General features: G+C 45.1%; 1 protein-coding gene across 2 annotated transcripts; it reads right to left on the reverse strand.

Annotated features, from left to right (window-relative positions):
• Positions 1–7,504: 7,504 nt before the first annotated feature.
• Positions 7,505–114,463, reverse strand: Gpr176 (G protein-coupled receptor 176). 2 transcript variants are annotated; one of them, XM_006979231.4, is made up of 3 exons: positions 113,362–114,463; positions 14,275–14,527; positions 7,505–10,666 (listed from the first exon to the last, which is right to left on the reverse strand). In XM_006979231.4, the coding sequence occupies exons 1-3, from the start codon at positions 113,528–113,530 to the stop codon at positions 9,544–9,546; spliced, it is 1,545 nt and encodes a 514-aa protein (XP_006979293.3). In that variant the 5' UTR covers positions 113,531–114,463; the 3' UTR covers positions 7,505–9,543. The 2 variants fall into 2 exon arrangements, with proteins under 2 accessions (XP_006979293.3, XP_076426455.1); XM_076570340.1 differs by having other exon boundaries at positions 7,506–10,666; positions 14,275–14,466; positions 113,362–113,803.
• Positions 114,464–130,594: the final 16,131 nt, after the last annotated feature.

Below are 130,594 nucleotides of genomic sequence, written 5' to 3' on the forward strand. Positions count from 1 at the left end.
AGTTTGGAAAATGGCACGGCGAGAAGCAGCTGCCAAGCATTAAGGGTTTTAATCTAGTCCCCAGTACAGTTTAATAAAATGTGCCAATTGGGTATTCAAAAAATAGTCACGATAAGGATAGATGATAATAATCATCAGCGCTTTGGAGGGTGCGAGCGGAAGAATCGGCTCTAATGCCTGAGTACTGTTTTTAGCTGTCTCGAACTTGCCTCGTCTCTCAGGGCTAATGACGCAGCCATCTGTGCCTCCAGTTTCCATCTGCAAAGCAGAGATCATATTGTTTCCTACAGAAGGTCTGTGGGCCTTCTTTACTGCTCTCCAGTGAAAAATCATATATAAATACAAAGCAGGCAATAATAAGCTGAATACTACTGAGGGAACACACTTCAAGGCAGGGTTCATAAATTAAAATTAATTAAGAACTTCTAAATAAGATTCTGATGGCTTGGAGTGGTTGATGCAAATGCACTTATAGTGCATTCACTTTAGATGGTGTAAGTAAATAACATAAATTACTAATAACATAAAAGACAAATAAATGAGTGCTAGGATGCTTTGACACATCACACAGTATATTTTTTCAGAAGGTTATAAATCATTATGAAATATTATAAACTGATTTCTGAAGCCAACTAGCATTAAGTTAAAATTTTTTTTTTTTTTTTGGTTTTTCGAGACAGGGTTTCTCTGTGTAGCTTTGCGCCGCCTTTCCTGGGACTCACTTGGTAGCCCAGGCTGGCCTCGAACTCACAGAGATCTCCCTGGCTCTGCCTCCCGAGTGCTGGGATTAAAGGCGTGCGCCACCACCGCCCGGCGCATTAAGTTAAACTTATTTCAACAAAATAGCAATGTTCCAAAAGGACGGTAATAAACCCAAGAGAAGAAATTTTTCTTCTTAGTCATCCAGAAGATACAAGGGGGAATAGAGTTCAGACTAGCCCATCACTGCCTTGTTCATATGGTGAAACCAAAGGAACCGTCTGAGTCAACGGACACCTGCAAAAGCCCTTGGTTACTCGGGCCCTGGTGGTCCAAATCTCCTCATTTCTTCAGTTTCCTTTAATGAGACACCAGGGTCGTCCTCAGTTTAGTCGAATGGCGCACTCCAAAATTCAGAAGTTTTTGAACATTATGAACATTAAAAGTTTTTACTTTTATGAAAGCAATGCATGTAGATGAATTTTCGTTGTACCTAAAAAGCTTTAAAACAAATCAAAGAAAGAGTTCCAGAGATGAGGACCTGCTATCACCTGAGCTGTGTCTCCGGCACTTATACATCACCACAGATCTAAGTAATATGCATAGTCTACCTTCTGCATCATCCATTTTAGACAGACGAGTTACACACACACACACACACACACACACACACACACACACACACACACACACACACGCCGGTCAGGGCAGATGTCTTCCACTATCAACTCTCCTGCTTCTCCGTCATCCTCTCCGGCACTCTCTCTTGGGCTAACTCGCTATCTGGTGTTCACACTGATCTGCACACATGAACCCCACTCACCCCTGAGTCCGTCTGTGTTCCCCTCTCCCCTTTCACTCCTCCTGGACTTCAGAACCGCCTTACTGTCTGCTTTGCCTGATTCTCCTCATACCTGCTGCTGCTGAGCCCTCCTGCGCCTCTCAAAAGCCTTCATGTACCGCGTCAGTAGCAAAGGCATCTGTAAGTTGTGTTCTTTTTTAAAAAAATACATTTTTATTAATTCTTTGAGGATTTCTGCGGTGATATTTTGTTTATGATCTAACAAATAAAGCTTGCCTGAAGATCAGGGTGCGGAGCTAATCCACCAGTTAGCCATAGAGGCCAGGCAGTGGTGGCACACATCTTTAATCCCAGCACTCAGGAGGCAGAGGCAGGTGGATCTCTGTGAGTTCAAGGCCACCCTGGGCTATACAAGATTGATCCAGTCTAAAAGAGAAACCGAGTCAGGCAGTGGTGGCACACACCTTTGATCTCAGCTCTTGGGATCTCATGCCTTTAATCCCAGCACTAGGGAGGTGGAGACAGGAAGTGATATGGCTGGGCAGAGAGAGGAATATAAGGCGGGAGGGGACAGGAGCTCAGCCCCTTTCAGGCTGAGGATTCGGTAGAGGTAAGAAATCTCTCTAGTGGCTAGCTGTTCTGTTTCTCTGATCTTTCTCTGATCTGTTTCTCAGATCTTTTTATCTGACTCCAGGTTTTTATTATTAAGACCAATTAGGATTCGTGCTACAGATTTCATTCAATATATTTTGATCATATTCATCCCACATCCACTCCCCGGGCCCCACCCCCCCCCCCCGCCCCCTCCCAACTTCATATCCTCATTTTTTTGTTTGGATGGTTTTGTTTTGTTTTGTTTTGTTTTGTTTTGTTTTAATAACTCACTGAATCCAATTTGTACTGGCCATACACTGTTGGGTGGGAGGTCATCCTTTGGAATGAATTCCACTCTTTGTTTGTGTGTGGGGGTTGTTATGGGTGTATGCTACAGGCACATGAGTGTATGTATAAGTATGCCTGCCCATACACACACACACACACACACACACACACACACACACACACACACACACACGCAGCTAGAGGAGGATGTCAGGGGTCCGATGACTCTCCAACTTAGTCCTTCAAAGCAGGGCCTGTCACTGACCTCGAGCTAGGCCACCAGCACCAGCAGCAATCCTGTCTCGGCACCCCACAGTGCTAGGGTTACAGACACATGTGGCCACCCCTGGCTTTGTACATGGGTGCTGGGATCTACGCTCAGGTCCTCATGATTTATCAGCACATGCTATTCCTACGTTTCCACCCAAGCCATCTTCCAAGCCCAGAGTTGCACTCTTTTTTTAAATTACCCCTCCTGAAAATTCTATTTTCCTTCTCTCTGGGCAGCTTGATCTATGGGTCTAATAGAAATACGCCCTGCCTGATTTCCTTGCCCTCTTTTTGCCTGGGTTGTTTTTCGTGGTTCTGGGCACTAAATGTGGAACCTCACGTATCCTAAGCACATGTTCTACCACTGGGGTAGTCTTCCTATACATCCCCTGGGGTAGTCTTCCTATACATCCCCTGGGGTAGTCTTCCTATGTATCCCCTGGGGTAGTCTTCCTATACATCCCCTGGGGTAGTCTTCCTATACATCCCCTGGGGAAGTCTTCCTATACATCCCCTGGGGAAGTCTTCCTATGTATTCCCTGGGGAAGTCTTCCTATGTATCCCCTGGGGTAGTCTTCCTATGTATTCCCTGGGGCAGTCTTCCTATGTATTCCCTGGGGCAGTCTTCCTATGTATCCCCTGGGGAAGTCTTCCTATACATCCCCTGGGGTAGTCTTCCTATGTATCCCCTGGGGAAGTCTTCCTATGTATTCCCTGGGGTAGTCTTCCTATGTATTCCCTGGGGTAGTCTTCCTACACATTCCCTGGGCTAGTCTTCCTATACATCTCCTGGAGTAGTCTCCCTATACATCCCCAGGGCAGTCTCCCTATATATCCCCCTACTCTTACTCTTAGAGTTTCCTTGACATGCATCTTGGGTCATTTTCTTGTTTCCTGGACTTTACTTCTTCCTCTTTCACGTTTTTCACTCTTGCTTTATTGAAACACAACATCTAGAACTGCCATCAGATTATAATGGCTATGCCATGACAGAAGAAAGGACAACCTCTACCACTGAGTTGGACACCACATTAACATCAGTATGATGTTATTAAGACATTAGGTCAGCCCGGCAGTGGTGGCGCACACCTTTAACCCTAGGACTTGGGAGGTAGAAGCAGGCAGATCTCTCTGAGTCCAGGCCAGCCTGGTCTACAGAGTGAGTTCCAGGATAGCCAGAGCTACACAGAGAAACCTCGTCTTGAAAAATAAAATAAAATAAAAAATAAAGATGTTGGGCCTTCACCAGGTGATGAGGCCATGAGGGCTGTCTCTTCCCTTCTGAATGGAACTATGGCCTATGTAAAAGAGGTTTCGTGGCCCTAATGGGCTTGCTTTTCTGCCTCCCATCATGTGAGCACATTGCCCTCCTGCTCTCCAGGGGATACAGCAACAAGTTGCCTGTCTTGAAGCACAGAGGCGTTCTCTTCAGAGAACGGAACCTACTGGCACCTTGATCTCCCACATTCTAAGGCTGGGAGATTTTGTTCTTCATAAATCATGTAGTCTGTGGCATCCCATCATAGGAGCACACATGCAGTAAGACATGTCTCAGGCCATACTGTTCCAGCATGGACGGGTGACTTCAACACCTCATGCACTGTCATCCCAAAGTCTCCCTCCTCTGTGACACCATGGCTGTCATCAGCATCACAGGCCCTCTGTCTAACCCCTGGTTGTTTCCTCTTCCTCCTCCTCCTCTTGGACAATATCCTCTAGTGGCTTTTAGGAAAAGAGTACATGAGAGGTAAGTTCTCTGAGAATTATTTATAAATATTTTTATTCTACCTTTGCATTTGAAGTGTGGCTGGAGAGAGAGTTCTAGGTTGGAAATTATCATGTTCTTTCTTTTGTGCATGCTATATTATTTATGGACTGCAATGAATAAAAACAAATAAATTTGGGATCACTAAATTCTAATCATTATAGCTGAAAAAGAATTATTGTTCATGCCTGTTATGTAGGTCAGGAACCATGTTTCTCAGTATTGAAGTATTCCCCCCTTCCCCCCCAGCCCCAGCTTGAGAACTTACACGTCTCTACTGAATTAAAATAAGACTGGAGGGCTGAAGACAGAAGGATATAAAACCCTGCCTCTATGATATTAACCCTGGCCAAAATCATTAGAGGAATTAATAAAAAAACAGCAACAACGCTCCTAAACAGCAGATTTTCCACCAGAAAGGTTTCACCACTGCCCCCATGGGCTGTCATTTCTTATTTATTTATTCATTCATCTATCATTAATTCACTTGAATTTGATAGTAAGAGGCTCCTTAGTGCTAAGAACATGAATAGCTATGAGGTTTTCATAAAACCACGTCGGAGATCACAGATTCCTATTTATGAAAGGCCCCAGGACTTTATTCTCCTGATTAACTAACTGATGCCCTTGGCACAAATGAGAACACTGGCTGGAACCTAAAGCAGAGAGAATGTTTTACTCCCAAAGCATCGTACATGGAGACTCGGAGCTCATTTCCATTCACTTTAAAAGCTTCCCACATGAAGGCTTTGGAAGCTGCCCTGGGAGCTAGTACTGTCCTCAATTCCTGATTTATTCACAGACACACACCCTCTCATTTACCATGATGTACTTTTCTCTGGCCCACAGAACTCTAATATAGCACATCAGTTGAGGCATATGCCTGCTAACATTTTGCAACCATTTGAGGGAAGTGAATCACTTTGTCACAGGTGTGAATTACATATACATCGGTATGTTGGCAGACTGCAATCTGAAAGAATTAGTCGTGGATGTCAGGGAGGGAGACGTCCTTTTCTCCTGTGGTGTAACCACTGGTAAGTTGCCTGTGCTCCAGTAAATAAATATCCCACACCCGTGCTCATGCAGACAACCCTAAATGACTCAATGGGTGTCAAAAACAAAAACAAAGACACGAAAGTGGGAGGGGACAAGTGGAGAGGAAAGCGGTTAGCAGGAGGGGGATAAGAGGATGGCTCGGGGTGAGTATGATCACAGTACACTATATATTTGTAAATATTTATATATATACATATATATTTGTAAATATATATACATATATATGAAAATTTCAAAACATTTAAGATGTAGTTAAAAATATGAAAGTATTAATCTCTATCCTTCATGAAAACCCGGCCTAAAATAAACTCTTCCCCACTCAGAACATATCAGATCTGCAATGCATGTCAAACCCTTGAACTCCAGATGCAGGTGTGCCACAAGCTGAGATCACAGGGTAATGAGGGGGCTCTTCTCTCCAGTGCAGCAGGTGACGGACTCGAGTCTCCTTTTCTGTGGCTAGGCCACTCTGGGTCTGTATGTGACTCCTGATGCTCTCTATGTGTTCTGTTATACGTCTGTGTCACCGGCATAACAGGTTATACGCATTTGCTCTCGGATATGGCTTCTGCATTGTCTAAAGAAACACTCTGGCTTATGGTTTCTTTCCCTGGGGATTTAAGCAGTCCTTTGTGTATGAACTGCCCAAAGTATCAGCACTGTGATGATTATTGCTAGAATAACCTGGGAAAGCACCAGTTAGTGTGGTTCTCTAAATAACATTCTAAGTAAATCCCATGATCTCTTTTTAATTGTCTAGGTCCCAACGTTGTCATAGCTCCACTCTGGGCCAGCCTGTGTGGAGTTACACCATTTAACCCTCGTGCACACTGATGAACTTTCTCTTGTATATCTTGAGTCTTCCTGAAAAACAGTTTGAGGCAAGGCTTTGTGCAGATAAAATTTGGGAGTAATCCTTCAAAGTATAAAGAAGGCTGGAAAAATAAAAAGAGCCAGTCTAGGGATGCATTAAATAGGCCCCAGAGTGACAATGGGCATTCAATTCTATTTAGCCTTCTAAGAACTGGGCATCTATTCTCTATAATTATCAAGCAGAAGGGCAGAGAGGAAGGGTATTTTTCACTGGTTTCCATGTGCCTAGGGGAAATATTACTCCCAGAAGGAACAACTGATGGGTTCACAACACGCCCCCACGGTTGGGCGTGTTTACATATGCCCGGCGGACATGGACACTTCCGCCTAGCCAGTTCCAGTTCAAAATAGCCATTTCCGGGTCAAGGCATCTTGCATGACCAGGATCCGTGACTTTGCATGGTTATGTAAGTGAGCAACGTAGCCATGTGATCTACACACATGCGTGGAGTAGTTACGTTGACCTGTGCACGCCCAGCCTTTATAAGCCCGGCACCATATTTCCGGCTCCTTCTTCTTCTCTACACACGTCTCTCCCACAGGCCTGGGCACTCTCTGTCCCTTTCATCTTAATAAAACTCTTATTAGCAGATTCTGTCGTGTTTCGTGACATTTCCTTGCAGGGTAAGAGCGCTGCAAAATAACTAACAATAACTTCTCCCGGGGCAGAAAGCAGAGAAGGTGGGCCTTAGCTGCATGTAGGGAAGAGAGTGGATACAGCTGCCCAGGCTGACTGCAGCCACAGTTAAAATCCGAGCAGAGATGAAGTACCTGAGTCAGAACAACAAGCTTATGTCACAATTACCATCCCACGTTACAGAAAGGAAACTGAGGCACATGGCCATTTCCTCACCTGTCCAAAGACTCCAAAGACTGGAAAGCTGATGAGGCTTCATCCACAGCTACTATGGCACTCTCCTGGGCGATCTGCACAGCCCACTCATCAGCTCAGCTCAGAATCTATCTTCGTGACATTCATTCAAATGTTGTATTTCCTCCTGGAGAGTGAATTTTCATTCCTTCAACAACAACAACATAGAAAAAATGCTCCTACAGTGCTGTGATTGTATTTTTGGGAGACAAACAGGTCCCTTTCATTTGAGGCCATGTTTAAAGAGACATTCAGGGAGGGAAAACCCGCTCAGACAATCACTAGAGCTCAGAAGAGGCTTTTTAATTTTTATTAAAATGTTGTTCTTCACAGAGTCTAGAAACACACTTGGTGACAACCTATTAGACATCAGCCTTCCCTTTTAAACACATGTGAGAAATTGCAAGCCAAACTGTGCGGCTGCGAATGTATTAAGTCGTACATACGTAGTGTCAGGACGACGTCAACATGAGAACATTTGACAGGTTCTTCTCAGGCACACAGAATTTTCTGACAGATTGTTTTTCCCCTCAGTAAAAGCTGAAACAATTAAGAAGGCTTTGAAATACGAGCTTGAAGGACCACAGTATTAACACAGTAACGGGACCAAGAGCTAAAGATGGCATGCACACAGGGCCCAGGGGGCAGCAGAGCCTCAAGAGGGGTGCCAGTCCCCCGTTTCTGCTGTGAGCGAACAACTCTGAGGGGTGACAAACAGAGAGGAAGGCGGTCCCTCTCGGAGGAGAAGGTGTTTGGGGTCACACTCAGGAATCACAGGACATCACACAACAGAAAAGGAGATGCCTTACACGTGGACTGAGCGTCCTCCTAGGGGACAAGGGCCAGCGTGGCTAAAACAGGGGCTGCTAGGAGCACTGCCTTTGAGATGTAGAAGTCTGCCAGTGAGGAACACCCATCCACTCAAGGCACCAGACTGGCTCCACCAAGTATCATCAACAAGAGCAAAATATCCTAAAAAGAAGAGCAGAGCTGCCCACTTGCTGTAAGGGGGAAGGGTTGGGTTTGAACTTGGCCTAGGAGATCAATCCCACCACTGTTGATCACACACAAGAACCAGGTCACTGAGCTGTGGAGAAGAGCGCTCTCTCCCACCCACCATGGTCCACACTGAAACCACTGGGGAATGGGAGTGAAGCGATCAACCAGGGTGTGGAAACCAGAATCATACAGCACACTGAAAATGAGACCGGAGGGTTGGCCTGTTCTCTGCGTCAGACTAACAAGTCTTGGGGCAGCATCACTTGTCCTAATCAAGTATTTTTACCTCAACGGCACCCAAGAACCCGGTACATGTCACCTGCAATTTTTTCAGCACCTTTTAATTCCAAACATCTGCCTATGTTACTTCACTCCTGTAAGTGACTCAATACACGCCACTACAGCGACTCTGGTCTTTTGTTCTAGGTCATGTGGGAGAAAAGAAGACTGTGCCGTGGGCATTTCTCAGACTGTCTTCTCCACTACAAGGCTTTCCTCCCTGCTGTTCATCAAGTACAGGGTAAAGCGGAACCCCCAGCAAAGGGCTGGCAGTGTTTTCTAGGCAGCACTACTGGTAACTGGTGGAAGCGGGTACATTTGCTGGAGGCCTCAGTGATACCAACAGGATGTAAAGGTAAGTAGAGGTGGGACCAGTCATCCCCCATTTATGACCAGAAAACTGGATAAAGGGGTTAGAAAACGGGTCAGATGACTGACTAAGGAACACCACTGGATGCTGTGGCTCCGACTTCTCAGTATAGAAACTTCTCCTATTTGTTACTCCTATTTAGTTACCCAAATAGGCTCTTCACTGGGCATGGTGGCACAGACTTTTAATCTCAGCGCTCAGAAAGCAGAAGCAGGTGGATCTCTGAGTGTGAGGCCAGCTTAGTCTGTATAGTGAGTTCCAGGACAGCCAGGGCTACATAGAGAGACCCAGTCTCAAAAAAATTAAAACAAAATTTAAAAAACCAAACCAACTTCACCGTTGTGGCCATTGCAGCCCATAATTATCTTGGGCCTCCTCTGAGTACCTGCTCCCTTTGGGTTCTTTCCTATGCACAGGGAAAGGAGGAGCCCCCCAGAAAATATGAAGGACCCTCAGACCTGTTCCATACTGTCCAGCTCACAGTGGGTCTGACTAAGGACACAGATCACTAAGATAGATGGATATATACTCCCTCAATAAAGAGGACACGGGATTTTATGTAAACTTCCCTTTTGCCCAGACAGGAGGAGTCACCCCACAGTGGCTTGCAGCCAGAGTGCAGAAGAACAGGAATACATAAGCCCCCTGTTGCTTCCAGGCACTTACAATCCTCGCTAGGAGTCTACCTTTGGGAAAATGCTCACTTTATTGTTTCTGCTCATCTTCCGCTCCACCCTGCCTACTCTGGGCACCTTTGTCTGGATCAGCTCTTCTGGGGTATTGCCCAGTGGGGGAAGCAGCCTCTTCTTGCTATTTCGGGTCTCAGAGAGCCACTGAGGGGGCAACTCGAAAGGCCCAAAGCCAAACTGCAGAGAATATTTATCGGGGAATATCCCATGTTCCACAGGGGCTACCGGGGCCACCTGAGATGGAGAGTCCACTGTGCCTGGAGGTGGTACAGAGGGTACCTGCTGCGGCTCCTGTTCTCCCTCTGGGCAGGAGGTGAGTACCTCCTTGGCCTGGCAATCAGCTGAGCCAAGATACTTGGCCTCACTCTCTTCCTCGTCCTCTGAGGGCTTAAAGATCTGCTGCTGCCCGATGTGGAACATCTCCAGGAGCTGGCTGCCAGAGCGCATGCTGGGCTCCAGGCTGGCCTCAGCCGCCCCACTCCCAGTACTGACCACGTTTCGGCGACTGTACCGGTGGTGCAGCTGCACCAGGGTCCCAACCAAGCACTTGCGGACGGATTTGTTCACAGTGAGGAAGAGCACGGGGTTGGCCAACAGAGAGACTTTGGGCAGCCAAATGGCAGTGAGAAGCAAGAAGATGGAAGTGTTAGGTACATTGAGCACGGTCTGGTAGACGACCAGGGTGGCATAGGGTACGCTGCAGAGGATGAAAACTGTCACCATGGAGAGCAGGGTGGCATGTAGCTCAGCCTCCCGCTGGGAGGCATACGGGATGGAGATGGTGTTCTGTGGGGTCCTCAGCGCAGCAATGATGACTTTCTTCTTCTGGCTGGCACTCAGAGCCCTCCGGATCAGGATTAGGAAGAGGAACACCACAGCCACAGGCACAATGACCGTGGTGACGTTGTAGATCAGAACGTACACCAGGTGGCCCAAGGAGTTGCTCCAGACTTCCGTGCAGGTGGACATGGCATAGATGTCGGCGACGTTGGTCACGGCAAACACAGGGACACTGGCCACCACTGCGTGAGCCCAGATGTACATCACTAGCTCCCGAGACTTGGCGTCAGATATTTTTCTTTCCAGAGGATAGAGGACTGAATAGTACCTGCATGACATAAGATCACAATTCACTTCACAGGGGAAAAAAATACTCTTGAAATTAGGGTAACCTAAGCTACCAAGAGTCGGCAGAATGGGACAGTTACGGAGACAGGTAGAATTATTTGAAGAATCCAGGAAGCCAGACCTTGAGTTTTGGGGGACTCTGCAGTACAGTGGGGGAACCAACAAACCAAAAAAGCAAAACAAAAACTTCCTGAAGACACAGAGAAAAGCCCCGTCTTCATGCGACTCATAAGGCTCTGTCAGGAAAACAAGCAAATACACTCAGCTCATAACTAGCTTTAGAATGGTTGCCAGCAGGACTAAGATCTTGAGTGCCTTCAACAGAAAGGACACAGATCCCTAAAGCCTCCTGTGTGAAGGATAACTGGTTTTCAATGTAATGATAAGGGGTAACTTGTAAATTTTCTATATTGAGAAGCCTCTGAGAAATTTTTTAAAGCCACTGTCTCAACAACTTTGTCTCCATACACGTGGAAAGCAGACTTACACCCCACTCCATACACTGCAGATTATTAGACTCGTGCTCATGGCAGAAGACACCCTAGTGAACGACGGGTCTCCACCAAATCCAGCCAATCGCACTGTGTCTGCCCAGCATCCAGTTACCATAACTCTAAGAGCAACCAGCAGGTCTCAAATGAATATGTTGTTAAAATTCAGATGAGGACTTCCCGCTCCTCCAAGCTATAATTTGATCATTCTGTAAGTACCAAAGAATTCCAAATGTACCTTGTCTTCTTATCATCAGTGATCTGGGAGAACTGGATAGTTTCTCAGACCCCACAACCATACCCATCACCAAGGCGCTGCCATCGGCCATCAGAGGCATGGTGAGATTCTGCTTATTAGCTTGGCCCACCACTCTGCTGTCTGCCAACACTGGAGGTGGTCTCCCTCCCCTGATGGTAGCCCCACACTCCTGGGGACAGGTAAAGAATGAGTGACAACCGATGCTATGAGCACCCCTGTACCCTTGTGCCAGACTGGGTTGCAAACATGAACAGACTCTATGAAAATGTGTGAACAATTACAATCTAGAAGGTGATGGAGCTGCCGGAGGAGGTACTTGGCACAGAGCATCTACGGTTACCTAGGAAACTACCAGAGAAAGTGGCACTGTTGTGGAGTCTGATGGTGGACAGTGAGGGGATGTGCTGAGGCAGAGAGAGACATGATTCAAGTACCACACAGGCCATGGATGATCACAGAAGGGTGGGGCACTGTGAAGATTGTGCACGAACAATGCATGCCCTCAAAATACTTTGGCCCTGAATACAGATAAATTTTTCTAATCACAACTCTATAGACATCTGATGGTACCACTCTCACACATAAAAACATGCCCAAGAGTGCCCTGGCTCTGGCTGCCACTTGCTCACTGCCATGAGACACAATCAGGCAGGCATCTATTTGTTTTCCATCCCATTACACATTGGGAAATAAACTAAGATATGCACACAGCTCGTTATAAATGATGTTCTCAGTGTGGACGTCTCTAAGAAGAGGATGCAGGAAGTGTAGGCGGCCTTGTAATTAACTCGCAGACTTAGTGTCACAGAACAAATAGATGCAAGGAAGCGAAAAGATCCACTTCCCTTCTTCAAATGCACCTCACTGATGCCTGCAAGTCATCTGTAGCTGAATAATAAAACAGGAATTTATCGGCCTGGTTTTTCTACTAAAGCATTTGTTTACTTTTCTCTATGAGTGATGGTTTATCAGCTGGAAGGAAAAACCAGGATTTTTTATTGTTTGCATATTTTCTTGTCTAAGATCAAGGGCCTAGACATAACAAATAGGGATTATTGTGCTGATTCATGGTGTAACAACAAGAAGATGTTCTAAATAATATGTTCCCACTCTCATTGAATCTTATTCTTTAAAAACCTTGGTCTGGGGAAATGGCTCGGTGGTTGGAAGCATTTGCTGCAGTTCCAGAGGACCTGAGTTCAGTTCCCAGCACCCACACAACAGCTCACAGCTGACTCTAACGCCTATTCCAGGGAATCTAGTGCCCTCGCCTGACCTCTGCAGGCACCAGACATACACACACAAACATACACATACATGCAGACAAAACACACATAAAATAAAAATTTTAAATCTTAAAAAAAAAAACCCACAAAACTCTCAGCATTCATAGCAACCAAAAAGTGGAAACAACCCAAATAACTACCAATTGGTAAATGAATAACCATGGGCTTTTCTGTGCTCATAAAACACTAACGGGATGCTGACACACGCTCTGACATGCTAAGTGAAAGAAGCCAAAAACAAAAGAACACATGCCGTGTGATTCCACTTACATGAACTGCCTCACAAAGGCCAACACAGAGCCGGGAAGCAGATGAGGGGCTGCCTGTGGTGTGACAATGAATGGGAACAGAGCGAGTACCCACCAGCATGAGGCTTCTTGGGAGAGTTAAGGAAATCCCGACACTAGACTGTAGCGCAGACACAATCCAAAAAAATATACTAAAACTCATTGACTTGCATCTTTAAAACAGGTGATTTTTTTCTATAACATGTAAACTATATCTCAAAACTATTCAAAAAAAAAAACTTTCAGAAAAAAAGAGTCCATAAGGTAAAAGTGAAGACCTAAGACTTCACTAACTCCGGGTATGGTGACGTGCACCTGTCACCCCAGCTAAGAGAAAAGCTGAAGCAGGAGGATCTCTTGAGCCCAGGAACTTGAAGCTATGCCAGACAACACAGAGAGACGACACCAGAGTATAATGGGATTACAGAAAGACACCTGTGTGACACAAATGACCCAGCAGAAAACCAAAGCATTAGAGCCCCCATCAGAAGGCAAACTGAGGCAAGCGCTCTGCCGTCCAAGTCATCAATGATGGCAGTAACTAAGGCATTTGATTCACTCCCAAACATCCATTAAAGATGATGGAAGAGCAAACAACCAACCGGACAATGAAGCCCCAGAACTAATTCCTCCGGAGGAACTCTGGTGTCATCAGAGCCATCTAATCATTCAGTAAGTAACTCCCTTTTTCTCCCAGAAATGCTTACATCCTCCATCAAAGAGCCCTAATTGCAGAGTTATCAGTCCGATGGGCAAGCTACTTCAGATGGCAGTGCAAATTCCAACCAGGCTAGAACAGCACCATGATCCAGTAGCATCCTAGTGATAAAAATCCGACCCCTGGGTCTTTTCTCAAGAGGGTCCGTGGATGTTCAACTCATCCTTTTTTAAGACTCTGTTTTGGACATGCATTCTCTTTCTTATGGACGTAAGCAAACCAAAGAAGAAACCAGTGTATGAAATATCAACTACTCATCATTCACTCCATGATGCTCATTTTTTAATGCATAAAAACAAACAACAACAACTCAGGGCTGGAGAGATAGCTAACTGTTTAAGAGAACTTGCTGCTCATGTGGGGGACCTAAGTTCGGTTTCCACCACCCACACTGAGCACCTCACAAATGCCTGTAACTCCAGATCCAGGGGATGAAAGTCTAACGCCCTCTTCAGACCTCCACAGCCAACTGCAGACACACACACACACACACACACACACACACACACACACACACACACACGAATAAAAGTTAAAATTAAATTACCTGTCCAGGGCAATGGCAGGGAAACTGAGGATAGTCACAGAGCAGAAGACTTTGTGTAGGAATTTGACAACCTTGCAGAAGAACATGGTGTAGATCCACCAGCAGCAGTGAGGGCTGGTGCTGAGGATGATGTCGAAGGGCACACACACCAGGCTGGCACAAATCCCAGAGCAGGCCAGGTTTTTAATGAACCTGTTGGTGACAGATTTGAACACGGTTGTGCGGCAAGTTGACCATAACACCATGAAGTTTCCTGGCCAGATATGTAAAGAAAAATAAATAAATGGAAGTGAATTAAGGATTTAAATCAAGAGGAAAGACAACAAAAAAGAAGACAGGAAAGAAACACAGGTTAAATATTTTAACATGCTAAGAGTTTGTTTCAAGGATATCATACTGTCATTTTATGTAAAATTGCTGGAGCACATCCATACCAAAAATTGTTCATGAAATTTTAGTACTACTTTGGTTTTTTAATTCCAGGCAAAGGATAATCTATGACAGCTCAGTCTTATTGGCAGTATAAACAATGTTAAATATTCATCCCAGGTAGTCTGCTTTGGTTTCTTTTGAGACACATAGCCCATAGTCCTTGAACTAGCTATGTAGTCAAGGATGACCTTGAACTTCTGATCCTTCTGAGTGTATTCTCCAAGCCCAATCTACAAAGTGCTGGTGATGAAAGCCAGGGCTTTGTGCATCTACCACCTGATGCCCCCTGACCATCAGTCTACTCCTCTTGAGTTTGCCAATAACTTCCATGTTTACAACTCTCTAGCAGTTCATGGAGAAAAAGGAAGCAAGTGGATTTTAATGATATCTTTTATTTAACCAAATTAATCCCAAACATTGTGATTGAAAGATAACATTACTGATTATTTACTGATGAAATATTTTCCTTCCTTGCTTTTGTGCTGTCTTCAAAATCCAGTGTGCATTTTATTTTACATTTCCAGAGCATCTCAGTTTGAAGTGGTCACATTTCAAGTACTGGGAGGCCCCAGGCAGTGAATCAGTTTGCTTTCTATTGCTGTGATAAACACCATGATCAAAAACAACTTGGGAGCTGGGCGATGGTGGCTCATGCCTTTAATCCCAGCACTTGGAAGCAGAGGTAGGTGGATCTCTGTGAGTTCAAGACCAGTCTGGTCTACAAAGCAAGTTCCAAGACAGCTAGAGCTATTATACAGAGAAACCCTATCTTGAACTCCACCCACCCACCCCCAAAAACAAAACAAAACAAAACCAACTCGAGAAGGAAATAGCTTATTTGGCTCACATTTCCATGTCACAGTATATCATTGAGGAAACCAGGGAAGAGAAAAGCAGGAATCTGACTGATGTCACGAACTGAAGCAGAAACCATGGAGGAACACTACTTCCTGGCTTGCTCTCCAGGCTCAAGTTAAGCTGCCTTTCATGTTCCCAGCACCCCAGCCCAGGGGTGGCACCACCCACAGTGAGCTGGGCATTCTCTCAATCATTAATCAAGAAAATGTCCCACGGACTTGCAGCACGCCAATGTGATGGAGGCATTTTCTCAGCTGAGGTTCCCTTTTCCCAGATGACCCTTGTTTGTGTCAAGTTGACAAAAACAACAAAACAAAACAAACAAACAAACAAACTACCCAGCACATGTAACTAGTGACCTACACGCTGAAGAGCGAAATTCTAGATTTTGCAGCAATAACAACCTCATCAACCATTTCTCACAGACAGTTTGCCTCTCTGGCTTCCACAGGCCTACTTTCTCTGTTTTTTCTCCCACCTTCCCTGGAACGAATTTATTTCTGTCCTGCCAGCCAGTTCCCAAATAATGACACAGAGACTTTTAATTTTTTCATTTTACACACGAACCCCAGTTCCCCCTCCCTCCCCTTCTCCCGCCTCCCCACCTCTCCCCATTCCTTAGAGGGGGAAAGGCCCCCCCCTTGGGTAGTCAACAAAGTCTGGCATATCAAATTGAGGCAGGGCCTAGCCTCCCCCCCCCCCTGCCGCATCAAGACTGAGCAAGGTGTCCCACCATAGGGAATGGGCTCCAAAAAGCCAGTTCATATACCTGGGTTAAGTCCTGGTCCCACTGCCAGGGGCCCCACAAACAGATCAAGCCATACAACTGTCACCCACATTCAGAGGGTCAATTATGAAGGATCAGCCTAAAGCTTAGGCTTGTCTCACTGGCTCTTATAACTTAAATCAACCCATTTATATTAATCTATGTTCTATCACGTGGTGTTACCTCTCTCCCATCTTGCACCTCCTGTTTCCTCTCCATGTCTCCTGGCATCTCCTACACACCTAGATTCCTCTTTCTCTTCCTTTCTCTCCCAGGAAGTCCCGCCTATACCTCCTGCCTAGCTATAGGCTATTCAGTTTTTTATTACACCAATCACAGCCATACATCTTCACACAGTTTACAAACATCCCACAACACCTCCCCCTTTCATCAGCCTCTGATTGGTCTTTTTCAGGGACTCTGGTGTCTCTACAACCTCTTCCTGCTTAGACTACTTGTTCCTGTGGCTTTCCATCACAGTGCTGATGACTCCGAGATTCATGTTCCAAAGAAGCCTTTCCCTCTCAACTCCAGACTCCTAACTCCAATTAAGCCTGATAATGTAACCCTTTCTCAATGTGTCAGCCTCTAGGGCCTGTGTCTGTCTATCTAACCTCATACCTTTCCTCCTCTGGTTTGCAGGACACCAGCTCTCTGGTTGCTCTTGAACTACATCAAGGTTAATCCTAACCCTGGGGTATCTTTGCATAGCATTTCTAGATTGCCTGACATGTTCTTCATATATGTTTGGTTCTCTTAAGTCCAGGTTTTAGTTTAAATACTCTCTCCTCCAAAAGGCCTTCTCTTATTATCTCTCTATTTTAAACACTTACGTTCCTCCCTCCATGTGCTTCATTATAATACCCTGCTGTTCCTTGATAGTAGGTCCTTAATTACTAGCCATTTGCCTCTCTCTTTGTCATCAGGTGAAAAAAAAAAAAAAACATGTCACTCTTGTTCAGTTACAAGTCCACACACAGCTCAATATTAGGGAGAGTAAGCATCTTACAAATATTTGTTAAATGAATTTATAAAAATACATGGACAGACAGCAATCAAAAGTCCTTGTAATGAAACCATCCTTTAGGGGTATGGATATTGTCGTCAGAGTTTCCAAACTGAACTCTGAATTAGAAAGACATACTGAATCAAAGCCTGTGTTCGACTGAGGCCCCTCAACTGCACAGTGAGCTCCAAGCTCAGCTCTCAGACTCCTAGACCTGGAACCCACAGCCTGCCAAGCTGCCCAGGGCCCATCTTTAGGGGTACCACACAGCACATTCTTCATTTGTCTGGTGAGAAAGAAGATCCATTCTGTAACTTGGCCATCTCCCTAAGGACACTGCTTCTCGAGCCATTTTGACAGCAGAGCTATGTGCTGTGGAAAGGACATGATGCTAAGCAGGGCACAGCAGATCCAGAGCTCCAGAAAGGGTCACCCCAAGGACCTGCCTTGGTCCCTGAATGTGGACAGAACTTACTGCCAAGTTCTCAAACACAATGTTCTATGATGCCTATTATCTGGTAGACAATGTAGAAAAACCAGTTGATGTATCTAGGTACAAAGGCCAGCTGCTTCCAGGAATTCTCTACAGAATTCTGTATTAGCATGGTGACTCAGTAAGAAAACATCAACAGTGTTTATACACACACACACACACCACACACACACACACACACACACACACACACTCCCATTTATTCAGGATAAGAATTGCTTATACTGATTTCACCTGTCACCAAGGTGATAAGATGAACAATAATGATGTATGGGAAGCCTGCTGATTTGGAAGGTCTTTCTAGGCCTTTCTTCACTGACACACAGATTAGAGCCTGAGCAAAGCATCCTCCTTACATAGTTTTACAGGCAGGACTTAAAAGTCTTGTCATGGTCTATTAATGAAATAGCCCACCAGAAGATGCCATCCATGAAGAGATGTACACATCACAGTCACCTTGATTTTCACCACTGGGTCTCTTTCTTTCACACTAAGATCTCCAAGTGTGGTGGTTTGAATGTAACTGGCCCCCATAATCTCACAGGGAGTGGCACTATTAGGTGGTGTGGCTTTGTTGGAGTGGGTACAGCCTTGTTAGAGGAAGTGTGTCACTGTGGGGGCGGGCTTTGAGATTTCCTATGCTCAGGATACAGCCTAGTGTCTCAGGCGACTTCTTGTGGCCTGCACGATGTAGGACTCTCTCAGCTCCTTCTCCAGCACCACATCTGCCTGCACACCGCCATGCTCCTGCCATGATGATGATGACTGGGCCTCTGAAGCTGTAAGCAAGCCACCACAGTGAAATGCTTTCGTAAGGGTCGCTGTGGTCAGCGCGTCTCTTCACAGAAACAGCAACCATAACTAAGACACCAAGCAGCAAGCACCTATACCAAAAGGGCCATTTTGCACTGGTCCCATAGCCTGTATATTTTCAAAAATGTATTTTGGATTTTCAGCCCATTATTTTAACCCTGTCATATCTGTGTCTAAGTCCCCTTCTGTAGCACCCCAGGGTTGCTGGGCACCTCAGCCCTTGGGGACATTCTAAAGTTGTCTGAGTAAGATCTGTGGTCAAATCCCAAAGGATCACCGGCAACCCGGCTCAGCAGAGCCTTCACCCATGCCCCTGGGCTGGACAGCTCTTTCCAACCTGAGAAACATTTCCACTAAGTCCACAGCGGTGGCTGCTGTGGGACGGTCTGTATGTCAAATTGCTCTGATTGGTCAATAAATAAAACACTGATTGGCCAGTGGCCAGGCAGGAAGTAGGTGGGACAAGGAGAGAGGAGAATTCTGGGAAGCAGAAGGCTGAGGCAGAGAGACACTGCCAGCCGCTGCCATGACAAGCAGCATGTGAAGACTCCGGTAAGCCACAAGCCACGTGGCAAGGTATAGATTTATGGAAATGGATTAATTTAAGATATAAGAACAGTTAGCAAGAAGCCTGCCACAGCCATATAGTTTGTAAGCAATATAAGTCTCTGTGTTTATTTGTTTGGGTCTGAGCGGCTGTGGGACTGGCGGGTGACAGAGATTTGTCCTGACTGTGGGCAAGGCAGGAAAACTCTAGCTACAGGTGGCCATCACATTCCTGCTGTGGTCCCATGGCAGGCTCGGGGAGCCTATGGAGGACTGTGGTTCACTGAGTCCAGTACCAGCTTCCCTGGGTGATGAAGCCCTGACAATGAGCACCCCAGAGGGAAGCAGTCAAGAGCAGAAAGCTCTCTTAACCCCTGAGCCATCTCTCCAGCCCCAAGTCCAGAGTTCTTAAACCTATCTGATCATTGGGATCACCTGGAAACTTTTAAAATGCAGAGTCCCCCACATCAGAACCTCGGAGAGCCTGGGAATCTTTAATTACATGTACCCAGCAGGGAATTCAGAGTGAGTAACCACAACCATTTCCTCCTAGCTTCACCAAGCCCAGCACCGCAGGAGCACTACACTCAGAATTCCTTAAATAGAAAGAGAAACAGTGTCCTGTCCCACAGCATTCAGGGCAAACACAGAAATCTCGGGAAACTCCAAGAACAAGTGTCCACAGATCCTGGAGGGACAGCTTCTCCATCAAGAATCAGGGCGGAGCTTGGCTCCTCTGCTGGGTAGGCTGAGCTCCAGCCACGGAGGAAGCTCTTCCTCTGGGAGCGGCAACATTAGGAGAAACACAACCTTTGACCAAGCTTTAAATTTTTTAACCAACCTTCTGATACTTTGTATCTCTCCCAGATGACCCACTGGCCAAGCAGAAAATACGGAGAGATTTGAATTAGCTTTAATAGAGTTACTTCTATTACCCCCATTCCATGGAGTGCCCTTAAGTATATTGGAACTATCCACTTTGTTTTGGAAAGAAGAGAGGAAGTTGGGGGTGGGGTCAGTTACTCACTAAAAGCTGTACTGTGCAGGAGAATGTACCACAGGGTAAGAGGGAGAGCAATCTAGGCGCTTCATTCCCAGATCGCCTCTGGTTGCTGCAGCCTGGGAGCCAGCAAGCCTGCCTAGTCTAGTTACTTCTAGTCTGGAACTTCAGGGCTGTTTCCCTTGTTTCCCAGGGAAACACCTTTTTAAATGATTACTAAGCTGATCTACAACCAATTTTTAAAATGTAGACAATGTATAAGACATTAGACATTGTCTACAACAGACAAGCACTGAAAAGATGGCTCAGCTGCTAACAATGCTTGCTGCTCCTCCAGAAACGGGTTCCCAGAACCCATGGCAGGGGCTCCCACTGCCTACAACTCCAGCTCTAGGCGACCCAATGCCCTTCCTGGCCTGCTTATATGAGTACCTGCACATAGGTGGAATGTACATACACACACACACACACACATGCTCACACACACACACACACACACACATGCTCACACACACACACACACACATGCTCACACATGCTCACACACACACACACACACACATGCTCACACACACACACACATACACACACACACACTTTAAGCTACAGAGGAAAGAATAAGAATTAACCACCCAGTGAAAACTTTAAAAATGCTTTTCGCAGACACGGACTTTTGTCTATGCCAGTGGGACCAAACTATGCACGCTGTACAAGATCTTGTCATCATATAAACTATGTTTCTGTAACAATAAATAAAGCAGATCTATATCATTGTTTTAACAGCCAGATAAAGCAACAGTGCATTTCTGGTTATATCCCAATTAATTTATCTACTGTATATTAGTGGGTTTGTTTAAGCTGTTTCTAATATTCCAATATTATACAAAGCTGAATTAATAATCAAACTGCATATTTATTGATGAGAAATTCCTATAAGCAAAATTTCTCTCTATAATACTATATATGACCTTCTACAAACACTATAAAAAATGGTTTCTCTGTAGGCTTAAGAAAAGTTTTTAGCATTATTTATTTGTTATTATGGTATTAACTTTTTACAGTACTGAGGGTTGAATTTGGATCAATTTAAATGTCAGGCAAGTACTCTACCAAACTATATCTCCGGTGTTTCTCTCTGTCTCTCTGTCTCTGTCCATCTCTCTCTCTCCCTCTGTGTGTTAATTTGAATAGGTGTTTGAATGCTTGGCCATAGGGAGTGGAACTATTAGGAGGTGTGGCCTTGTTGGAGTAGGTGTGGTCTTGTTGGAGGAAGCTTTGAGGTCTCCTAGGCTCGCCCAGTGTAGCTATGCCCAGTGTGGCTCAGTCTCCTTCTGTTGCCGGCACATCAAAATGGAGAACTCTCAGCTCTCTCCCAGCACCATGTCAGCCTGCATTCCGCCATGTTTCCCACTGTGATAACAATGGACTAATCCTCTGAAACTGTAAGCCAGCCCCAATTACATGTTTTCCTTTATAAGAGTTGCCATGGTCATAGTGTCTCTTCACAGCAACAGAAACCCTAACTAAGGCTGTGTGTCTGTGTCTGTGTGTCTGTGTGTCTGTCTGTTGATGTTAGATGTCTTCCTTGATCACTCACTGATTCACACAGACTGACTGACCATTGAGCTCCAGGAGTCCACCTTCCCCCATCTCTTCCTCCTGAACACTGTGATTGTGGGAGTGCACCGCCACGCCGAGCTTTGTACATGGGTGCTGGGGATCAGAACTCAAGTCAATCATGCTTGTGACTGAGCTGTAGCCACAGCCATTTTTGTTTTGAAACAGAGTCTCACTAAGTTGCCCAGGCTAGCCTTGAACCTGCCTCTGGAGCTCAGCTAGACCTTGAGTTTTTGATTCGCCTGCTCCAGCCTACCAAACCATGGGGATTAAAAGCCTACTTCAGGCCTGGCTTCAACCCTTTTCACTTTTCACTGCTATCCTTTTTATTCTCTTCTTCCGAGCCATGTTAGATGTGCGTTAGCTCTCACCCACTGCTTACCTCATCGATGTTTTCAACAACTACTCTCTTCCACAAACTGGGTGATACTTCTCAGATCCCCTTCTATTTTATTAAACCTCAATTCATCAGAGGCAATCAAACCCAACTTACTAAAGTGTATTTGAGCAATGTCAAGCAGACTATTTTTTTGGTTTTTCAAGGCAGGGTTTCTCTGTGTAGCCCTGGCTGTCCTGGGAGTCACTCTGCAGATCAGGATGGCCTCGACTCCCAGGGATCCTTCTGCCGCTGCCTCCGAGTGCTGGGATTAAAAATGTGTGTCACCACCCCTGAAGCAGCCTATTCCTAATTCCCACAGAGTTAGTTTACTATGGCCTCCTTCCTTCTATAGTTCAATCATCTCTATGTGCTTGTAGTTTCTTTCAGATTATTCCACCGTATCCAGTTCTGGAGGTGCTAACTTTCCCACCTGTTGGGTCTAGTGGTCCTCCCTTATGGTTCCCTCAAACAGTCTTTTTAAAAAAGATTGTATTTATATTTATATTTATTTTATTAATATATTTTATATATTAAAATAGTAAAGTAAAATATAAATCATATAAGTATATAAATAATAATAATAATAATATATAAAATAAATATATAAATAATAAAATATAAGTACTAAAAAATAAGTATATTGTGGTGGTTTGAAAGAAAATAGCCCCCAAAGGGAGTGGCACTACTCGGAGGTGTGGTCTTGTTGGACGAAGTGTGTCATTGTGGGGGTGGGCTTTGAGGTCTCCTATGCTTAAGCTACGCCCTGTGTTACAGTTCACTTCCTGTTGCCTGTGGAGCAAGATGTAGAACTCTGAGCTCTTTTCCAGCACCATGTCTGCCCGAACTCTGCCATGTTTCCCATCATAATGATAATGGGCTAAACCTCTGAAACTGTAATCCAACCTCAATTACATGTTCTCCTTTATAAGAGTTGCTGTGGTCATGGTGTCTCTTCACAGCAATAGAAACTCCAAGACATATATAAATAATAAATATATATTATTTTATTTTATGTTTATGAATGTTTCCCTGCATTTAATTTTTGTCTGCGCACCATATGCATGCCGCATCAATGGAGGCCAGAAGGAGGCACTGGATCCCCTGGATCTGGAGTTCAGACAGTTGTTAAGTCACCTGCTGTGGATGCTGGGAACCAAACTCAGGTCCTCTGGAAAAGTAACAAACACGCTTTTATTTTATTTTTTTATTCATTTATTATGTATGCATTGTTCGGCCTGCACACCAGAAGAGGGCGCCAGATCTCATGACAGATGGTTGTGAGCCACCATGTGGTTGCTGGGAATTGAACTCAGGACCTCTGGAAGAACAGCCAGTGTTCTTAACCTCTGAGCCATCTCTCCAGCCCAACAAACACTCTTAATCACCAAGCCATCTCAGCAGCTCCTGGAGCAGAGGGACTAAAAATGTCATCTGGCCAAAAATATATTACATATAATAAAACAATTATAAGGATATCTAGTTATTTGTTTTAAAAAAAAACATTTAAAACACCTTTATCCATCATCTTCCCACGAGTGGCAGGAAGTCCTCTTGTACATTTCCTCATAAAATAAAGAATCAAGAATTTTAATAAAAATAGAAAAAAAAAACACTATTCATTTTTTTAACCTTATTACTAGGAAGCCAAAGCATCCCTAAGGGCACAGTTCCATTTTCTTTAGTTATGATTCTATGTGCGTTCTTCATAACATGTTTTTTTTCCCCTTCAGGTTGGTTATTTATTTACAAATACATGAATAAATTAGCAAATACATACTGCCAGAGGATAAAAAAAGGATGAGACTGAGTTCAGTCCATTTCAAAGTGTAGAGGTGCAAAGGTAATGACTGATTATACCAAAAACATTCCACCAATCCCTATTGCCACTGATGAAAGAAATAAATAACGCCAAACTTTCCAGTGCTGCATAAGATATGATCCCTGGCTGTCCCCGTGCTTATTACCCAGGTTTGCAGCATCCTAGTGAAATAAAGTCATCCTAAAATCTGTCTTGGTCCTTTCTACTGCTGTAGCAGAACACTGAGGCATGACAGCCAGTTGGGAACGAAAGAGGACACGAGAAAGGAACACCCACTCACACGGCCACCGCCACTCTCCTGGTTCTGATTTCAATCTCCCACTGCCTCATACCCAGGAATGTCAGCGTGACCAACCAGAACACCTACAGATGAACCGTGCTGCCCTTTCTGAGAACCATGGCAAGGGAGATTGTTAAAAAGGCTGATGAACTGGGTCTCAATTCCAACCTCTTCAGGAGGAAGGACCTGGTTGTTCAACGCTTCTGTCTTGAATGGTACTCCTTCTTCCCCTGAAAGCTTGCACAAAGTACCTAAAACGAGGTCTCCATGTCAGGACAGAACTCTGTGGCTGAGTACAACAGCACATCCTCTCTCTAGTATCTCCCAAGGCCATTTGAAAGTCTCCAAACCACACGCGGCTACTTCTGAGCCACTTGAGTGCACTGCTTGTCTAATGCTCACCCTTTGCTCTGTGCACGTGCATCTTGAGCATCTTTCTGTTTAACCAATCGGCTCACTGACTGTGCCTCTCTCTGAGTGGTCCTGAAAGTCTCTCTGCGTGATGAAGGTTAAGTATACCGGTGCACCAAAGGAGAGGTCCCCTAGGCTCTAAGGAGGGCAGTAGCCATTTGACGATGACAATACCACAGACTAATAAGTAACCCAAAAAGCTGAAATGTGGTTGAAATGGAAGTGGGTAAAAGAATTTGCTATTGAAGCCTGATTATCTGAGTTTGACCCAGGGATCCCATGATGGAAGGAGAGAACTGACTTCTCAAAGTTATCCTCCGAGTTCCACATATCCACAATGGCATGTGTACACAAATAATAATAATAATAATAATAATAATAATAATAATAAATAAAGCAAAAATGTGTTTCTTATTTTGGAGTATGGAAATCCAGGATCAAGGCACGAATCAGCTCAATTGTCTAGCCAGGGCTGCTCTCTGTTTCCAGGATGGCTCCCTGTTGCTGTATCCTCTAGAGGAGAAGGGTGTGGTGGGAAGTAGGAGGGCAAGTGAGCCAATCACTGTGTGAGCCTCTTTTATAAGAGCCATGATCCCAGTCAGGGGCAGGGAGAGCAGCCCTCGTGGCCTAATCTTCTTTTAATACCATCCTATCAATTGCTATGCATTAAATGCCAACATTTTAAAGGGGATACATTGAAACCAGAGCGGAATTAAGATTCAAATGTGTATTTTTCTTTGAACCCTTCCATGTAATTCTCAAATGTAATTCCTTTTCATCAGAAAGGGAGACTGAACAAAAAGGGACAGTGATGGAAAGATAAGACTGGAGGAAAGAACTTCCTTGGTGTAGAGAAGTGAATGACCCCTAAAGAAATTTTGGAAGACACTGTTGAGCTGGGTGAACCTTCAGGCAGTGGAGAGGAAATGGCGCAACAGCTGAGCTTTTCAAAGTTCACAAAAGTTCACATCTCCAGAGAAATGTTTAAAGATTCTTTCTTATTCTGGTGTTAAAAAACAAAAAACTTCCCCTCTCTAATCTACTCAGATCATCTCCCAGCTGCTCAGAAGTATAAATGGACGTTTCCTGTCCTGAATGCCTGGTCCCAAATAATCACTTAGAGGCTTAATATTACTTATAAATGCTTAGTCAATAGCTCAGGCTTGTTACTGGCTAACTCTTAACATTTAAATTAACCCATATTTCTCTTTATGCTTTGCCATATGGCTCATGGCTTGTTACCTCATTTTCCACATGTCCTTCTTGGTTGGTGACTGGCTGGCTCTGCCATCCTTCTTCCCATCATTCTCAGCTTGGCTTTTCCACCTAACTTCCTGCCCAGCTACCAGCTTGTCAGCTTTTTACTAACCAATGAGAGTAATACGTATTCATAGTATAGAGAAGGATTGATTGTTCCACAGCACAGAAGGCCAACACTGGTTAGATGAAAAGTGAGTCTTTTGCTGTTGGTATTGACAGAAGTCTGACCACCGACAAGGATGGGAAGGAGAACTAGCTTGGGCAGTTACGCCTGGTGGTTTCCAAGGCAATTCACTCTACTCCCCTCACTTGAAGTTTGGACGCTTTCCTCACTAATGAAGTGTTAATTTCCTATAACTTGTGATTAAACTGTCTAAGATCTGCCCTACACTGCCTAAGCTGATAGCTATTATCATGAGAAAATTATGTTATTTCAGCTACAATTAATTTGATTCAGACACTCTTTCATTTAAGAAAGATTCAGGGAGTTCAAATTAAGTAGGAATTGAATTAGCAGGAGAGAGCTTCACAGTGAGTATATTAAAATTCATGGTGAATTTTAAGCCATCACTTTGAATGAAAAGCATCTTATGAAATATATCTTTCCAATTTAACCTTGGTTAGCTTCTCCTTGGAGTACTCATTCCCAATGAATAATTCAGGTAAAGTATTAACTGGATTCATTATTGTAATTCCTAAGACTATAAAAAGGGACTCCAGTAATAGCCTTGTCTGGTCATCTCCCGTGAGGCCACACAAAGAGCTTTAGGTAAGAGTGCCACAAACCCGGAGGGTCTAGCGGCAATGGTGTGTGCCAACAGGGAGGCAAACTTTATACCATCAAGATGGAAATGGCCACAGTCTCGACTTTCTCAGTCAGAGGCCCTCGAGTGGTCCCTTGGGTCTCTCGATACACAAATGCGCAAGGTAAGAGGAAAGTCAAGAGTCAAAACTAGTCTAAACTATAAAATGTTCATGGTTCACAAATACCTTACTCTCTCTGGTCTCTCATACTGGCAGTGGCCTCCCTGGAAAGCGTGTTATTCCTTGAAACACTATGGCAAGAACCCCAGAATCCCCTGCCTCGTCGGTGACAGCAACAACAATTAATGACTTCGTTCTCCATTTCCCTTTCATTAGTTGCTGTCAATTAAATAAAAACTGTGTTGACGGTTACTTAGCAACATAACAGCCTTGAGAGGAACCAGAGCCTTTAAGAGCTGAGTGTCCCCTTAGGAGGTAGACATGCTTTTCTCCCACTGAGTGGATGCCCGTTCTCGCAGGACTAGATTGGAATGGCAGAGTGTGTTGTCATGAATTGAGCCTGGTGCCTCCTCTATCTCACATACCCTTGCTTCCCTTCCGCTCTTCACCCTGAGCTGAAGCCTCAGCAAACCCTCAGAAGCTCTGAGACTTCCAGCCACTACTACTGTGAACCAAAGCAACCTTCACATAGCAACAGAAAATATATTAAAGCAATGCATCTTGTGAAAAAGAACCGAGTACTCTGGCACTCTCCACCATCAGGCATGCAAAAGAGCCAAGCCGACTGCGGAGAGGTGAGCTACCTCGTCCTAGGTATCTGCTGCACAGGCCTCCTCAGTAAGAGGTCTTTTCAGTGTTCCTTCAGTGAACCAGGCATTGTCACTCACTAATATAAGCCAAGCCTGGAAACCAGAGTTGGGATCCCAGCACCCATATAAGAAGTAAGGGCATGGACCTGCATGTCCTTCAAACCCCAGAACAGAGGGGTGGGGTATGGCACAAGTTTCAGAGAGCCCCTGCCTTAAACAAATACAGCAGAGCATGATAAAAGAAGACACCCAGCAGGTTCTGATGGCCTCCACATGCAAGGTACACACATACATGCATATATACCACATCCACATACATACATGCACTCACTCACACTTACTAGATAAATAAACATCAAGAGCCATAACTTATCATTCTCTTCACCTTCATTAGCACAAGCACTTTTGTTCTTTATGTGTGTGTGTGTGTGTGTGAGAGAGAGGGAGAAAGAGAGAGAGACAGACAGACAGACAGACAGATTCCCAATATAGCCCTGGCTGTCCTGAAACTCACTCTGCAGACCAGGCTGGCCTCGAACTCACAGAGATCCATCTGCATCTACCTACCTCCCTAGTGCTGGGATTAAAGCACCACACCCAGCTTGAACCAAGCACATTTTTACAATGAGGAGTTGCTTCATAAAGATCTGAATAATTAAATGAAAACTCGAAGTTTCCTATGATTTTATCAGACTCACCAGATGCTTTTCTCTGTGCACTTGGTTTCTGTAGGTACATTTACTGATGACAACGGCCTCCAGTCAACAAGCTGAATGTTTACTACCCCCATTGTCAACACGCCGTCCAAGTAGGCTGAAGAGACACATTCAACCATGACACACGGTGCTGTACTGTAATTAGTGTACATGTGAGGCTCACACACTCCACTCTCTACCCCCTCTTTTCCAGTAACTATAATTATGTAGTTGGAAAGGAAAAATCATGTTGGAAATCTTTCCAAGAGCCTCGAGGGTAAGATAATTACAAGACTAAGAAAAGAAAGTGAACACATTCCGCTTCAGTCCACCGGGACCAGCACAGCTGGAGAGTTGGGGAGCAAAGTTTGGAAATAGCTGCTTCCCTCCTTGCGATCTGGGCCTCATCTGACAATGACACAGTTGAAAGTTCAAATTCTGTTACTTTTTCATGGCTGAGTTTGCGAGGGGAGGCGGGGAGAACAGCAGAGATGGAAGGTTGAAGAACTAAGAAATGTGTTGTGATTCTAACAGATTTGAAGCCATTCTTTTTTTTGTTTTTTTTCAAGACAGGGTTTCTCTGTGTAGTTTTGGTGCCTGTCCTGGATCTCACTCTGTAGACCAGGCTGGCCTCGAACTCACAGAGATCCACCTGGCTCTGACTCCCGAGTGCTGGGATTAAAGGTGTGCGCCACCACTGCCCGGCTTTTTAAGCCATTCTTCCACAACTGGAAAGGCTGTTTCCCCCAGCACACCTTCTCCAAGTCCTTCACCACTGTCTCCTGTCCCTGAAGGAAGGAGAAGACCAACAGAGAAGGATGGGCCTGGGACGAGGAGCTGGGAGAACCAGAGCGGCAGATGGGGCGAGAGCCAAGGGGGCCAGATCCAGGACAGGGCCAGATGGTCAAGGCATGGAAGGCTCTGGAAGGAAGTGACCCATCTGAAGTTGAGAGCAAGGTCAGGACTAGAACACAAGGATCACTGAAAGGACGATGTACAGCACACAGCCCCACGAGGATACTCAAAATATGAACACAGAATAAATGCTCAGAATACCAAGAGTCAAAAATGTTCTGGAAGGAGAGAGCGGTATAAAGTAAGCGATGGAGTGGATCAGCACACTGCTAACATATAAACTAACATAGAACTAAGACGCTTGGGAAGCACTTGCCTGTAATGAAGGGCAGTGCGGTGGACAGAAACAACACTATTTAAAACGCGAGCCGCGGCTGTGGAACAACCCAGCAGCGACAGAGCTTGTTGGAAAGTTCAATCCCCAGAACCCACATAAAGGTGGGAGGACAAAACTGATGCCACAAAGTTGTCCTCTGACCTCCAGAGACTCACTGTGGCACCAGGGCCCTCACCCAAGTCATGTGCCCACACACACACACTCACATACACACACTCACTCACAGAGCTACTGGTCATGCATTTCCCTACAGGTTCAAAATAAAGCCAGCATGCATACATACAAGAGTAACAAATTACTTTTTTTTTTTTTTTGGTTTTTTTGAGACAGGGTTTCTCTGTGTAGCTTTGTGCCTTTCCTGGAGCTCACTTTGGAGACCAGGCTGACCTCGAACTCACAGAGATTCACCTGCCTCTGCCTCCCAAGTGCTGGGATTAAAGGCGTGTGCCACCACCGCCTGGCGACAAATTACTTTCTAAAGCAACACCTAACACTTTTCTTTCTCTTTTCCTCTTCTACCCTCCCTTCAGGCCATAACAGCGGATGCTACATGTGGGCTAAGAGACAGGAAGAAAGCATTGAGAACAAACAGCTAGGGAGAGCCGTTTCTGCTCTGCTCATCTCCCCATGCTGAGCACCATTGTGTACGTGCATTTCCCAGGGGCCATTTACGGCAACTCCGGCTTTCTGTGCCGGGATCTTCCTTGCTGAAAACTGAACAAAAGGTTCCCTTTCTCCGTATCATTTTCTAAGACTCCAAGATTCCTAATGACGGTGGCCAGAGAGATGCAGGAGAACTTCCCTACCATTTTAGAATTTCATGAATAAATTGGCTTCCAGCTCCCACATTGCCCTTCTCACACTAGTTGATTGGAATATCATGGTTATTTATTGTGTAATTTTCCTACAAGTTCAAAATAAATCCAGCATGCAACACTATTAGCTGGTTGAAAACATAAATGAGAAAACATGACCTGTTATTTTCCCATTACAAAACAAAAAAAACAGACAGAAATGTTTTCTATCCTGTGAGAGAGTGATTTCCTATCTTAAGGGTTCATGAAAGACTGGCTTTCACAGGACAATCAAGGTCACCAAGTAATATGGATAAAGCAAATAAGATCGACTAAGAGCTATTCACTTTCACCAAGCCACACTTCCCATTAGTCCGCATGGTGCTTATGAAGGTTAAAGTATGCAGAAAAATCAGGGCACTTCCAAGAGTCCACATGACAAAAGCAGGTTTTACTTGTTGGCTTTTTCTTATTGCTTTGGTTTTGGTGGCTTAGATTCTGCTCTGCTCTACACTGTTTTGTTTTCTGAGACAGGCTCTCTCACTATCTAGACCAGGCTGGCCTCTAACTCATACACCTGCCTCTTCCTCTTCTCCTCCTCCTCCCTGTCCCCTTTCTCTCAAAGAAGTCAGATGTGTCCTGATGTTGCAGGGAAAGACTATTCTGAGCTCCCAATGACCAGTCTATGGTTTTTAAAACTTAAGTAGATCAGACATGAATAGCTGCTTGGCAATATTTACTTAGACAGAAAGACCGGCCCTTATCAGGCTGCATCTGACAAGGCCACTTTAATACGGAATGGAAATGATGTCACAGGGCTGAGTGTCCTGGGTTCTTTTGAGATGTTGACTTCTAGTGAGTTCCAGGTCAACATGTTAAATTGCCAACCAGTCCATGGCTAAGCAACCCTCTTATCCATGTCCACAGTTCTCCTTGTACCCAGCGGAACTGTGAGGATTAATGGAAACACTACTTCAACCAGAGCCTTGGCTGCTCCGTCCACTCCTAACACCATCATGTGGAAGACTGTAAATGCCAGCTTCCATTCTTCAGAACTGGGCTAGCAGTAAGAGAGGGAAAGTCCATCCAATCGCCCATTAGTTCCAGCAAAAGACGTTCATGTGATGAGTGCACTTCATTATAAAACCACTAGAAGGCAGTCTGTGCTGAAGCTAAAACAAATTGTTTGTTTTTATTCCTAGAAACACCTTTCCCAAGCTGCTGCCAGTTTGGATTGTTGCCCTTAACAGTGCTAATGCTCACTTTGCATACCTCACGTGGATGCTCCACTAAGGACGTTCTTAGAGCAATATCAAACATGTGCTTCAGAACTAGCAAAGCTCCTCACACACTGGCCTGTTGGTTACTACCTCTGGGATACCTACAACACCGCCCCACGGCAGGATCTGGAGCCGTTGGTTGCTAGGTTAATCTCGTAGTGTTTATTTGCAGCTGATATTAGTAATGTAGTTTTAAATGCTAAGATAGTTTATAAAATGTCTTTAATTTTATGTGTATGGGTGTTTTGCTTGCATGTATGTGCCCACAGAGGCCAAAAGGGGACTTCAGATCCTCTGGAACTGGAGTTACAGACAGATGTGAGCTGCCGTGTGGATGCTGGGAATCAAACCAGGTTATCTCTGGAGGAGCAGCCAGTGCTCTTAATGGAGCCACCTCGACAGCCCCTCAGGATAGCTTTTTAAAATCAGTTCAGTTCAGGTTTAAGTAACTACTCGGACATACGTGAACTGCATACACATTCTGTAGTCCTCTTCCATATTAAGTTTTCTTATATTGATAAATTTCCTTATAGAATGAGTTAACCAACTAGAGAGATGGAAAATGTTCTCAGATTTAGATTTAGTTAATGAGGTAGTAGACATAAAAGGTTTAATGAGAAGTTGGGAATCATAAATGTAGACATCCAGGCCTGCAGAGAAGACCTGGGTTTGGTCCCCAGAATCCCCAAAAGCCAGGCACAGGATACCTGCACTTGTGCACCAGGAAGAGGTGGGGGATCTGTGGGGCTCACTGGCCAGCCAGCCTGGACTACTTGGCAAGGTCCAGGCCAGTGAGAGACCATCTCCAAAGAGGAATGACACCTGAGGTCATCCTCTAACTTCCACATGCACATGTACCACCACCACCACCCACACACACACACAAAAGATGAAAAAACCCAAAGGCAAAGCTCAAACTGAGGCACACGAGCAAATGGGTAAAACTTCTGTCATCTCCTTGTTTCCTGTCTCCCAAAATGGGAGACATTTGAGGACTTGAATCTAAGTCAACAAATATACTTGCCAAGTGGTCATGAGTGTTGTGTGATATTTTGTTTGTGTTCGGACAAGTAAAGCTTGCTTGGAGTCAGAGGGCAGAGCTAGCCACTAGTTAACCATAGAGGTCTGGAGGTCCGTACAGAGAGGAAACAGGAACTGATAATGAGGGATGAAGACAGGATCTCAGCCCCTTTTGGTTGGAGGAACAGAAGAGGTAGGAAGTCACTGGTGGCTGCTCCCCTGCCTCTCTGATCTTTCAGGTTTTTACTCCAATATCTGACTCCTAATTTTTATCGATAATGTTAATTAGGTTTACACATCACATGAGTATCAGCTGTGTTCCAAGAGTGAGAATTCATGGGTCTTTTTATTTCATTCACCCTTTTCCCCATTATAGGTCTCAACTGATTCAAGAACTTATGGAGGTGAAATGTCAGCAATGAGCCTAACCTAGCAACAAGGGCCTCGGAGCAAAGTTGGAAACGAAGTTCCTTGTCTCCTTGTGACAACAGTCTTAACGAAGTCTTCCATATAAACTTTGACCCAAAGCCCCCTGTGTACGACCTGCCCCCACCAAATGAATAAGCAATCTCCTTTCTTGAATTTTGTGCCATCAACTGTATTATCTATTATTTGAAGATAAAACTATTTATGTGGCCTTGGGCAAGTTCTGAAACATGTTTCTGTTACATGGCTCACTCGTTTTAAATAGAAAATAGAGAAAAGATCTTCAAATTAAATTCAAAAGAACAAACTCATTCACTTTATGTCTTCTGAAGAGGAAGCTTTTGGTTAAACTGTAAAATCTTGGCAATTTTAAAACATTTTAAAGCTAACTATACCTCTTTTGTTTCTTTAGTGCATCCAGAATTAATGTTTCATATCACATAATTTTAAAACTAATAATTTATTCTAGACCAAAACTATACACACTATTTCTAATATACTATTAAAATAGAGTGAAACTGACATTTAAGCTGCCTTTATTGATCAAAACTTATAATTTCTAAAGTGAGCTTACTTCTATTTTAAATTTTTTAAATTATAGCTTTTGCAGCAACAATCAAAATGTCTAAACACTGCCCTTCCCCTTATGAGCAACCCCAAAAGTTGCAAATAGCTAACAACACACATTGAACCACTGAGAATAGCTTTCTCCATTCTCTGAATACACTTTGGTTTGGTTTGTTTTTCCAGACAGGGTTTCTCTGTGTAGCCCTAGATGTTCTGGATCTCGTTCTGTAGACAGGCTGGCCTTGAACTCAGAGACCCGCCTGCCTCTGCCTCCCGAGTGCTGGGATTAAAGGCGTGCGCCTCCACCACCTAGCTAACTCTATGTAACTTTTAAATGGTTAGAACCATTCTTACAAAGACTAGGCTGTAATTATGGCATCTATTTTTATAGCCTGAAAAATAAACTAACATTTGCATTGTAAGAAGTAACTAAGTATTAATAAGATTAATTAATAAGTAATTAAAAGATAGTCAATGATCTCCACCCACCCCCCATTCATGGTCTTGTATGGGCCTCTCTCACAATGAATAGGACTAACTAGCCTAAATAGAACATGACAGATTTGATGGAGAGACTTCCAAGGCTGGTCGCAGAAGACACGAGCATGCTCCTTTCCTCTCTCTTGAGTCACTTGCCCTGGGGAAAGCCAACTAGTGGATAAGCTTCACAGAACCCAAGCTGTCCGGTGAAGAGGTCCACACAGTGAGGAAATGCAGCCATGTGAAAGACCCCAAGGGGACCTTCCATCCATGCTTAAGCCTTCCAGTGCCTGCATCTCTGGCCAGCATCTGAACTATAATTTTAGGAGAGAGCAGGAGCCAGGAGCACCTGGCCAAGCTGCAACCACATCCCTGACCTTCAGCAGCTGTGAGAGGTGCTGAGCGCTTGCTGCTCTGAGTGGTGAGGTCCGCCCCTTCAACCAACACTGCACAGAAGGAGCATGCCAGCGCTGGCCCTGAAGGACCATCGTATCCAATGAAACGGTATATACAAAGTGCCAAGCTCGGCCTCACTCACAGGGAGTGTTAAATAACTGTCATGGCAGGCGCCTTTCAGCGATCATGGCCTAACTATGAATCAGTGAGACTGATTACCAGAAGTCATGAAAGACACCACAGCATTCACTGTGCGACCACAAAGTAATTGCTCCTTCAGAGTGTTACAATGAATTACTCTTCCTCTACAAAGAATAGAGACAAGCTCCTTTAAACTTTTCTCCTATACACAGCCCTGATAACTCACGAGAGTGAATGTCCTACTGAGTCTCTTGACTTTCTAAGGGCTGCGCATGAGAACAAAACCCCCAACAACGGTGAGTCCTTAAGACACGTTTACCGGTTTGACCTCTTCTCGTCCAGTAATGAGGGAAGTCAGAAAATGCGGTTACCAGGCTGGCGAAATGTGACTCGCCCTACGGGAAGGTTCCTGGAACAGCACAAAGCCATCATCGAGGTGCACAAATCAGCTGCACGGGAACCCTGGCCTGTGGGGCGGCAGTGATGTCCGAGGGTCACAGTGAGGCATGCCGTGAGGTGGAGGAGCAAGCCTTGAGTCGAAAGTGAGGCATATGAGGTAGCGATCAAGGTCTATATGGTATTAGTGAGGGCCTGTGACGGGACGGTGATGCCTCTGAGGTGGCGCTAATAGCCTGTAAGGTGTCAGTGAAGCCTGTGAGGGAAACTGAATTCTGTGAGATGGTGATGTGCCCTACTGGGTGGCAGTGTGGCCTGTTAAGTAAGGGTCTACGAGATGACCGTGATGCCTGTGAGATAGTATTGTGGGCTATGGGGTGACAGAAAGGGTCTCTGATGTGGCAGTGAGGGCAGGTGAGGTAACAGTGAGACATGTGAAGTGGCCCTGTGGCCATGAGGTGAAAGTGTGCCATTTCGTCTTTAAGATGACAGCAAGGGCCAGTGAGGTGGCAGTGAGGGCCTGTGGGGTGGCAGTGAGGGCCAGTGGGAGGGCAGTGAGGTGGCAGTGAGGGCCAGTGAGGTGGCAGTGAGGGCCTGTGAGGTGGCAGTGAGGGCCTGTGGGGGGCAGTGAGGTGGCAGTGAGGGCCAGTGAGGTGGCAGTGAGGGCCAGTGAGGTGGCAGTGAGGGCCTGTGAGGTGGCAGTGAGGGCCAGTGGGGGGGGCAGTGAGGTGGCAGTGAGGGCCTGTGGGGTGGCAGTGAGGGCCAGTGGGGGGGCAGTGAGGGCCAGTGAGGTGGCAGTGAGGGCCTGTGAGGTGGCAGTGAGGGCCAGTGGGGGGGCAGTGAGGGCCAGTGAGGTGGCAGTGAGGGGGCAGTGAGGTGGCAGTGAGGGCCTGTGAGGTGGCAGTGAGGGCCAGTGAGGTGACAGTGAGGTGGCAGTGAGGTCCAGTGAGGTGGCAGTGAGGGCCAGTGAGGTGGCAGTGAGGGGGCAGTGAGGTGGCAGTGAGGGCCTGTGAGGTGGCAGTGAGGGCCTGTGAGGTGGCAGTGAGGTCCAGTGAGGTGGCAGTGAGGGCCAGTGAGGTGACAGTGAGGTGGCAGTGAGGTCCAGTGAGGTGGCAGTGAGGGCCGGTGAGGGGGCAGTGAGGTTCTGTGAGGGCCAGTGAGGGCCAGTGAGGTGGCAGTGAGGTGGCAGTGAGGTGGCAGTGAGGGCCAGTGAGGTGGCAGTGAGGGCCTGGGATGGAGCACTAGGGCCTGGGATGTGACAGTGATTTCTGTGAGCTGTCAGTGAAAGACTGTGAGGCGGTTGGGAGGGACTGGGGGATAGCATTTGAGTCCTGTGAGGTGGCCCTGAGGCCTACAGGATGGAGGGGATGCTTCAGAGGTGGCGTTGAAGACATGTTGGTGGCAGAAGTCTGTACCCTGCAGTGAGGGCCTGTGAGAGGCAGGTAGGGACTGTGAGGTAACAGTAGTCTACGAGGTGACGATGAGGGCCTGGGAAGTGTCAACGGGTAGAGCCTGCGAGAGGGTAGTAAGGCCTGTGAAGCGAAAGTGAAGTCTGTGAGGTGGCGATGGGTGCCAGTCAGACAGAAGGGAGGGCCTGGTGGGGTGCCAGCGGGGACCGTGGGATGCCAGGGGGACCGTGGGGTGCCAGCGGGGACCGTGGGGTACCAGCGGGGACCGTGGGGTGCCAGCGGGGACCGTGGGGTGCCAGCGGGGACCGCGGGGTGCCAGCGGGGACTGTGGGGTGCCAGCGGGGACCGCGGGGTGCCAGCGGGGACCGTGGGGTGCCAGCAGGGATTCTAAGGTAGCAGTGACATCGGATGGCGGGCACTGAGGCCAGTGGGTGTCAGCGAGGCCACTCGGGTGGCAGGAAGGGTCTCTGAGGTGACAGGAATAGGTGTGTTGGGTAACGGTCAGGGTAAGTTGTGAGACAGTTTGACCACATTGCACTCCCAAGACCACCAATGAAGTTTACTTGGAATCAGAGGGCGGAGCTAGTGACTAGCTGACCAAAACTAGCCATAGAGGTTTTGGAGGACGGAGGACAGATAGAGAGACATAGGAAGTAGGAGGGTGGGGCTTAGAAAGATTCTCAGCCCTTTGGGATCAAGGAAGGAGAGAGGAGGTCACTGGTTGCTTCTCCGCGTCTCTGATCATTCCGCTTCTTACCCCGATACCTGACTCCCGAGTTTTCATGGAAAAGGAATAATTAGATAAATGCCTCAGCATGTAAGGTGACATTGTTACACGTGAGGTGACTGGGAGGGGTAGTGAAAATGGCAGTGACGCCTCCTGTGTACCCAGAATGCCTCTGAGGAGGTTCTGAAAATGTCAGGTGGGACTGAAAGCCTGTGGGGTGACAGTGAGGGGCTGCAGTCAAAGTGATGCTTCTGACATGGCAGTGAAATCTGTGAGGTACAGTGAGTACTCGTAAGGTGGCCTTGTGAGCCTGTGAGATGGCAAATGGCGCCTATGAGGTGATGGCAAGGCCTAGGAGTCGTCATTGTTGTCTTTGAGAGGGCAACGACAGCTTGCATGTTGGCAGTAAGGGCTGTGACGTAGCAACAATGCCTGTGAGGTGACAAGGAGTACCTGAGAGTACATGAGGTGACGGGGAGTACCTGAGTGCATGAGGTGATGGGGAGTACCTGAGAGTACATGAGGTGATGGGGAGTACCTGAGAGTACATGAGGTGACGAGGAGTACCCGAGTGCATGAGGTGACGGGGAGTACCTGAGTGCATGAGGTGATGGGGAGTACCTGAGAGTGCATGAGGTGACGAGGAGTACCCGAGTGCATGAGGTGACGGGGAGTACCCGAGTGCATGATGTGACGGGGAGTACCTGAGTGCATGAGGTGACAGGGAGTACCTGAGAGTACATTAGGTGACGGGGAGTACCTGAGTGCATGAGGTGATGGGGAGTACCTGAGTACATGAGGTGACAGGAGTACCTGAGAGTACATGAGGTGACAGGGAGTACCTGAGAGTATGAGGTGACAGGGAGTACCTGAGAGTACATTAGGTGATGGGGAGTACCTGAGTACTTGAGGTGACGGGGAGTACCTGAGAGTACATGAGGTGACAGGAGTACCTGAGAGTACATTAGGTGACGGGGAGTACCTGAGTGCATGAGGTGACAGGAGTACCTGAGAGTACATTAGGTGACGGGGAGTACCTGAGTGCATGAGGTGACAGGAGTACCTGAGAGTACATGAGGTGACGGAAGTACCCGAGTGCATGAGGTGACAAGGAGTACCTGAGAGTACATGAGGTGACGGGGAGTACCTGAGTACATGAGGTGACAGGGAGTACCTGAGTGCATGAGGTGACAGGAGTACCTGAGAGTACATGAGGTGACGGAAGTACCCGAGTGCATGAGGTGACGAGGAGTACCTGAGAGTACATGAGGTGACGGGGAGTACCTGAGAGTACATGAGGTGACAGGGAGTACCTGAGAGTACATGAGGTGACGGGGAGTACCTGAGAGTACATGAGGTGACAGGAGTACCTGAGAGTACATGAGGTGACGGAAGTACCCGAGTGCATGAGGTGACGAGGAGTACCTGAGTACATGAGGTGACGGGGAGTACCTGAGAGTACATGAGGTGACGGGGAGTACCTGAGAGTACATGAGGTGACAGGAGTACCTGAGAGTACATGAGGTGACAGAAGTACCCGAGTGCATGAGGTGACAGGAGTACCTGAGTACATGAGGTGACGGGGAGTACCTGAGTACATGAGGTGACAGGAGTACCTGAGAGTACATGAGGTGACGGAAGTACCCGAGTGCATGAGGTGATGGGGAGTACCTGAGTGCATGAGGTGACGGGGAGTACCTGAGTGCATGAGGTGACAGGGAGTACCTGAGTGCATGAGGTGACGAGGAGTACCTGAGAGTGCATGAGGTGACAGGGAGTACCTGAGAGTACATGAGGTGACAGGGAGTACCTGAGAGTACATGAGGTGACGGGGAGTACCTGAGTACATGAGGTGACGGGGAGTACCTGAGTGCATGAGGTGATGGGGAGTACCTGAGTGCATGAGGTGACGGGGAGTACCTGAGTGCATGAGGTGACGGGGAGTACCTGAGTGCATGAGGTGGCCACATAGACTGCGAGGTGGCACTGAGATCCTGTGGTGTAAACTCAGTGCTGCAGAGTGGCTGTGATATGATGGTGAGGCCTGTGAGGTCATAGTAAGGCCTGTAGGGAGACACTGAGGTCTTGGATGGCAGTGAGGTCTGTGGGTGCAATGCAGTAAGGCCTGATGAGTGGCAGTGTGGCCTGTGAGGTGGCCGTGTGGCCTGTGAGGTGGCAGTGTGGCCTGTGAGGTGGCACCGTGGCCTGTGAGGTGGCAGTGTGGCCTGAGGTGGCACTGTGGCCTGTGAGGTGGCACTGTGGCCTGTGAGGTGGCAGTGTGGCCTGTGAGGTGGCAGTGTGGTCTGTGAGGTGGCCGTGTGGCCTGAGGTGGCAGTGTGGCCTGTGAGGTGGCAGTGTGACCTGAGGTGGCAGTGTGGCCTGTGAGGTGGCACCGTGGCCTGTGAGGTGGCACTGTGGCCTGTGAGGTGGCAGTGTGGCCTGTGAGGTGGCCGTGTGGCCTGAGGTGGCAGTGTGGCCTGTGAGGTGGCAATGTGGCCTGTGAGGTGGCCGTGTGGCCTGATGAGTGGCAGTGTGGCCTGATGAGTGGCAGTGTGGCCTGTGAGGTGGCAGTGTGGCCTGTGAGGTGGCACCGTGGCCTGTGAGGTGGCACCGTGGCCTGTGAGGTGGCAGTGTGGCCTGTGAGGTGGCAGTGTGGCCTGTGAGGTGGCAGTGTGGCCTGTGAGGTGGCAATGTGGCCTGTGAGGTGGCAGTGTGGCCTGTGAGGTGGCAATGTGGCCTGTGAGGTGGCAGTGCGGCCTGAGGTGGCAGTGTGGCCTGTGAGGTGGCCGTGTGGCCTGTGAGGTGGCCGTGTGGCCTGTGAGGTGGCACTGTGGCCTGTGAGGTGGCACTGTGGCCTGTGAGGTGGCAGTGCGGCCTGTGAGGTGGCAGTGTGGCCTGTGAGGTGGCAGTGTGGCCTGTGAGGTGGCAGTGTGGCCTGTGAGGTGGCAGTGCGGCCTGTGAGGTGGCAGTGAGGTGGCACTGTGGCCTGTGAGGTGGCAGTGCGGCCTGTGAGGTGGCCGTGCGGCCTGTGAGGTGGCAGTGTGGCCTGTGAGGTGCATGGGGCCCTGGACTAGGGGCTGTGACCGGCCCTCTGAGGCCTTCCTGTGAGTCCCCAAAACTTCAGAGCTCTGCTCTGTATTTCTCCCTCTGGCCTCTGCTCTTTCACCATGACCACAGTCTCAGTTTCTGGATTGTTTGTTTATTTTTTAACTAACCCATGTTGTTCAAATGGTTCAGAAAAGCAGCATCGAGTTTTACACTAGAAAAAAAAATCCTCAGAAAAAGAGGCACACCTGCTGATGTTCTTCTTGTGTTAGCAGGGGACAGGAGAAGGTCACCGTGTGCTGGATGCTGCAAAGTCCTATCTCCGTGTGAGCCTCTCTAACGCACATGCCACCCGACTTCCTCCCGTGAGCCTCTCTCTAACACACATGCCACCCAGTTCCTCCCGTGAGCCTCTCTAAAGCACATGCCACCCGACTTCCTCCCATGAGCCTCTCTAACACACATGCCACCCAGTTCCTCCCGTGAGCCTCTCTAACACACATGCCACCCAACTTCCTCCCATGAGCCTCTCTCTAACACACATGCCACCCAACTTCTTCCCATGAGCCTCTCTAACACACATGCCACCCGACTTCCTCCCATGAGCCTCTCTAACACACATGCCACCCAAGTTCCTCCCATGAGCCTCTCTAACACACATGCCACCCGTCTTCCTCCCATGAGCCTCTCTCTAACACACATGCCACCCGACTTCCTCCCATGAGCCTCTCTCCAATGCACATGCCACCCAAGTTCCTCCCATGAGCCTCTCTAACACACATGCCACCCGACTTCCTCCCATGAGCCTCTCTAACACACATGCCACCCGTCTTCCTCCCATGAGCCTCTCTAACGCACATGCCACCCGTCTTCCTCCCATGAGCCTCTCTCTAATGCACATGCCACCCGTGTTCCTCCCGCGAGCCTCCCCTGAGTCCCTAACATACCATGCTACACAATTCCTCCCTACACACGCCTCTTCCTAATAAGACACTATCTGAGTTCCTCCTCACTGCATGCAGCTATCACAGGCTCTACATGCTCTGCAGAGCACAGGACACAGAAAGGTCATGAACCCACAGGGCGACCACTGCCAAGAGCTGGGTAAATCAGACACCCCTGGCAACCCTGTATACGCATCAGCCGTTCTTTCCTTCTCGTTCGTAACCTTTTCAAATGGCATCGGCTTGGAGTCCATCTTTTTGATGGGTTTGAATCAACACAGCACCCAACAGCCATTAGAACTAAAATCCATCACGCCCACTGAAGCTGCTGCTACAGTTCCTGTCTGGATGGACAGAAGTCAGCAGAGGCTTGGCAGGAAAGCCATGCCAACGTTTACCAACAAGATGCAAAAGGAATCTGATTCCTCATGGAATGGGAAAATGAACACTAAAATCAAAAAGAGAAACCAAAATAAAATTGACAACAGCTAGTACTAGAGACTAGGAGATAGAATTACATGTTTTGGTTTGACAAGCGAATTGTTATACACAACAGGAAAGAAAGCTGGCAGCATCTGAGATGCATGTACCTTAACTGTGTCTGTGCATGTGTGCAGTGTGAGTGTGCATGTGTTTACATGGGTGTGGATGCATGTGTATGGGCATAGGTGTACCTGCACATGTGTGCACGTGCATATGGAGACTTGAAATTCACACTGGTGTCTTTCTTGACTTCTTTCCACTGTTTATTATTGAGCCAGGGTCCCCTACAGAACCCACAGTTCATCAATTCTAGCTACTCTAACTAGCCAGCTTGCCCTGGGAATCCTCTATCTCTGCTTCCTGAGTATTGGAATTAAAAACAAGCCAGGCGGGCAGTGGTGGTGCACGCCTTTAATCCCAGCACTTGGGAGGCAGAGCCAGGCAGATCTCTGTGAGTTCGAGGCCAGTCTGGTCTACACTGTGAGATCCAGGACGGGCACCAAAACTACACAGAGAAACCCTGTCTTGAAAAACCAAAAGAAAAAAAAAAAAAAGCAAGCCAACCGCACCTGTCCAGCCTTTACATGGATTCTAGGATTCAAACACTGGTCCCCACACTTGCACAGTAAACACTTTTCCAAATAAGCCATCTCCTCAGCCCTAGACAGTTTTACTTTTTAAAGATTGCCCTATAAATAAACAGAATTAATGCATAGGTTTCATGTTTGAATATAATAAAGGCTCAACAGTGGCATGTCCCTATGAGAAAACAGTCATGTGAAAGACCACATACCAGGCTGTCGACACTGATTATCCCAAACCAAGTGCAACTAGAGATGGCCTAGTGAAGTTGCGATATAATTTATTTTTTCACTAAATATGAGAAAGGAAATATGTTTGTATACACACACTCATACAGACAGACAGAGACAGAGAGGGAGCCTTCTTTGGGAGTTGATGTTCTTTCTTTCTGAGTCTGGATCTTGTAACATTGTTCATGCTGGCCTGGAATCACTATAAAGAGAGGCTATCCCCAAATGTGTATGACATCATGCCCAACAGGAGCTAATACATGCAGATCTGTTGTTAAAATACACAAATCCTTGGAGTTTCTGGTGGCCCTCAACATCGAGAGCCAATGTTTTTATTGCTTTCTGGCTATGACAGAGGTTGACAGAAACAGCCTTAGGGCTCAGTGTGGGAAGGTAAGAGGACAGACCACGGTCATGTCCCCATATTGCATACTGCCCTGGGGTGCACAGCCTGCACCCAGCTGCTCTGTTGTTCCGCATGCCACTCCTCACACCACGCTGACTCTTAACATCTCATCTGGACAGGAAACCCAAGACAGAGAAAGTGACACCAAGTGCCGAGGCTGCAGGGGCACCCACATTTCCTGCTGCCTATTTTGTCTAGTGCTCCTAAGGACGTGCAGGGGGTCCTTTCTGGTCCTTGGGGGTTTGCACAAGCATTGAGTTAGCAATGTCCCAACAGGAAGTGCAGTCAACAGTGACCATTAAAGGGTGGAGAATTTAGTCTCAGCTGAGAGAGTAGCCAGCCCAGCTAGACAGTTTCCTGTGATTCACCTGGAAAGCCGGATAACTAATCAGGAAAGTGGCCCTTGGGCACATACCCAGAGAATGCTTCATCCTACCACAGAGACACTTGCTCAACCATGTCCATTGCTGCTCTATTCATAATATCCAGAAACTGCAAACAACCTCATGTCCCTCAACAGAAGAATGGATAAAGAAAATGTGGTAGATTTACACAATGGGGTATTACTAAACCATTAAACAAAAATCATGAAATTCAAAGGTAAGTGGATAGGATTAGGAAAAAAAAAATCATCCTGAATAAGATATCTCAGACCTAGAAAGAAAAACATATGGTATGTATTCATTTATATGTGGATATTAGCTGTTAAGTCAATGATATCCAAGCTACAATCCATAGAACCACAGAAATTTAGTAAAAAAGGACACATGGGGACAGATAGATCTCACTAGGAAATAGATCGTTATGGATGGATGGGGACCTGGAACAGGACGATCAAGTAGGGAGGGAGGAGAGAGGACAACAAGGGAGGGAATAGGGGGACAGGCAGTTAAATTAGGGGCCATTTGAGGGCCAGTATGAAAATCTAATGTAGTAGATGCTTCTTAAAATATATACATATATGAAGGTGATCTAAATGAAATTGCCAAACAGTGGAAAAAACAAAGCCCCTATTAGCCATCTCTTGTCACCAAATGAAACTTCCAGTACCAAGCTTGGGTTCCATCTAATTGAATTGTTGGCCAAAGAGTCCCATGAGAACTCCCAAACAACCTAGGCTTGCCCCCCACAAACCGACAACAAGGTTCCACTGCTGAAGACAACATCTGCACAACCCATTGAACACGGAGAAGTCGAGCTGGTGCCTCCATAGAGCCTTCCCCGCTCTCTGCTGGCATCTGTGGTACAGAAGGTCCTCTGCATGCTACCAAAAGAAGAACACAAACACCAACCAGCCACAAACCCTTTGATCTACCATGCTGTCCTGCCTTCAAGATATGCTAGGGCAATGGTGGCACAAAGCTTATGGGAGTAACCAACCAATGTCTGATTTGACTTAGGGTTCATTCCATGAGATAGAAGCTGTGTCCAACACTGCTAGATGATCAAGAACCTGAGGTTAGATACTCCAGGGACATAGGGTAAAACTAAACACTGCTGTTCTAAAAAAAAAAAAAAAAAAAAGGAGCAATACAATGGCTCCCAGTGACATTCTGCTACACTCATGGATCAGTGCCTTGCTCAGTCAGCCATCATCAGAGAAGCTTCCTCCCACAGCAGATGGGAGCAAACAGATCCACAGCAGAGAGTGAGAGACCTTAGAACACCCAGCCCTAAACTGATGCCTCTACCAAATCCCTCCCATCAGAGCTCAGGGGACCCCATGGAAGAGGAGACAGAAAGAGTGTAAGAGCCAGAGGGGATGGGGACACCAGGAAAACAAAGTCCTCTACATCAACTGAGCAAGGCTTGTATGAACCCACAGAGACTGAGGCAGCATGCACAGGGCCCGCATGGATCTGCAGCAGGTTCTCTGCATATGTAGTATGGCTTCCAGTTTAGTGTTTTTATGGGATCCCTGAGTGTGTGAATAAGTGGGTTATTTTCCTTATTTGTTTGTTTTGCCCAATTCTGATGTGTTAGCTTTTGTTTTATCTTATTATATCTTATTTTATATTATCATATTTTATTATTATCCCTTACAAGCCTGTCTGTTCTCTAATGAGAGATGGAAAGGGAGTGAGTCTGGAGAGGAGAGGAAGTAGAAGGAACTGGGAGGAGTACAGGGAGGGGAACCATAATCGGGATATATTATGTGAGAAAAAAATCTATTTTCAATAAAAGGTAAAAATAATCAGGAAAGTGTGACTTTCTTCTGCTCCAATAAAAATGAAAAAGAAAAGGCCTGCTCTTGTAACATGCCAGGAGAATCAAGAAAGAGTTTAAGGAGAAGCTGGGGAGATGGGCTCAGTCAGTAGTGTCTGCCACACACGCACGATGACCTGTGTTAAATCCCTGCACACATCAAAAACCAGATATGGCAATATGCACAGGTAATCCCAGGTCTGGGAGGGAGAGATGAGAGGATCCTTGGGGCTTGTGGACCAGCTAGTCTATAGACACATCAGCCAACTTCAAGATCAATGAAAGACCCTGTGTCAAAAAATAAGGGGGGGGTGTGATTGAGGAATACACATAGCATCAACCTCTGGCCTCCACAGGTGCACACATATGTCCACGGGTATGTTCATGTATGTGCATGCATGTGCACGCACATACATACACACACAGCATTTCAGAAGACAGTGTGGCATGCTCCAAGGATAAGCAATGAAAATGAACAATTATTGCTTCCACTAGGATTTTAACCTGAGGGTACAGGTTCTTCAGGATGGAACAGCACACAGCAAGATTCTCCTCCCCCAACCTTGCAAGCTGTCCTGTCTGGCCAGGTTGGGGTAACATGGCAGAAAAAGAGGTAGCATACAGGTGTCAGAAGGACTCAGACCAACAGCCAGCATCTAGAAAGCATCTGCCAACTAGATCTTACTTACAACTTGATTTTATCATATGGTCCTTGCTAAAAGCCATGTCAGAGGTATGGTTCAAATCCAGGTGCTGAGACATTAAAGGTTTCCCCACAGTCAGAAATAAGAAACTGGGGTACTAGAATTCAGAGCCAGGCCATAGAACTCTACAGCCTAGGATGTAACTACGGCACCACACTGCCTCTTTTAAAGAGACCCCCTGACAATGTCACCACTGACGTTGAGAACAAGGGCCAAGATGTGTGTGTCCCTGGGAACCACCTGGACTTGAGCAGGATGAATCTGTACCTAACTGGATGTAAGGAAGCCATGAGAGCAGGATCTCCCTCGAAGGAGAGGATGCAAGGGGCTTCTGCAGTCTGTAGAATCCAGGACAGCCCTGGACAGTGACTGCCGCAGCCTGCTGGGACCACGGAGCCTGCTGGGAGCAGAGGGCAGGCCTGAAATGCTCACAAAGAACCTGCAGCCATAGTGGCTTTGCTGACTGGCTGAAAGCCAAATGGGAAGGGCTTCTTGAGAGAGATCTGTAGGTGGCTGTCTGGTTTTCACTACCTCCTCTGTTGTAAAACATTCACCCTTATTGCTCTGTGGCTATCAGCACGGTCCCCACACCACCGGAAACTGTCTATACAACTGCAGTGTGAAAACTCTGAGTGGCTCCATCCAGGCCATCCTGAGCAGCAAAGACATGGACGTCTGGCCCCAACAGGACAGCCTAGCTCCTGATTTGGTAGCATGTGAGCTTCTTGACTAGTGTGTCCTAAGCTGTTACACCACAGAGCTGCAGTGAATTGACAAGAATTACATGGGCAGTAGATTTTCTCTTCTCAGTCTAAACAAGTCAGCGTGTCTCTCTCTCTCTCTCTCTCTCTCTCTCTCTCTCTCTCTCTCTCTCTCTCTCTCTCTCTCTCTCTCTCTCACACACACACACACACACACACACACACACACACACACACACACTTTTTTTGAACAATGGCATCACTACCTATAAGTGCATCCCATCTGGCTTCAACTTTGTGTTTTGGTTTTGGTTTGGGAGACAGGCTTTCACTGTGTATCCCTGCCTGCCCTGGAACTTCCCACCACGTAGACCAGGCTGGCCTTGAACTCAGATCTGCCTGCCTCTGCCTCCCAAGTGCTGGGATTAAAGGTGTGCACCACCACCACTGGCAACGGTGTATGGTCTAATGGTCTTACTAGATGCCTGTAATTATGATTACACACAGTCAGATCTGACCAGCTGGTCAAATAAAACCTTGCTATTGCTGCTAGAGTCAGCAGCCACAAGAATTCCAGTCACGGTGTATTAGGCATCACATGGCAACTGCCATAAAGGGATGGCCAAGTCCTGCTGAGGGGATGCGATCATTATTAGATCACTTCTCTGACTCGTAAGATAGTTTTGATGGGTTGAGTGGTACACACCTGTGTAGATGTAGTTTTCCTGCCTTGTCCACAGTCAGGACAAATCTTTGTCACCCGCCAGTCCCACAGCCGCTCAGACCCAACCAAGTAAACACAGAGACTTATATTGCTTACAAACTGTATGGCCGTGGCAGGCTTCTTGCTAACTGTTCTTATAGCTTAAATTAATCCATTTCCATAAATCTATACCTTGCCACGTGGCTGGTGGCTTACCGGTGTCTTCACAGGCTGCTGGTCATGGCGGCAGCTGGCAGTGTCTCCCTGCCTCAGTTTTCCGCTTCCCAGAATTCTCCTCTCTCCTTGTCCCACCTACTTCCTGCCTGGCCACTGGCCAATCAGTGTTTTATTTATTGACCAATCAGAGCAATTTGACATACAGACCATCCCACAGTACACCTGTATTCCCAGTGCTCAGCAGGCTGAGGCAGGAGGCTCGATTAAGCCTGCAAGTTTGAATGAAACTAGCCTGGGCAACATAGAAAGACTCTATGGAGTGAGAGGGATATTTGATTTACACATTTGATATTAAACAACCAATGAACTGTGTGTTAGATAATAGCAAAGAAAAATTTAAATAACTCAACAAGCTTTCACTGAATGATTAGACCAAAAGGCTCTGAGCTAAAATATCAGGTTTTTCAAAATGAATAAGAAAAACGGCTGGAACACAATAGTAGACAAGCAGTAACTAAACATCTGGTGGGGGTAGCCTGTCACTGGGATACAGAGTGCTGGGGTTAAGAGCATGTGCCATCTTGCCTGGCAACATTTCTAACCCTAACTCTCTTTCTCATCCACAGCTTCAGCTAAATCTACCTACAGTGGCTTCCATGTTCTTCTGTCCACCCCAGACCCCTCTCCTTAATGCTCACATGCCCATCTCCCTCAGGATTTTTCCACTTGATATCTCACAAGCATCTTTAAAAAAAACAAACAAAAAACAGGGTTTAAAACAATTTTGGGTGGGAATGGGGGAGAGATACTCCTAGCTAAGTGGTACAGGGTTTGCCATGGAGGCTTGAATTTGATTCTCAGAACTGCCAAAAACACGAAACACTATGAATTCACTGCATGCTCCTAATAATCTCGCTTTAGAGGTTCTCGTGGTCATAAAAGGCCCATCTTCCTACTCAATGGCCCAAACCAGATATCCGGCATTTTCTCAGCTGGTCTTATCCCCATATCCAAGCCCTATGGGTTTTTTCTCCCCTTTAACTCCTTCTCTGCTTTGGTTTCTGATCCTCATCATTTCTTGACTGTTTGACCACAGGTGTCCCCTGGCCTCTCCCTCTGCCTCCATGTTTCCTGTACTGGCTACTCCAAATTCTTCCTATACTGCCTATTTGATCACCAGGCTCCGCATCCTTCAACACCGTCCCTCTCCCTCAGTGTTTTACAAATTGCTACACGGGGCATGCAAGGCCTTGAGTGCACTGCTCCATATTGATCCTGAGCCTCTAAAATCAATCCCAACCCCTCTCCCCATGTTCCAGCACACCTTACTCTTGTACCTCTTCTTTGGCCTCTCCAGGATGCACCCTACTTCCACTAATCACTTGACCTGTTGAATGCCTCCTCATCCTTTAGGATTCTAGACCCACCCTTTCTGTGAAACAGGCCTTCCTGTCTCTCCAAGGCAGATCAAAAGTCTCTGCCTCCAAGCCACAGCAGGCTTGCTGTCAGGCACACTGTAGTCCATTCTAAGCTCTCTCATTGTCACACCACTAGCCTGGAATGTTCTTAGGTAGGAACTGAGCCATCCCCTCCACACCCTGCCTCTTTCACAGCACCTACAGCAGCAGTTCTCAATCTGTGGGTCACAACCCCTTCGACAAACCTCTATCTCCAAATATTATTTACATTGCAACTCATAACAGTAACAAAACTACAGCTATGAAGTAGCATTGAAAATAATTTGATGGTTGGAGGTCACCACAACACGAGGAACTGTATTAAAGGATGGAAGCATTAGGAAGGCTGAGAACCAATAAAACATCCTCTAAACCTCAGTCAGTGTATTGTATGCACTTATCCACCACCAAAACCAAAAAATCTGCAAGTGCATAAAGGATATTTGATACTGAAAGTGCAAGGTTTACGTTCTGAAAGCCAGTTCTAATTGTATATAAGCTCATTAAGTTGTACGGACCTTGTGGGTCAGATTAATTTGGGTGCTGACATTTTTATTTGCTAGCAAGGTCTTTTATAGTAAAGCTGATAATGTACTAAACAGTGGTTTATTAGGTAGGACATCAAGAGCACAATAACCAAAGTCCTTGAGCATTTTCTGTACTAGTGTAGCCACTGGCAGGTTGCCTGTGCTCATTACTCACCCCTTCCCCACGCTCACACAGGCCACCCTTACTCACCCCTTCCTCACGCTCGCACAGGCCACCCTAACTATGCCCACTGTGTTACACGAAGTAAACATGAGAAGGCGGGGCTGGCTGGGAGGAGAAGGGGATTGGCAGGAAGGAGAAGGAGACAAGAGAGGACAATGGAGGTGAATATGATCAAAATATATAATACATATATGTGGGAATGCCATAAGAAAATCCATTATTAGCTGGGCAGTGGTGGCTCATGCCTTTAATCCCAGCACTCAGGAGGCAGAGACAGGTGGATCTCTGTGAGTTCAAGGCCAACCTGGCCTACAGAGTGAGTTCCAGGGCAGGCTCCAAAGCTACAGAGAAACCCTGCCTCGAAAAACAAAAAACAAAAAAGAAAGAAAATCTATTATTGCATATAATATGTGCTAATAAAACTTTTAATGGCCGGGCGGTGGTGGCGCATGCCTTTAATCCCAGCACTCGGGAGGCAGAGCCAGGCGGATCTCTGTGAGTTTGAGGCCAGCCTGGTCTCCAGAGCGAGATCCAGGAAAGGCGCAAAGCTACACAGAGAAACCCTGTCTCGAAAAACAAAACAAAACAAACAAAAAAAAAACTTTTAATGGAAGAAAAATAGATAAATTGAATTTCACCAAAATCAAAATCTAAAGAACATCATGAAGAAAGTAGAAGGATAAAATAGGCTATTTTCTGCATATTTGATGAAGCATTTGCATCTAGAATATAAAGAATTCTTACAACATAAGAACCAAGAGACCATCTGACTTGTAATGGGCTAAGGAACAGATTGACATTTCTCCAAAGAAGGCACACAGATAGCCAACAAACAAAGGAAAAGCTGGCCAATGTCATCAGCCAGGAAATGCAAATCAAAGCCCCCAGGAAAGGGACATCACTTCACACCCCTTAGACAGGCTGCTCAGAAAGACGGACAGACACTAAGGAGTGTGCTGGGCCACAGGTGCTGAGCCTTCCAGCCCTCCTGTGGGCGTGGGAGACTGTAACGGAGACATTCTGGCAGTCCCTGGAAGACCGCGCGACCCATTCATGTCTCTACTGTCATGATAACGATGGCCTAAAACAACACAAAGTCATCACCTCACTGTTCTCTGGGTCAAAAGTCCAAAAGGAATCAGCATGGCTGGAACGAAGCTCTGCTTTTGGAGCTTTGGGAGAAGACGTCTTCCTTGCTTCTTCCAGCTTCCGGAAGCTCCCTGTTCTTGTGGCTGGTGACCCTCCATCTTCAAACAGCAGCCGAGTATTTGCCATAGCGAGTCACTGTGACTCACGTTCTGCTCTCCTCTTCCATCCTCAGGACCCTACGGCTGCACTGGGTAACCCACCCAGATGGTACAGAATAATCTGTTTGAAAGTGATCTGATTAGCAAACGTCAGTCCATCCGCCATCTTAATTCTATGTCCCATCACCTCGTGACATAACATAGTCACAAGCTCAAAGGATTAGGACACTGACATCTTTGGTACAGTATGACGTGGGAGCCCATGTCTGTCAGATCCAGCAGTTTCTTGGTATATGCTCACAACAAATGAAAAGATATGCCAATATGAAACTTGTACACAAATGTGCATAGCAGCATTGTTCACAATAGCCAAAAGAGGAAATTAGCCAAACATTCATCTACTGATTAATAAAGAAAATGTAGTATATACACAGTTGGTGGAATATTATACAGCTATAAAAAGAGATGATGTATGGATGCGTTCCACAACATGGATGAATCACAACAACATTAGGCTACGTAAAGAAGCCAATAACAAAAAAGCATATATTGTTCGGTCCATTTCCATATGTCCAGAATCAGCAATTCCTTAAAGATACAAAGGAGATTTGTAGTTACCTAGGGCTGGGAAGAAAGGAAATGGGAGAAAATGGAGATATTAATGAGCAGGGCATTTTTCTGGAGTAATAACTGCATTCAAGAATGGATTGTGGTAGTGAATTTTTCTGGAACATGACTGTTCAAGCACTGAATTATACACTCTACAGGGGTGAATCATCCTGCAAGTGAATATCTCAATAAGGTTTTTTTTTAATGAGTCCATCAGTATATTTCACATACTGATGTGTGAGACACAAAAACGAGAGAATCTCGATGCTGATTCAATTGTGTCTCTCCTAAAGGTTGTTTTTAAGTGACTAGCAAGGACTGAAATGTCCTAAGTAAGCCAGAATACGAAGACAGCTGGCACAGCCATGTGTCCGGCCTCTCAGACACCAGTCAATTTCATGCTCCAGAGGAAGCGACACTGTCCCTCCTGGGATGCGCCTGTTGCTTCCCAGGAAGCCAGGAACTCAGCATCAATTAAACCCGCCAAGAGCTTTGATTCGAAGACATATGCTTGCTATCTCTCTCTCAGAATCACTTCCCCCCGCCCCACAAAGGGCCTTTCTCCTCCCTCCCTCCCCCTTCCTTCTCTGTGTGTGAGTGAAGAAGCCCTAGACATTCTCCCCAGACAGAGGACCAGGGTATTCTCACCACGTCTTTCACGGTTCTGCAAACCCTGTATTTATTTTGCTAAAAGCAAGCTTGCCGTAAGCCACCAATAACCAATGCTAAGCACAAATAGAGCCTCGAGCCTAACACATCCAATTCTCTTATTTAAAAAGTATTACTAAAAACAGTTTTCATAAAATAAAATAACTTTTAAAATTCTAAATCCACTGATCTACATAAAATTGAAATAAAATATAAAATTAAAGCAAGAGACTAGCATGTGGCTCAGTGGCAGGGCCTTTGCCCAGCATGGATAAGAGCTGGGCCTTGATCTCCAGCACCATACACACACACACACACACACACACACACACACACACACACACACATACACAGAGACACATACATACAAACACACACATACACACACATATATATATACATACACACATACACATACATATACACACACATACACATACACAGAGACACATACATACAAACACACACATATATATACATACACACATAAACATACATAGACACACATAGACACATACACATATATATACACACACATATACATACACATACATATACACACACATATACACATACACACACGTACAAACACACATATATACACACAAGAAAGAGTGGGAGGGAGGGAAGGAAGGAGGGGAAGAAAATAAAAACAAACCAATAATCTTATATTCCACAAGGAACAAGGATTTATCATGAAGAAGATTCTAACCAATTGTTTTCCACTTTCAAATATTCAGACAAGGGAAAATAGAAACAGACTCCATCAAAGATGTATTTGCATATTCATTTATTTATTTGTGTGTGTGTGTGTGTGTGTGTGTGTGTGTGTGTGTGTGTGTGTGGTGCACACACATGAGTGTGCAGGTGGCACACCCACTGGTACCCCTGAAGAGGCCAGAACAGGACACAAGGTGTCTTCCTGTATCCCTCCACCCGAACTGTCTTGAGCAGGATCACTCACAGAAGCCGAAGTTCACCACATCTGGCTAACCAGAGTGCTCTTGGGCTCCGTCTGCCCCAGGGCTCCCAATCCCAGGACTGCAGGCACACCCACAGCCATGCCCGGGTTTCTACATGGGTGCTGGGGATTCAAACTCAGGTCCTCATGCTTGCAATGCCAGCATTCTTACCTACTGAGCATCTCCCCAGCCCTAAAGATACTTTTTTCATAATAGTTTTTCATAATAGTTTTTAAAATTATATCATTTCCCCTTCCCTTCCCTCCCTTGAATCCCTTCCCATGCACCCCACTTTCTCTCTCTCAAATTCATGGCCTCTTTTTCTTTAAAAAGAATTGTTGATTCACACACACACACACATATCCTGCTCAGTTTATATAATGCCCTAAAGATACTTTTTTAAAAATTAAAAATGAGCATTTTGTTCTTAAGGATTAATAAGCCCTGTAATAATCTTCTAGGACAAGTTACAAATCCTCCTTCCTGGGAGCTGGAGAGAAGGCTCAGTGGTTAAGAGCACTTACTGCTCTTCCGAAAGACCTGGATTCTGTACCCAGAACCCACATGGCAGCTCATAACACCTGTAACTTCAGTTCCGGGGGACCCAACACCCTCTTCTGACTTCTGTGGACATACATATACGTAGGCATGCACAGATGCACATAAAATAAAAATTTCAATTTCACTTCCTAAATGACAGTATCACTGACTCACCACAATTGGCTAATACAAAATACCATCTTATGGAAAACAAATACGTGCTTTTTATCTTATATCAAAATGTAGGACACAGACAAACCAGAGCCGGCAACCACAGGGTGTCTTGCCTACTTTTCTATTGCCATAAAGAAACACTGTAAGCAAGGCAACTTATAGAAGCAAGTTACAGTTTCGGAGCATGCGCCCATGACCGTCACAGCAGGGCGCAGGGTAGCAGACAGGCAGGCATGGCATTGGAGCGGTAGCTGAGAGCTCACATCTGATCCACAAGCAGGAGGCAGAGAGAGAGAACCGGGGCTAGCAGGAGCTTTTGAACCTCACAACCCACCCCCAGTGACACACCTCCTCCAAGGCCACGCCCGCTAATCCTTTCCAAACAGTCCACCGGCTGGGCACCAAGCATTCAAATACATGAGCCTATGGGGGCCACTGTCACTCAAACCACTACAAAAGGGGCTTTGCTCCTAAGAGAATATTTAGCCCCTTTCTAGATCACTGTTATCCTCAGTCACCTGACCTACCCTGTAAGTCCACAGCTGTCATCCATGTCCATATGACTACCCTGTAAGTCCACAGCTGTCATCCATGTACATATGACTACCCTGTAAGTCCACAGCTGTCATCCATGTACATATGACTACCCTGTAAGCCCACAGCTCATTGTTATCTGTGTCCATATGACTACCCTGTAAGTCCACAGCTGTCATCCTTGTACATATGACTACCCTGTAAGTCCACAGCTGTCATCCATGTACATATGACTACCCTGTAAGTCCACAGCTGTCATCCATGTACATATGACTACCCTGTAAGCCCAAGGCAGAAACTGAGCTCCTGTAAACACATCCATAGGACAGGTACAGGAGGAGGAAAGGCTGGGGAAGCTGGAAAGGGGGCAGCCTGTGTTAACTGCCCTTAAAGCAAAGTCCAGGAAGCTACCATGTAATAGTCACATGCATTAGTCACATGACCACATTAGTTGACACAGGACCTGTCTTTATTCTGGGTAGTAAGGTGCCCCTCTAAAACTCAGGGTTTGCATTGTTCTGTAAAGAGGTGGAAAGAGGAGCATCCCATAATTTCTGCTGCTGTCATCCACTCAGAACAGACTCTTTGGGAACACACTTCTTTTTACAATATCTTTAAAGATTTGGAGGAAAATAGCTTTTTCAAACTTTATGTACCCAGAAACATTTAAGCACCTCTCCAGTCTCTGCACTTCCAGGTAAGTTTCAGGGTTCATTCATTCTTGTACCCCAGATTATTCAGAGTCACTACACATATGTGCAGGACCAGTGGCTCGCAAATAAAACTACGGAAATAAGCAAACAAGCAAATTAATAAAAATTAAAAATCCCTGCCTTCTCACAAATGCCTCAACTTACTACACACCTGAGACTGTCGGAATGTGACTGTGGGTCCCACCAGTGAGCGCCTACTGCCCCACCTGGTATGGAGGACCAGCTATCTTAGGGGCCAAGGCTATCAAGCAATCTTCAAAGACAGAAGAGGAACTTATTCTTTCTGAATACTTCATGCATAATTGGTGGGTTTTTCAACAGACCAAACTTTTAAGTTTAGATATACTTAAATACTACAAAGAATTCAATCCACACAGGAAAAAAAAAAGTCTGTAAAGAAATCTACCCTTTTCAACTTTAGCTTTTCATGCTTCCTCAAAACAAAACCCCATGGGCAATATGCTCACTACACATGCATGACTCTCAGCTCCAGTGCCACATCTGCCTGCATGCCACCATGTTCCCCATCCTGATGATAATGGCCTGAACCTCTGAACTGTAAGCCACCTCAATTAAATGTTTTTATTTGTAAGAGTTGCCATGGTCATGGTGTCTCTTCACAGCAATACAAAACCCTAACCAAAACACATACAATCAGGTGTCCTACAAGTACTTCACAAAAGCCAACATAAGCCAACATTTAAAAAAGAAAAAGAAAAACGGGCTCAATGAGATGTATTTCAAAAAATAATTGATAAAGAAGAAGTGGATTCTAAGCTTTGTCTTCCCTGTGCTGTGGACTGATCTCAGAGCCTTATACATTCTAGACAACAGTTCCACCACTAAGTTATAGCCCAATCCTAGACATTTTTATTACCCACAGTTTAGGCTCTTGTTAGACTAGCCTAAGGATATAATCTAATATCAACCATCCCTAAACAAACCTACCTTCAAGCCTGTTCATACTCCACCTGGGAAAGTCCCTGCCAAATGAAACAGGATCTTCAAAGGAGCCCAGATCAGCCCGATACAGCTTAGACCTTCAGTGTTCTCCAAAGGATGGCGCACTAAAGGCTTGTCCCCAGGGTGGCAGTCAGGTGTAATGGAACCTTTGCAGAGCACCGCTGCATGAGAGGGTCCTGGGACACTGGAGGGCATGTCATCAGAGGAGACTGGGCTCTTGTCCCTTTCTTCTTCTTTCACCCACTGGCTCATGCTAAGGGGAGGAGTTTTGCTTTTCCACACACTCCTAGCAATATCCGCTGTCTGGTCACAGGCCCAAAGCAACAGGGCCTGCCAGCATGAACTGGAGCCCTCAAAACTGTGAGCCAGAATAACCCTTCCCGTTTATAAACAGACCGTTTCTCAGGTCATTTGTTACAGTGACTCGGTGAGCCACTCCCAGAATCACATTGTACAAGTTATCTCACACCTGGAGTTTGAACACACCAGTTGACTGACAGATATCAATAACAGTGTCTGCTAAAGTAAAAGATTATTACGTAAGCACAGTTCCTAAAGAGGGAAGCCAGACTCCCAGCTAAAGTGTCATCTGGATTTATGGAGCAGAAATATCACTGAAGAATACATATTCCGTTTGAACTGCTGGGCTGATTGCAGCGGGCACAGCTCATGTGGAGTAGAAGCTGATCTCAATCAACAATGTCTTTAAGATCTCCTGGGAATGCAGCTTCAGAACACAGGGCACCAAGGGCAGCCTCTGTCTGTGTGACTTTGGCTCACTTTCTTCACTAAAGTTTTCCTTCTTTCACAGTGGAGGCTTCGAAGCCAGGGTGTTAAACTCCTATGAAGCCACTAGTCTGTCACTTATCACTGAAGTCTGTGGTATTGTGTTCCCCGAAATATTGTGCATGCTAATAAGCTTATCTGGGGTCAGAGACAGAACAGCCACAATATTAAACATAGAGGATAGGCAGTGGTAGCACACGCCTTTAATCCTAGCATTCCAGAGGTAGAAAACCATGTGTTCAAGGATACAGCCAAGCATGGTGACTCACGCCTTTAATCCCAGAAAGCTGAGCCTTTAATCCCAGAGCGTGATGGTAGAAAGCAGAAAGATACATAAGGCATGGAGACCAGAAACTAGAAGCATTTGGCTGGTTAAGCTTTCAGGCTTCTAGCAGCAGTTCAACTGAGAGCCATTGAGATGAGGACACAGAAGCATCCAGTCTGAGGAAACAAGACCAGCTGAGAAGTTGGCCAGGTGAGGTTAGCTGTGGCTTGTTCTGGTTCTCTGATCTTCCAGTTCACCCCAATACCTGGCTCAGGTTTCCTGCTAAAGAAGTCCACTCTCTGATTATCTGCAGAAAGAAGTGTCAGAAGAAAGCATTGGGAGGATTGTTAACTGCTATTCTAAATTTCACCAAATCTGTTTCCCTGAAGAACCCACTAATACAACCATCATCACCACTCCCTTTCAAATTAGTGCTAGAATCCTAGACAGCCGTGTGGCATGATGCCATCCATACAACACCCTGCCAAAGAGTCTCAGCACTGGAGAACAGATGAGCAGCGCAGCTGGCAGAGACTCGCATGGGAGGGGAGATGGAATGGGAGGGTAACCGAGGGATCCGTGAGGCTATGAACACACTCCACATCTGGATGGATCCGGGTTCATCTCCTGTCTGTAGTGCTATGCTACAGTCATGCAAGAACTTGCCATCTGAGAAAACAGAGTTAGAAGTACATGGGATGTATTCTCACAAACTATATTTCAGTATACACTTACCTCAACATAAAATGTTTCATTGAAGAAAAAAAGATAATCCATCAGTGGTGTAGGGAAATGAATGGAAAAAAACCAGTGATGATAATAAAAAAAAAAAAAGCAGGCAGAACATGAAATCATTCAGGTAAGAGGAGACTGTGTTTGAACTAACATGGTGGAAAGAGAATCAGAGAGAAGTGAGTAGACTTAGTGTACACAGCTGAGGCAGAATCAAGCGTGTCTACAGGTGTCTGTGGCTTGGGGGCTCTCATTTAAACAACTAGACAAACAATGGAGTCACTCAACTACAATTCTGTTCTGGAGACACTTGTGACGTGAGACCATTGTCGATTAATTTATCCTCTTCTGGAGTATCTGAAACCATCCCTGCACATGAAGAGCTCCCAAGGCTCAACCCAGGCCATGGAGTTTTGAGTCAAAACAGTCAAGAAAATACGTTTTAAAAGACCCACACTGCTGACTCAGTACCCTTTATCCCATCTTTTTCTTCATGTACAAGAACAAGATTGCTACTCTGAGTTTGTAAAGAAATTCTCCATTTAAAATGTATTTCCACTCAACCTGTCATTCTTGTTTATGTGTTTTCTCCTGGGTAACAAAAAGGATGCCTCAGCCAGTTAACAATAACTGAACGCTATCCACCAAAAGGCAGATGAAGTGGGGGCAATAGAGAATTATCTCCTCTGAGACACGGCCTGGAGCTCAGATGAACACATCCCAGGCACCAGGCTCATTCTTAAGCCAACGGTTGCTTTTCACCCATTAACATCAATTCTTGTTTCCCTTGTGAATGTCGAGTCAGTGGGCTGCAGCTTCTGGTTGTCATAGTAACTGCGACTTCACACACCAACATGCTTTTCCTCAGAACACAGACGTGGAGTGGCCCTTTTTCAAAGTGTGTATCTTAGCACACAATGGATCTGGTGACATTTCTAGTCACCTCCTTTGTGTCAGATCTGTTCTGTTTCAGGTAACTGAAGGCTGGGACAAAAAGAGGCTCCCAGCTTTGTCCTTTAATTAACCTTTTGATTGTAATTGCTCCCTTGGCTGCTCTCTGCCCCTGAAGACTTTCTTTTTGGTACTGGGGTCCGGGCAGCATCAGGCCGTGTCATCAGACCCAGGCCATCAGACAGATCAGAAAAGGAAGGACGGGCATCTCTTCTTGTTATTCTATTGTTACTCTTCTGACATAGTGTTTCCTAATGGCAAAGAGGAGAGGGAGGGAGGGAGGGAGGGAGGGAGGGAGGGAGGGAGGGAGGGAGGGAGGGGAGGAATATGGAAGATGAATTGCTCATATGAATTAAAGTTACCTGAGGAATCTACCCATAAGGCTGACTGACTGACTAGAATGTTAGTGGTAACAGAAAGGCTGGAATGTGGCAGGTTCAGAGTCTAATTACACATTATCCTGGGCTACCTTGACCCTCTTTGAATAGCTGCGTATTGCCCATCTCTGTGTATGGCCCAACATTCTTATGACTATTAGATGAGCCTTTGTGAAATGTATGAACTTAACTCTAGCTCCTCCCATCAACCCAGAAGCTAAGAATGTTGTGGTATCACTCTGCTTTAAGCCACCAGATACACCCATCAATGTATCTGAAACATATCTTGATTTAAGGCTTTCTCTGTCCTGTTACCACAAAAAATGTCCATGAAACTGTTACCACATTGGAACATTGAATCTGAAGTAACCTAAGCCACGGTCACTCATATTTGACTGCTGAATAAATTCTTTCTCATCCCATTAAGGTGAAAGTTGTATTGTTAACGTGGTCACTCAGCTACTGCAGTATAAGAAGTCAGAATTGTTTCCTATTTAAAAATTTCCAAATGAGCCAGGCGGTGGTGGCGCACACCTTTAGTCCCAGCACTCGGGAGGCAGAGCCAGGTGGATCTCTGTGAGTTCAAGGTTAGCCTGGTCTACAGAGCGAGATCCAGGACAGGCTCCAAAACTACACAGAGAAACCCTGTCTTGAAAAAAAAAAAATTCCAAATGGCCTGAGAGTGCACATAAAACACATCCATTGTCACCCCTTGTACTACTTTTCTATCATTGTGATAAAATACCGTGATCAGAAGTAACTTGTAGAAACTAGAACTTATTTGGACTTACGGTCCTAGGGATGCGAGTCCACTGTGGCAGAAGGCAGGGCAGCGGAGCGGGTAGCTGAGAGCTCCTATCTTCCAACAGCAGAGGGCAGAGGAAGCAAACTCAGGGCAGGGAAAGGCTACGAAACCTCCAAGCCACTCTTCCCACTCCCCAAACCACTCTTCCTCCAGCCAGACGGCGCCTCCCAACCCTCCCAAACAGCAGCGCCAACCGGGGACCAAGTGCTCCAACAGCCCGAACCCATGGAGGTATTTCCCACTCAAACCACTACACCTCCCTCTCCCCTGCAGCAACCCTACCAGCAGACCTCCTGCCCTGAGCCCCTGAGTCGGTCAACAGCACACTCCTCGGGGACCTACTCTCTGTCTGCGACTTCCTGTTAGCCAGGACTACAAACAGTCGAAAGAGTTCCGAAGACATCACAGTGCAGGAGCTAAGACTTCGCAAAACTAGTCAGAATTTCCCTTTGCAGAGTGAACCGGTCCACACCAATCAACTCAGGCGGTTAAAACACGATGCTTACCCAAAGTCACGGGGGCGTCAGATGGTCCTGCTAGCTTCTTCCCTGCTACCCACTCCAACAGCCACAGCGCAGTACTGCTGGGGTAGGCAAGGAGGCAGGGAATCAGGAGAGGAGGCGGATTTCCAACTGAGAAACTTGAAACTTCAAATGCTGACCCTTTAGCAAGCAATCCTCAAACTGTCTGCCACTGTCCCCACTGGCCATCGCCGCCTGTCTACCACTGCCTACGACAGTCTGTCTCCCACTGTCTGCCACTGCCCCCACTGCCTGCCACTGCCTGCCACTGCCTATCACTGCCTGCCACTGCCTGCCACTGCCTGTCACTGCCCCCACTGTCTGCCACTGCCCCCACTGCCCCTACTACCCTCACTGCCTACCACTGTCTGCCACTGCCCCCACTGCCTGCCACTGCCTGCCACTGCCCCTCACTGCCCCCACTGCCTGACAACCACTGCCTGCCACTGCCCCCACTGCCCCCACTGCCTGACAACCACTGCCTGCCTCTGCCACTGCCCCCACTGCCCTCACTGCCCCCACTGCCCCCCACTGCCCCCACTGCCTCCCACTGCCCCCACTGCCTCCCACTGCCCCCACTACCCCTACTGCCCTCACTGCCCCTACTGCCCTCACTGCCTACCACTGTCTGACACTGCCCCCATTGCCTGCCACTGACCCACTACCTATCACTGCCTGTCACTGCCTGCCACTGCCCACCACTGCCCACCACTGCCCACCACCTCCCACTGCTGACTGACTTAAAGCAAAGCAGCTTGGGGATTGATGACTCTTTGTTAAGTAACAGCCAATCCCCAGACAGCTTCACCACAAAACTAAAAGATGAAACCAACAGCAATAAAATGTGGTCAAATGGCTTCTTCATGGCCCCAAATGGCAGGGCCGGCAAACCCACAACAGTAAAATCAGATCAGCCATTATCTGTGTCTGCAAGACACAGCCTGACTTGGGCCACACGTGGGCTCTAAGACCCCATGGGCTGACAGGACTGAAGAGATGGCCAAGTTTCCACAGCTGGTGGTGCACATGGACCCTGCTTCAAAGACCACACAGCTCTGGCACGCAACTTCCTTTCTTGTAGCACTTCCCACCAGTACGCCTGTGCGTGAGCAGGTGGCCCCAAACAAAGGCAAGCATTGTTTGTACCTGAGGCTCAGTTCACCCTGGGCAGAATACGGCTTTCACACCTCAGCAGAAGATGCCAGGACACAAAGACTCAGCCGCTCTCTCATCTGCACGCCCAGCTGCTCCTCAAGCTGTACTCTCCTTCATCCCACTGAAAGCTCCCTTAACCTCTCCATCAGTCTGGACTGCTTCCAGGTCTGGGGAGATCTTCTAGGGGAGGCATCCCTAATCCTGGGATCAAGCTATCTCTCCAGTTTTAGGATAAGCTCGTTATACTGTGTTAGGGTTCTTTAGTGATCAATTTTTTAAAATGAATATAGGTGTCAACTCAAAACCATCATGAGCCATTGAAAGGCACCAGGTGACATATTGAAATAAGTGCCTTCCTTTACCATTCTATCTACAGTATTTCTAACAATACCCCGTAGATCACAGGCATCAAAAAGCACCTGTTCTTCTGAATCCATTAACATAGCATGCCTTTTTAAAAAGCAGAACATGTGTTCTCAAAACACAGAAATGGCAGATTTTTGAGAAAACAAAATGCTAATCGCCCTGCTTAATTACCACATATTATACAGTATCAAGCTATATAGTATGCCCCATACACAAACATGCGTACTATATGCCAATTAAAAACTGAAAAAAAAAATATGTTTTTCGCCGGGCGGTGGTGGCGCACGCCTTTAATCCCAGCACTCGGGAGGCAGAGGCAGGCGGATCTCTGTGAGTTCGAGGCCAGCCTGGTCTACCAAGTGAGTTCCAGGAGAGGCGCAAAGCTACACAAGAGAAACCCTGTCTCGAAAAACCAAAAAAAAAAAAAAAAAAAAAAAAAATATGTTTTCAAGAAGACATGGAGAAGTTGGGCGTCTTGTTCAGTATGGATAAGAATGTAAGATGAAACAGGCTGCTATAGAAGACAGTGTGGATGTTTCTAGAACAACTAAAAATGGAGTTCCCATGCGATATAGCAGTCCCACTTCTGAGGACGTATCCAAAAGAACCGAGAAAGTCACCACGCCTGTGTTTACTGCAGTGTTGCTCACATCTGCCAGTGTAAGACATCAGCCATCAGGGTCCAGGGTGGAACGTGCTTAGAGCTCATCCGTGAACGGCAGGTAAGCAGGAGGCACAAAGTCCCCGCCATCCCTAACCAGCAGCTGGTGCCTGCTTGCTGGGAGCCTTCTAGTTTATCTTATGAAAGTTCCAATCTGCTACTTGAAGAGCCTTTTCCTCTATGCACTCTCCATAAAGGAGAAAAAGGAGGCAGAAACAAGAGTAGCTGATTCCAGGTCCTGGGGAGGGAATGAAGACCCCAGGAGTTAAACCTCCTGCTGATTCAAATGCCAGGTGAAGAAAAAATGTTGCCAATTTTATACTCTGTCTTCCAGATCCTACACCCTCTGTCAGCCTTTATTTTGGAGTCCATGTTGAGAAAATGCCCTGGTTCACCGTCATTTTCAGACGTAGACTATAGTTAGCTACAGGTTTAGAGATTAGCTCGGTGGCAGAGTAGCTCAGTGGTAGAGTCTTTGTCTGCTACCATGATCAGGACCCTGGGTTGGATCCCCACCACGGCACAAAAAGAGACCCGAGAGTTCACGACACAGGCTCCAGCTCCAGGTGAGAGAAGCTGGCTTGGACTAGCTTCCTCGTGAGGAAAGAGTCATGAGGCCTTTGGATGACTGCATTTTGCTGCACTCTACTGTTTTACAACTTTCCCAGTGCTGATGCCAGGCCCGGGAAACAAAACACAAGTTCCAGATAACTGTGCCAGGGCTGGGCCACCTTGGAGTACCCAGCATCAGGCACCATTTGGAAAATAATTATGGGGTAAAAGAATGACTAAAGGAATTCACTCCCACGACCCGGATGAGGAGAGACTCTATGCGGGTGCTGAGGCAGGTTTGGCTGTGCCCAGCCTCTTCACCACAGCCCCAATAACTGAAATGTCCTAAGAAGCCCAACGTCCCCGTGAACACTTTGTCAACCGTGAAGTAACGCAGGCTGCACTATCAGGAGCGGCACATGGAGAGTGGCTGGAATCATTTCGTTTGAAACTATGTTCTAGTATTAACATGGCCAAAAAGCAAAGCTTTGCAAAGACATTCTTATTTAATATTCTGCCCCTTTATGAGTGAGATAGAAGGGAATCCAGCACCAGCGACTACCAGTGCCCTGGGCCAGCCCTGCCAGTATTTCCATTCAGAAATCCCTCACTTAAAACATGCTGAGGGTCCGTTTTACAAACGAAGGCACATTTGCACACTGGGCCTTAACAAGGCAACACTGGGGTGTGAGAACTAGGGCTGAGCCTTTAACAGACATACTCAAATGTCACACTTCCCGCCTCTATTCTACAATACTGTTCATAAAACGTTGTCTGAACTGGAGTGGGAATTTATTCTCTGGTTCTGTTCATGGCGTTGGATTGTCCTTGTCTTTTTTGTGAGACCCATACTGCTCCCAGCTCATTGGGGAACCCCACCTGGACCTCAGGAACAGAGCATCTGGCCTCCCATCTAAACACAAGAAAGGGGATACGAGAGGAGAGGTGGAGGGCAGAGATGGGCAAGAGCGGCGATACCTTAAACTAAACTTACCTCTTTACTGGCGCCATCTAAAACCAAAGCTCAAAATGACAGAAATCGGCCAAAATGTCATGTTTTACCAGCCATTTTGTAAAAAAATAATATGAAAAGCTTTTCCTGTGTGCGCACAAGGTAAGGACTCTGAAACACAACACTCTTACTAGAAAAGTAAGCAGCGAATTCTCCGGGTAAGGAAAAGCACGCTCCCTGGTGATGACCGGACCTGCATGTGAGCTGTGAGGGATAAACAAAATCCAGAAGTGGAAATCAAATGGGTCCTAAGACTCCTTTCCAGCAGCCGGTGGGCCACTGCAGTAACATGAAGTCACAATTCAAAGTTCCAGAAATTCCCCAGCTGCTCCTACAGTACAGGTAGACACTGTTGAGTAAAAAGAATGCCTGGTCATATTTATTCAGTACAAATTGAGGCACTGGCATCATTTTATACTCATAAACCAAAGAAATGACCTTTTTCCATATTTTTGTAAGATTTATGGTATTTATTTTTTAAGATTTATCTTTTTAACTTGTGGGGGGGTCAGAGTGTGTGTCTATGTATAGATATGTACATGTGACTGCAGAAGCCCCTGAGGCTGGAATTACAAATGGTTGTGAGTGGCCTCATGTGGGCACTGGGAATCAAATCCTGATCCTCTACATGAGCAACAGTGCTCTTATCTGATGAGCATCTTTCCAGCCCAGACCTCTGACATTTATATCTGCTCTTCAACGGCTACACACACACACACATCAACAATCTTGACTGCCCAAATTTATTTTTAAACATGCCATAGTTATTTCTTTACATTTTCAAAGATCTTTAAAATTTTGAGGGGGAAGAAAAACTCGAGCATGGAAAGGGCCACTGATGACTCTTAACAAAGACTATCAACTTCATAAAGACAGCAGCACATCTCCCCAATTAACACAAGATTTCAGCCACCGGGACTATAGTTCAGAGGCAGAGTGCTCACCTAGAACTCATGAGGCCCTGAGGTCAACAGAGAAAACTAGAAATAGGAAGGCATTCCCTAGCGTGGCCTAGTTATAAGTCAGCTGTTGTGGGGCATGTCTACAGTCCCAGCACTCAGGAGACAGAGGCAGAGGCATCACTGCAAACTGGAGTGGTAAACATGGTGAGCTTTAGGTTACACAGTGAAACACCATACATTATATATACTATACATTTACATATACATATACATATACCTATAACTATACATAACAAAGCCAACAAGTTATTTTACTCTCCAATTTTAAATTTCCTATGAAAAGATGAACCATGGAGGATAATTTGGAAAATCTTGAAAAAGGAGAGCATCATGGGAGATGGGGCTAAGGGGGCGACTCAACGCCCCATACATCTTGACTGAAGCCGTGGCTCTGAACTTAACATATGAACAAAGCAATGAAGCAGGACAGAGAGCCAAACAAGCAGGCCAAGAACCGCCGAGTAGTGAGGACAGAATGGAAACACCACCTCAACTAACGGACGCAGAGAAACGAGGCTCCGAAAGCTCATTTTGAAATTCAGCACACAAAGTAATGGGTTTCGTCGTCGTGGCATTGGCATCCATGTGCGTCAGGATACTTTGTGCTAACTCGCTCCCCTCCCCCACTGCCCTGGCCCTGCTTGCTGCTCCCTTCCCCTCCCAAACAGCGGCCACCGTCTTCCTCTGTTTTCAGGTGACCTGTATCCCATCACGGTCTCCTCCCGGCTCTGACCTCGGCTCCCTCCTCTGTGGTGGCATGCACCTTTAGTCCCAGTACCTGGGAGGCAGAGGCAGGTAGATCTCTGTGAGTTCAAGGCCAGCCTGGGTTACACAGTGAAACCCCGCCTCAACAAACAAACCCCTTCCCCCTCTCCGGTGGCCCCTCAGAAAAGGGATTTTGTTGTTGTTGAAATTCTTTCATGTATGTTACTGTGGGGGAGCAGAGAATGTGGGCCTGCACATGTCACAACAAGCATGTGGAGGTCATGGGATCTAAGCTATCAGATTGGTGCAGCAAGCATTTATATTCACTGAGCCATCCAGCCTAGTCCAGAAGTTCTTAATAACAGAACCAGGGAATTAAATAACATCCAGAAAAGATTATCCTTTTTTTTTTTTTTTTTTTTTGATCTGGGTGTGATTCATTTATTTCGCTTCATACTTTATATTGAATCTATTTTTTTAATTTATTTTACAATACTATTCAGTTCTACATAATAGCCACAGATTCTCTTGTTCTCTCCCTTCTTGCCCCCCTCCCCTTCCCCCCAGCCCACCCCCCATTCACACTACTTCCAGATCAAGGCCACCCCCGAGGACTGAGATCGACCTGATAGACTCAGTCCAGGCAGGTCCAGTCCCCTCCTCCCAGATTGAGCCAAGCGTCCCTGCATAAGTCCCAGGTTTCAAACAGCCAACTCATGCAACGAGCCCAGGACCCAGTACCACTGCCTAAATGCCTCCCAAACTGATCAAGCCAATCGACTGTCTCACCTATTCAGAGGGCCTTAGTTCCATGGTTCACACATAGTTCTGAGACAGGAGGTAGCTCTCCATAGGCGGTAAGGACAAGCCCTACTCCCCACCCCCATGTACCCCACTCCAACAGATTGTGAACTAGTCACACAGCCAGCCTGAGACCAAGAAAGTGGAGTAACTGGAAGAGCAGCCTGCAGGACAGGTGGAGAGAGAGTGGACAAAGAGGACCACAATGTGCAGCCACCTCCCTTTTCAGAGGAGTGACACATGATCACCTCTGCAGCTGTGCAGGGAAAGAGAGCATGCAAAGGCTTAAGTGACCACTGAGTGTCGGGCACTCCAGTGCCCCGAGTGAACTCACCAGAGGCTGAGAAAGCCTCCAGAGCACACAAAGAAACCACTTCAGTTCTAAACAGACCAACGATTTAAGAGTTAAAGGAGAGAGACAGACAGAGAGACAGAGAATGAACAGGTATTAAAAAACAGGTGGCTTCTTTATAATCAGGAGAAATACTTTTCTAATTATAACTAAATATCTAGAAGGAATTAAAGTTAAATATTGAACAGCCTTGGTGCAGGGAGGAGGGGCTTGGACCTGCCTCAACTGAATGTGACAGGCTCTGCTGACTCCCCATGGGAGACCTTGCCTTGGAAGAGGTGGGAATGGGGAGTGGGTTGGGGGGGAAGGCTGGTGAGTGGGAGGAGGGAGGACAGGGGAATCTGAGGTTGATATGTAAAATGAATAGTAAATCTCTTAATAAAAAAAAAAAGAAAGGAAAAATCTGGGGCTGGGTGTGATTCAGAAGTAGAATCAAGCTTAGAATTCATGAGAACCTGGGTTCCCTCAGGAATGGAAGAGAAAGAGGTGGGGGTTGGGGGATGGGAAGGGAAGAGGGGAAAGCATTAAATACCTTTAAGGGAAAAAGAAAACTATCAGTAAAGTCAAAACACGAATCACACATCGAGAGGCAAATACCTGTAATTTATTCATAGATGACTAATCTTCCTAATATATAAAAAGCTCTTTAAAACTGGGAAAGAAAAAGCCACTCAATAACAAAAATGCATCCAAAAATAGCAGAGAGGTAGTTCAAAGCAAAAGAAAGATAAACGACCTTTAGAAAGATGAGAGGAAATGTCAGATTTCAGAGTAAGAAATTCAAACTGCAATCAGATGTCGTTTTTCATCTATTGTATTGACAACGTGTCATATTGGCAAGGCTATGAAGCAGTAGCAACTTTGTGCATTGCTGCTGAGAATCAACATGCTTTCTTTACACCCCATGGAAGGAATGTCTAAGGCAGTGCTTCTCAACCTATGGGTCACCACCCCTTTTGGGGAGAGGGTCGAACGACCCTTTCACCGCAGGCGCCTATCAGATATTTGCATTACGACTCATAACAGTAGCAAAATTACAGGTATGAAGCAGCAATGAAACAATTTTATGGTTGGGGGTCACCACAACATGAGGAACTGTGTTAAAGGGTCACAGCATCAGGATGATTGAGAACCACTGATCTAAGGGATTCACAAATGTACTGGGCAGCCCTGACCAAAGCTGCAAATCTACTGATCCTCTGACCTGCGAAGCCTACTTCTATGAGTCCATCCAGAAAGTAACCTTTCACCCCTTCCACAAATAGGAAACCGTGTACGGAAGTTTCCCGTGGCAGCGCAATGTATACAAGATTTCAAACAAAGTGAATGCACACCAACAGCGGACCCCATGAGCAGACTGTCCAACAATAGAGAAGCATAAACCGTGAAAGCAGATGAGAGACGGTTCACTGAGGTGAGGATACAGAGTCCAGAGCTGATCTGCATGTGTTAATGCCAGATGACCCCACTCCCTCCCATAACACACGTTAGACATCTAGTGGGGGCCAAAGCCAAGTGTGCCCACCACCACCACATGCTGTGTATGGTTTAGAGGATCTGCTAAAGTCGGGCACATTGGGGCCACAGCAAAGGGCTATTGGACTCCCTGGGTTCAGGTTCCAAATTTCAAGGTCGAGGGTGAATTATAGAGAGAAAGGTCAAATTGCAAGCTGCCATAGCACATGCAGAGACATCAAGGTCTGGACATGCATGGCTGCTCAGAAAACTGGCCAGAGTTGCGGCTGGTCAGAGGGGAGGTGAACGCAGGACCAGCTATGAGAAGCCTCACAGGCCATGGGTCTGAACTTTGCCATGGAGGCTACTCAAGGCCACTGGAGACTTTTTTGTGTCCCACTTCTCCAGCCCCACTGGGGGATTTTAAGCAACTATATGAAATTGTCAGATCCGGATTTTTCACATGACTGCAGGGGAAAGAAACTAGAGAGACAGAGACCTCATTAGCATCACTCTATGAGGCATGAATAAGCAGTGGAGAGAGAAAAGAACCTGGCAGTGGATTATTAGTTTGAACTGGCAGCAGGGAAGAGTCCTGTGAGGAGTGAAAGCCGGTCCAGAGCAGAGGGGGAGCCTGGAGTGCCTCCACCACCATCTAGGCCTCAGACCATCTGCCCTGAGTGATGAGAACGTGGGTGTCTTTGCTCAAGTATCTCTGGAATAGGAGGCAGCCTGGGTTTCTGGGGGTGGGGAAAGATGGTGTGGAACTTTGCAATTTTCTCCAACTTCACTATTAACTGTACTCTATTACTCAACCAAAAAGTAGGTTGTGAGGCCACCCTCTCAGTTGATAAAGGACACCTCACTAGAGAAATGAGTTGGGGTGTGAGAACCTCCTTTGATGTAACAGCACGTGAGAGGAGGACACTGGAAAGTAACACACTGAGCCTTAACACAGGCTCAAGGAGAAGGTAGGATAAGAAGATATCAGAAGAGCTTAAAGTCTTGACTCGTGAACAGCCACCCACGAACTGGTCTTTCCCATTCTCCAAGTCTCTGTCACTGTGTGTGTGTGTGTGTGTGTATGTGTGTGTGTGTGTGAGAGAGAGAGAGAGAGAGAGAGAGAGAGAGAGAGAGAGAGAGAGAGAGAGAGAGAGATTGATTTGGCCGCTGGTTAACAGTGCAGCTGATTAGTGAGGCAATTAGAAGACAGTCTACAGAAGGCTTTGTTCCTTACACAAAGACCCTAACCCAGCTCAGGAGGCTCCTGAGACCGACTGTGGGCACGGGGCGCTTCCAGATGAAAGCAGTGTGGACAGGATGCTCGGGAGATTTCAATAAGACACACAAGAGATACAAAGCAGGAAAGGCAACCTGGGCATGGCTTCACCAGAACTGGCACACTGCTGAGCATCCTATCTAGGGCAGTCAAGGAGGCCACTCAAAGACAGCTGATTCTTTGCGTATAGGCATTTTAAATAAACACACTCCTCCAAAAGGCCTGCTCTAATTGTTTTAATTAGACTTTTATGAAAAATGGCTTTAAGACATTTTTAATTAGTGTTAACATTAGCCTATTAACCTAGTAGTTATAATTAAATATGGAGATAAACCAACATTTCGGTGACCTGCGAGCTGGCTGGTCCTCGAGCTGCCCGGATCCTGTTTGTAACCACAGAAAAGAACAGGAGAACAAGGACAGGTTCTCTCCCTGAATGTCCTGTCACTGGCAAAGTAACAGTTTCAGCCTCACAAAAGGATCTGGGGTCACCAAAAATGGGGGCTGACTTCACTTCTGAAGTATCCCCAAAAGAAACAAGTTAGCCCTACAGACCGCTCCTGACAGCCAAGCTCCCATGAACCATGTGCACACTCTGCTCTGGTTCAAGCGGTAATCCTGCCCTTTGTTCTGCAATAGTTTGGGTTTGGTTGTTTTAAAAGAGCATCTTGGCAAGCTTACCATTTTTCAGATTGAAGGTCTATTGTTTTATGTTAGAAAGGATTGTACCCCAAGTAATTTGGACAGTACTTAAGACTGAGAAAATACAAGTATATTCTTTCTTTCTCCAATGAAAGAAATGGTTTTAAAGAAAAAGTGGAGATTCTTGGATCTGGAGCCCCAGACAAAGACGGCAAAGCTCAGAGACGCCATGTCAAGCTGCTCACGTGACATCCCTTCAGGGCTGTGGGGAGCCGAGGTTCTGTCACGATGCTGACCTCTAGCAGGATTCTAGGCTCCCAGAGGTCCAGCCATGAGCCACTGATCCTCCCAAACAGAAGCCACTTGTCACATGCTGTCTACAGAGCAAGTTTGCACAGCCAAATCATACTTCTCAGGTCCATCGTCTTCCCTCTCTTTCGCGCCCGCACCTAGAATTCCTCTATCTTTTTCACCCTCCCTTGTGATCCCTGTCTTGATATCTGTGGTTTTTTTCCTGCTGTTCAAGGCCTCACTGTGAGTGCTTTACTCCAATCTATTTCTATGTCTTCTTGTTTTAACCCCAAATCATTTGAGAATATTGTTAAAAACAAAAAAAGTGGACATAGGTATGGGAATGATTAACCCTGGTTGACCTCAGTGCTATATGTATATTCTGCACATAGTTATTTCTACAAGTCCATTTCCCTTTGGGGGCTTCTATAACATACCAGTGCTTTGACATGCCCCAAATTTGCTCTCTTACAGTTCTTGGGGCCAGAAGCCATTGGGCCATCAGAGATGGATCCTGCAGAAGCTCCAGAGGAAACCCCACTTCCCTGTCTTCCCAGCTTCTGGAGGGTCCTGAATTCTTTGGCTCATATCTTTTTCCACGGTCACATCTCCCCCTTCTGCAGAGTTCTCTCTCGCTCTTACATTTGTTATCATATTTAGAGTCAGCCCAGCGAGCCCAGGAAAAGTCTCTGCATCTCAAGAACCTTAAGTGAATCTCATCCACAAAGTTCTTTTCGCCATGTAAGGTCCTATGTAAGAATTAGGACCAGGATATCTCCGGAACCACTATTCAGCCATGTCACAATGACCCCTGAGTGGATAGCAATACCTAGGCAACACTGAGTGAGAAAATGAGACCCTCTTTTCTAGATCTGCAAGGAAGCTGACTCCACTCACAACCTCACTGAGCAGAGAAGAAGACTCCAGATGAAATCACAGCTCAAACTTATACCCTGACTCATGATAAGACCCTGAGCTAGCCCATGTTCCCAGAAACTGAGATTACACACTTGTGTTATACCATTATGTTTCCAGTAATCTGTTAAAACAATTGAGGAAACTATTGTAGTTGACAAGCATAGAACATGAGCAAAGAGCTGAATGAATAATCTTTGAAAAGTCAGTGACTGACATGAAATTACATGAAAATTTTAGCATTCCCATAAACATATACATTTAGTTAAGGAATGAGCTCACAATTTGCATCAATTTACTCAACAGGCTAAAAACCTATACCAAGATGAGGGACGTTAAATTAGAATTCTAATGAAGCTGTTAAAAATTAACCTCTTGAGGAGATTCTTTTGGGGTCCCCATCTGGCATGATACGAAAGGGTACGGAAATTCTATAAACATACAGTGGGACTCAGAAGCTATGTGTTGTGGGTACCTTCCCATGTCGCATAGAGCAAGTGAGACAGGGGAGTCTTGGAGCAGATCTCACTGCAAAGCAGTTCTGAGAGAGAAACAGAGTAGGGCAGGTCCTACTGATAGACTGCTTGTATACACTGGGCGGTGGTGGCGCACACCTCTAATCCCAGCGCTCGGGAGGCAGAGCCAGGTGGATCTCTGTGAGTTCGAGGCCAGCCTGGTCTACAGAGCAAGATCCAGGAAAGGCGCAAAGCTACACAGAGAAAAACAAAACAAAAAAAAAAAAAACAAAAAAAAAGAAAGAAAGAAAAAATGCTTGTATACAACTGGCAGTGCCTGCCTTCCTCAACTGCCGCCTTGACCTCATGCTCCTTCCCCAACACTCTACAGTGGCTCACCATTCAGTATAAAAACACATTAGAACACTTTTTAAGGAGGCTCTGAATGGAAGCTCCAAGTTGTCTTCCCTCATCTCAGGAGCGACTACACAGACTCTTTTCCACCCACTCAGATGACCAGTGCCTGATCTTTTTGACATGATCTCCTAGCAACCAGAAAAACCCACCTATCTAAGGATCTAACCAATCAGACACTGAATTCAGAACACTTGACTTCATCTAATACCAACACCTGCTCTGTGCTGATCCCTGCTGAGTGACCCAAAAGCTAAAATGGAAAGACATTTAGAAACAAGCCCCGAATTAGCAAATGAGACCGCTGTTACATGGCAAAGGCTAATGAAGCTATAATTATTTCATCCAGTTCAGCATTTATTTCCCAAGCGCTTGCAAATCTGCAACCCACTGAGTTGGCCACTATGGAAAAGAAAGATTCCTAAATCAAGTTCCTGACATTCCCAAGGTTAGCACGTGATGGTAGCAGAAACATGAAAACAACCCATAAATGCTCCAGGCAGGGAAAAAGAAGGTGCATCAGAGACAAAAGCATTATGGGAAAAATGAGAAGACATGATCTGGTGGGCCTTGAAGAGTGAGGAGCTGAGGGGAGATGGGACATTCCTTCCAAATTTAAGGAGAAGGAAGGTCAAAGGCAGACTGGTCCATGTTCCCGATGTGTGCAGGAAGATGAGAAGCAGGGACAGGAAAGGAGGAGGCTGACAGTCGGGCTCCTCATGAGTAGAAATCTCATGGGACCCAACTGGAACAGTTCATAATGGACCAATGCCATCCACAGGAACTGAGGTGCCAAGGAAGAGCAGCGGTGGCAGCGGCGGCTGCTCCTGTGCTCCATCATGAAACTAACAGAATTCAAACAGTGCTTTTGGACAGCACTACTGACAGCAGTAGGGAATTGTCTGTGGGAGCAAAAGCCTGGAGAAATGAGAAGCAGGTAGGATCCCATTATAATAATGCAGGCGCTGACTCTGCAGGTTATCGGACACTAGGCAATAACCCTGCATTATCTCATTTCATATTCAAGACTACACAAAGAGGGGCTAGGACTAACCTCATTCTCTGCCTGAGAAAAGCCGGGCTTAGAGGGAGCATCTAGCTCAAGGTGATAAGGTGGGTCAGTAGCAGCTTCAGAAATCAGCTGCTGCTCCTGAGCCCAAGGCTGGGGGTACCAGGTATGGACCACGGCAGTGGTGGGAGGGTTGGAAAGCCAATTCATGGATAGAATTGTTAACAACTGACTTTTGTAAAGATTGTGCTGGTGACAGATTTGATTTGGAGATGCAGAAGAGAAAAGTATCAAAGATGTCTGGAGGATTTCCAAGCCGGCTATCTATAAGTGAGGATGTCCACAATCCGAGAAGACGGGTGACTGAGAATACCCACACTGGGTACCGAAAATGCAAAGCTACTCACTGAGTGTGTGACTCTTGCGGTTGTCAGCCCTTCATTCCTGCAAATGCTAACCAGCCAGGGACTAAAGTTCTCCTAGTGGACCTTAGTCACCCAGGAGGCCAACTGTGGCATACTGACACTTTGCTCCGCCACCGCCACCACCACCAGCCATCCTGGATGCCACTTGCATCCTTTACTTCTCATCTTATTCTCTTCTGGGTCCCCATTTTGAGCAATCCAATCATCAACCACACTTTTATCAACAAGAAGAAAAACCCAAAGCTAGACGATTTTGATTAAAGTTTTCCCAGGGCAGATGGTCAAATTACTGAGTAAAATAAAATCTGTGAAATCAGCAAGCCATGCATTTCCTAAAATCCACAGCATGCAGAACTCAGACTTTACTATATAAAGATACAGCCTCAAGGGGCTGCTTCTAAGTCCCAAATGGCATCACAACGTCTATCTAGGATTCCACTAAACAGGAGACACTTAAAAACGTCAATGCTGATCATCTTCCTCTTCTTTCCACTTGTCTTACTTAAAACTGTGCATCCTTTTCTAGAACTTGTATTGGTAAGTAACCACACCTGTCCTTAATGAAGCCCCAACAGTTGCCCAGCCCTCGAAAGTCACATAAGGCTACCTACACAGCCTTGGCTACTTGGTGAGATCTTGTCTCAAGAATATTTAAGTGAAATTAACAGAGAGAGAGAGAGAGAGAGAGAGAGAGAGAGAGAGAGAGAGAGAGAGAGAGAGACAGACAGACAGACAGACAGACAGACAGACAGACAGACTGACTGACTGACTACTGATTTTAAGACCAAGCCCAACAAAGAAGTCTGCCATAGAGTAACAGAAAATAGAAGCTCGTATGTAACCAATACCGCCATCTGTTGGTAGCAAGCAGAATTGGCTTACTTCTGCTTGATAACATGGCTTCATCCTCCATTCCAACCTTTTAAGGTTAGTAGCTGTTAAGTTCCTGAATACAGAAGCCACTATCCAACTTTTGAGCCTGATTAAAGTAAAAGCAATCACTTCTGAAGACCTCTGAGATTGTCAAGATAACGCAACCAACATCAGTGCCATGGTATAATTACAAAGGTAGCTAACACTGCTTTGCAAGATTTGTTCTCAAAGAAATATTTATCTTTGCAGTATCCATGCTATGACTCTTAGAGGTGACATGAAGCACTCTTGGGAAATGTGCAGGTTCTTACACACAAGCCAAGTTGGCTGATTCATAAACACAGCATCTTTAAGCTGTACATACATAGATGGTGGAGAGTAATGAAAAGATCACTAGCTAAAGAATCAGCAAGATTCTCATCCAGTCTGCCACTCATTATGCTTGGTTAAAACCTGACTCATTTTATTCATATATAAAATGGAATTATAATGTAATACTCTGTATCTTATGGTTCTTTGAAAAAATCAAGATAACATGGAAATGTTTAGAAATTATGAAGTATGAGAGCAATTAAAAGGTCCTATTATTTTGATTAACTCAAAGAAGTTTCTTACATATTTACCGTCAACCATCATTAATTAATTGATTTTCAGTTATTTGAGTCTATTCTAAACTTTCAGTTTAACACTTCTTTTTCCCTTTTTCTTGAAACAGGGAACAAGGGTATAGCATGAATCTTAAAAGTTCTTATTAATAAAATCAAACCTGAGCCAGGTATTGGGGTGAACACTGGAAGATCAGAGAAGAAGAACAAGCCACAGCCACCTCACCTTGACAGTTCCTCAGCTGATCCTGTTTCCTCAGACTGGAAGCTTCTCAGTCCTCATCCAGAATGAATCTCAGCTGAACTGTGCTGCTCAAAGCCTAAAAGCTTAACCAGGCAAATGTTTCTAGTTTCTTGTCCTCATGCCTTATATACCTTTCTGCTTTCTGCCATTACTCCCTGGGATTAAAGACTCACTTTCTGGGATTAAAGGCATGGGTCACCATGCTTGGATGTTTCCTTGAAACATGGATTTCTGCCTCTGGAATGCTAGGATTAAAGGCGTGTGCTACCACTGCCTATCCTCTATGTTTAATATTGTGGCTGTTTTGTCTCTGACCCCAGATAAGTTTATTAGGGTGCACAATATTTTGGGGAACACTATACCACCACACAAGGGTTGCAGTGTTCCTCAAGTTGGGCTCCAACTCATGGGCTCAAGGGTCCTCCTGCCTCAGCCTGTTGAGTATCAGGGGCCACAAGTGTAAACCACCACGCCATTTGACATCTTAAAAAGAGAGGAGGTTTTTTGTTTTGTTTTGTTTTGATTTTAATACAGAAGACAATTAGACGGTGAAAAAAAAAATAGCTTCCTTTGCCTTCATAGCAACGACCCTCTTCATGATCCTTCTGACACTCTTAAAATTAACATCAAATATGTAAAAGAAAAATGGCCAAACACCATTAAACAAGAACTTCATAAATTCCTTTCTCTCAGTCCTAAAGAAGGAAGTGGGGGAGAGAAAGAGGGAGGGAGGGAGGGAGGGAGGGAGGGAGGGAGGGAGGGAGGGAGGAGAGGAGGAGGGAACCGGGGAGGGAGGGAGGGAAGCTAGTCAGGGGAGGGGGTTGGGAAGGATGAATCCCACTGGTGTTCCCTTCTTGCACACAAAGAATTCAGGCCCAATAGAAGCGTATTTACACACACCTCTTCCATCTTGAACACTGGGTCGGTCATCACAGTTGCTAAGTGAAATAGGCAAAGTGCTCGTTGCATGGTTCATCTTCCTTGTCAACTTGACAAGATTTAGAACACACCTGTTCTGTGGGGACGTTTCCAGAAGGGTTTAACTGAGAAAGAACAACCCATTCTGAAAGGGAGCAGCACCACCCCATAACTAAATGAGAAAGGGATCTAAGCACCAGCATGTATTCCTCTCTGCCTCCTGACTGCAGATATCCTTCAAAAATGAAACAAAATAGCCTTTCTGAAGTTGCTTTTCTCGGGTATTTGTCACAGGAACAAGGAAAGCAACTAATACCCTAAGTGATGTTTCCATTCATGCTAACGAGTTCACTGCTGCTGTTACTACAGAATCGCCTATGAAGTTACCTCCTGAGAACCAGCCTTCTTGGCTCACATTCTGGTGGGAAATTTTAGCAGTGGCTAGGTGAACACTCTAGGATCAGAGCTCAACAGTCTCTTCTGTCCCTTCGAGGTAACCATAGAAATCAGTAGGTAGGGGAGGTTACTTCTTCCACTTACAGAGACATCTTTTTCTCGGCTGCCCAGCTAGGCTGCCTTATCTGTTTAACATTATCCCATCCTAGTTTTTGTTAATGACACAATTAGAAGTCTCATAGCAAAGCCTAATTATGGAGTCTAGCCACCCTGAGAACATCTAGTGGAAACCCATGTTGGTCCTGACTGCCATTTATTTTCTCCCTTCTGTCATTCTTCAGTTTGATGTCCCATTCTGCTTAGAAAGATCTCTTTTAGTGCAATTGCTGTTGCCAGAAAACATAAAAACAAGATGGAGAACAGCAGCTAAGAGCATATAGATTTATTCCCTCACCCCACCCCACCCCCAACACACACACAGTAACGTACAAGTGAACATCCCTTGATGAGCGCACCCAGTCCTGCCTACCCAAATTCAAACGTAAGCAAACAACAGACGCCTCGCCGAATGCAATCAGGAACTCCTCTAAATACTGGATCACCCTTTATCATACATGTTGCTGGGTGCAGCAAAGCCTGGGCCTCCTGGCTCCCAACCCCAGGCTCTCACTGTCATGGACGCAGTGTGCCCTGACAGGAATGACGAGAACACGGAGCAGCTAGCCTCACCACCACTGACGTTCATTCTCCCTGCTGTCCTGGATCTTCCGACTGTGTGTGCCTAAAGACTACAAGGTGATGTTTTCACGTGAGCTGTGCTGAAGCTTGTTCTGAGGAGTTTCAGATTTATACCAAGTTTCAGATTATTGGGTCAAACTGGGCATTCCAAAAGTACCCCAAACTCAATAATCTATCTCCTTATACCCTGGTTTATCCCACCTGCCTCTCTCAGACACCATCTCTCTCCATATTGATGGTACCACCCCCAAGAACTCAATCCTAGAGAACCTGGCTTTCACCTCCATATCGGCTTACCCCCCAAGTCCTCACAATTTTATCTTCTATACTTCTTGAATTTGTCGCCTACTCTTCGTTCCCATGGCTGGGTCTCTGTTTGTCTTCACTACATCTAGCTTGGAATTTTGATAGTGGTCTCCTAGATGGTCTACCTGTGCTAAGCTTTACTTCATCCAATCAACTCTTCACGCGGCCCCAAAGAGAACGATCTTACAGTAACATAAAGCTATCCTGCCCCTGCCCTGGTTAAACCACCCCATGTCTCTCTGTCTCTACTTCCTAAGCAGCCATGCGGAGCCCTGAGGATGCTGGCTTCTGCCCACCACTCCAGCCTCACCCTCTGTTGCTCTCAACCTTGGAGTGTATGCCCCACCCTCTCTGAATGGCTTATGATTTTCATGTGCCCCGCTGTGTTCTCATGAGTGTGTCTCCAGTGTTGACTTAGCACAGTGAAGTCCAGCAATTGATTTGTATTTCCGTCTTCTCCAGTAAAACATGAGCTAAGATACCTAATGGTATCTTATTCGTATAGCATATGCCTAACACTCAATTAATGTTAATTAACAAACTCAGAAATTGCCTTCTAAAAAGCATGGCTTTACAGCCTACTATGCCACCTTTGGGGGGTTTTCTTGTTTGTTTGTTTGTTGTTTGTTTGGTTTTTTTTGTTTTTTTTTTAAAGATTTATTTATTTATTATGCATACACTGTTCTGTCTGCATGTATGACTGCAGGCCAGAAGAGGGCACCAGATCTCATTATAGATGGTTGTGAGCCACCATGTGGTTGCTGGGAATTGAACTCAGGACCTTTGGAAGAACAAGCTGTGCTCTTAACCTCTGAGCCATCTCTCCAGCCTTGTTTGTTTGTTTTACGTGTTTTTATTTTGTGGGTCTGGGTGTTTTACCTGAATGAATGTCTGTGCACCACATGTGCGCAGTGTCCAAAGAGGGTATCAAATCCTCTGGAAGTGGAATAACAGTTGCGAGCCACCAAGATGGAGAACCCCAGATGCTGAGGATTAGACCCAGGTCCCCTGGAAGAGCAGCCAGTGCTCTTAACCACTGAACTATCTCTCCAACCCTACTATGGCATTTTTAAAGGATCTAAGAGTGTAAAGTTCTCAGGCAATCACTCCATCAAATGACCCATAGGTGACTGGGTAAATGGTACAAGTACATTTATCCCATACATGTTACTTTTGAAAGACAAAGTCGATTAGGATTTTTATAGCAATCCTGCTCTGTTCTTAGCAATCTCCATATTGACCATTCTCTTAAAGGCACACTTGGGGCAGCTAGTCTCTGTTAATGCATTTTAGCATCTTTATGTGTTACCGTTTGTTAATAAACTTGTGCATTTCTTACTGCTGCTCGTGTGTCTTACCTCTAGTTCACACAAGTGAACAGACAGTTTGAAAGTCCTCATTTTGATGCAAGAATGCTGATAAAAAAACAGTAATAAAGATATTAGGCCTCACAGAACTATATTAAGTGGTGAATCTCAGCCTAGCACAGGAAGAGAATGAGAATAAGATGACTTCACATCAGTGGCTTCAAAGTCCAATCAGCAGCCAAGGAACACATTGGACAAGATTATACTAGACAATGATTACATGTGGCAGTGCTTGCGTTATAAGCTCTTATCAAAAAACAGCTTGAAGCAGTCAAAGGCTTCACATCAGTTTAAACTGTATTTCAGAGATGGTACAAGACAAAAATCTTCCTATTAACTTTCTGAATTTTTCAGAAACAAGTATAACACCTTTTAGGATGGAGTTGACTCATCTAAAGGCTAAAAAAAAAAAAAAAAAAAAAGACCAAAGCTATTCAAGCCTTACTCAAGGCCACATTTTCCTCAGACAAGGCAGACAAAAATTACTCCCAGGAAATGAATGGGGCTAGCAATGTAGTTAAGGATGACACCCTCAGAGGAAGATCTGACTGTGGGCGTACACTGGCAAACTGGCAACATAATTGATGGTCCTGTGGGATGACACATGTAAATGGCAGGTGGCATGGGAAATCACGTACTTACAGGCACATATATTCTGCTTTTCACGAGGGGCAGTGTGTGTGTGTGTGTGTGTGTGTGTGTGTGTGTGTGTGTGAAATCAAAGGAGTCAGCATTAGAGTGGAAGATGTTTGAGAGAGAAGTACTTGACGACTCTTGGTTCTATCACCAACAAATCACGTTCAAAAAGAAAACTTCCATTTAGCTAGCATTCTTTTGCAAACAACAAGAACTGGAAATGGAATATTTTATCAGTGCTGACAGAATAACCAATTATGTTGGCAGTCAACCATGAGGACACGTGTGGATAAACAGAAGAAGTTTTACTTTGGTCCTGAAACATACAATTCTTTATTCACCCAAACTGCCGGTGGGCCATGCCAGAGGAGCAGCAGGTGGCAACTGAATCCAAGGTGTCAGCCCAGCAGGAGGAAACTCTCTTGGTTAGGCAAGGCCCCAAGACCACAGACCCCGGAATGTCTTTTGCTTCTGCTGGCCCTTTACATGTTTGCCTCTGCCATCCTCCTCTAGTATCTGGCATGGTGTGAATGGGCGTGGGGAGATCCCCACTGCCTGTAATGTAGTGTGTTTATCTCATGGAAACGTCCTGTTCTGTTGGGCATTTTTACCTGTGGATTATTTTTTTCTTTTTTTTCTCTTTTTTCTTAAGAATTTTTTTATTCATTTTATATACCAACCACAGATCTCACTCTCTTCCCTCCTCCCACTCTCCCCACCCCATCCCCTTGCCTATTCCCCCAACCTGTTGGTTATTATGAAGATGATTTCTTCCTAAGCTGTACTATATCAATGATAATAATAATGTTAGTTTTAATAGAGTTCTGATGATTAAAAATATAAACAAGGAAGGGTCACACTGCTATAGCACATGAGTTTCTATTGAGGAGCTGTACAGACTGTGGCTTAGGTTAATGATTAAGAAAAACAATTGAGTTCTATTTAGCCCAGCTAGCTGAAATTCTTTTAACCTTAATGTTGGGAGATGAGTTCACAGGTTTCGGAGTGCATCCTTAGCTGAAAGAAAGCCTCAAAATAACTTCAGGTTAGATCTGATGTTTTGATAATAGCTTTAAGACGAAAACCCCTAGAAAACAATTTAAAGTTCACAAGAACAAACAGCTGAGGCCAAAAATACAAAGCAGCACAATTATTACTAGCTGACATACTTTCCTTGCTAGGGTTGGTTGATGATCAAAGGTGATGATTAATTCCTTATACCCATTTCTGTCCTCAGTCTCCTGATATTAAAAAAAAAAAATTAATGAGTGGGTGTGTACCCTAGAGATTTAAAGCAGAGCTGACTTATTCTTTTTCATAGACGAAAGCTTAGGTTTGTGATTCTTTATAAGATTATCTTTCAAGGTAAGTAATAAAGTAATTGATTCCTTCTTTGCAACTGCAAAACGCAGCCTGCTGGTTAAAGACCTGACGGAGAAGAATGCCTTGCTTGCCCACACTGTTAATCTACAACAAGTTTCTTGGGTGTGAATTTATATGGGTTCTTGGGATAATTTGTTTTTCACCTGTAATGCGTAAAATGTTTAATCACCTAAGGGATCTGGAAAACATGCAGGTTTTTTTTTCTGTTTGTTTTGTATACATTGTAATCATTCACTTGAAAAACAAAATGTAACCACATTGTAATTTTTATATTGCCTGAACAATTTTGCTGGGGTATATAAGCTGCAAGGGAAAGAATAAAGAAGGAGAAAAAAAGAGAGTTAAAATGGGCTAGAAGGAGAACATCAAGAATGAGAGAGTTAAAATGAGTTAGAGGTAAAACATCAAGAATGAGAGAGTTAGAAGGAACTAGAAAGAAAACATCAAGAATAAAAATAGAGTTATAAGGAAATCATCCAGAATCAAAGAAGGGAATCACCAGGAAAATAAAGAGTAGAGAATGTAAAAGAAGAAGAATAAAGAAAAAGTTCTGAAGGAAGCCATCAAGACAGTGTGTGAGTGTTTCCTTCCTTTAACCCCTCAGATAGAAAAGTCTAGTAAACACCACCAACGCTGTGGATTCCTTTCAAGCCCTGTGATGCCTGGAGGCTGGTCCCCCAGGCAGTGATATCAAATATACAAAACACTATAATACAGCTCCTAATTTTTTAGTGCAAAGTTATAGAAAAGAGTTTTAAGGGTAAACATGAGAAAACCACAGCCACTGAGTGTCTTCTCTACATGCTCTACTAAGAGGCAGAGGACGTTCGAGTGCCTGTGTTCCCAGACTGACTATCAAGGAGTTGACTACCAAGCTTCCAGGCTCAGTGGCCCTGCTAATTTGATTTTCTTGTTCCTCCTGCTCCCCAGGCCTGGCCAGGGATCAGAACACGGCATGACCTAGCAACTGCTACATCAACTATTTCCCCTTCACCATGCGCCCCACAGTCACAAAAATTTCTAAATGAAGAGTGAGACCAAGGAGTTGCTGGTCCCTTTGGATCTTGTCAGAAAGGGGCAGAGCCAGGGTTTCTAGGAGAAAATGGTAGAGTATAGTCGGCATTTTGGTATCCCTAAACCTCTCTCTCCTCCAGGACTAAGACATGCTCATGTTGAAGATTAAGAATAGGCACAGAAACCTTTGAGAAGCCTGATTGGCAAGCTTAGGGAGATAGGCTGTGGAGGCACAGGCTCCATACAGGTGGAACTCTTGCCAGATTCCTAACACAAGTTCAATATGAATTATCCAGACTTCTCACACATTTATCACTAGCCCTAAGATGCTCCAATTAGAAAGAGGTATTTCCTATTTGGTAAAAATAAGAAAGAAGCCAGGCAATGGTGGCGCATGCCTTTAATCCCAGCACTCAGAAGGCATAGGCAGGCGGATCTCAGTGAGTTTGAGGCCAGCCTGGTCTACAGAGTGAGTTCCAGGACAGCCAGGACTGTCACAGAAAAACCCTGTCTCGAAAAAGAAAGAAAGAAAGAAAGAAAGAAAGAAAGAAAGAAAGAAAGAAAGAAAGAAAGAAAGAAAGAAAGAAAGAAAGAAAGAAAGAAAGAAAGAAAAGAAAAAAAGAAAGAAAAAAGAAACTCGGTGGATATGGAATTTATAATTTAATGAAAATTAGACGTTTCATTTAGAATTTAGAATTAATAGTTCTCAGTTATTTACCATTGGTATTTCAAACATACTTCGTTTTTAAAAGAAAAAGACCATTTTATTGAGGTATGACTGACACATAAAAAGCCATACATACTTAATATACACAAGTCAATGAACTTGGGATTTAAAACTATTCCCAACATAAAGTATACAAACATTCTCATAACCTCTCAGCTTCCTCCCATCTCTTACCATCCACGCTTCTCTGAGGTTTTGTGGGGGTCGTGAGAGATGTGTATGTGTGTGTGTGTGTGTGTGTGTGTGTGTGTGTGTGTGTGTGTGTGTGTTACTAGAGATGGAGACCAAGACTAAGCAAGTATGTCCCCACTAAGATCTAGCAAGCATACTTTTTATTTCTAAAATTTTTCACTTTTACAGGTTTAGCTCTGGCCAGCAAGATGGCCTAGCAGGTAAAGGCTCTGGCCATAGAGCTTGATGAACTGAGTCTTATCCCCAGGACCCAAGAAGCAGAGGGAAAGAATCAAAGTCTACAAGTTGTCTTCTGATCTCCACATGCACATCATGATACCAGTAAATAGACAGACAAACTGAAAGACAGACACACACACACACACACACACACACACACACACACACACAAATACATACACGGCAAACAAAATTATAATTAAAATTTTCTAAATAGCCATTATTTTTAAAGTTTACCTCAATTACGGTGTGGACATTCACAAAGCACCCTCTGAGTGGTATGTGGTGGCTAAACATCTGAGAAACATCAAGGCATAGAAATAAACAGTCTAGAATATTCCATATGATCTTTGGGAGATTTTTTTCTCTTCTGAGCATGAAGTCCTGAAACATTCCCTACTAAGTACTTTTCCTTTCTTGTCACAAGAAGCAGGAATTAATAATCAACAGGTATCTGTAACAGTATGATCCTGACGAATTACTAAAAAGTGGCCTGAGGAGAGGGCAGTAGGAGATGCCTGTAACACTCCTCTGATAAGCCTTTGTTCAAGTCATGGTTAGCTGCCGCTTACTGAATCTACTTAGAGAAAACCTACTTGATGGAACTGCCTTCCAGTAAGGCAACAGATCTATAGCTGGACGCGATCCCAGACCAACATCTCTGGCCGAGAGGAGGGAAAAAAAAAAAGAGGTCCAAACATTCCTCATGGAGGCAGTCACCGGGTCATGCCCACAGAGCCTCCTGCTAGCTGCAGACAAATCCGTCTGAGCCCACATCCTTCGAACAAAGGAGTCACACCAACTTGTTGGCTCCTGCCTTGACCGACTTTGGGTGTGCTCTTCCCTTACACAGAGCAGTAAACAGGGTAAATGACGACCTGACTGTTGTTAAAAACTGCCTGGTATAGCAACATTTGGCAAGTTTTTATGCCTCCAAGTCCAGTACTTCCAACAGAGTAAGCCAGCAGATGTGGGAATCTCTCCATATCTAAACTGTCTAACTCTGTAAGCTGAACAGTTCACTGTCATACACTATAATTACACAACCTAGTAATACATGTATATATATGCACATATATGTAATATTCTACCTAATAGCTTCTAAAAGGTACATTTGACTCGGTATCAGAAATCCAACAGATTAAAGTAATGAAGGTGATTCTGTCCATATAAATCAAACTCCAGAAGAAATGGAGGAAGTTATCCAGAGACATCATCATGAAGGGCCCAGACTTACAACTTCATAACACAAGGTTTGTATCATCTTGCCTTCAAGACAAATTGTCCACCCTTAGAACCCACTACCAGGTAGGAAAGTCAAAGATAAAAGGCAGAACTCAGCTTTAGTCTACCCCCTTTTACCTCACAGTATTTCAGAACTTCACTCAGCATCACTGGCATTTATGGTCAAAATACAGGTGATACAGATACCCCTAGCTGCAAAGGAGTCTGAGAGGCATTTCCATCTGGGCATTGTGTTGATGAAAACAGATGCAAGATCCCTTTGAGGAGGAAATAAGGAGATAGATGCCTCAGAGGCAGTGGCTGCCATATAACCAATGACATCTCCAATTTCCTTAAGTTCCACGAACCAAAACACCACTGACTCAAACCTCAGACTGTCTGCTAACGTCAGTGGTTGTTTTTCTTCCAAGAAATTGCTCTAAGTTCCCTTGTCCTTTACGTATTACCCTTCTTGTTGCTCTGATATAAGACCCTGACAAAAGCAACTTGAGAAAGTGTTTGTTTTGGCTCAGAGTCCAAGGGTAGAGTCCATCACGGCAAGGAAGTCTCTGTTGGCCACATTGCAGCCACAGTCCGGAGGGAAGAGTGATAAATGCTTATGCTCGGCTGGATTTCTGCTTTTTAAAAAGTCCAGGACCCAAACTTACGGGTTGGTGTCAGAGTTCACCTCAATTAACCTAATCTACATAATCCCTCATAGGCGTGCCCAGAAACTTATATTTAAGGTGATTCCAGATCCTATCAAGTCAACAACATTAACTATCACAGCTAGAAACCTATTCTTTACCAATGACTCAAATTACCCCTGTTCTCCTAACTGGATTAATGTGACAGTCTGAAAATGCCACTTTAGAAGTTACAGAGATTCTCCACTCATTGGCATCCTTTCAGGGAACCAAGAACTATGCTTTTTCTGCTAATTCCACAGTAAGTATTATGTCTGTTCTCTTTTTAAAAGCCAAGATACTTTCCAAAGCATATCAGGTAAAAAGAGGGTAAGGGAGACAGAATAGGAATTCAAACTATGCACAAACCCATCCCCACCTCTATGTGTCTGGGCAGCTACTGCCACACATTAATTAATTGAATCATTTGTGGGTCTCCAAAAAAATTAGAGACAAGTCTTCCAATTAATTAACTGTGGCACATTTATCACAGGACTTGATAATTACAGCACACCTGCCCTCACAGGCACTGAGGGCAGTCCCCTGGCTTAGATTAGTTCAGCCACACAGGGACCCTCTCTTTTAATATGAGATGGTTCACTATTGTAGAACAAGATAAAGACAGTGAGACACTTTCTCAGGCTGAGTGACAGCTCTTAGCAACTTCCCTGCTTCCCCAGAAGAACACAATCCATACGTGTCTTTAGAAGTGGGACTGTTAGGTTTTGTTTGCCAAGAACTGTGGGACTCAGCAGAGATGTGAATTCTTCCAATAGGACCCTTCCCTCCTATTGGAAGGGCTGTTCAATGAGGAGCAGGTTCGCACTTAGAAGTGGCGATCAGGAGACTCCCTCCAGCCTAACATGCCTGCTTTAAGAAAGCATTTTCTACCCCCATCTTGATTTTCACATCTGCAAAATGACAATACTGCACCCACACAAGGGTATCTGCGCTGTTTCTCCTCCAAGCACAGGCGGAAGAACCCACATGTGGCACACAAATGCTAGAGTGACAAGAAAGGAGTCATAGGTACAGAAAATGTTTACTTATCCTGATGACTTTTGTAAATTCTTATGCAAATGCCTGAGTCACTTAAATAATACTAGGAGAATTACACTTCAACAGTCAAAAACAAAATAATTGTCTCTGCTTTCATCCATAATGAGGAATGGTCCAAGCCTGCTATCTGCTAAATGTCACATCACAGAGATGCTTGGGCAAGGGAGATCCTTGCTGTCCTAAGACTGCACAGGCATTCTAATTTCAGCAGAAAGGTTGGGCTACAGTAATTCTTCTCAGTCTGTCCCAATGGAACACAGCTTGTGACCCCTGGGGAACTCTAAAGATTGCCTGACTTTAAGAGTCTAAACCGGGGTTGGGGATTTAGCTCAGGGTTTGGTCCTCAGCTCTGGAAAAAATAAATAAATAACAAGCTGGGTGGTGGTGGCACACATCTTTAATCCCAGCACTCAGGTGGCAGAGGCAGGCAGATCTCTGTGAGTTCAAAGTCAGCCTGGTCTACAGAGTGAGTTCCAGGACAGCCAGAGCTACACAGAGAAACCCTGTCTCAAAAACCAGAATCATCTGTGACACTTATTATTAGAGATACATCTGTTTAAACTCCACTCCAGAAGCTCTGAATAGCTCTAGGAAGCTTTGGATAGCTTCCTAGGTAACTACAGATACAAGACATCCATACTGAATAAGCAATTTCTGAGTTACTGGAGGGGTCCTAGTACCAGAAAAGGGCCTTCATCTTCTTTACTTGGTTAAGCACAGGACAGTTGCAATTTAAATTCCAAGCCAGCATTCCAGGTATATGGGTCCATTCTCCTAGCAAAGATCGAGGCGGCCTAGCCATGAGGGAGCAGTGGCGCTCCCAAACACAAGGGGGTAGCTGCTGCACGGACCAGTTGTGTGAGCTAATGGCACTCAGGCCACAGCAGCATTGGATACTGTGAGCAGGTGGTACATTCGTTCCACTGAAAACCAGCCTGGGCAATGGCTACAACAAGCCCCGCAACCCAGCCCAGGCCCATGCAGCACCCAGCCGTTGATTTCTCCTCGGTTGTTCTTTTATATGTATTCATTTATTTCACTTTGTGTGGGTGTGTGAGTATGCCACATCATGCATGCTAAGGCCAGAGGATAACCTGTGGGAATTGGCCCTCTCCTCCCACTATGGGGGCTCCAGAGGCTGGATTCACAGGGTCAAGCTTGGCCTCGAGCGCCTTTACCTACTGAGCCACCTCACCAGCCCCTGAAACACTATGCCCCTTTCTTCCTGCACTTGCTCCTCTAAAGCTTCTGAATTTACGGAAAACACACCTTCCTAGAGGAAAATTTCACCTCAAGTCACCCCAGCTATTAGTAAACTTGGCACAGGAATATTAAGTTTTATAATAAGGAAGTACGTCCAAAGAAGGAAGATTATGCACCCCAAACCATGCTACTGTTACATAACAATTATTTCAGTCTGAAGACGGTTGAAGCAAATGAGGCAATAAAAGCTTCCTGCCCTCCACCTGCCTAGGATGAGGACATAAATTTGTAATAATGTTTTCTTTCCCACCTGGAGGCTGACTTGACTGCCATGGGTAACTTTAGACCCTTCTCAGACCAAGAAGAAGAGAAGTTACTCCCCCAAGCACAGGCGGAAGTGACACCAAAGGAATTCAAGTAACAAACTTTACTCCCTAGCTTTCAAAGGTAGCCATGTATCAAATAATATCATTCTCTGATGGGTCACATGGAGAACAGTGGTCCCAAGAGATAAAACAGAGCTGAAAAAGTTCTACTAGCTAGTGTCATGGTTTAAATATGAAGTCTCCCTCAGAAACACACATGTATTAAAGGTTTTGTCTCCAGCTGGTAGTCCTATTTTAGGGAAATCTGAGAACGAAGAGATGGGGTCTATATGAAGGAGGATACTGGGACATGACCCTGTGGGCTGTATATTGTCCTGGGAGCCTATTTCTTTCTGCTTTCTGCCCACTACAAGGTGGATGGCCTCTGCCACATACCCCCACTGCCATGATTATTCTGCCTCACCATGAGAACTATGGGTTGAAAACCACTGAAACCTGTTGCGGAATATTTGTTTACACTCTGTGAAGATGTATCACTGTGATTGGTTTAATAAAGAGCTGAATGACCAATAGCTACGCAGGAGAGAATAGGCAGGACTTCCGGGCAGAGACGGAGAAACTAGGAGGAGGAATCTAGGTGCTCGATTTCACCAGCAGATTTGGAGCAAGTTGGATGTGCCACGCTAAGAAAAGCCACATGGCAGAGCATAGATTTAAAAATAAGTGTTAGTTAAGTTATAAAAGCTAGTTGGGGAAACGCTTTCATAATTACTACTAAGTCTTCAGGTCATTATTTGGGGACTGACGGTCCAAAGACAGTCCAACACGAAAGCTTGCTACGGACACCACTAGACAAGATAACTAATTCTTCACTATTGTTTTTCTCAAGTGTTTGCCACCACAGTCACTTCTGGACTACTGGGTGCCTGGAATCCTGAGCGAGCACACTGTCTTCTCCGCTCTCCAGCGCCTCCTCTTCTAGAGGCACACAGCCACAGTCCTAACAGAGCAGTCGGGACTCCGCAGTTCAAAGACAGGCGAGAGGACAGTTCTACCTCCCCTGCTAGTTAGTCCCTGCTTCACACCCAGGAACAAGACACCGAGCCACGCAGATTTCTCTGTTTAAGGAGTAAGTGTTACAGGAACTTAACTCAAGTTTCAGTGTTTGGTAAAGTGTTCCGAAGGAACTTGAGAGACGGGATCTGTAGTTAGGAGCACTTACTGCTCTTCCAGAGGATCAGAGCTCAGTTCCCAGCACCCACATCAGGAGGCTTACAGTAAAAGTGTTTTGGGAGCCTGACTCATGCTATTCCCGAATATTGGAACCAGCTGGAATTAGAACTTTCTGAATGCCTCACACTGCAACACAAATGTCATGGGTTCAATGATTTTTTTTTTCTGGTCCCCATCTAAATTCCCAATTCCTAAAGCAATGCTTGACATATAGTTGGTGCTTAATAAATATTTGTAAAAAGAAATTAATAAACCAATAACAGCCCCAAAAGGAGCTACGCTCAGTCTCTCCAAAGATTCAGTCCTCCATCAGTGTGGAAGCCAGGCCTCTTACAGGGCCATGCTCCTCTTCTCTGTACAGCCAGTGGGGTCCCTCTGATAGTGTAGGACTGACTGCGGACGGGAGCGTCTACGCTGTGAGAGTCACCCACACTACAAAGCCAGGCTTCTTTCTTAGAGCCAAGTGATGGACATCGACAACACACCACTGCCCCTAAGAGTTTGCAAGGCAGGCAGACTCTCCCTCGGAGCCCCCAGAAGGAGCCAGCCCTGCTCACGCCCCAGACTGTAGAGCTCTGGCCTCCCAAGCCTGCGAGAACAAATTTCTGATGTTTTAGACCATTTGGCTTGGGACAATTTGGCACTATGATCCTAGAAAATGAATGTGGCCCTGCTATATACAGTGGAATGTTGGAAATGGGAAAAATAAGATGAGAGATTTCATTATTTCCTTATGTGTTTATCAAATTTTATTAAGAGTGTGTGTGTGTGTGTGTGTGTGTGTGTGTGTGTGTTATGCACATGGTGCATTCACGGACAAAAGGAACATGTTCAGCTGTCTATCAAACCCTTCTTTCTTTCTTTCTTTCTTATTTATTTATTTATTATTTATTATGTATTTATTTATTCAGACAGGGTCTCACTATGCATTCCTGGCTGGCCTGAAATCTGGCCCTGAACAGGAGGCCTCTGCCTCCCAAGTTCTAGGATTAAGGGCATGCACTACCGTGTCCAGCTCCCCCACCTTACTCTTGGGGACAAGGTCTCTCACAGATCCCCAAGCTAACTGTTTTGTCCAGGCTATCTGACTAGTCAACAAGCTTCTGGTATCCACCCACCTCTGTCCCCAAACACTGAAGTGACAGGCACACAGGGCCACGCACGGCTCTTACATGGGTGATGGAGAGTCAGACTCAGGTCCTTACGCTTGCATGGCAAACAGACTTGCCCACTGAGCAGTCCACCAGCCCTTGACTTATTACAATGAAAAACCATTATTTTAAAAAGAATGAAAGCTGACCCAAGGATAAAACCATCAGCAAGTGGCAGAGCCAGAACTTAACTCTAAAGCTATCTGACTCCAGAGCCCTTCAGCCACAACCCACGGTGGTCTTACATAAAAGTCCTATTTTTATCCCAGGAACATTATCCTCAAAAGAGGAATCACTTTGGCATGGCCGAGTGCTCTTTCACGAAACAAACTACTATGACCAGGAACTTTCACAATTGAAAACATCGCCCCCAGCTCTGGCTGTGGTTCTTTGGTATTCTGGTGCAAATCACCAGACGCTGAGATCAGTCTGAACAAATGCCTTATACTCAGGGGCAGCACAGACCCAGAAACAGAGTGACCAGGGAATCAGTCACGAGAAAAGAGGCCTGAGTTCCCACTCCAGGCATTTCAGCTAGAACATAATTCAGCAGCAGCGCCGTGTCCCGGGGGAAAGGATATTATATCAATACCTGTGGCATCCTAATGAAGCTAGCAATTCCCTTTTCCGGGGCTGTCTCAGCATCATAGGCATCTAGGTCACTAAGAGACACAGAGGCCCCAAAACCTCATTATAAAATGTAAGTGTTCCCTTCATTTGATTGTAAATATTTCATTCTACGTACATTTGTTAAATGCCTATTGTGTTCAGGGAACTAAGACCTATGGGTAGAGCTTACACAAAAGGCCACTGGGCACAGAAAGTTTGAAGTCTGACAGCCCTCAGTCTCTCCTCTCACCATCCTCCTCTGACCAGTAAGTGCCATGGCAACCCATCTGACAGCAAATGGCATTTGCTGCCTCGGGAATCACGACCACAGCTATGGAAAATATTTTCAAATTTTAACAAAAAAATTTCCTTTGGCCACAGCCTAGTTTCTTGAGGTCTTAATTTATTACAGGCTCCTGTGCCTCTATATTGCAACATGAATAGTCAGCTAATCATTCACCCAGCCTGAACATCTGCACCCTTTCAGGCAGCTCTCAGCCTCTATTCTCCATTTCTGTTGAGAAATCCAAATTAATGTGGTGATGTCTGTGACCACTCTGAAAGCCACAAGGCTATCTGGGGCAGCTAATGCAAGATGATATCAAGGTCCCAAGCTTACCGCTCATCATTATTTCTACAGACATAATGAATATATTCACATCTGATGAAATTTTATCAATCCATTCCCATGAATGTAATAACTATTGTGTAGGTAAGCTAGAGTAATTCATACAATGATGAACTAATTTTAAATAGTTCTTCTTTCTCTTCATTTACAGAATGATGGCTAAGTACTCCTTTATTTAAAATGAGATTTATGGTGATTTTACAGACTCAGTACCCTTAAACCCTTTGGTAAGAAGCTGAGATAATACCTGTGGTAGTCTGAATGTGGCTGGCCCCCATAATCTCATAAGAAGGGGCACTATTAGGAGGTGTTGCTTTGTTGGAGTAGGTATGGTCTTGTTGGAGGTAATGTGTCACTGTGAGGACGGGCTTTGAGGTTTCCTATGCTCAAGATGTTGCCCAGTGAGCAAGTGGACTTCCTGTTGCCTGCAAGATATAGGACTCTCAGCTCCTTCTCCAGCATGATGTCTGCCTGCCTACTGCCATGTCCCACCATGATGATAATGGACTGAACCTCTGAACTGTAAGTGAGCCACCACAATTAAATGTTGTCCTTTATAAGAGTTGCCACGGCCATGGTGTCTCTTCGCAGCAATAGAAACCCTAACTAAGACAATACCTCTTCCATCATAACCCTACCATTATAGCTGTGGCCCAGAATGGGCATTCACAAGAACCTTTTCAAAAGTCCTTGAATTGTACATTTGATAAATACAAGCAGAGACAGAAACTTACATGGCTAGTACTACAAGGCAGGGACCAAGTGTTTCAGATGAGAGCCAGTAGGGAACACTTCAGATCTGAACTATAATAGTCTACCCCTACCCTCAAGGGCTCATGGGCATCTCACAATGCAAAAAAGCATTTATTCCAACTTCACCAGTCTCCCATAGTCTTAATAGTCCTAAAACTCTTCAAAAGCCTACTGTTCAAAGTCTCTTTTGAGACTTGAAGCAAACTCGCAGCTGTACGAATGAAAGAGCGAAAGGAATATACAAAGAATGAGAGGAGTTAGCCGAGTGATTATGGCAAAAAGAAAAAAAAAAGAAGAAAGAAAGGTTATCATGGACGGGGAACAAGAGATGCTAAGGCACAGAGGGCACCAAGGAAAGTGACCAGACTGGTGAGCTCTAAGAATGAAAGAGTGTGAAACTCCTGCAGTGCAAGGAGCCGGCTAGAGAGGGAAGCAAGAACCATTAGCAATGTCATTAGAAGGAGCTCAAGAGGGTGGGGAGCCAAGAGAAGCTTTGAAAGAGAAGAGTGACACGATCAGAGTGGTGGACTAAAGAGGAATCAGAAAGGGATAAAACAAGTGTGAACAGTAGGGCTGCTCTTCCTAGAGCGAGTATGAATGGGAAAAAGAAGAAAGGCATTGTGGAGGCAGGGGCAGGGGCAGAGCAACCAGCGGGAGCAAGCAACCTTGGAAATGAGTGAACGAGGGAGGTACCAGTGGAAAGGCAAGGATGCTGCTTCATTTATAGACACTGAAGAGCACTGGAGTTGGGGAGACTGATCACTGGATAAAGCATTTAGGGCACAAATGTGAGGACCAGTATTCAGATCCTCAGCACCCATGAAAAGCCGGGCAGGGATGATAGATGGAGGTGGAGACAGGGGATCCCTGGGGCCAGCTGACTAGCTAGACTAGCCAACTGGGTCCAGATTCAGCGAGAGAACTCACTTAAATAACATGGAGTGTGATTGAAGGAGACATCTGATATCAACCTCAGACCTCCACATGCCCCTGAACACATGCAAACACACACGCATGCACGCGCGCGCGCACACACACACACACACACACACACACACACACACACACACGCACACGCGCACGCGAAAAAAAAAATTAGTAAGAGATGGCATCACCCATCAGAGTCCCTCCTTCATGTTCTAGAGGACTACCCAAAGTTAGACTTTTATCTGGAACACCAAGTCTTCTAGCTTCTAGATGCTCAGAGTTCATATAGTCTGTGTACCATCAGTGCCAACATCGCCTAAAAACTTGCTGGCAGTGCAGCATCACAGACCTCCTGAATTAGAATCTTCACTTAAGAGATTCCTTTACACACTGCAATGTGAGAACTATTGCACACCACCTCTGGTGAGCTTCAAGGAATTATGGGAAGCATAAATGGAACCAAAAGGCTAAAGATGGCAAAAAGAGGAAGAAGAAAAATGGAACGAAATTCATACTGGTCAGCCTGACACCACTATCAATGTTTGGCAGAAAGGCAAGCATACTCATCAGGAGGGACCATGACTGCACCGAGGCTAACCCATAGCACATCCTTCTCATCTTCTTACACCAATAATTCTAAGAAACACATTTAAATGATTAGTTTTAAGAGGTCTAGTGGTCAGGGAGCAAGATTGCCTCTCCAGGTTGATTTTAATTTATCAATCACAATCTTTCTTGAATAATTGTGAAACTAATTATGAATACACAGAGTAGAACTATTATCCAAGCCCATGTTGGTTTATCTTGTTTACAAGAGCATTCTGTTATATCTTGCCAGAGACATCACTGAATGCCAGAGACACCATGTCATTTAAATGAAGGCATAAAAGACACATAGGAAGGCTCGCTGAAAGCAATACTGTTACATGGCATAATCAGATCCTCCCCTCCCCCTACAACTAAGAGGTTGTTAAGAGAATTAAAATGCTGTGATTACATTTAGATTAAAAGACTACTGAAGTGCTAATCTGACCTCCGGAACTTGATAAAGATCTGGCCAATGAAAGAGAAGCATAGCGACAGCACATGAGATAAAGACTCAGTGAACATTTCACTCACTGGATCGACAAGTTAACATTAGCACAAGTCAACGGGGCTACGTGTAAACTCAGTTAAGCCAAGTTCCCCATGCCCTAACGTTGAGATTCAAAGGGGGCAGGAGAGATTTAAACTAGCCTTTGCACTCATGTCCTGAGGTGATACACAAAGGTCCCACAGGCGAAATTAAAGACACCTGAGAGCAACAATAAAGGGGCCTAATAAACAAGGCAAATCACAGAGAAATGTCCTTTCGAAGCTGCCCACCTGCTCCCTGGTTGCCTATGTTCTAACAACAGATTTGCATGCTAAATCTATCACAATTCTCCCCAAAAGCCGAATAGCCCTTAATTGCTCTTTCTGATCACCCACTTGCCCTTTCTAGTGCCCAGCTGAAAACAATCTTTTACCACAGTCCCAGAAGATGGTAGAAATAAATTTGATTGAAATGGTTTAAGAGGAGAAGTATCCAGAACACATGTGACCAGACCCGATGGGGTGATGGACATGGTCTGAAATTTGGATTTCTACATCAATGAAAGTTTTGTGAATCTTAAAAATTTCTACCAAGAACACGTAAAAAGGGATTCACGGTTCCTTGTATATGTGTTAGAATTAGAACTGCCTCAGGCAGTTTCCAACATGTTTCTGACAACACAGTAGCCCATCTGGTCATCGATGCTGAGATTTGAGGCTTCAAGGGAACCCAAAGTAATGGAAAGATAGTCATATCACCCAACACAACATTTATAAAATGATTCACCATAAAAGCAAATGTCAGAACTCCCCTCTTGCCTTTTGAATAAGTAATTTAATGACTATTTACAAGATGTGGATTATCACAGAGATACTTAGCAGGAAAGGGACTTGGAAAATCAGTGATCTCATTCGTAAAGTTTTGAAGGGATCCTGCCTAGTCATATGAGAGTCTCTCTGTTTTTCCTACATTATCCTCAGCGTTTAAGTAATGCCACTCATTATGATTAGAGGAAATAGAAAGTTCAGTCAGTAAAGTTGTCCCAGCACTGGGGAGGTGAAGACAGGCAGAACTCGGAAGTTCTTTGGCCAACCAGCCTAACCCAGGTACCAATGAGTGAGTGACTCTGTTTAAAAAGGTAGATGGCTCCTGAGGAATACCACCAAGGTTGACCTCTGGTTCGACTGTACACAAACAATAAAAATAAAGTAATAGTAAAACTGGTACCAATTACTCCAAACTGCATTTCCCATTCCTCCCCTTCTCAGTCTTACCTTTGCAAGAAAAAGAGGGTTAGAGACAATGCCACTTTGTCGTTAGGACAAAGGCCTCCTAACGACCTCAGCACTTACATTAAATAACCAACTTTCTCTCATCCAGTTTCCAGACATTTGTCCTCATGGTTTGTCTCCCAGGGCTACATCCTATGGGGCAACCCTGATACCTACCACCATCTCAAGAGACTCTAAGAAAGTAGTCAGGCATCCCTCAGTCAATGTGAAACACCTACATTTAAAAAAAATCACCTAGTGTGCCCAGCAAAACAACAGATGCTAGCAGGCCAGAACAACCCAATCAAACAGAATTCTTGCTAGCAGAACAGGAACCCGCACTTTTAACAAGTAAGTAAGACCGGTTTTTACTTTCTTTTCAGAGACCCTGTCTTGTGTATCCCAGACTGGCCTCAGACTCTCAGTGTAGATGGGATGACTTTGAACTTCCCACCCTCCAGCCTCTCCCTCCTAATTTCTGGTATTACAGGCGCACTACACTCACTTTACATGGGGGCTAGGGATCGAACCCATGGCTTCCCAAGTCCAAGAAGCTCAGCCTTGTGATCATAAAGAGCCAGCTTTACCAGGCCTCCATCTGACTCTGCAACAGGGCCAGGCCAGAGCTCACCCTTCCTCTCACCCAGTGTGAGTCTCACCAGCTAGAGCCCATTGATTTGTTACTAACAAGAAAAATGATTGGGTACTCTTCAGAGCAAAGTCCCATCCGATCTTAACAAGGGCCGCACCCCATGGAGAAATAGGCCATTAGCCCTCCAGTCCCTCGCCCTCCCTTTCACATAGCAGAGGCAGAAGGCTTCATTTTCGGACTCTGATCATTGGTAGACTCGTTGCTGCTAACAATCCGCAGTCTTGGGAGCAAGCTACAGAAACAACAGGACAGACATAAGAGATGCTATTCTTGCCAATCGATGAGCGGGGTTAGGAACCGAAATTTGATTATTTTGTCTCTGCATGAGTCTTGATTGAACTCTGTGTTCCTGGAAATTAATTTCACACTCACATAGACTTTGGAGAGTTATTCTTTCCTTCCCACTTAGCAGCCTCAAAATGTGTTTCTTGTCCTAAGAAACCGCACAGTAGGTCCCAACCAAAAGTAGCTGTAATTAAAGGTGCAAATGAGTCCACACAGGGATGCCGGGGAAACCAGAGAGTCAATAGCACTTACCCTTTAAGGCACACAAGGCAGAGGTGTCCTCAGACATCCTGCCTCAGAAAATACTAAGTCATCCTTAATACAAGGTGCCCTCCAATTACTTTATTTGGAACAAGTAATAAGTTATCTGAACTTTGGTGAAGGCATGATGACCTGAAATTATCTGTTGATGTTATATTAGGTCCACTGGAGGTCATCTGACAGGATCAGTAAAAAAGAGAGACATCGTCATTCATCATTCCTGAAGACGTAGGCTGGAAACTGCTAGCTTTGTAAAGGCTCTCTGAAAAGTGTATCTGATTGTATCGTGGAGTTTGTGAATGGAAAACACACAAATGGGGAGAAGGGGGAAAGTTAAAAAAGAGCAGATTGGTGGGCCCTGGGTTGCTCTAAAATCCCCAATGGCCGTGTCATTTGTGGGTTGTTGTTGTTGTTGTTGTTGTTGTTGTTTTTAAAGGTAGTTGGTGTCTCATCTCCAGAACTTGAAGCAATGGCTGTAAGCCCTAGAAACTTCTATGAGATAGCGTCAAAATTCTCCCAGCAAAACCAGATGCTGATGTCAAACAAGAACATGGAGGGCGTCAACAAAACCGCCTCGTGTGTTCTCAGTAGGCATCAGCAAAACCGCCTCATGTGTTCTCAGTAGGCATCAGCAAAACCGCCTCATGTGTTCTCAGTAGGCATGCAGTATTTGTCTAAATCAACATAGTGCTTTGTGACTGGAAAGAGAAAATCTGACTAAGGCATCAGATGCTACAGAGCACTGTAAATTAAGGTGTCACGAGTCTGTGCTGGGGAGGTGGCTTAGTGCTTACTAGTGCTACTTGGGCAGAGGACTGGTGTTCAGTACCCAGAACCCCAAGTTAGGTGGCTGCCAACCAGCTGTAACTCCGGCTCCAGATCTGATGCCCTTTTCTGGCTTCCTCGGGCACCCACACACTCACACACCTGCACATACACACACAGAGACACACATGCATTCACATAATTAAAAATAAACCTTTGGGGGAAATAAGCAGATTTCAGGGCTGGAGAAATGACTCAGTAGTTAAGAACACCTGATGCACAAACATGAAGACCCACATTCAGATCCCACGTAAAACACCACGCACATCTATAACCCCAGGAGTGATGGGGAAAACTGGGGGAGTTAAGAGGATTACTGAGGCTAGCTGGCCAGCCAGTCTAGCCAAAAAATAATGAGCTCTGAGTTTAATGAGACCCCGGCTCAAGGGAATACAATCAGGAGTGATAGGGGAGGAGTCCAGATGTTTTCCTCTGACCTCTGTATGCACATGCATGGCACACACACATGACACAGCTTTCTCTAAGTTATGGTAAATGTATTGAGACTGGAACCTTCCTTAGCCTAGAGAACTGTGGGTGCACTGTGAGTCCTTTCCAGGCAGGAAGAGAGCGGTGTCCATCTCCCTGCTGTCCTAGTAAGGAACTTTCAACAAGGCCATCATGGCAGCTCGATTTGTGTCTCCTGCAGTTGGGGTTGGGGTTCCTCGTGTTCTGAGAAGCCTAAAGGACAAGAGATAGATAGGTTGGCAAAGAAGAGGCTGTGGTGGGCAGCCTGCATTCCCAGAATTCATCAAGGGCAAAGAGGCCTCTGTGTTCCTGTTCATGTGGTATGAGCCATGGTGTGACATCATATCAGCATTTAGGGCCAACAGGCCTCAGGAGAGAGAAGCTGGGGTCAGTGGCACTCACAAGCTAAGAGCACAATGGAAGCATCGTGATCATCAGGAAAACAGGTACAACCTGAAGACTATGGAACTACTTACAACAGACAACCAGTGACAGAAGTTTCTCTGCCATCCTGTATCTCCCTCCCTCCTTCTCCACAAACCCCAGTCCATCCAGACTGGAGAGCCAAGAAAACCTGGCCACAGGCTTGAGGTGAGGGAGGAAGCAGATGAAACTTTGTTGTCCAGCCTCAACCCTCTCCCAGGCAGCAGGCCTGGACTAAGGATCTCACAAAGGGGAGAGCTTTTCCTGTTCAGCAGGTAGAACTTTTCCTCTTCAATGGCGTTTGGTGCTTTGATTCTTCCATCCGACAGCACACAGTATGTACTAAAGACAGTGTGTATCTTATGAATGACCAGAAAGTATGGAGAGTTGGCCATACTTTCATCCAAAAAGGGTCATATGTGTGGAATCAAAAAAGGGGAATAAATTATTGATACATATGTTAATTTGAATAATTTTCCAAAATTAGACTAAGTAAAAAAAATACAATTTCAAAAAGTTATGTAAGATAACGTTCATTTATATAATGTTATTGAAATGGCAAAATTATCTCAATGGAGAAGAAACTGGTGGCCAATGACAAGGATGGTGGTGGGGCAGGAGAGGAGTGGGTGTGGCCTAAGAGCACAAGAGGAACCTTACAGTGAGAGAAACAGCAGTGGAATCTTGGTTGTGATACTGGACCCAGCCTCCACAGCAAGCCCCCATATGCTCGTATGATGTACTGCAAGATGCTATCGTTAGGAAACTGAATAAAGAATATAACACACGGGGCTGGAGAGATGGCTCAGAGGTTAAGAGCACTGCTTGCTCTTCCAAAGGTCCTGAGTTCAATTCCCAGCAACCACATGGTGGCTCACAACCATCTGTAATGAGATCTGGTGCCCTCTTCTGGCCTGTAGGGATACATGCAGACAGAGCACTGTATACATAATAAATAAATCTTTAAAAAAAAAAGAATATAACACACACACATTATTTTACTTTTGTTATTTGTGGGGTTTGGGTTTGGTTTGGTTTGAGATTTGGCTGGGGGGGGGGAATTGACACAAGGTCTTGCTATGTAGCCCAAGCTGGACTCAAATCACAATCCTCCTGGGGTTACAAGTATTCGTCCAGCTGTCTACATTATTTCTTGGAACTGCATATGAATCTGTAATTATATCCAAGTAACAAACTATTTTTAAAAACAGGCTGAGCACTGTGTATGAGCAAGCGGATGAAACAAGTGACCAATAGTCTTCATCAGATAAACAAATCCCACCAACAGGAGATGTTTCAACCAACTCAGTAAAATCTACTGTATTCATTTATGGAAAACTCAGGCTTTTGTTCTAACATTTGCTGACTGCCTTGACTAGAATCAAGATGTTCTACTATTTCAATCCTTTATTTGACTCCCCTTCCCACTACAAAGCTTCCTTGGTAAGCAGGTAGAGGAGGTTTCCTAACACTTGATAGAAACACAAAGAGCCCACTCTGATCCCACACACCCAGGAGCCATGTGTGCCAACAGAGGCGGCCAAATGTCAGCTGATTCCTGGTGACAACATCTGCCTCTAGGCCACTCTCCCATAGGAAAAGTCATGACCTCAGACTACTTCTAGCAATACTTCCAGACTTGCCGAAGATCCCAGTGGCTCTGGGTTCTGTAGTGATGCCCCACATACCTTCCTCTGCCTGTTTCATACTGTGTTATTTCACAGATTCACTCTAACTTAAATAAAGCCATACAGTCCTTCCTTATGGCTTCCCATCAAGAGAACTCCCATCCTTTCCAATACCCAACTTTAGAAGGCATTGCTCCAGTCCACTGGACATGGCTACATGTGTCTGAATCTTGGCTGTGCAAATGTCATTATTATTCCCACAGGTTCCTAGGTCTCATGCAGGGCAGGAACACAGTTAATTAACAGCTTGTCCTTACACATTTCACTACTGAATACCAACTATGTGCTGGACAGGATTCTAGACATCAGAGACACATCAGTGCTTACAATAAACTTACTATCCTCACACAGAGCATGGTAAACCATTATACAAGCACAAGCAGTTCTGGGGTTACAACTTCTACAAAGAGGGAGATAGGAGAGAGGTGGAAGGGTTCTTTAGATCAGTGCACAGGAAAGGCCCCCTTGACATTTGAGTTGCAATTTAAAAGATGACACATGGTCACGATGGTAGGTGAGGCAAAACAGAAAGATCCGGAACTCAAGGCCAGCCTGTGCTACATATTGAGAGAAGGGAGGGAAAAAGGGAAGGAGACAGAAAAACAAGTATGGCAAACAAGAGAAGACTATTCCATGGCAGAGAAAACAGCCAGGAAAGGTGAACAGCCTCCCACAGGACTGAACTTGATGCGTCTCTGCTCTGGTCCTCTCCTGCTCTTGCTCTGTGCCTGCTGCCTTTGGGCGATCTGCTGAACCTGACAAAGCAGTGGAGAGTCTGGCCCGGATTCCCCTCTGTGCTTTGATGCCTCGATCCCCTGTTAGCAAAGCTCTCACTCTCTCTGCCAAGGCCTGGGCCCAAGTTCTCAGCTGACAGTACTTGTTTCAGCCTCACAGAAGCGATCTGCTGGACACAGGGCAGCATGTTCCCCAACCACACACCTGCCAGATGTCCAGGACTTCCTGCAGATGCAGAATGACCTACCGTGAGAGCTGTGGTTCTCAGGTCTCACCGTTAGCCTTGCCCCTGACAGAGCCTGGAAACACTGCAGAAAGCAGAAGCCAGCTTCCATCCAAGCCAGAGGCACTTGGGCCTGTCGCCTCCTGGGAAGCCGCGTCGAAGGATGGCAATTTCCCCTTCCTAACACAGCTAGGCTTTCTTTCCTCGTGTGGGGGTTTTTATACTAACTATGAATGTAATTTATGTGTAAGAAGCTGCTGAGTAAAAGTAGGTGTTTAAATGAAGATTAAAAACATCAGAGGTTGTGTGTTGATTCCAGACAGTAGCTGAAACATTTCCTGATCCAATGAATCACTTCTGGGTGTCTGCTCCAACACAGCCATGAACCTCTTGCCAGCCCCACGGCTTCCAGCATCACTACATCCTGGGTTCATGACCCTCAGAGCCTGAACAGGACCTTCCACTCCTGACCTCGCCCTCTGCTGGACCTTACGCTCCTCAGGGCCTGTGAGCCTGTCTCCAGCTGCCAGGGCCTCTCTGGCTCTGGGTTTCAAACACTGCTCTTGCAGGGCATCCAGTTTCCACTGCATAGGGTCTTCCTGGCTGTTAAATGTGCTACTAAACAAGCCACTAAACCCGCTGACTTTTTTTTATCCAAATGCAGGATATGAATAATGATACTCCTGTTGTTTTTACTGTGACTCAACTCAAGTTTTTTTTTTAAGGAGATTTGGGGTTTGGGGGTTTGTGTAACTGGAAAATATAGAGTCAGAATTAGGCTCCAGAGCTCTAGGGAATCAAACAGAATGAGAACTCATTCATTCTGTTTCTTTCCCTTCCTGCTCTTCACACTCATGTCTTCTCTCCCCTTCTGATCCTTACATCTGTTTCTCCCTCTACCCTCATACCTAAGTAGACAGCTTCCAGCTCCCATTGGACCACTCAGCACACCCTCAGGGAAAGAGGGCTTCTCTACCAGCATCTCCATATTAAGCACTCTGATTGATTTGACAGATAAAGCATACATCTCACATGGACAAGCAAACAGGACCTAGGACCAGCAAGGCTGGTTCACGTGCCAATTCTCTCTCCCAAGCATGAGTGGAGCTACCCAAGAAAGCTACTGAAGGGCTATCACAGAAGACAGCAATTGAAAATTGCAATGAATTGCAATCCTGAGTTTGTTTGCTGTCTGATGCCTGGGACATGATTTATTTGCCAAAACTGGGCTCCCTTCTGTAAAGCCTGAGCGTTCTTGCAATTCATCTTCTTAAGCGAGCATTTGTCTTTACTATATGACTCTTCTTTGGACAACAGGATCTTGATGTAATTTGGATCTAGAATGTCCCTGAAGGCCCATGAATCGAAGGTTTGGTACCCGTTCTGCAGCACAGTCAGGAGGGACTAGAATCTAGAGAAATGAAGTTAGGTCCTTGGGGTATACCCTAGAAGGAGATATTGGGACCTCTCCTTTCTCGTTCGCTTCCTGGATGCTGTGAGATGAGCAGCTTTGCTTCACTGCACACTCTGCTGTGCTGGTCAGCCTTCCTACAGGCCCCAAAGCATGGAGCCAAACGGCTATGAACTGAAACCAAGAAGCAGAGCAAACCTTTGCTCCATAGAAGACTGGTGATCTCAGGCATTCTGTGACAGTGACTCTGCTGTCTCCAGTAGGCATGCTCCAGCCAACTGCTATCAAAACCTTTGGGTTTGTACTATTAGAGAGAAAAGACTTAGTTAGAAAATTAAAAAGAAACTACCCTTTACATCATTTCACACAGTTACTATGACAACTGAATGAAATAACATGGCTTGTGCTGCAAACTTAAAAAGCCCTATGTGGAAGTGAGGCTACTCTAGTTTCCTTGTTAGTTAGGTACCATGTTGGCAGATGAGTCAAAAGTGCCTAAACCAGTGGTTCCCAACCTTGCCAATGCTGCAGCCCTCTAATACAGTTCCACATGTTGTGGTGATCCCAACCCCCAGGTTGAGAACCGCTGGACTAAACCATCAGAGAGAGAGAGAGAGAGAGAGAGAGAGAGAGAGAGAGAGAGAGAGAGAGAGAGAGCGCGCGCGCGCGCGCGCGCGCTCAAATGCCCTGAGGACAATCACTCTTGTTTTCAGTGTAAGGTCTGTGTAAGACAGAAGAAAAGTCCGTGGTTTGTGTTTTTAAATAACACAGTAATCAAGGGGAAGGCTCCGACTCCCACTTGGCTTCGTGACTTTGCCCACATCTTAGAGTGCGTTGAGAAACTTTTATTCATAATTATTTTCCTTTCAATCCTTGGTAATACTCTAGCCTTATAGTGGAATTTTAAGGGAGCCAAACTTACACAAATCATGATTGTACGATTAAGTCTGACAATTACCGGAGGATCTAAGCTGACGCGGGTGCAAGTCCCGGAAATAGTCAGCTGTACGACCGTTACTAGTCCAAGTGCAAAGCCTAAAACTGGGGTTTTAAGGTTTTTGGCTAAAAATGTCCCACCCCTGTCACAGGCTTGCTCTTTTCCTCCCTTGAGAAGTAAGTTGGCCTCATTCAAGTTGTGGGCTCTCCATCTAACCCAAGAGCTACAAGGAGCCAAAAGCGTTGCACTGTAACAACAGGAAAGACCTCTTGTGGGCATTTCAGGAATGGGCCAGACCCCATCTGTCAGAGGCTCCAGGATGTAGAACTACTCATTTGAAAGAGTTTCTTTCTCAAGGAAAGTGCTGGGGCTGAAGAGGTGGCTGCTCTTGCAAAGGACCTGGGTTTCCGTGCCAGTTCCCAAGACCCATTTGGGGTGGCTCACAACAGCCTGTAACTCCAGTTCTCAGGGTCCCAACACTCATCTGGTCTCCACAGGCACAGGTGGTGCACATATAGACAAGCAGGCACCCACATATACACATAAATAAAAATAAAAGCTTAAAAATAACACAATAAAAAAGATAGCACTGAAAAGGGGGCTCCTCTGTTACAAGTCACTGGGTGTCCTAGTTAGGGTTACTGTTGGTGTGATGAAACACCATGACCCAAAGTAACGTGGAGCAGAAAGGGTTTATTTGGTTTACACTTCCACATCATTGTTCATCACTGAAGGAACTTAAACAGGCAGGAACCTGGAGGCAGGAGCTGATGCAGAGACCGTGGAGGGGTGCTGCTTATGTGGCTTGCTCCTCACGGCTTGCTCAGCCTGCTTTCTTCTAGAACCCAGGACCACCAGCCTAGGTATGGCACCACTCACAATATGCTAGGCCCTCCCCCATCAATCACTAGTTAAGAAAGTGTTCTAAAAGCTTGTGTACAGCCAGATCTCATGGAGACATTTTCTCAATCAAGGTTCCTTCCTCTCAGATCACTATAGCCTGGATTGGATTGACACAAAACTAGCCAGCACACTAGGTAAGTGTTCTCCATGGTTCAGCCACTCGGGCACTCAAAGGGCACCAGAGTTATGGTGCAAGAGGACCAACCAGGCTCCAGCTAAAACTGGCAATAGGAGTTGACGTCTCACATGTGTGGCTGGTTTTGCGAGCATAATACAAGATTTACAGGGCCATGCAGGCTTCCACCAACATTCCAGAGAAAAGTCAGTGAGGTCAGGCAATAAGTAGCAAGATCAGTTTCTCTGCAGGAACTCCTGAGGACCATGCATGAAGCTTTGAAGGTAAAGCCGAAGCTGGAGTGGAGACTTCAGGATGTTGGAGATGCCAAGAACATGGGTCATCTGCCAAGGCAAGGTGCATACACCAAGTGGAGGCAACTCAAGAAGCCATGTGGGCTGCAAGTGACACAGCTTTAGAGGATGTGCTACCCAGACCTGACACCACAGTCTCAATGTCAGACATGGAGCTAGAGGGATTAACTTCTGCCCTGATGTCTTTGCCTTGGTCCCATCTACGCTCTCATTCCTCCCTTTTGGAGTAGTGATGCCTATTCTGTGTCACTGTATGTTGGAAGTATATGAATCTCTTTTTAATGTTATAGGGACTCACAGCTGAGAAACTACCTTGACTTTCAGTAGAGACTTTGAACATGTATGTCTTGGCAGTATTGGAACTATTAAGACTTTAGGGACTCTGGAAGTTAGACTAGATGCATTTCTCACTGTGAGATAAGCATGAGCCTTTGGAGGCCAAGCATGGAATGTTTCCATTTAAATCTGAAATGTCACACAGAGACTTGTATTTGGAACAATTGCTCCCCAGCTGGGGGAGCTCTTCTAGGAGGTTTTGAAAGCTTTGGGAGGCAGAGTCTAGCTGGCAGAAAGGGACAGACTTTGGAGGTTATACCCAGCCTCTGGTTCCTGTCATGCTCTCTCCTAGTCTACCATGCTATGAAAAGTCCACACTGCACACTCCTGCCACTGTGCTTTCCCTGACATGATGGACTGGAACCCTCTAAAACCATGAGTCAAGTTAAACCATCTCCTCCCACACCCACCTTGACTTGTTTCTGTTGTGGGTTATGGTCACAGAGACACAGAAGTAATTAACACACATGTAAAATTACAGTATTTAAATGTCAAACATGATCAAATGTTGGAAATATAAAGGGATGGAGAGATGGCTCAGTGGTTAAGAGCACTTGTTGCTTTTGCAGGACCAAGGTTCAGCTCCCACATGACAGCTCACAACTGTCTGTAATTCCTATTCTGGGGATCTTATGCCCTCTTCTGACCTCCACAGGCACCAGGCACACACATAATGCACATACATACATGCAGTCAAATGTATATACACACAAAATAAAAATAAATAAATCATATCTATACCTACACATACATTTCATTAAAATTTAATTTAACTTTTTCAGGCTAGATTTTCCACTATTGTGTTTTTTACCCCCATTCCACTGCCAATTTTCCATAATCTTACAAAGCATTTTTATTCTAATCAAATCTCACCATGCCACTTTACAGCAATTTAAATTTGGGTAAAGGCATTTAACATCAAGTACAACAATCATTCCACTTTTCGCTTTTAATGTGCTTTACTTATTGTTCAACTTCTGACTCTGGCAACAAGAAAATGAAGCACAGAAAACACACAAAGTGAGAGAAATATGTAAATTATATAAGGGTTTGGTGTCCTGACTATTTACAAAACTCACAATTCAACAAAAAAGACAAAGGATCTGAATAGATGCTACTAAAAAGAAAATACCCAAATGGGTAATGAGTACATGAAAAGATGCTTACTTGTGATATTTTGTTTGTGATCTAACAAATAAAGCTCACCTGAAGATCAGAGAAGCAGAGTAGCCAGTCACTAGTTCTTACCTCTACAAAGTCCTCATCCAAAAGGGCTCCTCTAGCCTTATATTCCTTTTTCTGCCCAGCTATTTCACTTCCTGTCTTAACCTCCCTAGTGCTGGGATTAAAGGCATGCATGCCTCCCAAGTACTGGGAGCAAAGGCATGAGATCCCAAGTGCTGGGATTAAAGGTATGTGCCATCACTGCCTGGCCTCTATGGCTAACTAGTGGCTGGCTTTGCCCTCTGATCTTCTAGCAAGCTTTATTTGTTAGATAACAAACAAAATATCACTCCATTTCCCCTTTTTTTGGTCTAAAATAAAAAGGTTATAACTAATATAAGAGAAACTATAAACAATAAGTACAATAACTATATACAATATATACAAGCAACAATTACATTAACAATGTCTAGTCCATTAACATTTGACAAATTTTTCAGAGAAAATACTCCATATCTATCCTATCTTGTTAAGTCCAAAAGGTTGTACCTAATTCACTTTCTATTCTAACTTGCATTACCAAAACTATCTTTTAATGTCTCTTAACCTTAGAAATGTCTGACTACACGTATTATCATTAGTCATTAGAGAAATGTATATTGGAGTCACAATAAGATACCATTCCCTAGTCACTAAAATGAGGGTATGCTAAAAAGGACAAGTAATAACATATTGACAAGAATGTAAAGAAAATAGAACCCTCAAATACAACTACAGTGAGAATGAAAATTCATGCAGACACTTAGGAAAAGAATTTGACAGTTCCTAAAAGGATAACCACAGTGGTCTCCTGTGACCCATTTATTCTATTCTAAGGTATGTGTCCAAAAGAACTGTGAACATGTCCACAAAAAAATTACGCATGAATTCTTAGAGCAAGCAGCATTATTCATAGTAGTTGAAAGGTGACTAACTCAAATGTCTACCAAACAATGAATGGATCCTGTACTGAGTCCATACTAGGAGGTACTATTTAGCAATGTTTACGTTTACTTATTTTTTTTTTATTGCATGAGTTTGTATCTGTGCATGCAGCCATGTGCATGCGACAGCACATGTTAGAAGTTAAAGATCAACTTGCTAGAGCATGGTCTCTCCTTCTGCCACTCAGGTCATCTGGCTCGGGGGCAAGTATCCTGCTGAGCTATCTTGCTGGTCCCAATTCCACAACTTTTTAATACAGAGTGAGAGCTGAGAAGGAATACAGCTCAGTGGTAGAGTGCTTGCCTAGCATTCAGGAGGTCCTAGGTTCAATTCCCAACACTTCAAGGGTAGAATAAATAATAGTAATGAAGTTCTGATACACACTACATACAATATGAATGAAAAACAAATATACAATAAAAATATTATAAATGAAAGAAGTCAGTTATCCTAAAAGATAATACATTTGACTTCAAATACATGAAAAATGTCTACAACAGACAATCCACAGAGACATAAATAGATTGGTGGCTACTTACAACTCAGGTTATTGAGGGAAATTGGATTAATTGCTAATGGGCACATGTTTTCTTTATGGAATGTTTAAAAATGTTCCCAAATTAAATAATGATGATGATTTCCCAACTCTGTGAATATACTAAAAACCACTGAGTTGTACTGTGTGGGTGAATTCTGTAGCATACAAATTTTATCTTAAATACTGGGGTTTTTATGGTTTTCAATGGAAAATTGAGTTCCCAAGCAGAATTAGAAAATGGAAGGATGTATTATACATAAGTAAGCCAAGAACAGAGCAGCAAGGGGTTACAGCATTTCATTCAGAAGGAAGTTAGGTCGATTCCCTGTCTGACACACTATGAAAGAACCAATTGATCACTGTTCAATATTCTAACTCTACAGAATTAAAGAAAGAAAAATGACGGCTGGGGGATATCTCTGTCAGCAAAATGCTTGCAAACACAAGAACCAGAGTTTAATTCTCAGAATCTACACTTAAAAAAAAAGTCAGGCATGGTGGTAGTAACTTGTAACTCCAGAGCTCATGATGTAGAGACAAGGAGATCTCTGAGGCTCAGAGGCCAGTCAGTGTAGCCCAATTAATAAGCTACAGGCCAGCAAGAGATCCTGTCTCAAAAGGAGGTGGTAGAAATACCTGCAGGTGACCCCAAGGTTCTCCTCTGGCCTTCCCAGGCACAGGCATTTGTATATATACATGCACACACACAAGCATAAAAATGGAGGGAGGGGAATGGGTGGAGTATGCTTCTATCCTATGAAAATCAAAGATGGGGCAACTGGATTCAGTATCTACCCAGGCTAATTACTGACCCTGCCACCATAGCCTGACTCTTTAGGGCAGTTTAGGATATACCTTCTCTCTCTTCTCTCTCTCTCTCTCTCTCTCTCTCTCTCTCTCTCTCTCTCTCTCTCTCTCTCTCCCTCCCTCCCTCCCTCCCTCCCTCCCTCCCTCCCTCTCTCCCTCTCTCTCTCTCTCTCTCTCTCTCTCTCTCTCAGCGTGTGTGTATGTGTATGTGCGCGCGCACGCGCACGCACGTGTACAGGATCCTGTGTATCTCAGTCTGGCCTTGAACTCACTATGTAGCTATGGATGCCCTTGAACTCCTGATCTTCCTGTCTCCACCTCCCAAATGCTGAAATTACAAGTGTGCAACACCACACCTGACTAGGACACCTTATTTTTTTTTTATGTCATCTGTCCAGGTTTCTAGACATGCCAAAACAGAAACAGCATACAGATGTAAGGTAGCTGGTATTATATTACTAATGTCTATAATTATGGTTAACTAAAAATTATTCTGTGTAATTATGAATTATGAGCACAAGCTAGCGTAACATATCACCTGTCAACATTTAGCTAAGAAACTCTAAGAATTATCCAGCTAGTATTAAAGGCACAAATATATGTTTCTTTTAAGTATTAAGAACATGTTGTTGTACCATGTGATTTTGCTGGAAGACTGTAAAAAATAAGCATGAGGTAAAATGGTGTTTATATATTTCATCTCTCTGTTAAACAGATTCAAGAAGCCATTCCCTGGCCCCTTCCTCCCCTCCCCTCAGCCCCAGTGCTTGAACCGAAGCACTGGTCTCTTCCATGCTAGGTGAGCACTCTACCTAACTGAGCAGCATCCGCCTTCTCTCCGTCTTTTCTTTAAAATGAATACTTTAGGGCCATAGAGATGGCTCAGTGGGTATGAGTGTTTACTCTGCAAGCATCAGGACCTGAGTTCAGATCCCAGCACACATGTGAAAGGTCAAGGCGTAATCCTAGTGATGTGGGGGCAGTGGCGGGAAGATAGCTGGGGTTTCCCGGCCAACAGCCTAGCTGCAGGTTCCGTGAGAGACCCTGTTTTGAAAGAATAAGACAAAAGGTGATAGAGAACCTTTACTTGGTGGTTATCAGGTTCACAGTGATTCACTATACACCACTGTAAGTATAATGGCTGCACAGGCTGCTATTAAAAACAAACAAACACACACACAGGCGTGGTAGTGCACACCTTTAATCCCAGCCCTTGGGAGGCAGAGGCAGGAGGAGGATCTCCAGGTTCTAGGCAGGCTGGTCTACATAGTGTGTTCCAGGACAGCCAGAGCTACACAAAGAAACCCTGTCTTAAAACAAACAAACAAACAAAAGCCATATACCGGGTGGCTTGAACAACATTTATTTCTACAGTTCTGGAAGCTAGGAAGTCCTAGATCAGATGCCAGGGTGGGTAGGTTCTGGGGAAGGGCCTCTTTCCGACTTGCAGACAACTGCCTTCCTGCTACATCTTTACAAGATGGACAGAGTCTGTGAGCTCTTTGGCACTAAACCTGATCTCATCTAAATTTCCTCCAAAAGGTCCACTTCCTAAAGACCATCACACGGGGGTTAGACCTGCAACATGTGAATGCAGGAGACTGGTTACCTAGCAATATTCAGGGCATAACGGTTGCAAAAGGAGGCCAACTTAAAAAAATGAGAACCATATATACATATTGGCTCCACAAGAAGGAAAAAGGCTGATCTCTATATTTGAAAACACTTTAAGATAAATTTCGGTGTAGAATACTTACATGTTGGCTATTGTTCACATTTGGTGACTTTCTTTAACGGGCAGCTCATTTATAAAAATGTCTTCCATGCCTCCAAGGATGACAGGCGCAGGTGACAAGTGATCTGTGTTGGAGAAGCTTGGCAGTAATAGTCGGCCATAGCTACTGGCCTTTCTAAGCCAAAGCAACAAAGAGAAATGTAGCTCTGTGGGTATTTTCATTGTGAATCCAAGGAGACTGGGAAAAAGAAAGATCAGTCCTATGGAGTTTGGTTGTCTGTCTGTCTGCCTGTCTGTTTTTTGAGACAAGATTTCTCTAAGTAGCCCTGGCTGTCCTGGAACTCTCTCTGTAGACCAGGCTGGCCTCAAACTTAGAGATCTGCCTGCTTCTGTCTCCTGAGTGCTGAGATTAAGGCATGTGCCACCTTGCCTGGCAGAGTTCAGCCTTATTGGCCATGGTGATTCCAAATCTGCATCTTTGATTTCCCATTGTTGACTTCTAGAAGTGGTGTGAGCCACCTATTGAAGGACATAAGTTATTTGACTCTCTTCCAGGATGCCTACATAACTGAAGGTATCCCAAGTTGTTGTATCATGAAGGCTGAAAAAGACTCATTTACTCAGATCCCCAAAAGGCATATTATATTATTTGAGCAATATATATAATTCTTGAGTCATTTTCAGCACAATAAATAAAGTTCCCTATGACTGAAATACTACAGTTATTCCAAGTTGCTGGGACATTTTTCTAGTTACAGAGAAGTAAAAAACGTGCTTACAGTTTTGCAAGACAGCAGTGCAAGGAAAGTATTCCCACATACCCATGGGTCTCTGGAAGCCTAGGAAAGAGAATCTATTTGGGGGGTATGCAAAGAGTGTTTGTATTTGTTTAAAGAGAAAGAGTAAAGAACAACTCATTTGCCTGTTTGGGGACGGGAAGTAAGTATAGTAAGTCACGGTCAGTCTTTCATCAGACATACTCCAACCTCCACGATTTCACCTTCCTCATACTTCTAACCTATGACTTTGCTCTATTTATGTATGGACTTTGGAGCTATAGTCCCAAGTTTACTTGCCTAGCATATAAGTGGACATAGCGTTGGACCTTAAGTGTGAAGCTTCAATTGTCATTTCCAGGAAAATCTGCATGTACATAGATGTGTTTGAATGGATCAGAACCTTGAAGAACAATGATTCAAGAACACCCACAAGGAATAAGCTCACAGGACAATATTATGATTCTGCTATGTTTTCAAAGAAACATGAAATGCTATCTATATTTGTATTTTCTGAAAATAGAATAGAGCAAATGGAATTCTCAGTAGGTGCAGTCAGGCATAACCAAAGATCTGGGGGGAAATGAGTCTCTTTTGTAGAGATATCCATGAAGGCAGTCTTGCATGTCACTTACAAGGACGGTGTGGGAAAGAACAGAAATAAGAGCAGATGACCTAGGAATTCCTGAATCCAGAGCAAAGACAGAAATGAGAAAAACAGAGATGGATAGCAGAAATAACATTTAAATGCCCACTGTTTGATATGTCTTTTAGAGACTGCTATCTTCTACTCTGCTAATACTTAACTTTTTAGATTCAATCCATGAAAAAAAATTCAACACCAAAGTTGCCATGGGAGAAAGCTATTCATATATGCATTTGTATAATAGGAAGGGGAATATATTTGAAAAACCAGAGTCTTTTTTTCTGCCTTTCTCTTAACATATATTTTACATGAAGCAATATTGGAATTTAACTCTTTGTATAGTACCTTGCATAGTAAATGTTTAGGTAGTGACTGTTAAATGAATCTTGGAAATATTTGAAACATAGGGTTTATTTTCTAAATGTGTATTTAATAGTCCACTTGAAAAGTCACACAGATGTCTACACCTCAAAATGCCCTCATGACATAAAGGGGTGGTAACTATTACAACAGAATAGACTAGAAAGATGACAATTTGAGAAAGTATGAAGGGAAATTCCAAACATTAATTTTTTTCCAAATATGGTCTTTTAATATCTCAGATATCTTGGTTTCCATGGAAATTCCCAAGAGTCTAGGAAATAAATCTATTCTGACTTTGAAACTTTGACTTCTCCACAACATCCACACATAAATTGTAATCTTTTCACGTTCTTATAAACGCCACAACAGAGAACTGAGACATGTTTGCTAGTATCCGTTATGTTTGCCAAACCTCAGTGGAAAGCAGTAGTGATTGTACTGTTATTCATCGTTTAAAGAGTAGCCCTGAAGAACAAGCACCATTCAAGAGTGCGACGAAGTACAGGTGATTCTCACGCTAGACCACACACATCTTACTAGCTATTGCGCAAAGAAATCCCATGGACAGTAAGTAATTCCTTCATCCTTCGTAGGTCCTCCAGCTCTTTTTGAAATTGATTCAGGGGCCTGTAATGGGGGCAGGGACCTCATTTTGATCAATTTTTAAATCCCCTCTGAACAGGTAAAAAATCTATTGTGTGTGGTTTGAGATTTCTTTTCTCTCTTCCTTCCTCCCCCCACCCCCACCCCCGACTCTGTTCTGCACTTAAAACACAGGTAGAGAAGTAGAACGGATATCGTGTTACTCGGAGATTGTAAAATTATCTGAAGGCAGTATAAAGTTTAACTTCACGCGCTCTTTTAGCCGGTCGGTGGTGTTCCTAAGAATCAAGCCAACACTGACACGCAAAATAGAACTCTTTCGAAAATAATTATCATATATAGGAAGCAGATGGTGACGCAAAAACACATCTTTCATTGAGTAACATTCCTTCATCAGCAACAAATTCCCACAGAATCCTTGCTCCTATTTGTAAACAAGAGCTAGAGGCAGCGATGCGATGCTCGGGGCACCAGGAGGTAAGTGGTGATGCGCGGAGCCCCGAAGCGTTGGGCAAGGGCTGTGTGGACAGGTCTTCCGCCAGAATCCTGTACCATCCTCCAGCCAAAAGAAGCCCTGTCCCAACTCGCTTAACTCCACGGCAGTTACCGGGGCATTCTTCAACCTCCTTCAACTCCCCACACATTGCCAAAGCACCCCGTACCCCACCGAGGCTCTCGTGTCCTCGGGGGGAAGACCGGCCTGGCTGGTGGCCCCGCGGGGTGGCTTACCGAGCAGCGAGCCGATGAAGATGACAACCTGCACAGTGGTTGTGAACTGGCGGTACAGCTGCGCCTCGCTCAGCTCCCCGAGCGCGCTGAGGTTGGCGCCAGCCTCGGCACCCGACGTGTTGCGCGGGTGGCTGGCGTTCGGCGACACCCAGCTGTTGTTGTGCCCCATAGCGAAGCCGGGGGCTTGCGCTCGCCCGCCCGGCCTCGGAGCCCCGCGCACAAGCCGCTCCTGGCCCGGGCGCGGAGGGAGCGACGCGCGGGTGCCAAGCAGCGTCCTGCAGAGCCGGGCGGGAGGCTGGCCCCTCACGTCTGCTCATAGCCTAGCCAGCAGTCCGCGAGCAGGGGTGGGAGGGAGGCGCGGCCGCGCCCCATGCCTGCTCCCCCCCTGGGCCCGTCAGCAGCCACATGGAGGCGGCACGGTCACAGCGCATCCATCGCTGGGCCCTCCTCCCGAGAGTGGGGGGGCACCGCGGCCAAGCCCACCCTGCAGAGACATCATCGGTGGCTGCGGAGGACCCACGCACGCTCTGCTCCCCTCGCCCTATAGGGGAAGGGCACACTTGGCCGAATCTATTATTCCAATGCTACTGGCTTCGAGGCTAGGGTGGTGCGAACCCCAAGAAATGCCCCAGCCTAGTGATCGGAGCTGGGAGGGTGAGGGCTAGACCCCGTGGGCAGCCAAGGCTTGGGCAGGAGGCCCCGAGGGTCCACAGCCTGGCCCCGCACACTCGGCTGAGCGCCAGGACTCCAGGACGGTCCATCCAGCTTGCGGGGCTGCGATCTCCCGCCTCCCCAAGGCTGCCTGGACCCCCACCCTCCGGGAACCAGCTCTGCAGCCCCTTGGCCTCCCCACGCCGCCCCGACCCTTGGTCTCACGGCCCCCGGGTCGGTTCGTGGCTGGGACAGATTGCGGTGACCTAGCGGGGGTGGGGGGACCTGCGAGGACGCGCCGGAGAGGGGCAGTGGCACCGCTCGCCGGGCCGCGGGACTCCCGGCGGCGCGTGCCTGGGGCAGTCGGGGCCGCGCGGCAGGCGGGCGAGGTCACATGACTCACGACCCGCCCCCTCACGCTGCAACCGGGACGGCGCCATCTTGCCCCGGTGGAGCGTGACTTCGTCGCGGGGAGCGTGGGAGGCGCGCCGTGGCTGTGTCTGGTGTCTGTGGAATGCGCTGCCCCGGCGTCATCAGGGGAGCCGCCGGCAGGCGCATAATCACTTGCCATGGCCACCCGGGCCGGGAGCCCAGCCTCGGGGCCCTCAGCCAAGCCAAAGCCTGTTAAGAAAGGCGGAATAGAGGACCGCAGTGGTGCTTTCCACGGCCCCTTCACCTCTGCAATGGGCATTGCTAATTAATGAATCCAGCTGAGAAGAGTTGGAGGCCGCTTCCTGCAAATTGATGCCAAGCATTGGGACGTTGGGATAACAACGAGGCCAACAAGAAGAAAGAGTAAAGGAGGAGTGAAGTGGGGGGGGGGGGGGAGATATCCAGAGAGGGACCAAGGGAAGAAGAATGGAGAAATGAGTCGGGCACGGTAGTGCATGCCTGTAATCCCGGAGTTTGGGATGTGGAGACCGGAGGATCTGGAATTTGCTACTTAGTAAATACGTGAGACCTTTTACAATAAAACAAACACAAAGAAACAAAAAACCAAACAGCTGAGGTCACCTTGATTTCCAAATTTGAGGAATGTTTGCCTTATGAAAAAAACACGGGGCCGGGCGGTGGTGGCGCACGCCTTTAATCCCAGCACTTGGGAAGGCAGAGCCAGGCGGATTTCTGTGAGTTCGAGGCCAGCCTGGGCTACCAAGTGAGTTCCAGGAAAGGCGCAAAGCTACACAGAGAAACCCTGTCTCGAAAAACCAAAAAAAAAAAAAGAAAAAAGAAAAAACACGGAACCAAAGACAAGGTGGCATCAGCTTTATAGTTACATCTTAGGTGACTTTCCCACTGATCACAATGACAAGTCAAGGGTGAGATTTATATGAGATATAGGAGCTGGGACATTATTTAAATATGTATTTATACTCTCTGGTTACTGCACAACAAACTCATAATTTCAATGGCTTCAACAATGTATCTTGTCAGTAGTTCAGTCAGTGACTGAGTCTAGAATATGGAGGCCCTTCATGGCTGGCAAGAGATTCGGGCTGTAATTTAGAACTCAGCTGCAGCTGTCCCCTGGATTATCCACCCGTGGCCCTTCCATGTGGCTGCTCACCTTCCTCATAGGCACCTCTGTTCTTCAAGTGAGCATCCCAAGAGAAGAAATAGCAAGAGGACAGGGCAAAAGCTACATTCACTTTTATGACCTATTTCAGAATCTACATGGTATCCTGTCCACTGTACTAGATTGGTTGAAACAGTCACAAAACCAGACTACATTTAAGCAGTCAGCCCTCAGGAGTGTCAGTCACTAGTGTGAAGGCAATATAGACTCCATCTTAGGGAAGGGTCACCATCTTAGACCACCTGCTGTACTCAGTTCCAGGAAGGACCTCAGGAATGGGCCATGACAACAGATACAGGGCAGTATGCTCTTGCAGACATTCTGTCTGTGGTTTATGGCCCTTGAAGATACTCAGATAATCCTGCTGAGCAGCCGGGATAATCCTGCTCAGCAAGTTGTGGTTTCGTGCCAAAAGTCTAGACCAATAGTTTCAAAAAATCACCTTGCCTCATATCCCTTCTACCCAATCCCAAGATGCCAAAGCATGGTAATTCCCAGCTTGCAGTTTTTCCCTATAAAAACTCTCTACCCCTGGGCCCACTGCCCCAGCATTTCCCTCCATCTGCCTGGCAGTGGCCCAGGTTTGAACCTGACAATAAAAGGACCCTTACATGCTTCGGAAACCGGCTCCTTGGTGGTCTCTGGGGGTTTCAAGAAACAGGTACAAGAACATGTAGAATGAGCAGGATATTGCAGTCATTAGATAAAAATGTTACATCATAATAGTTTCCTGTTGGAAGTTTTTTTTTTTTTCCAAAAAATTTGGCTATTTATCTGGAATTGAGCCTGAAGAGGTCAAATCCACATGACTTAGAGGAGCTGTCCTGATTTGCTTAGGCTACTGTAACAAAATGCCCTGTACTGAGCACTTTATAAACAACAAAATTTTGTTTCTGATAGTTCTGGACTGGGAGGCCCAAGATAGCATTAAAGCTTGTTTCCTTTTATCTCTTCATTTGTGTTCAGAAGACTTCTCAAGACTTTAATATTCTTAGACATTTATTTAAAAAAGCACAAAGGGTCCTGTGTAGGAAGAAAAAAGGTGGAATAGGATTTCCAGATACTTGCAAAGACCAAAGTGGTGGGTCAGTAAGATGCATCCTATGGGTTGTGTTTTCCTTTCCTTCCTCCTGCACCTCACATCACATCCCCCTGCTCTTATGTGGCTTTTACTGGGGGGGAGAGAAGAGAAGGCCTGCTGAGAAGGGAATCCCTAGGGCACACAAGAAGGCAGCTCGGTAGTTCTATGTGGCTAGTCCTATCTATGCCCGTATGAAAGACAGTAAGTAGTCAGTGCTTTGTTATGCAGACATTACTAGTGTTGAAAGTGTCTCATTCTCTTCTTCTAGACACCCAGAAAACAGGTTTTCTCAACTGCCCTTTCAAGCAAGCAGGGCCGTGTGACTATTATGACTAATGAAATGTGAGCAGAAATGATGAGGCATCTGTAGGCCGAGACAGTAACTGCTGTTTGTGATTATCAGGCCCCTCCTCTGCCTGCTACAGTGACTGGGGAAGGGAGGCTTGTGTTGAAGGGAATTGCCTAAACACAGGGGCAGCCCGTGAGGCACCATGTGGGAGGACTCATGCCCTGGAGTCAGGGCCACCCACAGTGAATTCTGTGTGAGCGAGAAATAAACGTTTTTTGTGCTAAGCTACAAATATCTTTACAGTTACTACTTTTCACCACATAACCCTGTCTATACTGGCAGATAGTCATGGCAACAGGCCTGCATATTTAAGAAAACATACTTTATGTGAATAGAAGGTAGTAAGTTGGGATTTTTAATTTCTGTGTATATTGGTAGATATAGAACATCTTGGTCTTTGGGAAATGAACATGGTAACGGATTATAGAGCCTCTGGGAACCTTTGAATTGAACGATTGGGCTTCTCATCTTCAAACCTGTGTCCGTCTCTGATAAACTTACTTTGATTAAATGGCTTTCTAGAGAGTAATTAACCTTTATATAGGTGATAAGCCATTTCTCTTCTGGAAACCTAGACTGGTTTTTACACAGGCAAACCTATCAATACTCTCAAGATTACAGAGTCCAATATAACCTGCGTGGCAGTGGGGGCAGAGGAGGTAGAGCATGAATAGTGATCTCTCAGACCTATGTGTGCATGCCTGTGCCATTCCTGATTCTGTATGTGCATACCTGTGCCATTCCCGATTCTGTATGTGCATGCCTGTGCCATTCCCGATTCTGTATGTACATGCCCATGCCATTCCTGATTCTGTATGTGCATGCCTGTGCCATTTCCAATTCTGTGTATATGTGGATGTGGATGTCTGTACCATTCCCGATTCTGTATGTGCATGCCTGTGCCATTTCCGATTCTGTATGTGCATGCCTGTGCCATTTCCGATTCTGTATATACATGCCCATGCCATTCCTGATTCTGTATGTGCATGCCTGTGCCATTCCCGATTCTGTGTATATGTGGATGTGGATGTCTGTACCATTTCCGATTCTGTATGTGCATGCCTGTGCCATTCCCGATTCTGTATGTGCATGCCTGTGCCATTCCCGATTCTGTATATACATGCCCATGCCATTTCTTGGCCTCTTCACCTCTGTAAACTGTTGTCGGAATCTAGCAGAGTCACTGTATTAAGAGTAAACATAACAATAGCTGTTTTCCAGAAGAACTTGAACCTTGAAGAAATCTTGGTGGAAATCAGTAATTGTTTTTCTTGGGGAGCTTTATAGCCTTTGCATGACTTTGGTCACCAGATGCTTCGGGCACACCTGAAGCTCTTGAATCCTTGGGTACAGCAAACGGTACACAATAAGGACTAGGTAGCAGGGACTAGATGCTTTCCTTTAGAAAAACATATAGATTAGATCAGGCTTTGGTATGAGGGACTTGTTTGTCAAAAAAAAAAAAAACTTTGTGTCACAATCAATAAATATGCCTTTGTATGGCTGTTTGAGGTTCAATCCACCAAAGGCTTTGCCTCCCTGCTACCACACAGGCCTAAAAATTCACCTTGGAGTGACCTCTTCCTTCACCTGACCCACACAACACAGAACACCCGACAGTAAACTCAGTGCCCTCCTCCATCAGATAAACATAAGGTGGATAAAAGTCATTTGGGGAGGCTTTTTGAGGCAAGCACAATACTGAATTAATCAAAACCTCAGCGTCAGGCATGTTGTGTAACAAGTCTTTCTCTGTCCCACCAGCCAGCTCCCAAATTATGACTCGGAGACTTATTATTAATTATAAAAGCTTATACCCTTTAGCGTAGGCTTGTCTCAACTAGCACTTATAACTTAAATTAACCCATAGTTTTAAATCTATGTTCTGCCACGTGGTGTTACCTCTCTTCCATCTTGTACCTCCCATTTCCTCTCCATGTCTGGCTGGAGACTCTGCCTTTCTTCTTCCCAGAGTCCTCTCTGTCTCTGGAGTCCTGCCTAACCTCTTCCTGTCTAGCTATTGGCCATTCAGCTCTTTATTAAACCACTTAGAAGGTACCTTGGCAAAGACACATCTTGTGTAAACAAATATTCCACAACAATGTTGAATTTCTTCACTTTTAGATCGTCTTGCTTCTTGAAGTTTAAAGAAAACAAATACCAAAAAGGAGTCCCCTTCCAGCATTTTAAAGCATTCTCCTGTAGGCTCCAGTGAAATATTACTTAGCAGACTCTGTATTTCATAAAAAAAGGAAGGAAGGAAGGAAGGAAGGAAGGAAGGAAGGAAGGAAGGAAGGAAGGAAGGAAGGAAGGAAAGGAGGGAGGAAGGGAGGGAAGAAGGGAGGGAGGAAGATTTAATCCCCTGTAAAAGTCTATTAAGATTTCTGTAAAGTAGCTCTCATTCCTTTCCTATGTGATGCTTTCTGCGCTCATCAATAAAGTTAAAAGAAGCCCTTAATGAGTAACAGACACTCAGACACAGACAGATTCATAAGACCTTCAGGAAGACACAGATTCAGCCTCACATAACGGACAGAGGACAGAGAACACAGGGAGTGTGAAGGTGAGAATTCAAATCTAGGCTCGCTCTTGGTGAATGGAAGTATTTTGATTTCTTTCCTTAATGTGATACCAATGTATTATTGGTGACTTGGAGTTTATTATTAATGAGTTTAAACCTAGCTCACATAAATACATAAGTGCCCACACATATCAAAGTGACAAAAAGTCTCTAGGTCATTTTTACTTCGTACTTTAGGAACACCAAGAACAGCCTTGTGTCTCCTGCTCCTGGCTGCCTGGCCACAGAGAGCCTTTACCTACCAAAAGTTAGAGGGAGGAATAATTCCAAAGAGGTATCCAGAAAAATAATGGCTAAAAACTCTATAATTGACAAAACAAACAAACAAAACATCAGGATCTTAGAGAAAATCCACACTAAGCCTTGTCATTGCTAAACTTCTGAATCTAATACACAGAAAAATGAAAAATCTTGAAAGCAGATAAAGGAACACACAACTTCTTATAGGGGAAAAATCATTTGAATGCCATCAAGTTTCTCACCGAAACCATCGTAGGTCAGAAAGAAGTGGCACAAACAGGGATGTAAGATCTGCTCAGCAGCATCAGGGAAATGCAAGGGAAATCCACAGTCATACATCCCACCCAGTTAAAAGGCTGTTACCAAAAGACAAAATGCTGGACGGTATACCAAGAAAGAACTCTTACATACTGCTAGTGGGAATATAAATTAGTACAGCCATTATGGAAAACAGTATGGCAATTTAAAAAAAAAAAACCAACGAGAAATAGAACTATTATAAAATCCAGCAATCCCACTACTGGGCATGATTCTAAAGGGAATGAAATAAGCCACTCTTTCAAGGTACCTGCACTGCCAAGCTTATTGCCACTCTGGTTCACAATAGCCAAGATAAGGGGGTCTGCCTAAGCATCCATTAATGGATGAATAGATAAAACATGGAATAGCTATATAATGGAATCTTATTCCAACATAAAAATAATGAAATCTTATCATTTGTAGCAGCATGAATGAGCCTGGGGGACATTGAGATAAGGAACAGGAAGACAAATGCCACATCTATTATCTCTATTATATGAAAAAGCTAGAGACGTTCATTTCACCAAAGTAGAGAGTAAAATTGTGGTACCTGGAGGCAGGGAAAGGTGAGAGGCGGAGATAGACAGAGGATGGTTTGAATGAGAATGGCCTCCATGGGCTCATATGCTTGAATGTTTAGTCTCTCCTTGGTAGTATGGGTTGGGAAGGATTAGGAGGTATGGCTTTGTGGGAGGTGAAGTGTCACTGGGGGTGAGCTTTGAGATTTCAGAAGCCCATTCCATTCCCAGTTAGCTCAGCTTCTCTCTCTCTCTCTCTCTCTCTTTCTCTCTCTCTCTCTCTCTCTCTCTCTCTCTCTCTCTCTCTCTCTCTCTCTCGTTATCTCAAGAAGTAAGCCCTCACCTACTGTTCCAGCACCTTGTCTGCCTGCCTGCTGCCATGCTCCCAACCTTGATGATCATAGACTCTACCCATCTGGAATCATGAATCTTCAAATTAAATGCTTCCTTTCATAAGTTTACTTGGTCATGGTATTTTATGGTAATAGCAAAGTAATTAAGACGATTGTTAATAGGAAAGCGGGGAGACGTCTAGCTGGGTGGGTATAGGGGTCTACCTGTAATCCCAACATGCAGGATACAAAGACAGAATTCCCAGAGCAAGTTGACTAGCCAGACAAGCCAAAATGACAAGCTCTTGGGTTCAGCAAGGGATCCTTCCTCAATATATAAGGTGAAGGAGACTGATCAAGGAAGACACCTAACCTCAGGCCTCTGCACACAGGTGAATATACACATGCACACAAATAACACACAACATACTGTGCAAAAGCAGAGTGCAGCTGGGTAGGAGGAACAACTTTTAGTGTTCAACAGCACAATAGATTAACTCAGATAGGCAACAATTGTGTTTCCAAAATATCTAATAGAGAAGATCTTGAATGTTCCCGAGACAAAGAACTGTACAGTGTTTGAGATGGTGGAAATGGTTTGAAGGAAAATGGCCCCCAAAGGGAGTGATACTCTTAGGAGGTGTGGCCTTGTTGGAGTAGGTGTGGCCTTGTTAGAGGAAGTATGTCATTGTGGAGACAGGCTTTGAGGTCTCATATATGCTCAAGCCACACCCAGTGAGACAAACCACTTCCTGTTGCCTGCAGGTCAAGATGTAAGACTCTCAGCTCTAGCACCATGTCTACCCACATGCCACCAGTCACATCATGATGATAATGGACTAAACTTCTGAAAATGCTTCCTTTCATAAGTTGCCCTGGTCATGGTGTTTTATATGGCAATAGCAAAGTAATTAAGACAAATTTTTAAGTGGCACCACCCCAATTAAATGTTTTTCCTTTGTAAGAGTTGCTATGGTCATGGTGTCTCTTCACAGCAATAGAAACCCAAACTAAGACAGTGGATATGCCAGTTACCTTGATCTGGTCTTCACACATTGCATACATGTGTAGCAGCATCACCCATTGTACCCCATAAATATGACAACTATTTAATCCCAATAAAGACTTAAAAAAAGAAATGGCATACCTTTTTCATTATTGCAGGAAGAAAAGAATGATTGGTTCAGAATTCTCTATCCAGTGACAATATCCTTCAGAAATGAAGAATTTTGGAGGACAATGGCCAAAAAAATGTGGGTATTTTTGTCCTTGGGAAGTCATCAACAAGTAGCAAGACAGGAGCTCTTTTGACTGATTCTAAAGTTCATGGAGGGCCGGGCGGTGGTGGCGCACGCCTTTAATCCCAGCACTCAGAGGCAGAGGCAAGCAGATCTTTGTGAGTTTGAGGCCTGCCTGGGCTACAGAGTGAGTTCCAGGAAAGGCACAAAGCTACACAGAAAAACCCTGTCTCAAAAAAATTAAAAAACAAACAAACAAAAAAAAAGGTTCATGGATGGTCTGGGAAAGTACCTCAGTAGTAAAGTACTTGCAGAGTACATGCAGCACCCTATCCCACAAAGAAAAGAAGGAAGAGACGGAAGGAGAGGATTTACAGATAAGGAAATCTTGAAGTATGCTCACAAGCTGGCTTGTGGACTTTAGACAAACAAAAACATTCTTATCAAATTGGATCCTGTTGGAAATGTATGTTCATACATTCTAAACCTGTTGAGTTGACCCTGAACTTTACAGAACATATAGAAACCAAAACAGCAGCAACGTATGGAACTTGTTTAGATTTTGGATTAATAAACCACTGCAAATAGGAGAATTTCTTCTAACAGAATGTTAAGGTACAGCAGATATATGACACACGACACTTTAATGACTAGTATGGGGCTTTAACCACATTTTGTTTTGCTTTGCCTTGCTGGGGAGAGAACTAAAGGCCTTGTACTTGCTAGGCAGGTGCTCTGCTAAGCTATAACCCTAAGCCTGATGAGGAGCACCACAGGATCGTGAATGCATACATCACCCCCAAGATGGCCATTTAACTTCTCTGGGATCCCTCTCTCCACCTCCTCAATTATCCTTAGACTCAGACAAGTACTTGTCCTCTTTCTATACTAAATTTGTGTTTCTTAGTACATTACAGAAATGAAATCATGGTTGATACATTACTACATCTCACTTCTTTATTCATATAGCAGACTTTGTATGGACATATGCTTTCATTTAAAATGTGGCAGACATCTTGGAGCAGAACTGCATAGATGGTAAGTGTATATGATTAACGTATGTGGGGGGGGGCAGGCACTGCGCATGCTAAGCAATAGAACTCCAGCCTCAACTTTTTAACTGAAACAGGATGGTTATACCCAAATGGAAAAATGAAGTCTATAAAATTTACATAAAAAAACAGGTTTTAAAGATTTGACAACAGGATATGATTCACAAAAGAAAACAGATAATTAAATGGTTCCAAAAGTAACAACTATGTTCTCTGGTAAACCCTGCCAAGAGAATAAAAAGGTGTGTTGACAATTGAATGTATGATGACAAAGGATGTGCATTGAGAATATGGAGACAGCTCTCTAAACTCAATTATAGGACAAGTCCATATTTTAAATGCATCATGGGCCAAGTTGAAAAGAAGATACAGGGATGGCAAATAAGCACAGGAAAGCATGATCAAAATCTTTAAGCATGAGAAATGCAAATTAAGACACAGTGAGTGAGTGAGTTCAAGACCAGTTTGCTCTATGTAGTGAGCTCATGACAGACAGAAGCCAGGGACATAATTCAGCATTTCACAGCATGCAGGGTAGCTCCCTGCAACTCAGAATTTCTGATCTGGAATGAATGCCCAGAGTGCTGAGATTGAAGACTTCTAATGACCTCGGGATATGCACTGAGCCATCCTATACTGTGTGCAGGATCGTCCTGACTGACTGCCCAGGGATGGCACTGCAGATTTTCCTCAGCAGAAAGAAATTGTGCTGGTCAGTTTCTGGGTAACATGCTTGTCATAGGAACACAGAAGAGTCAAAGTTCCATATTAAGCACTGGTATCTGAACTAGGAGCAAAGCAGCGGCAACTGATGAGTGATGTAGGATAGACCACTGTGCTAAGAGACTTTGTTGGGCTAGGGGCATGGTTCGGTGTTAGAGCACCCACTTACTGCACTACAGTTAAATAAACAATGCATTTGACCTTCCTGACCACTGTAAGAGAGAAATATATTTCTTACTTCAGGCTTAGGAAGGTGAAGCAATTTGACAAACATCAGAAGTAAAAGAATTGTATCAGGTCTAATACCAGCTCCACAGAAAGCTGAGGCAGGAGGATTATTCGTTCAAGGACTACCTTGACTACATACTGAGTTCCAGATCAGCCTGACAACTTAAGGATACATTCTCTCAGAAATGGGGGAATGGGAGAGAACTGAGGCTATAGTTAGGTAGAGTACTTTCCTAGAACACACAAGGCCCCAGTACTGCAGGAAGAGAGCTGAATTGCAGACTTTAAAATGCATGCTTTTCCCATCAGACAAGACCACTGACTAGCATTCAGATCATCCACGCAGCAACAGTGACATCAATGAAGCAGGCCTTTTGAAAAAGAAAAATAGTTTCCATCGTCTACCTCTAATGTAATTTTCATTGTCTATTGCTGTCTGCCCTTTGTTGTGTTTTGCATCTTTCTAGCCCCCACTTGCTTGTCTCCTAAGATGTCAGGTTTTGTTTCATCACTTAAAGTGGTTTGGGTAGTTTGAATGTAATTGGTCCCATAAGCTCAAAGGGAGTGGCACTATTAGGAGGTGTGGCTTTGTTGGAGGAAGTGTGTCACTGTGGGGGCGGGCTTTGAGTTCTCCTATGCTCAAGCTACTCCCAGTGTCATAGCCCACTTCCTGTTGCCTCCTGATCAAGATGTAGCCAGCACCATGTCTGCCTGCATGCTGCCATGCTCCCTGCCATGATGATAATGTTCTAAATCTCAGAACTGTAAGCTGCCACCTCAATTAAATGTTTTCCTTTATAAGAGTTGCCGTGGTCGCCGGGCGGTGGTGGCGCACGCCTTTAATCCCAGCACTCGGGAGGCAGAGCCAGGCGGATCTCTGTGAGTTCGAGGCCAGCCTGGGCTACCAAGTGAGTTCCAGGAAAGGCGCAAAGCTACACAGAGAAACCCTGTCTCGAAAAATCAAAAAAAAAAAAAAAAAAAAAAAAAGAGTTGCCGTGGTCATGGTATCTCTTCCCAGCAATAGAAACCCTAACTAAGACAATGGTAGACGTGTAGCCCAGGGGCCCCATGCAATGAATCAGGCACTTTAATACTGAACTGCAACCCTTACCTGTAGGTAGACATTTCTCTCCTGCTTGCTTGTAGCCAAATTCCCCGTGTTAGGGTCTGAGAGAAGCCCCCAAGAAAGACAAGCAGTCATGTATGCAATTTAGCAAGAACGTTTATTTCCAGCAAGATGGGGTGGCAAATAGCGACCCCAAGGGGAGGTCACAAACTTTTAAGTGGAGTTAGAGGAATTCCAGGGAGGAGGGATTAATCTAGTCCTGATTGGTGGAAGAAAGATTAGTCTGGGAGCGGATTGGTTGGAGGCTGTAGTGGTTAAGGGCTTGTTGACTGGAGGGTAGGAAAAGCTATCTTTAGCAAGCAGAAGTCTGGGGGAGCATCTGCTGAGCCAGCAGAAGGAGTTTTGGGGTGCCTGCTGAGCTGGCAGAAGGCTGTGGGGCACCTGCTGATTGGTTGCCCCTGAGTTGTGGTCTTCCCAAGAACTGCTTGCTCAGCTCCAGCCAGTTCCACTAAACTGAAACTAATGCCTCCCTGGTCCCTGGCAGGGTTATTAGAAACCTGTCATGGATCTGGTCTGGCTGCCCATTCCTCTCACCCAGAAGCCGTTTCCCAAGTAATTGACTCTGAGGCTTAATATTACTTATAAACGCTCAGCCAGTAGCTCAGGCTTATTACTAACTAGCTCTTACACTTAAATTAACACATAATGTGTTTAGCCACGTGGCTTGGTACCTTTTCTCAAAATGACATTCTCATCTTGTTTCCTCTGGGACTGGCTGGTGACTCCTGACTCCACCCTCCTTCCCAGCATTCTCAGTTTGGCTTTCCTGCCTAACTTCCTGCCCAGCTATATCACTTCCTGTTTCCTCCTCTCAAGTGCTGGGATTAAAGGTGTGTGCCACTGACTCTAGGTGTGGCTAGCCCTGCACTCTGATCTCCAGGTAAGATTTATTTGTTAAAGCACAAACAAAATATCACCCTGTTCTAATTTTCTAAAACTTATTTCACATGGTCTTCTTACTAGGATAGTTCATAGAAATCCAGACTCAACTGGCTTGGAGAGAGAGGATGAGCTTGCTATAGTATAACTGCAACATTTAAATAGTGTTGGGCTTGGCTCCATCCAAAGGCTGTAACAGCAGCATTAACAACAAGCCCTAAAGCCCCTTGGGCCTCTTTCTCCTTACAAAACTGTCACATGAGAATTTCTTACTTGTACTGGTGATTCCCATCTTAATGTTTGTGCCATTTGATGTTTCTTACAAATAATTGGCATCAAACTGTGATGATATGAGTAAGAATAGCCTCCATAAGCTATTTATTTGAATGCTTGGACCCCACTTGGTGGAACTGTTTGAGAAGGATTGGGGGTGTGGCCTTGTTGGAGGGAGTATGTCACTAGGTGCGGGCTTTGAGGTTTCAAAAGCCCATACAGTACCAGTTAGCTCTCTCTGCCTTATACTTATGGACCAGACGTGGGCTCTCAGCTACCACTCCAGGTTCCTGCCTGCCTGCCTGCTGCCCACTGTGATGATCGTGGACTCTAGCCCTCTGGAACCCTCAGCCCAAATTAAACACTTTCTTTTATAAGTTGCCTTGGTTATGGTGTTTTGTCACAGCAATAGAAAAGTAACTAAGACACCAACTATCAAAGTCTAAAAAGAATTATCTAAGAGATGAGTGAGTTGAGCATGGGGTCTTTTAGGTATATGAAACTACTGGATAAGTTACATTTTGTGTTAGTTCTAATCCATGAACTGTGCGACACTGAACCCTAATATAAACTATGAACATTAGTAACAACGTGGTGTCTATGCTCTCATCTTAAAGAGAATAAGAGATAGTTTATTCTGAAGCCATATAGAGTGATCATTGCCCAGGAAAACAGATTTAGGCTCTATGTTCCAACTGGAAGCAGTTTCCTTAAGTTTTATAGTTTTACTGCACAAAGGAAGTCATATAAATCAAGACGAGTTTAAAATACATTGGTGGGTATATCAGAGAGGTGTAGTTGGAATTTTCCTTGGGCTACCAACCAGCTCCCAAATAAAGACATGGAGATGTACTATTAATTATGAATGCTCAGCCTTAGCTTAGGCTTGTCTCACTGGTCCTTTTAACTTAATTTAACCTGTTTCTATTCATCTATGTTTTGCCTCAGGGCTTTTTACCTTTCTTTCATTCTGTATGTCCTATTTTCTTTCTTCCTATGTGGCTGGCTGGCTGGCCCATGGCATCTCCTTGGTGTCTCCCTAGGGTCTCTTTTTCTTTCTTTTCCCCTCTGAACCTAAATTCCTCCTCCTACTCACTCTCCCTGCCCAGAAGTCCTGCCTACTCCTCCTCCTTTGCTATTGGAGATTGAGCTTTTTATTATACAGTCAGGTGCCTTGGGGAGGCAAGGTAAAACAGCAACACATCTTTACATATTTAACAAATGCAACACATCTTTACATAGTTAAACAAATATTCTGCAACATAAACAAATGCAACACATCTTTACAGAGTTAAAAAAAACACAACATATCTTTGCATAGTTAAATATTCCCTAGCAGAGAGGTAATTAGAACAAGATAGAGGAAGATTTTTTTATAGGCATCAGATGCTATCTGATGATATCCTTAGCTTTTGGGTTGGTTATCTCCTAGGTTAATAAATAGAAAAGGTTTTTATCTATTAGTCACAGGTGCTAGTTCTAACCCAGAGGTGGGCAAATGACCACTATTCAGGAAGCTAAAGCTAGCCCAGATTAGATATTTAGCCTCTGGACTTGTAACATCCCAACTTCACCACATTGGTGCAGTTTTAATCAGTCACTGAGTCTCTGCAGACACAGCTTCTTCCCAGGAATTCTGTTCTCAACTGTAACCCTGGATGACAATAATAACAAATGTAATTGAGGAAAGCTCTGAAGGAGACAAGATACATAGGAACCCTCTGAACTACCTGCCTTAATCTCTGTAAATTTAAAAAGTCTCAGAAAAAAATAAGGGTGCTTTGTTTCAAAACAACAAAATGAGACATCTGTCACAATGTTTAAAGTTTAAAGACTAACAATACAAGTTCCTGTCAAGGACAAGGAACTGGAACTCTGGGGAACTAATGGTGATACAAAGTTTCCACTTTGTAATACAGTTTAGGAATGTCTAGTCTCTTATTTTGAAATTTTGACATTAAACTAATTTCAAACTTGCATGAAGGTTGCAAGAATCATTCAAAGAACTCACATGCTCTTTCACTTAAATTCTCCAGGGGTCAACACTGGGCATTAATTACACTTATCACGCTCTTCTTTTTTAATTACTTGGGAGTAAATTGCTGGTTTAACATTCTATTATCCATTACAGTGAATTTTTCTTAATAATCAGGACATATCTTGTTCTATGAGTCCCCTCTGAATTGAAACATCACCCCCAGGATCAGGAGCCCCAGGTCAATGATTCTTTCTCATGCCCTTTCTCAGTAGTAGAAAAAAGGAGTAAACAACCTCTGGGGAGGAGACAGACCTGTGGAACTGCAGAGAGGAGATTCTGGGACTGTGGAGTGTGGAGGTGACTGCAAGGTGTTCGGGCAGCTCCTGTAGTAGCTTCCATGAGTCTTCACTCTTGCTCCGGTGGGCTTTTGGGTGATGCAGCTGCTTTTGAGTCATCCCCGGTCCTTGTGAATTACCCCTCACCCATACTCCTATTAGTAGCACTTTTGGTTCACCAAGTTAGACACTAGTGCATTCATTACTTGGGGGTGAATTAAATGTGTGTGTGTGTGTGTGTGTGTGTGTGTATCACCCCAGGAAGGAAAAGACTGTCACACATCACCAAGGTACAATTATTAAAGTTAGGAAATGAACACTGATACAATACTTTCATCTCATCTACACCCTTATAATTTTTGTTGATTGTTTTGGTTATGTCCTTTATAGGTCTGTCATCCAGTATAGATTCTAATTTTAGACAAATGGCAAGTTTTGAACATAGACTGGGTGTTATTTTTTTTAATTGTTGTATGGATCTGGAGAGACAGCTCAGCAGTTCGAAGCACTTGCTACTTATTCAAAGGACCCAGGTTCAGTTCCCAGCATCACATGCCAGCTCCCTCTGTAACTCCAGTTCCAGGGAATCTGATGCCCTTTTCTGACCCTTAAGAGCACCAGGCATTCACAAGTCAAAAACTTGAAAAAAATTTTAAATCTTCGAAAAAATATTATGTCATTCTGAACTTGTCACTCAGTAGTAAACAATATGCTTAGCATCCCTAGGGGCCTGCTGGGTTCAATTCCCAGCAGCTTCCTTCACCACAAAAGAAATTGTTACATTTTTAGAATTCATTTTTTAAAATTTTAAAGTTCGGGGCTGGAGAGATGGCTCAGCGGTGAGAGCATTGACTGTTCTTCCAGGGGGCCTGAGTTCAATTCCCAGTAACCACATGGCAGCTCACAGCTGTCTGTAACTCCAGGGGATCAGGCATCCTCACACAGATATGCAGGCAAAACACCAATGCACATAAAATAAAAATAAACTTTAAAAAAAAAATTTAAAGTTACATTTTATTTATTTATTTGTTTGTTTGTTTGTTGGGATGGGGCACTGTGAGGTCTGAGGACGTGTAGGAGTCAATTCTCTCCTTCCACCATGTGGGTCCTGGAGTTGGAACTTCAAGCTTGGCAGCGAGTGTCTTCCCCTGTTAAGCCATCTTGCCAACTAGAAAGTGTCACATTTTAAGGTGTAAGGAGTACTTTATATTGGCCTCAGAGGTCCTTTTCTGTTACACACATGTGAGTATTTATAGAAAAACCACGATATTTGATATTTAAAACATTCCTAGGGGAGGCAAAAATGAAACAATGGTGAGTCGTTTGAAGTTGTGACAAATATACAGGGTTATTATAATAATATTATAATACATCCCCTGCTTTTGTGTTGGAAATTTTTCATAATGAGTTTGTCTTTTTTAGTGGAAAACGGAAGAATTTTAGAGAATGGTGTGATGTGACCATACTTAGGATATAGGAACTTTACTTTGCAAGCAGTAGGAAGAAGAGCTGCTTAATGGGGGGGGGGGGGTTGCAAGGACGAAGAAGCTGAGTGGGGAGCCAGTGAGAGGTTGTAGAAATGGGATGCAGCTTAGGGGGAAACTGAGGAAATGATGACAATTTGAATGTGAGAGCCGAAAAAAGGAATCCAGATCTTCACTGTTTTGTTGAGTGCCGCCATGTACCCAGCTAGGGGTCACTGGGAATGAAACAGGTCTCCGGTGGAGCGAGGGAGAAGATGGTTTTTAAGAGGCCTCTGTGTTATCCGGTCTG

The sequence above is a fragment of the Peromyscus maniculatus genome, chromosome 4 (genome assembly GCF_049852395.1).
Source record: "Peromyscus maniculatus bairdii isolate BWxNUB_F1_BW_parent chromosome 4, HU_Pman_BW_mat_3.1, whole genome shotgun sequence".
NCBI lineage: Eukaryota > Metazoa > Chordata > Mammalia > Rodentia > Cricetidae > Peromyscus > Peromyscus maniculatus.

Excerpts from the sequence above, each read along its gene's own strand:
- Gpr176 (XM_076570340.1), bottom strand. The coding sequence starts at position 113,678 with ATGAGCAGACGTGAGGGGCCAGCCTCCCGCCCGGCTCTGCAGGACGCT. Across the intron at positions 14,467-113,361 it reads CTTCATCGGCTCGCTGCTCG|GTTCATTAAAAACCTGGCCT; the intron begins GTAAGCCACCCC and ends TGTCACCAACAG. Across the intron at positions 10,667-14,274 it reads CCTGCCATTGCCCTGGACAG|GTACTATTCAGTCCTCTATC; the intron begins GTAATTTAATTT and ends TATGTCATGCAG.